Source organism: Phocoena phocoena, chromosome 18, assembly GCF_963924675.1.
Source record: "Phocoena phocoena chromosome 18, mPhoPho1.1, whole genome shotgun sequence".
Taxonomy (NCBI): Eukaryota; Metazoa; Chordata; class Mammalia; order Artiodactyla; family Phocoenidae; genus Phocoena; species Phocoena phocoena.
In genome coordinates this window covers 50,663,537-50,785,432 of record NC_089236.1, presented here as the reverse complement: position 1 = coordinate 50,785,432, position 121,896 = coordinate 50,663,537, and the positions used below count along the sequence as shown (strand labels likewise).

At 38.0% G+C, this 121,896-nt stretch overlaps 1 protein-coding gene across 1 annotated transcript; it reads right to left on the bottom strand.

The window, feature by feature from the left end:
* Nucleotides 1-22,223: 22,223 nt before the first annotated feature.
* Nucleotides 22,224-66,183, bottom strand: UCHL3 (ubiquitin C-terminal hydrolase L3). The gene is made up of 9 exons (XM_065896071.1): nt 66,119-66,183; nt 65,992-66,003; nt 54,885-55,013; nt 51,906-52,062; nt 51,472-51,557; nt 49,592-49,639; nt 27,829-27,904; nt 23,174-23,232; nt 22,224-22,433 (listed from the first exon to the last, which is right to left on the bottom strand). The coding sequence occupies exons 1-9, from the start codon at nt 66,158-66,160 to the stop codon at nt 22,350-22,352; spliced, it is 693 nt and encodes a 230-aa protein (XP_065752143.1). The 5' UTR covers nt 66,161-66,183; the 3' UTR covers nt 22,224-22,349.
* Nucleotides 66,184-121,896: the final 55,713 nt, after the last annotated feature.

Genomic DNA, 121,896 nt, shown 5'->3' with positions numbered 1-121,896 from the left:
GCTGCGCAAGCTAAGGTCCGGGAGGCGGCTGAAAGCAGAGTGGCGGGAGCGGCCGCAAGGCCGCCAACTCTTGTGGAAAGAAGAGGAGTAAAGGCACTCACCTCCACCCATCTCTGGGCCTCGGCGAACGCTAGGGCGCAGTCGGCCTCCGCCTCCTCCATCACTTCCAGAACTAGGGGGAGAGGGGGAGAGAGAGACATAGTGGGTGCGCGGAAAGGCGGGAGTATCGCGCGCGTCCGGCCCGCTGCTCCGGCCTCTCTCCGGCTGCAAGACGCCCGGACTCTCTGACCCTTGGTTGCGCCCTGCAGTTCGGTAAAGTTTCGAACCCACGAGAACTTGAAGCCGGGGCTTTCTCTAAACTCCTGAAAACGCCGCGGAGACCCAGGCACAGCGCGGGAGGCGGAGAGGGTTACCAGAGGCGGCGCGCCGCACCAGCCCAGAGGACTGTTTGGACTTCAAAAGTGGCTGCGCGGCCGCCGCCCTCCCGGAATGCCCCGCCCCCGCACACCCCCGCCGCCCACCCCCGGCCGCCCAGCCGCCGCTTCCGTCCTCCCCACCCTACCCCACGCCGCGCCCGGGGCTCCCGGCCGCAGCGGCCTTTGTGGTAGGACAGTCTGGCCCAGGGGATGCCACCGTCCGCCAGGAGGCCGTGGCCCGGGCCACGCACCCGCTCCCGCGCCACCCGCCGGACCGCGGCCCCGCCCGGAGGAGATGCGCCCCCGCGCCCGCATCCTGTCCGCATCCTTCCCGCCTCCGGCCGCCTGGCCGCCTTCCCTCTGCCGGGGCCCCAGGAAGAGGCGCCCCCAGGGCTCGCGGCCGCCCGGCCCGCCTGACACACCAGGAATAGCTGCTCACAACTGCACCTTTCCCAGCCAAAAAACGTCCCCCGCGGTGGAGCGCGGCCCAGCCCGCCGCCCTCACCTGCGGCCCGACTTCGCAGCGCGCCGCTCCCTCTCCGGCGGAGTCCGCTGCGCGCCCGCCCCGCCGCCAGGTGAGGACGTCCGCACTCCCGGGTCTCCGCCCCCTGCCGCGGCCAGAGCTCTCCTGGCGGCAGGTGAGGGTAGTGGCCTTGGCATGTGCGGCCCATTTCCCCCAGCCTGGGCCAGACCCTCTCCGCTTCGCTTCCAGGTGGGTGAGGTGGAAGATACCTGCCACTCAGGCCCCATCCCTCCGCGAAGGGTCGGAGAGGAGGGGAACCCAGCATTCTCCCGCCCTCACCCTGAGCGTCACACCCGCCACCCTGCGTGGTCTGGGAACACTTAGGGAGCAGTAAGCTGACGGGTTATTCACCATCCGCAGGAGGCCTGGGTAGGTGAGCAGGACTGGAGGGTCGGAGGCTCAAGGGTTGCCTTACGCGGGTTCTTTTCCCACAGAAATCAGATCTCCGGAAAGGAACCTGCTCGTCTGTCTAGGCTCCATGGAATTTCGCTTCATGCTCCTGAAGCCCTATCCGGGCCCACACGTTGATGTTGTCACTGTTAGAAGAAGATAAAGATCGATTCTTACTCCGGTAAAGGAAGCCATCCCTTTTTTTTTTTTTTTTTTTTTTTCCTGGTTGATCCTCTTTATGATGCAAAACGACGTCAAAGAGCAGAGAGACTAGTATAATGGATAGCTAAAACCTAGTTTTGCCTTATTTACCTCATCACATTTTCTGCTGAAAATACACATATTTCCTACTTAAAAATAGATATTTCAGGGCTTCCCTGGTGGCGCAGTGGTTGGGAGTCCGCCTGCCAATGCAAGGGACACGGGTTCGAGCCCTGGGCCGGGAAGATCCCACATGCCGTGGAGCAGCTAAGCCCACATGCCACAACTACTGAAGCCCGCGCGCCTAGAGCCCGTGCTCCGCAACAAGAGAAGCCACCGCAATGAGAAGCCTGTGCACCGTAACCAAGAGTAGCCCCCGCTCGCCACAACTAGAGAAAGCCCGCGCGCGGCAAAGACCCAACGCAGACAAAAATAAATAAATAAAATAATTTTTTAAAAAAAAGATAGATATTTCCTCTCTAAGTATTATAATATACATCTCGTTCTTTAAAGAACGCTTTTCTACATAACTATATTACCATTTTCACACCTAACTAAAGCTAACCTTAATTACTTAGTATTAACATATGCCCAGTCCAGATTCAAATTCCTACAATGGATTCCAGAATGTCTTTTACAGCTGACTTAGACCAGAATTCAAACAATAACCACACATTGCGTTCGGTTACCTCTTTTTTTTTTTAGCCTAGAATAGCCTCCTCCTTCTCTCCCACTCTACCCCCTCCCCCTTTTTCGAATGACATTATCTTCTTAAAAAGAAACGAGGCAGACTTCTAGATTTGTCTTATGGCTTCTTTGTGGTGTGTTCAACATATTTCTCTTCCCTCACTCTTTCCTGTTACCTAGAAGTTAGATCTAAAGGCTGGATTAAATTCATTTACACTTCTGAATAAAGATTTCACCAGCATCCTTCCCGATTGGGGTGACTTCTAGAGGACTTTGTTATGTTTATTTTCATCCAACCCTTTTTTCACTGGCGTTGTCTGTAATCAGTGGGTCTGTTTAGAAGAGCTCACAGTTGTTCCTGCTAAAGTGGGAAACCGTCGACTGGATCATCTCTTTGCCTCCTGACGACACCATGATCAGGACAAACCCAAAATGAGGATGAAAGGATAAACGAAACTAGGAAGAAATTTCTTTCCGCCTATTTAAGACCTGTTCTATTAAATATTTAGTGAGCACATTATATGTGTAATGTGCTGGGTATCATAAGTGTTACAAAAATTTTTTAATTTTAGATAGTGAATCCTATGGACTTCCAACCCAGTAGAAAAACAGACATTCTGCAAGTTTCATGACTTACAGCTTTGGGGGCAGCAGCCCAGGATGGCAAGAAGTGCACAGGCTTGGGAACCTGTATGACTAAGGTTATCAAGTTACCAAATTCTGTGAGCTTCAATTTCCTCACCCGAAAAATGTGATGATAATAACTACTTCAAAGGGTTCTTGTGAGAATTAAATGTGATGGTGTATGTAAAAGCCAAGGGCATTGCTTGGCATGGAGCAGGCACTTAATAAATGATGGTTATTTCCCGTTCGTCTCTCTCTAACAGTAGTGTGTCAAATATGGATTTTTCCTAATAAGTGGGAATTTCATTTATTTGCTCAAATACTCACAGGGAAAGAGCTATAGGGTACTGCAAATTCTGTTTCAAGTCAGCTCAAGCACCAGCCATTTCTGTCACTTTAGTGTTGCAGATTTGCAACTCACGAGACCGAAATCCGGTTCTTTGTGTCTTACCATCAGTCATTAGAGTGTTTTATCCTTTTGGAAAGATTTATACAGCTCTATAGAGAAAGGTAACCTGCCTTAGGAGTTAAAAATGAAATTCACAATAACAAAACATCACAGATATTATTTATTTTCCAAAAGAATTTGAGGTGCCTTTCAATATTTAAAAACATAAAACAGTACAATTGTCACGTTCTTATATATTAGTGATGAACTGAACTCTTGGTAGGAGAAAGTGACCCATCTTTCTGGAAGGTAATTTGGCAGTAAATATTCAAAGCTTTTAAAATGCCCACGTTCTACTGCAGCAATCCTACTTCTGGGAATTTATCCTAAGGATATGAGTGAAGATATATGCACACAATGAGCATCTGCAGTGGACACAGAGATGCCCTGGCCAAACCTCCCTTTGGAAGTCTACCTCAGCCACAGAGTGCAGCCTCACCTGAGGTCATGCCCCTGCCAGAGCAGCCCTTGTCTGGTGACTGAGTGACTTGAGGTTATGAAAGCCCAGTCATTTCTACCCAATTCAGGACAACTCTGATGGGCCCTTTCTGTAGATATGAGGTCTGTTGAAGCAGTCAGCCTCTGTCACAGTTCAACTTCTCCCTTGCCCATTGCTGTTCCTTCCCTCTTCACTTCCCTGGGGTCAATCCCTAATAAATACCTTATGTTTCAAGTGGCATTTCTGTCAGTTTCTGGAAGACTCAACCTGTGATGGCATTACACATGATTTGCTAGAAATGAGAATCTCGAAGCAACCTAAACACTAGAGATGGTGGAGTAAATTATGGTTCTTCCATAGAGTGAGATATTGTGCAGTCAATAAAAATGTAAAAGGGGGCTTCCCTGGTGGCGCAGTGGTTGAGAGTCCGCCTGCCGATGCAGGGGACGCGAGTTCGTGCCCCGGTCTGGGAAGATCCCACATGCCGTGGAGCGGCTGGGCCCATGAGCCATGGCCGCTGAGCCTGCACGTCCGGAGCCTGTGCTCCGCAACGGAAGAGGCCACAACAGTGAGAGGCCCGTGTACTGCAAAAAAAAAAAAAAAAAAAAATGTAAAAGGATGTTCAATGACACAGAGAGATGTTTAAAAATATATTACGAAGTGGGGAAAAAAACATCTATAAAGCACCCCGATTTGGTGATTGCATTTTTTTTTATTGGGTATAGTTGTTTTACAATGTTGTGTTACTTTCTACTGTACAGCAAAGTGAAGTAGAGTTCCCTGTGCTCTACAGCAGTTTCTCATAAGTTATCTATTTTATATATATTTGTGTGTATATGTCAATCCCAATCTCCCAATTCATCCCACTGATTGTATTTTTTAAATGCATAATTTTCCACATAGAACAAATTGGAAAAAACTCCACTCCCTCCCAAAAAATGGGAGTTCCCTGGTGGCCTAGTGGTTAGGATTGCGGGCTTTCACTGATGTGGCTGGGGTTCAGTCCCTGGTCAGGGAACTGAGATCCCGCAAGCCACGCAGCACAGCCAAAACAAAACAAAACGAAACGAAACGAAACTCCATCCAAAGTTTAACACTGGTTGGATGGACATTTCATACTTCTCTCTCTTCTACAATTTTTTGGTAAGAGACATCTATGCTACTTTTATAAATGAAAACATTTGTATGACACAAAGATACGTCCAAAATTGACTTTCTATCTCATCCCACAAATTTCCCCTTGCCTTCCCTGACTTGTAAATGGTACCACACCTGAAATTTGGGGGTCATGCTGGACTTCCACATCTCTTGCCTCCATGTCCACCCCATCCCCAGTCCTGTCCTTTCTGTCTCCTCAATATCACTCCAATTGGCCCCTCTTACTCATCCTCATTTCCATTTTAGTTCAGGCCCTCATTAGCTCTCAGCCTGATTTCAGAAATTGTATGACCTTTCTAAAATTAAATCTTATCATTCTACCCAATTAGCTTCTCCTTCAAGGACCCCCAGTTGCCAGCTTAAGGGCCATCTGATCGTTGCCAGCACATTGACATCCTTCAGGACTTGCTGCTGCCTTCTTCTACAACCATGTGTCTTGACCCATATTTTTCCCTTTGTGAGAAAGGTACTTCTCTCCCTTTCTTTGCCTGGCTTTCTCCTACGTATTCTTCCAGGCTCAATTCAGGCCTCTTCCTTCTCAGAATCCTTCAAAATAACTTTGCAGATCATCCTGGGCTACATTAGGTACCCCTTCTTTTTTTTTTTTTTAATTTATTTATTTATTTATTGGCTGTGTTGAGTCTTGCTGTGCGTGGGCTTTCCCTAGTTGCAGTGAGCGGGGGCTACTCTTCATTGCAGTGTGCAGGCTTCTCATTGTGGTGGCTTCTCTTGTTGTGGAGCACAGGCTCTAGGCACGTGGGCTTCAGTAGTTGTGGCTCTAGGGTACAGGCTCAGTAGTTGTGGCGCATAGGCTTAGTTGCTCTGTGGCATATGGGATCTTCCCGGATCAGGGCTCGAACCCATGTCCCCTGCATTGGCAGGCGTATTCTTAACCACTGCTCCACCAGGGAAGCTCAGGTACCTTTTCTTTATGTAATCAAAGCCCCTTCAATCACGAGATATTATACTGTCTGTCTTCCTCATAGAACTATGAGCAACTTAGGAGTGCCTAACTCTGCCTGCCACGTATCAGGTGTTCAACAATTGATTACTGACTGGTGTGCGTATGGGTATAAAATATATAACTCTTAATGCACAGAAGTAATAAAACATTAATAGGAGCAGAGTAGAAAATACCAGTGATTACTGAAGGTAATATAAGAATTTCTTTACAGTAGGATTTCTCAACAGGTATACTACTGACAATCTGGGCTGGATAATTCTTTGTCATAAGGGATTGTCTTGTGCATTGTAGGATATTTAGCAGCATCCCTGGCCTCCACCCACTAGATGCTAGTAGCACCCTTGTAGCTGTGACAATCAAAAATGTCTCCAGACATTGCCAAATGTCCCCTGGGGGCCAAATCACCACCAGCTGAGAACCACTGCTCTACAGGGAGAGACTGGCTTCATTGATTAGTGCTTTGGTTCAGTAGAGGTGCCCAAGTTTTTTTAAACAAGTGTGTGGGGTAGAGTAGAGTGGAGTTAGGTGAATTGTGGGAAAGGAGTTACTCTGTGTTATGAAAGAGGAAGGGGCAGGGAAGCACTGGGCTGGATGATGCCTGGGGCAAAGATTATAAGAATGAAGGGATTTTGTGGCTGGAAAGAATTGCAAGAAGAGACAGGTACAGTGGAAACACTTCTAATAAAATAACTGAGTTTTATACTCTGGTTGAATATGGCTCATAAAAATGTCAACCCTCATGGATTCAGATAGCCAACATCCGAATGGCCGGTATATTTCTCATGCTTATAAAACACATTTATTAACAGGAAGAATCACTCCTAGAAGGTAGATGAAAAAATATAATGACATTTTCTCTGTTTGCAGATGATAGGATCTTGTATAGAGAAAATTCTAAAGAATCCACCAAAAAGCTTATAACTAATAAAAGAATTCAGTAAACTTGTGGATACAAAATCAACATACAAAAATTATTTGCATTTCTATACACTAACAACAAACTACCTGAGAAAGAAAGAAAATAATCCTATTTTAAAACAATAAAATACTTAGAAATAGATTTAACCAAGGAGGCTAAAGATCTGTATACTGAAAATTACAAGAGACTGATGAAAGAAATTAAAGAAGACACAAATTCAAAATGAAAAGATATCTAGTGTTCATGGATTAGAAGAATTAATATTGTTAAAATGTCCACGTTACCCAAAGTCATCTATAGATTCAGTGCAATCCCTATTAAAATCCCAATGGCATTTTCCACAGCAATAGAAAAAACAATCAACAAATGTATACAGAACCACAAAAGACCCCACATAGTCAAAGCAATCTTGAGGAAGAAGAGCAAAACTGGAGGCATCACACTTTCTGATTTCAAATTATATTACAAAGCTATAGTAATCTAAATAGTATGATACTGGCATGAATACAGACACATAGACCAATGAAAGAGAATCAAGAGCCCAGAAGTAAACTCACAAATATATAGTCAACTAATATTTGACATGGGAGCCAAGAATACATATCAGGAAAGTATAGTCTCTTCAGTAAATGGTGTTGGGAAAACCGGATATTCACATGCTAAAGAATGATATTGGACCCTTAATTTATACCGTTGACAGAAACTAACAGGAAATAAATTAATTGTAATACTTGAAACCATAAAACTCCTAGAAAAAAAATAGGGAGAAAGCTGCTTGACACTGGTCTTGACAATGATTTTTGGATGACACCGGAAGTACAGGCAACAAAAGCAAAAATAAGCGAGGGGGACTACATCAAACTAAAAACCTTCTGCACAGCAAAGGAAACAGTCAACCAAATGAAAAGGTAATCTACAGAATGAAGATGGAAAAAGTATTTGCAAACCATCTATTTGATAAGAGGTTAATATTTGAAATATATAAGGAATTCATACAACTCAACAGCACACACAAAAATCTGATTTAAAAAATAGACATTTTTCTAAAGAAGACGTACAAATGGCCAACAGGCACATGAAAAGATGCTCAGTGTCACTAATCATCAGGGAAATGCATATCAAAATCACAATGAGATATCATCCTACACCTGTTAGAATGGCTATCATCAGACAAGAGATAAGTGTTGGCAAGAATGCTGGGAAAAGGGAACCCTGTGCGCTGTTGGTGGGAATGTAAATTGATACAGCTAATACGGAAAATAGTATGGCAATTCCTCAAAAAATTAAAAATTGAACTATCATGTAATCCAGTAATTCCATTTCTGAATGTATATTTGAAGGAAATGAAGTCAGTATCTTGAAGAGGTATCTGCAACCCCATATCCATTGCAGCAACGTTCACAATAGCCAAGCCATGGAAATAACCAAAGTGTCTATCAATGGATAAATGGATAAAGAAAATATACACATATGTTATACATATATATATATATATATATATATATATATATATATATAAAATCTTAAAATACCAAACTCATAGAAATAGAGACTAGAATGGTGATTGCCAGGGGCAGGGACTGGTGGAAATGGAAAGATGGTCAAAGGGTACAAACTTCCAGATTTAAGATGAATAAGTTCTGGGGATCTAATGTACAACATGGTAACTATAGTTAACAATACTTTATTATATACTTGAAAGTTACCAAGAGTATAACTTAAGTGTTATAACCCCAAAAAAGAAGAAATGGTAATTATGTAAGGTGATGGAAGTGTTAACTAACCTTATTGTGGTCATCATTTCGCAATTACACGCGCATCAATTCATCACGTTGTACACCTTAAGCTTACACAACGTTATATGTCAATATATGTTATATGTCTCAATAAAACTGGAAAAAAATCAAAGTTCACGTAAACAGAAGAAATAAATAAATATATAATGATAAAATTCTGATTATCCCATCTTTGCCCACAAAAATACATCCTTCAGTGTTGGTAATTAAAGGATTACGGATGTTGTCAGTACTTACATAATGATATTCAGAAAGGTAGGTTTAACCCTAGATTTGGAAATGGAAGCCAGGGAGTAAAAAGTAGCCACAATGTTACAGACAATATTTAAGAAATGAAGGTAAGAGGGAGGAATGTGAATGTGCAGGAAGCAGAAAGGGAAAATATTCTAGGTGAATCCTGTATTATACCACTCCCCCAAAAGGCAGACAAATACTGAGGAAGTTTTCAGTACAGCCTTAAGATGACGATAATGAGTGCTTTGCCCAGTGGATAAAGGCAGGGGTCCTAAACACGTCTTCTGAATCTGCTAGAGGAGATGGGATAGTCTAGATAGAAGCCCTTGGTTCTTATTGACCTTTCCCCTGTGTGCACAGACAGCTCATTAAGAGACCAGTAGAGATGGTAACTTTCAAAACATGGGACCAACCCCATAATTTGAAGAGTAGTTGGTTATTTTCTTCCTACTGTAAAGATCTGAAGGCTTTGGGGTTTTTTGTTTTGTTTCATTTTTTCGGCATGTACAAGAGTTTCCTATCGTTGAACTCAAATGATTTAACAGAGAATCTAAGACTTTGGTTTTTGTTGGGGTTTGTTTGTTGTTAAGGTCCTGCATTCTAGCCAGATTTGCAAAACCACACTATAATTCTCTAAGTGATAGCAGTAAGATCAAAAGGACTTACCCTAAAATTATCTTTAAAATAAACTATTGGGGCTTCTGGGTAAGAAGAAAGAGAGAATGTCTGTTTACTAAGCTTCTCTTCCTGCAACCTAGTGAAATGAGTAAAATGAACTCTGTATTTTCCCTAAAAGGATATATTTAGTAATAATAATCAAAGATAAGAATAGTCAAGCCCTGTTTTCTCTAAAACAATTTCTTTCTTAGTGTTTTTATGTTTTGGCACAGAAGTTCTACCTGACCTCTCATTAAGTTTACTTGAAAAGACCAACAACATTACTGTCTGTTCAACTTGTTCTGCTAAAAAAAAACAGGAAGAAAAATTAAGCACAGCATTTACTGTGTTATTAACTTAGAATTGTAATAGCCACTTTTATTTATATTTTGAAGTAAAAAAGATTTCATTTTATTTTTGCAGAGAGGAAACACCCATATATTATAAGAAACTTCTAAAAATTCAAACTACATTTTTAAAAATAACCCCTTCATTCTTCCTATTCTGTGAATAGTGGGTGGATATCGAAAAAATATTAGCTTCAAAAAGGAAAGGTTACCAAAACTACAAAATGGACTGGCCTGGGGAATAAGAGACCTAAGTTGTGCTCCTAGATTTAGCCCTAGTAGTTGTCTGGGCATCAGTAGTGAGATCAGAGTGATCTCTAGCACATCTCATGCTCACCATCATGCAGAGTGAAGAGACCTTACAAAACAGCTATGAAATGAACCCCTTGGGACTTCCTTGGTGGTCCAGTGGGTAAGACCCTGCGTTCCCAATGCAGGGAGCCCAGGGTTCATTCCTGGTCGGGGAACTAGATCTCACATGCATGCTGCAACTAAGAGTCCACATGCCACAACTAAGAAGTCTGCATGTGCAATGAAGATTCCAAGTGCTGCAACTAAGACCCAGCACAGCCTAAATAAATAAATAAATATTCTACCTTTAAAAAAAGAAAAAGAAAAAAGAAAGAACTGAAGCCTTTGTCTATTCAGAGTTCCAGCACAGCCATGAAATAGTCTACACAGAGGAGAGTCAGGTGTTCCCTCAAGGATTGGAAGTAACCACAGAAGAGGCCAGCTTTGGTCCCACCTCCTTCAGAAGGTTCTTTATGAAACAAAGCAAAGGGATTTCCTTGAATGTATGGGTCAGTTTGTTTATTTATTTATTTTAAACAACAGCAATTTTTAAATATTTATTTATTTATTTTTGGCTGCATTGGGTCTTCATTGCTGCACGCGAGCTTTCTCTAGTTGCGGTGAGCAGGGGCCACTCTTCATTGCGGTGTGTGGGCTTCTCATTGTGGTGGCTTCTCTTGTTGTGGAGCACAGGCTCTAGGCACGTGGGCTTCAGTAGTTGTGGCACGTGGGCTCAGTAGTTGTGGCTCGCGGGCTCTAGAGCACAGGCTCAGTAGTTGTGGCGCACAGGCTTAGTTGCTCTGCGGCATGTGGGATCTTCCCGGACTAGGGCTTGAACCTGTGTCCCCTGCATTGGCAGGCGGATGCTTAACCACTGCGTCACCAGGGAAGTCCCCTTGTGTGCATTCTTGTGTCTAAGGACGTCTAATGAGTCCTAGAGAGAAACCAATTCCTGTAGGTAGTGAGTGGAATATTCTTAAAGTAGGATGGAAGTTGGCCCTGTGAAATATTTATGAAAGGTGTTTTCTCCAACAAACAAGTACAGGGTGGACTCTGATGTAGGGCAGAATAGCTAGGAAGCTGGATATACCTGCAAAAGGTTTAACTCTTTTGCCTTAGATTCGAGATATAGTTATATTCAAAGTATAGATTTAAGGTAGTGGTGGACATTGTTATATTCTAATTCTCTCCTAAGTATGGAGACCTTTGGTAAAGTTGGATACGCAGCTTTATGTTAGTGGTGCTTTGAAGGGTACGGTAATGTCCTACATGAGGCAAAGTGCTACCTGGGAAAGATCGGTGTCTGTCATAGTTGAAAGACTGAAACAGAAATTGACAATTCAGCAGAAGCATACAATTGAACCAGAGAAGGCTAGAGATACATGTGCTCTTAAAAATCCTTCGAGATATTTGGGGAAGCTAGAATAGTCATTCAAGGAATTCTATTTGAAAATTAAAGGAGATGTAACTCCAAAAGATCAAAGATTCAGGAATACCCAAGAGACACCTGGGTATCATATGCATTTATGAACTGACTTTATTCTCCTAGTGGTGGAATAGGCCAGAAGAATGTTATTTACCCATCATTTCACTTTCTAAAATCTTATTAATAATTATACCATGGCCAAATTTTCAATAATTTTTATCTTCCTATAACATATTTAAAAATAAATCTAAATTAAGGGGCCTTGATGTGTCTATTTCTGCTTTCAATTTCATCATTTTTTGCTTTTCATATTTTGAAGTCTAGTTTTTGGTGCAAGCATTTAGGATTGCTATGTCTTCTGGATGGATAGACTCTTTTGTTATTATGTAATGTTCCTCTCTGTTTCTGTTTTTTATGTTTTGTATTATCCTGGTGTCTACTTTACTGTTAATAATAAAGCCACTCTTAACTTCCTTCTAAAAAAAGACAAAAAACAAACCTAAATTGATAAGCTTCAATAGCCTAGGTTTTCACCATTTTGAAAGAAAAATTTTATTTGACAACACCTACAATAAATTACCAATTTAATTATTCAAAAAATGCTTTGACTTTTCTGGTTCTGGCTTAGAAATTAGAGAAAATTTTTACCTTAATAGGAATAGTCCTTCCAGAATTTCTTTTAATCTCCAAATTTATATCTGCATAAAAATTCATGACTAGGAGAGCTAAACCATTAACATGGGGAAAAATGAAAATTAACTAATCAGCATATATTTATTGAGCAACAACAAACATTTGCTGAGTCTCCAAGGCACTATACTAGCTAGCAGAGACACCAAGATACACAAGTGCTTGTCCCAAAAAAGTCAAACACAAATATGTACCCGATAAAATACTAAGAATATTTTTACTTTAATTCAAATTTTAGAGACACTTAAAATTATTTTTGCTCTTCTAGTGGCTTGTAGAAATTTCATATCATTTGCAAAATAAGTGCAATGTAAAATTAACCTTCCATTTTGTTATACAACAAAAAAATGTTTAGAGTAATATTTCATGCCAGAAAAATTCTTTGCCAAGGAAGTGCTCAGTTCTTTAAGCCATTATGGCCAGAGAAAAGTTTATTGGATGTTAAATCAAAAGCAGGAGTTATTAATTTTCAGATCTTCTTTTAATTGGTATCCTGATATAATCAGCCAATGCAGTAGAGAAAAGAAACTCTTCTTGTGCATAACTAAATTTTACAGAATCAGACATCGGTATACTCCATGTTTATTGCTGTATCTGTTGAATCGATCTAATGTCAGGTTAGGATAGTTGTTGTAAATCAGCATGGCACCCACCATAAGTATCCATTTCTAGTCAGGTCCTTTTTTTTTTCTTTTTTTCTGGTACGCGGGCCTCTCACTGCTGTGGCCTCTCCCGCCGCGGAGAACAGGCTCCGGACGAGCAGGCTCAGCGGCCATGGCCCACGGGCCCAGCCGCTCCGCGGCACGTGGGATCTTCCTGGACCAGGGCACAAACCCGTGTCCCCTGCATCGGCAGGCGGACTCTCAACCACTGCGCCACCAGGGAAGCCCTAGTCAGGTCTTTTTGAAGGGATCCCTGGGCTTAGAATTCTTAAAGCTCTTAAAAGCATGATTAGAATAGGAGCATGAATTATGACAGTAGTATTTAACAATTATAAGATTTAGAAGAAGAATGAGAAAATCTTTTCAAAGCAAAGTCCAGCAGGATCTTAATAACACTGGGCCCGCAAACCTAAACTACAACTGGCTTCAAGTAGCTTGGCTGACATTTCTGCATGCCCTCATCACCTTGTATGTGAAAGCACGCTACAAATTACAATATGCTTTATGCTATATTAATATCTCCCGCCATCTGCACGTATTCTACCAGTGCAAGAGATCAACAATGATTATAAACTAGATAAGACAGAGCTAATTATTTGCAATACTGTGACTACTGGCAATAAAAGTTCAGGTAAAATGTGCCTGGGAATAGTCTGGAATATTGACTTAATTTTTATCTCAATTGCAGTATTTATTTCTTAACCTTCTACTGAGCTCCTGTCTGCCATCTGCATGTGTTTCCTTAAGAAAGCCAAACGAGGACATTCTGCCTTGCTGTTTTTAAAGCAACAATATAGAAGTAGTCAAGGGACTATTACCTTCTGTGCTGCTGACTCCCTCCCTGAGATACAGCAAGCCCACACATACCCAGACACTGGGCAATGATCAGTTGCCTCAAAATTCCCAGAGCTCAGAGGTCTGTTCTTAGTATAGGAAGTCCAACTGTAAAAAGTGAAATATTGTATATCCTCATTTTCTTCATAGTAGATCTAACAAATTAAAATAGGTGTACACCATAACCTTATACTGAATGTACCTGACCTTGTTTTGTCACTGTATTGAAATTTGTCAAAATTCAAATAGCTATAAATGAAGAATGAGTAGTTATAATAACTTGAAATGTCAAAATAATTGCTCAGGGTGATTTACATTCCATAAACATAGCTATAAAAAAGAAAAACAGCATTCTTGGCCCCCAAGAGTAAAAGATTCAGATAAAAATGTTTTCTAATGAGCAGTATGCTTGGATTGCTTGGATATAATAGTATTACAGGAAAGGCCGAAATTCCAATCATCCTTGCTAAAATTGCATGTCTGCTAACTGGAGCTATTTTGAGATTTTTTTTAAGTTAAACCATGTCCGAATTCTAGAAGAAATATGCACAGTTCTCTTGTGCATAGAAATGAAATGTTATCTGTTCATTCCACCTTCTTATTTAAATCATTTTTAAAAATTAGATGAATCTGATGATTCATGAAACAAAGTTTGAAATTACATTCAATACAGCTTATTGCACTTGTGGAGTGATTGTGGTAACGATAGACACCACTTTTTGTGTGCTGGCTTTTATGTACTACATCTGTAATTCTCACAAAACAACCTGCATGAAAGTACTTTTACTTAAGGTGTTAATAGCCCAAAACCACTCAGAGTCAGAGCCAAGAATCAAACCATGTCTAACACCAAAGTCTGAGCTCTGTTTATGATGCAATGACATTTAGACAATTGTTAGTGATCCTAATAATGTCTCTTCTTTAAAATAGTAAAATCACTATATCTTATGTCATAACCTCAGTATCATGCTATCAATCAAGCATTGTGGGAACACTGAAATTCTAAATTACTAGAAAGGGTATTTAGAAAGGAAAAGGGTACTAACTGGATATTAGAGAAAAAAAATTCTCTCTTAAAAAAGTTCCATCAGGGGCTTCCCTGGTGGCGCAGTGGTTGAGAGTCCGCCTGCCGATGCAGGGGACACGGGTTCGTGCCCCGGTCCGGGAAGATCCCACATGCCGCGGAGTGGCTGGGCCCGTGAGCCATGGCCGCTGAGCCTGCGCGTCCAGAGCCTGTGCTCCGCAACGGGAGAGGCCACAACAGTGAGAGGCCCGCGTACCGCCAAAAAAAAAAAAGTTCCATCAGCAAATATCTCCCAATTCAATGGAAGAGGTATCTACTCCTCCAAGGTTCACCTCTTCAGCTGGGTTCTAGAATCTCCCTACTCATAGTGAGGTCCTCAGACCAGCAGCCTGGGTGCTAGTTAGAAATACACCGTTTCAGAATCTGCATTTTAACTAGATCTAGGATCTCATATGCTCATTAAAATATGAAATGCTTTGCTAGATGATACATATCTTACCCATCCCCACCCTCCGTAGGTCCCCCTGTCATCCCTTTTCTTTCCTGTGTCCTCAGTTTCTCTCCGCTGTTTTTGTTTTTGTTTCCTCACAAAGAAACAAAGACCATTCTGATCCTGCTCTGAATCCATTCATGATGTAATTTCTCTCCTGTTCTCAACCAAGTGGCTTGAAGGTGGTGTCTGTGCTCCCTGAATCCGTATCTTCACCCTCTATTCACATCTCAACCCAATGCAGTATAGTTCAATCACCTACTGAATATCATCTGGGCCCTACTATGTACCAAGCACTGTACCAGACTCTGAGGATAAAATGCTGTGCAAAAGACACTGACTTTGTCCTCCAATGACTGTCTTCAAATTGTTTTGACATAGATCACCACCGACTCCCTAAATTGCCAACTTCAGCAAGCACTTTTCATTATCAGAAAGGAGACTCTAGCTGTCTTCAATAAGTCAGATATTAAAGAGATTTTGCATTTTGTTAAATGTGAAACAGTGCTACTCTTCTCACTAAATTTTAAAAGTTATTTTAATTAAAATGTTATTTTTTAACTTGTAATGGGTTTATTTTTACTTTTAAATGAATTCATAAAAATTCTTAAAATTTGCATAAATTTTTAATACTTACAGATCGACAAATATAACCTATAAAGGTTCTCTGGGCTCCTCAATAATTTTTAAGAGTGTTAACGGGTTCCTGAGATGGAAAAGTTTGAGAATAACTGGATCCCATTTTAAACCAGGTTAACTGCTCAACAAATTCTTAATATCTACATAGCTATAAACTATAGAATTAATATTGGAGGGATATGAATAAATTGGCCTAAGCATTTTCTCTCCTATGCTTTATTAATTTAGCTATAGAAGTCACTTTCTCTAGGCATTCCATGCACAGTAAGTAAACAGTAGACGGCTACTAGCCTTGGGAAATTAAGAGCCTCCACTGGAATACTTGTAGCAAATGAGATACATGGGTTCTGAAAATGGAAAAAAGCATAGTAAAAACTAAAACAGTAAGGTGAATAGTTCCCTTTAAACATTCTTTCTGTGTTTATTTTGCCCACAAGTCACATTTTCTAAGGTTCTTAAAATAAAATCAGTACTACTGTACTGTTATCTCAAATACTTCGTATGTAGCTGATTATTAAGCCATACCAGAATACAGCTATGAGAGCAAATATTATCATATTAAAATGAAGAACTATTTAAGGCATGTGCATTTTGTTTATAAAAGAAATCAGTTCTTCATGTTTCTTTTAAATTATACCCAGACCATGAAATATGTTTTGGTTTCAGTGGTAAAAATATATATATATAAACAATGTAACATTCCCATTAACTGTATACACTATTATCAAATGTGTATACTTCTACCAGTGGTGGTGGAGGATGGGAGGAATGTCTGCCTTCAAATACTTAGTATTCAGGGCAGAATAAAGGAAAATAACTTCCTACTACTGAGCCCTAAGGAAAATTCAAAAGCCATCTTTTGTCATTCTTCAACCATAGGTAGTTAAACTCTCAGTAGGCAATGCAACATAAACAATGTTTATGTTTTAGCATAATGTTATTAGCATAATTACTGTTATTTAAATACCAACTATGTTTACATGTTGATAAAGGGCAGAGTTTTAAATGAACTAAAATGTGTCACTCATATCATTTGGGATTTATTCTTGACCATATGGATTTTTATTTTAATTCAATTTACACTCATATCTGTCTCATAGATTAGAACTGCTTTATTACATATTTCTATGCATTTTAAATTATTTTAAATAATTCATTTTGCAAAATAGCTTTTAGTATGGATTATGTACATTCAGTGCCCCTAAACCAGGGATTTCCAACCATCCTATCAATTAGACAAGAAATTAATGCTCATAATCTATATAGCCCTTGTTGTCTACATAGCCTCCCTTATAATATCTAGGCTTGGACTGTAGTAATGTCATACTGGGGACTCTCACCTATCAGGTGGAAGCAACAGACAGGTTCAGAACCACTATCCTAAACGAAGAAATCAAGAGAAAGGTTTAGAATAACTTTTATAAAAAAGCAAAACAAGTAAGAATTTATGTGAAACTAAGGCATGGTGGACTGGTCTCATCTACTGACACCATTGGCACCAAGAAAAAAAATGCCCTTAGGAAACTGAATCTTCCAAATCACAATAGTTTATGCTTGTAAGCGGTCAAAATTTGAAATCAAAAGGAACAAAGGCAGTGACAAAACTTATTTTCTGCTATCTGAAAACTCAGTGTATTCCACACTTGGTTTTTGGTAGTAATTCTGTTGAGAGCACAAGGAACCTCATTTTAAGAGAGAATTCTGTAAGATTAAAACATTATTAAACTTTATATGCGTACAAATCCATCTAAATTATCTCTAAAAACCTTCACAATGATTACACACTTTTCAAACTGGTTTTACTTTAACTTCAGTCAGGGATTTTAATAATATGCAGAGAATTTAGACCAAAGTTATTTTCCTATTCAAGGTATGAATGTGTATGTACATATATATACATGCACATATATGCATATGTACATACATATTAATTTCCAGATAATGTATATACACCCACGCATGCATATATATATGCATGCGTGGGTGTAAATACACCTATATACATGTATGTAAACTTTCCCTAAAAGAAATAAGTTTCTATAAATAGAAGTTTTTAAAAAGTAATGAAAATATGCCTCTTTGCAATTTTCTTATAAGCATCAATATAGGAATCTTAAGCCTATAGATGCTTCTTTTGAAAACTATAGTAGTAGTCAAATATTAATGGCTAGGGGCTTCCCTGGTGGCACAGTGGTGCAGGGGACACGGGTTCGAGCCCCGGTCCAGAAAGATCCCACATGCTGCGGGGCAACTAAGCCTGTGCGCCACAACTACTGAGCCTGCGCTCTAGAACCTGTGAGCCACAACTACTGAACCCATGTGCCACAACCACTGAGCCCGCATGCCTAGAGCCCGTGCTCCGCAACAAGAGAAGCCACCGCAACGAGAAGACTGCGCACCACAATGAAGAGTAGCCCCCGCTCACTACAACCAGAGAATATCTCACACGCAGCAACGAAGACCCAACGCAGCCAAAAATAAATAAAATAAAATAAATTTATTTAAAAAAACATTAATGGCTAAAAACCTCTTAAACTATATTTTCATTACATGAAATAAGCAGGTTTATGTTATACACAACCCAATTATAAAGCTTACCTAATAAATACTGTACACAAATCTAAGATGGAAATTAAATTTAAATCAGATCTTTGTTTAAATAACTTTTACAGAATTAAAGATCGTTTGCATTTAAGATATATTAAAGTTTGATTCACCATAAAATACAGATAATTTCTGTTTTAGTCACAAATGAACACAATATATTAGGGGTTAAATATTATAGAGTTTATAAATGCTCCTCTGTTTCAGTAATTTAAAGCAAATAATTACACCTGCTGAAAGGTGATGTTTAGTCAGCTCTCAAAAGTCCACCAAGAAAAAATTTAAAGTTTCATTTTAGTCAGTCCCATTTCCCCAAAACATATTATGGTCCTTAACAGCAACATACAGAAATGACCCAGAACTTGACATACAAATGGACAACAGGCACATGAAAAGATGCTCAACGTTGCTTATCATCAGGGAAATGCAAATCAAAACCACAATGAGGTATCACCTCATGTCTCTTAGAATGGCTATCATCAAAAAGACCACAAATAATCTATGTTAGTGAGGATGTGGAGAAAAAGAAACCCTCATATACTTGGTGGGAAATGTAAATTGGTGCAGACACTGGGGAAAATAGTATGGAGGCTCCTCAAAAAACTAAAAATAGAACTGCCATATGATCCAGCAACTGCATTCCTGGGTGTAGTTTTCCTGAAGAAAACAAAGACACTAATTCAAAAGATAAATGAACCCCAATGTTCATAGCAGCATTATTTACAATTGCCAAGATATGAAAGCAACCAAAGTGTATATCAACAGATTAATGGATAAAAAAGATGTGGTATATATACAATGGAATATTACCCAGCCATAAAGAGTGACATTTTGCCATTTGCAACAACATGGATAGACCTAGAGGGCGTTATGCTTAGTGAAATGTCAGGCAGAGAAACAAATACTGTTCGTTATCACTTATATGTGGAATCTAAAAAAATAAAACAAAGGCATGAATATAACAAAACAGAAATACACTCACAGATATACAGAACAAACTAGTGGTTACCAGTGGGGAGTAGGGAGAGGGAAGGGAGGAAGGGCAAAATAGGGGTATAGGATTAAGAGATACAAACTACTATGTGTAAAATAAATAACCGACAAGGATATATTGTACAGCACATGAAATACGGCCAATATTTTATAATAATTTTAAATGGAGTACAATCCATAACAATTTTGAATCACTATGTTGTACACCTAAAACTAATATTGTAAATCAAATATACCTCAATAAAAAAAAATTTTTTTAATAGTACTCAACCTAGAAAACTTTGAGAAACTATGTAAATTCTTGCTAACATGTCACTGATTAAGAATCTATTAAGAAATTATGGGACTTCCCTGGTGGCGCAGTGGTTAAGAATCCGCCTGCCAATGCGGGGGACATGGGTTCGAGCCCTGGTCCGGGAAGATCCCACACGCCGTGGAGCAACTAAGCTCGGGCGCCACAACTACTGAGCCTGCGCGCCTAGAGCCCGTGCTCTGCAACGAGAGAAGCCGCCGCAATGAGAAGCCAATGCACCGCAACGAAGAGTAGCCCCCGCTCGCCGCAACTAGAGAAAGCCCGTGTGCAGCAACAAAGACCCAATGCAGACAAAAATAAATAAATTTATAAAAAAAAAAAAAAGAAATTATGTAGGAGAAATCCAGCAAGGCAACAGGCAGAACACTGCTTAGGAATGTTTAAAATATTTAAGATGATACACAAGATAAATTTGAGGACAAAATGCAAACAATGTAACAAAAAACGCGAACACTTTGTTGTTATTGGCATGCCAAAGCATCATCTCTATATACTATCCATTTACAGCATTGTTTCAGATTATTTCTTCATCCCTATTGCCAACACTTCATTCAGGCCCTCTTCAGATAGGTCCAAAGTGACCTCATCATAGTCTATTTTTTCTAATCCAGTGCTTCCCAGACTTAATATGAATCACTCAGGGATCTTGCTGAAAACACAGATTCTGATTCAGTAGGTAAAAGGTGGGGTCTGAAATTCTTCATTTCTAACAAGTTCCCCAAGTAATACTGATGTAACCACACTTTAAATAACAAACAGCTAATTTATTCAACTTTTTTTTAAGGTGTACAATTTATTTAATGCATTTACATATTGCAAAATAATTACCAAAGGGTTAACACCTGCATCAAGTTACTGACCATTTCTTTTTTAAAATTAATTTTTAGTGGAGTATAGCTGGTTTACAATGTTCTGTTAGTTTCTGCTGTACAGCAAAGTGAATCAGTTATACATATATATATATATATATATATATCTCCACTTTTTTAGATTCTTTTTTTTTTTGGCTGTGCCATGTGGCACGCAGGATCTTAGTTCCCTGACCAGGGATCGAACCCACGCCCCCCGCGTTGGGAGCACAGAGTCTTAACCACTGGACCACCAAGGAAGTCCCTCTTTTTTAGATTCTTAAAATACCACTTATTTCATGTTGCAGCCTCAGGAATCCACCCTAACTCAGTGAAGCACGTATAAAACATCTACATTCAATTCTACGGGTTCAGAACTTCATTCTGGACCAATCTGGTCTTCTGCTATACTCATTCCACCCCATCTCTGCTCTGTTTTTTTTTTTTTTTATTATTGTTGTTTTGTTTTGGGGGGGTAAAATGTATATATAGTGAAGTAAGATTTCAATGAGTTTTGCTAAATGTATACACCTGTGTAACCAATATTCTCCTGAAAAGATGGACCATCACACCAACCGTGTTTTGACGTTAACTCTTCAAATTCTCTTCCACCTTTCCACTGCCTTCCACCTTTAAGACTTAACTGAAGCCCCTTCTTTTTCAAAACACACCCCAAATTCACTCACATACCTCAATCTAAATTACTACTAATTTTAAGACCCTAGCCATCACTGTCTCTTAACTAAAGCAGTGGGTTCCTCACGTCTCTCTACCCCTATTCTTATCCCCCTCCCCAATATATTATCCACAGAGTAGTCAGTGATATAAAATTATAAACCAAATCAGGTCACTCTCCTGCTTAAAACACTCCAATGGCTTACCATCACACCTGCAATAAATCCAAATTCCTTTTCCCATATTCCTGTATCACTAAGCCCTCCTACTCTGACCTCATCTCTTGTTATCTTCCCATTATTTTCAACGCTCTGGTCATATGAACCTTTTTTTCTGGTCCTACAACACAGTGAGACTTGCCTACTTTAGGGACTCTGCATTAATTATTCCCTCTATTCTCCCCACCACTCTCCCCTCTTCTCCCATTTCTATGACTGGCTACTTTTCGCTATTCAGATCTCAACTTCAAAGTTACCTCTCACAGAAGCCTTCCCTAACCACAAAAATCTAAAGTATCCACTCAGTCACTCTCTAACACAAATCCAACTTTAATTTCTGCATAGCAGTCATTATTGGTATGTATCTTATTAATGTGCTTATCATCTGTCTATTCTCACAAGAACATAAGCTCCGTGACTAAGAAACTTGCCCACAGTGTTCACTGCTGTAACTCCAGCGCCTAGAACAGTGTTCAGCTCATTAAAAGTAGATGCTAACCAAATGTTTGCTAAATAAATATATGATATATGTTCATACTATGCAGATGGAAATTGTGCCAGTGTCCCAATACAGAATCTCCCATGAAATTCAAAGAGAGTAAGAAAGATACAGCTAGTCATCCAATAAGGTAAATCCTTCATAAGAAAGAAACGGAAGAACTGCAGCTTTAATTTGAGGCAAAAATAATATAAAACACAGATTAAGCCAAAGCTTAGTTCACATAAAGTTTAATCAGTCAAGTTAATGAAAATATCAAAATTTTTGAGTTAGTGTATGGCAGAAGAAATTTAATTTTGTTGCAAATAGTACAGTATTTGGTGTTTCCATTCTGGACAAGCTAAGCTGAAGAAAGAGCAATGGCATTGAATCTCAGTTCATCAGGGTCACGTTCCATAAACTTCTTGCAAACTTCTATGGCATCCTACAGGGAAAAAAGATACATAATCTTTCAATTTAAAAATGTGTTTTACTTAAAACTGATAAATAAACGTTTCACGTTTTCCTAATCCATACTAATTTTACACTGCAGACTTCTTTTCTCAAATAAAAAATAACTTAAAGGACACTAGAAGAGTGAATGGCTGGTGGTTTAATTTGATTAGTACGAAAGTATAAGATCCGCTAAGTGTTCTTTCTTAAAATGCTTTTAAGAAACTTTTAACATGAAAATTACATATTTTATTGATTCTAAGCCATAAAATTTGTTTGTAAATTTAAAAATCTCTAAGATCAAGATATAAATGATGGTATCTTGGATTTAATGAAATATGGGATATGATGTGCATCTCTTTCAATACTATTCTTGTTTTTTCCAAATTTGATACTTGTTCACACAAAGAGCTCTGCAAACCTCTTTATTTGCTGTAGATTTTTAACGCTAGTTCAAATTTTTCTTTTTGGATTTTCTCAAGACAGCCAGGATAAGGAGAAATACAGAAAAATGTTATACCAGTTATCTTTTATTTATTTTTGCCATGCCATGTGGCATGCAGGATCTTAATTCCCTGACCAGGGATCAAACCTTTGCCCCCTGCAGTGGAAGTGTGGAGTCTTAACCACTGGACTGCCAGGGAAGTCCTATACCAGTTATCTTTAGAGATGTTTTAAAGATAACAAGAACATTAATGACACTGAAGGTGGGCCAACAAGTTTTATTGTTACCTCTAATAAAGTTTCATCACTAGTTTCCCCATGGTTAATTGGAAATGGTTTCCGTCCATCTGTGGAAAATACATGAACAGGTGAATGGTTAGTTGTTTGTATAGGATAATGTACTTTTTTTCTTCTTTTTAATACTATAAACAATTAACAACATGTATTTCACGTATAAATTTTTCCAATTCACCCAGAAATATCCTTTATCCATGTTGTTTTGTTTTATGTGGGATCTAATCAAGAATCACATATTCTATTTAGTTATCCTATCTCTTTAGTCCTCCTTAATTAAGAATGACAGGATAATGTACTTTCAACATCCATTTTCCTCTTCCCACAGTGAGGCAAAAGTTAAAAGATAAAATAATATATCCTAAAACAAACACTTTAAGTATGCTACTTACGAATATTTTTAACACCAATAGTTATTTAGAACCTTGTTTCCGTGTTTGAAAGCCTATATTATCTTCATAAACAGACATTATTAGAAATATATACTATTGGCTTTAATTTCCTAAAAGGAATATGCAAAATTAATGTCAGCTTTTCAAAAGTTATGACCATCAGAAATATAAAAAATTTCTTTCTTCACTTTAAAGCCTTCTAATGAAGGCTCCTAAGTAAGACTGACATGTTTATACCAATGAAAGGAAGCCACTACAAGGTTTATATATTACTACTACTAATTGTGTACCAAGGTAGGAGTACAGAGCAACAATCTAAATCACCTAGGATTATTTTACTGATCACCAAAAGTAATCAGTATCACCTTGAATAAACTAGTACTTTTTCAATACTATGAAAAACGAAAAAATCCAGAATTATATAAACTCCTGCTAACCCAAAGTTAACTGATACTCTCTATACAAGCCTATAATTTCAGATGTTTTATAAGTGGCACATCAAGTTCAAGCCATAAAACACAACTCCCTCTGTAATTTCATGGCTTCTAAACATAATAAAAAGTTTTGAATCAATATGTATACATAGTGATAGACCTGGACTAAAAGATACTACTTTTAAAGAAAATATGAGTGAAAATTAACCAAACCAAAAAGCAAAACAGGACAATTATGAAATCTGAAGAAATAAAAAAGTTGAAAAGAAAAGTACATTGACTATGGCTCATCTGAGAATAGTATTTCTGTAGTCATAAGAATATAAACAACTATAACAACACTGGAAGAACAGGAAAAAGTAAACCATGTATTTTGTGATTGGGAGGGAGAGGTAGGTAAAGAGGGTGACAAAGGAAAGCTAGATTATCTTCATTGTGGGAAGCCAAGGAATAACATTAGGTAACTTCCACCTCTAGCCAGAATGAAATAATGTACTGAACTAGGCCTTCCACCGGAAACAACTAAAGACCTGGACAAGATATCTGAAACCATTGTTTTATAGACTGGGAAACAGTTAGCCCAGAATTGTTAGTAAGCCTAACAGTAATATCCACTTATCTGCCAGTGCCGGAAAGGAAAACCCAAGCAGCCTACAGCAGCCTCACTTAGGAGACTGAGGGGAAAGAGCAGAGTTCAAGGAGGCTGAGGCAGGTGGAGTTTGCACAATGCCAGGAAGAAGGTAGCTACACACTTTGGCGAGCTGTTGCTCTTTGTCTGGGACCAGGCCAGGATCAGTGGGCCAGCTCGGGGCGGGAAGCAGTGTGTCTGGAACAGAGCTTTGGGCTGGGGTGGTCAAGAGCTTGTTTGTATACCAGGGGAATGCGTAAATCGGAAAAGAAATGAAGGATAATGAGAGCTAGATTTCCCATGTTCAGAAAAGGAAGTCACAAATATGGATAACACTAGAATAAACTGTATATTATTAGGTTAGAATTATAAATGTGGATGTAAATAAATGTTTTTTAATATATAGAAAAACAGATGTAATTGTGTGTGCATGTATATCGATATTCACATACATGTGTCTATGTATATAATACAGACAAATATTTCCTAGCTCTGTCCTCTGAGAAAGCCTAGAAGTAATTATATCTTAATAGCAATGAATACACTTAGCACCCAGGTCTTGGTTCTAATCATCATTTTCCAATAAAAGGAACCAGGGCTCCTTGGAGAAGTGGCTGAACACAGGGCTGGGGCGCGGAAAACAAAGGATGAACCAGGAAATGTTTTTCTACTACAAAGTTAGAAAGTGCTCAAAAGAATGACAGGGACACATCAAAAGGACATATGCCAAGAACTACATGAAGCCCTAAGGACAAGAGGTGAGAATAGAAAGATGAATAACTCAGTCCCTTTCCTCAGCTAACCTTACAATTAGGTGTAGAAAGAATACATTAAAGACTACCACTACCCTTTGTTATACAATTGTCCTGTAGAAATTACCTTGCACCACGTCTATAATTATATAGCCTTGTTTTTTAAAACAAGGATATTTAGAAATGACTTTTTTTTTTTTTTTTTGTGGTACGCAGGCCTCTCACTGTTGTGGCCTCTCCCGCTGCGGAGCACAGGCTCCGGACGCGCCATGGCTCACAGGCCAAGCCACTCCGCGGCATGGGGGATCCTCCCGGACCAGGGCACGAACCCGTGTCCCCTGCATTGGCAGGTGGACTCTCAACCACTGTGCCATCAGGGAAGCCCAGAAATGACTTTTTTCTTAAAAACCATATGCTGCTCCCTTACCCACTGTTTTCTATGCACTAACTCAATACTCCTCTTGCTCAACATTCCTTTTAACTTTATTAGGAATTTGCGTCAGGGCTACCACCAATTCCCCTTGAGTGAGTCAGCAGCTGCCCATCTTCATTTGTCTTGCATTCATCCCTGTCCTCTCTAACATCTCAAAGATTCCAGCTATTCTTTAGAACTCCGAAATTCTTTAAACTCATTTAGAGAATGTAATCCTCAAAGGGCTCTAATTCTCTATCAGCAACATCGATCATTCTTCCTGCTAAAGAATACTTGAACCAAAGAAGACCTCAGTAGTTCTGCCTTTCTTTTCTGATGTTCTTAGTTCAAACCAATTTTAAAATACTTTGGTGCTGATCTTGGCATGCTACAAAAAAGAACCATTCTGCATATGTAGCCTATCCCGGATACACATCTTTCCTTCTATTGCCCTTTTAGTCTCTGAGCTCAGAAAGCTAGCTAATCAGTCAAACTGAGGTTTTTAGACAACTCATTCCTTCCCATGAGATGATCAGAGATGTTTTTCTTCTGAATATCTTTTAGATGTTATTGTTTGCTCTATTATGAAGTCTCCCATTCTGAAAGTCACCATTACTTTTATAGTCTCTGGTTATGGATATTTATCACTCCTCTGGCCTTTCCTAAATCTACTTTCTTGAAGTCAACAGAATGTGTCTGTAAGTCTCAGCACACTCTTTACTTCCACTTCTACTAGTTACTCTTTATTATTCAGAATTCAGAGCAGAAACTAGCTTCCAGCAATCAGACATTTGAAATCCCCAATCCCTATTACATTTTATCTTTATGTAGATGCTAGAGACTGAATTAGCAAAGCATATGCTCCAAATTGCTCTGCAGGTCTGTTATATACTCCGATGACAACTATTTGATTCCTACTCAAATCACTCTACTATTGTAGATGACCCACAGGGATGTACATTCCTTTTCTTGTCCCCTTTAATAGAGCCACTTCTTTTTAATGAAGTGTATGATTCTGTTGCCATATTCCAAATATAAAATCCATCTAAATTTTATGGACCACATTTACAGTCACAATCAGAGTCCTTTTGGAACTCTTCAGTCTTTAAGGAAAATGAAAGTGAAAAGTTAATATTTACAGCAAATGAGAAGAAAGAGGACTAAAAATCATGGTATCTAGAAATTGAAAAGGATTTCACTTTTTTGTTTCTTTATTCGGCCTTTTTTAATCAAAGAAGGTCTCAGAGAGAAAGACAAAAAGGACTCATAAGTACTATCTACCAATTTTGAAAGAATCATAAAAGTTTCTTCTGCCTGAATGAATCAATTAAAACTATCCTCGAGTTATCATCCTCTAAAATTATCCTCTAATTATCCTTTAATTATCAATGAAAATATCCTCTCCTCCAAATACAAACTAAAGTAGTCCACCTATAGTTAAACTTTTAAAAGGTAAGTACAGGAAGAGGCCAAAATACCAAGTAATTAATCATGGCTACTTTGACACATGCCTTAGGGAACTGTTGCCAGAAAACACAGACTCCTGTAAAGTCTTTTTAAAAATCAGATGTGATACAAAGGGATAGTACAAAAGCCTGAAAACTAGTAATACTCATTATTGAATACAAAAACTAGTCATTATGAATAATACGCTATGTTTTAAAACTAGTTTCAGGATCAAGATCGTTCATCCAAGATGTTGATGATAACCAACTCAAAAATTTAGTAAAGACTGCTGAAGTGATTTACAGGAGTCTCCTAAATGATTTAGCAAAGCATTTTCCTGCTTTGCTAAAATGCAAAGGTGGTATGCAGGAATTCTTGAATTATAAGTTACTTGAACATCAAAAACATATTTATTTTTTCTAGTAAAAATTTTTAAATGGAAAACTTCCATTATGCCAACTCAATGTTATATGGTAATCAATTAATTTAGGTAAACACAATAAATATCAACAGTCATGTTTATCATAAATACAGATTTCCCCATTTACTATTTCTTTCCCCAGGATAAATTAAAATAGTTCTTACCTAATTCATAGAGATGCCCATCTACATGAACTAATGCAATAAAATGAAGATCTACTTTTTCATCTATATTTGGTGCCTGGAATAGGAGGGGAAAATACATATTATATATATTAGTAGTCAAACAAATCAATCAACTACATGTAAACACATACAAATAATATCAAATGACATGAAAAAATATTTATCCAATATAATTCAAGGCTTAATCTTTGATATAGTGGACAGAGTGAACATGCCTACATTTATAACAAATGTGCTTGCCCATCAACAAGGAAAACACTGACTCAAGGCACACCTTTCTTAATCTCAATTGATTTTAACCTAAAGTTTTGTTCACTCTGGAAGCCCAGCACCTAGCACAACAGCTGGTACATAGCAGGTATACAGTGTATACTTGCTGAATGAAATGAATGCATGAACTAATTTGTATAATTTCTGAAATTTGAAATAATGAAGTTTTTAGAAGTTTAATAATAGCATAAACAGAGTTTAAAAAAACTCTTTGCAAGTTACATTTTAGGACATCAAGAAAGTGAGTTCTTCCCTTAATGATGTAACCTTAATCTCATTTTTTAAAAAATGCAATATAGACTTAGAATAAAATAAGTATTTTTATTCATCCTAGATTCAAAAGGTTTAAAAATGAAGAGAAGGGCTTCCCTGGTGGCGCAGTGGTTGAGAGTCCGCCTGCTGATGCAGGGGACGCGGGTTCGTGCCCTGGTCCGGGAAGATCTCACATGCTAGGCCCATGAGCCATGGCCGCTGAGCCTGCGTGTCCGGAGCCTGTGCTCCGCAGCGGGAGAGGCCACAGCAGTGAGAAGCCCGCGTACCGCAAAAAAAAAAAAAAAAACGAAGAGAAGCAGGAAAATAGCCCAAAAGATTAAAGGAGAAAAAGGGAACAAGTTAAAGTAACTTGAACAAGTTAAAGTAAAATTTAACTTAGCCTACAATTTTTCTCTTGTTTTCTCAGTGAACTATTTGATATTAAAACTATACCTAGGTTTTTTTAGCTTGCCAAATTCAATTTGCATGAGCAACTTGTGCTACATTTCTTAGACATTCAAATAACTTATGCAAGTCAATACATGATAAACTGGCACTGTTTACAATATATAGTAACTACACAGATAACACTAATATGTGTTAGCTATATACCAAATCTAAATGGTTTGAAATGAAATATAATCACTGTTAAATGTAAGTACAGATTTTAGAGGCAAAAGTTTTAAAGAGGCATAATCAAGTTATATCTCATATTATTTAATATCCAGTAAGTAACACAACAGTATCAACTCTAAAATTTCTATTTTTTCACCCTCAAGTAATTATATAATTTTAAGTTTTAAGTAATATGAAGTTTTCAGATGCAGAAATTGAAAGGAACAGAACAAACATTACTATCTTGGATTTACTGGATGCCTGTAAAGCATTTACAGATAGTGACTCATCTAACCTCATATTACTCTTCAGGGATTATTGCCCTCGAATTACGAATGGCAACAACGCAACATAAATTGCTGTGGCAAACTAGCTCTTCCTAAATTCAACTTAGAACTAAAGAATTTCACCGTTGGTAGGAATCACAGTTACGTAGCTTGACTGTTGCTCCAATGCTAGACTGCTGTCTATTGTAGCCCCATCTTGTGGTATCCCAGCAAACAACAGGGAACTGCCACTAGGTTTTCAGGCAGTCCATTCCATTTTGACAGTTTTGTTAGAATTATCCCTCATACTGAGGCAAAAAATGTTTCCCAATATTTTCCATCATCTTAAAAAAGTCTAATCCCTCTTGAACATGATATTTCTTCAAACACTTAAAGACAGTGATAACGAGTTCCCTTATTTTACTGGTCAGAGAATCAAAGATTTTAGTGATCACTCAATCCAATACCCCCATTTCCCCAATGACCAGAGAGAACCCAATTTTTCAAGGTTAAATCTAGGCAATTCAACAAACTATAAATTCAATTCTATAACAAGAACACTACAAAAAATTCCTTATCCAACTAGGAAAGGGGCTTGATTTACTTATTTTAAGATAATTCTCCAATAGGATATAAAGTATATTTAAAATCTTTTGAGCTACTATGTCTTTAAAATTATTACTTATTTTAACACCATCTCTTCTTAAGAATAATACCTCTAATAGCTTCTGGTTTTTACATTTTGTCAGTAAATACAACCATGCTAGAGATAAAAGTAATACAACCAGACCAGAGACCTGAATACGTACCCAACCCCTGTGAGCACTGGGTTTCTTATCTGTTTTGAGGTTTAAACGAAATGCATGAAACTACTTGTAAACTGTTAAGTGTCATATAAACATTATGTGTTATTATAATACTAAGACTACATTATTACAAATGTAAGAAGTCACTAAATCTAGTGACTCAAAATTGTGAGTCATTGTACCTTTTATCCAGAAGTGCATACTAAAAATACAAAACGCCAAAGAGGGCATGAAAATCCTTCAAACTATTATAAATGCTCAAAATTTCTAAACCTTCCACAAGACCTCAGCACCTATTACAAGCCTTTTCCTTTGGTCAACTTCAATTAGTCAGAGTCTGAAATCTATAATTATGCAATTGCTTAAACATTATTCCACTGAAAACAAGAACAATACATAAAAAGCAAATTCCAGGGCTTCCCTGGTGGCGCAGTGGTTGAGAGTCCGCCTGCTGATGCAGGGGACACGGGTTCATGCCCCGGTCCAGGAAGGTCCCACATGCTGCAGAGTGGCTGGGCTCGTGAGCCATGGCCGCAGTGCCTGCGCGTCGGGAGCCTGTGCTCCACAACAGGAGAGGCAACAACAGTGAGAGGCCCGCGTACCGCAAAAAAAAAAAAAGCAAATTCCAGTATGTCTTCTGTTTCAAAAAGTGACCAATAACTAACAAAAGGCAAAAACCAGAAGCTACAGATTAATTTTTACCTACATTTTTATATCTTATTTTTTACAAAGTTTCTTAATTTAGAACATACTTATTACCTTGAAGGATTAAAAAAACGATGTGACAAATCAATTAGATAGAAATTAACTAAATGCTAAATAAAAATTTCAAATTATAAAAAACAGTTTAAAGTTAATTTATAATTGTGGCGCTAAATATATACCAGGCACTGTTCTAAGTGCTTTATAAGAATTGACCAATTAATTGTTATATAAACCATATGAGGTAGGTAATATAGTTATACCCATTGTACTCTCAAGAAAATTGAGGCACAGAAGTGTTAAGTAACATGCTCTGGGTCACAAAGCTAGTAAGTGATAGAATCTGGTTTCAAATCCAGGCAATGTCATTCTGGAATCCATGTTCTTAACCACTAGGCTATGAAAACACTTATGAAGCTATAAAGCAATGGAATTAACATGGGGAAAAGACCAATATTACATAAAAACATAAAACTGAGAATGCCAATTTGTATGACATGTTCACTTATATTGAGAATATTTTTTAAGTACAAAGGAATTTATTCCTATTTGGATTCAACTGTGCCCAAGTCAGAATTTAGAAAATTACGGTTTTACTCTGATCATCTAATTCACTTGCATCTCCTACTATGCCAGCGTATGGCACAGCAGGGAAGCAATAAATATCAGATGGATAAATATGACAAACGCATGTTGTGACCCAATGAGGATAATGAAATAGAGAGACACCAGTTTGTTGATACCAGTTTGTGGACGAAAGCCTATTTTGATGACTATACTGATATTTGGTGGAAGCAGATGTTTAAGGAAAAGTGCCAAGACTCCACCTCATAGTTTGAGAATAGCTCTAGAAGAGTAAATAAGGGGAAGGAAAGAATGTCTGACACCAACTTTTAATTTTTTTAAGCATGAAAGTATGTGTAATCAGACTTCCTCTGGCTTCAAAAGTCACGATGATTTACTGAAGTGTCAAGTTTCTTATAAATGTGTGGCATACACCAAATCTTTCAGATGTAGCATTTCTAGGTAGGCTCTGCCAAGCTATATTCATTACCATTAATTTTCTAAAACATCAGAAAGAAAAGAACTATAGTTGCCATCCTGCATCTTATTTCAATTATGAGAATTATTAGAATTCCATCATCAACCTCAACATTTAAGGTAATTAGGTAATTAGCACAATTACAAGAACAAATGTACTTTTTAACAGTTTGCTAATATTATCAACTTAAAAAGGAGAAATTATAAAATTTGTGGGAAGTCTATATCAATTCACAAGGAGAAAAATCGTCACCTCCTACTTGAGAAAAGATCTTTAGAAACTGAATAGGCAGGGAAGATTGGATCAAGATTAAACCAAGTACCTGAGCCACCTCAGGGAATAAAATAGCTTAGATGAAACACCCTACACCATGAAGGCTTAGATTAAGGATAGAGTAAGTAAAATAACCCCAAAGCATGACAAGAGACTAAAGTCATGTTCAGAAACGTGAAAAAAAAATAAAGTAAGAGATGGCAAAGAACTCAGACAGTACACAGCATTTGTTGACCTGAGTCAACTAAATGAAATTGGAAAGATGAAGGGTAAGAGAATACATATTCACTTTAACAACTGACAGGAACTTAAACATTATCATGAATGTCGATCAGCACTCATCAAAAGGCAGGCACCTGTTGGTGTTATATGGAGTGGAAAGATGGATGTTCACCAAGGCACTGGTGAGAGTCAAGCTGGACTGCAAAACATAGAGGTATGCTTGCAGTCTTACTGGGGGAGAAAAAGCTAATGGTTGATGAACCAAGAGAAAAGCGCTTTGAAGACTGAAGAAGTTTAAGGGAAAAAATGGACTGCCCCTGTCACTGGAAGAAGAGATGGAAGATTGACTACACTTACAACAGAATGGAGACCCAAAGATGGTAGGCGTAAGAAGGGTCGCCAGCGACGAAGACGGAGAGATGGACTGGTAGCCTTTGCAGGGCCTACATGGTTACGTTTGGCCCAGGGCAGGGATGCATGGTGACACCATGATGAGGCCTTCGCTCTGCAGTGGCTAGAATGAGGCTGTGATGAGGATGGCGAAGAGGACTACATAATTAAAAAAGAGAACATTTTACTGAGACCACGTTACTGGGAGATCAGTTATTCTTAAAAGCACCATATGGTCATACTTGGATTTATATGGCCTAATATTTTTAATCAATCATAATTTAGAAAAGGTTCGTAAATGAATATTAGTTAAAGGTACGTGAGGTGGAAATATATCACCAAAGTATCAGGTTATATTCCATAGCTTCTGTTAAGTGCACATCTAGACTACCCTCATTTGTATAGCGCAGACTCATGGAATTATTTAAAAGTCACTAAAGTGGAATTATTACATCAAACTGTTTTTAAAAAAAAAGAACACACACACACAGAAAACACGTAACACATACAAAACATACAAAGAATTATGTGTAAAAGAAAACTGTATGGTAACAGGCACTAGTAAAAAGAATTCCTTAGCAGTAATAAACACTAAGGAAAAAAACAACTTCAAAATATAGAGGAGTGAAACAAATCCCTCAGAAGCTGATGCCATGCATAAACTATCCTCTTACTTAGGTTGAAAAGTTAAATGGAAACTATCATGGATTATTAGCCATCTTTTAGTAAAAGAATAAAAACGGTTAAAATATGTATCACTTATTTTGTGCCAGGCACTCTTTTAAGCACTTTACACGTATTAATTCATTTGGTCTCCCAGTAACCCATGAGATAGTTACTGTAATTATCTCCAGTTTACAAATAAGAAATCAGAGCACAGAGAGGTTAAGTAACATAACCCAGGTCACACTGCCAGGAAGCGGCAGGGCTGGGATTCAAATACAGGAAATCTAGTTCTAGAATCCAATGACCTTAATAACTGTGGTGTACAGCCTAAGTGGCCAAGAAAAAGATTTTAATACTAATTTATTAGACCAGATTCCAATGAGCAGAGGAGTAATCCTCTTAAAATTAGATTTTTGGGAGTCACATTTTCGAACACTATTGTACCACAAAAGGTGAACCTGACCTAAGAGTTTTCCACAAAATGCACATGCTAATAAACACTAACTTATTAATGGTAATCCAAATGATAATTTTACAATTGTCGCCTCCAATAAATAACACCAGCACATGAAACTGAGTTTAAAGCAGTATGATAAAATTATAATCACTAACAACCATAGTGAGAAGAAGTAAAAAAAAAAAATAGTGATATAAGTCCTTGCTTAGTGATAATGGATTTCACTAACCATGACCTATTTTCTTTAGGAAAATAAAGGGGTTTTCCTTGAATGATTTCTAAGACTCTTTCAACCCTGAAAATCCTATGATCCTACTTAGTACTTCTGATCTATGTAAGATAATACAATAACCTAAAATAAAGGGTTTTAAAAACATGTTTGTGAACAGTTTAGCTGCTCATAGTAAGAATCAATCAATTAGAAATACATAAATGAATCCTATACTTTGCTCTATATGGGAACAAAGGTGTATATAATAAAGTGTCTGCTCTCACATAGTCTAACATGTTTGTCATATTCAATCTGATTACATTTAAATAAGAGAAAGACAGAAGAGTGGGGAAGAGGAAAAGGAAAATGGATGGAGAAAGAAAATGGAGTAAAGGAAGAGAGGAAGAGATGACTAATGAGTAGTGGAGAAAACAAAAATTTTCTAAGAATCTAGGGAAGGAGAGATTACTAAACCAGAAGTAGAACTAAAGGCATACATTGAAAGAACATATAAGGTTTGGGCAGGCAAAATGGGAAAGGTATTCCTAGCAAAGAATTCAGCGTGAGAAAAAAGACAAAAATAGGAATGAGGATGACATGTTCAGAGGACTAGACTATCAGGTCTGGGATCTGACTTTACCCCTCCCATCTAAAAAGTTATCCCGTTACTTGTTCATAGGTGCTGGCAGAAGACATGAGACGCTGTGTCAGAGACAAAGGACTTTACTCATAGCCCAGCAAGGAGCACGATCGTCACTATGTGTCAGTTCACATGAGGGCAACACAGAGGGCCCAGATGGATGGCTGCACACACAATGGGCTGCATTATAGGAGAGGAACACTGGGCTTGGGGAAACTGATGTATTATAATAAGCAGTAAGCAAACTTGTCTTTGTTCTGGAGGCAGACATTACCTCATCCCTCACAGTGCTTACTGGGAGAAAAGTGATTTCTAACTTCAAATATGATGGCTCTCTTCTTCTGCCAGTTTTGAAGAATGTTTTTTAAAACTTAAAAAAAAATTTCAAATTACAAAGAGTTACAAAAATAAAAAGAGTACAGGAAACACCTAGATTTACCTATGACATTTTATTCTGATTTGCTTTATCATCTGTACTTACACTCTCTTGCTCTCTTCCTGTCTCTCTACATAGTTGTTTTTTTTTTCTTCCTGAGCCATTTGAGGATAAGTTATATATATCATGGTCCTTTACCCCTAAATACTTCAGTATTTCTTAAGACTAAGAAAATTCTCTTGGACTTCCCTGGTGGCACAGTGGTTAAGAATCCGTGAACCAGGGGCCTCCCTGGTGGCGCAGTGGTTAAGAATCCGCCTGCCAATGCAGGAGACACAGATTCAAGCCCTGGTCTGGGAAGATCTCACATGCCGCGGAGCAACTAAGCCTGCAAGCCACAACTACTGAGCGCGCATGCCACAACTACTGAAACCCGCGCATCTAAAACCCGTGCTTTGCAACAAGAGAAGCCACTGCAATGAGAAGCCCGTGCACTGCAAAGAAGAGTTGCCCCCACTCACTGCAACTAGAGAAAGCCCGTGCACAGAAATGAAGACCCAATGCAGCCAAAAATAATTAATTAATTAAAAAAGAAAATTCTTTTATAACAGCAGTTATCACCTTCATAATTTCATATAGATATGGGCTGTGTTAGGATGTGTGTAGGTTGGATGTCACATTAGACTTCTGTCTAACCTTCCATCCATATTTTAATTTTGTCAGTTGATCCATTCATGTCCTTTGTAGCATTTCCTCTCAGGATCTAATCTGGGAGCAGGTATTGAATTTTTTTGTCATGTCTCTTCAGTATCCTTTAACCTGGAGCATTTCCAACAGCCTTTTTCTTTTATGACATTAACACACAGTCCCCTTCCCCCATTTTTTAATATACAGTTTTTTTACATTAAAAAATCATGCTCTCTGTGAATACAGACATCTGTATTTCTTCCTTTCCAATCCATATGCCATTTCTTTCTTTTTCTCACCTTACTTCATTGGCTATAGGACCTCTAGAACAATAACGAATTTCGCTGATTTTCACTTTTAATTATTTCTTCCTTGTGCGTGCTTTAGAGATAATTTGCTCTTTTTTTTTTTTTTTTTTGCTACCTTTAGGTAAAAACTTAGATCACTGACTTGAAGCCTTTTTTCTTTTCTACTATAAGCATTTAGTGCTATAGATTTTTCTCTAACCCCTGCCTTTTCTTTTCTACTATAAGCATTTAATGTTACAGATTTTTCTCTAATCCCTGCTTTAGCTGCAACTTGTAAATTTGGATATATTTAATAATTTTTCATTCAATTCAAAATGTTTTCCAGAAGACAAATTTATGGTTACCAAAGGGGAAAGGGGGTTAGGGGAGGGATAAATTAGGAGTTCAGAATTGGCAGATACAAACTACTATATAAAAAATAGATAAAACACAATGTCCTACTGTATAGCACAGGGAACTATATTCAATATCCTGTAATAAACCATAATGGAAAAGAATATGAAAAAGAATATATATATATAACTGAATCACTTTTCTGTACACCAGAAACTAACACAGCATTGTAAATCAACTATACTTCAATTAAAAAAAATTTTTTTTAATGCTTTCTCATGTTCTCTGAGACTTCCTCTTTGATCCAACAAGCTATTTAGAAGTGTATTGTTTAATTTCTAAATATATGGGGATTTTCCAGATACTTTTTACTGTTATTAATTCTTAATTTAATTCCATTATAGTTAGAAAATATTCTTTGTATAATTTAAATTTAAAAAAATTTTTTTAAGATTTTCTGATCCATAATATGGTCTATCCATGAGCACTTAATCATTCTTTAGAACAATTTAAAAAACAAAATTTATTTTATATGTACCTTCACTTGTTCCATTTCCAGCGCTCACCAATTCTTTGTGTAGATTCAAGTTGTAATGCAGGTAAGCTTGTAATGAATTCTCTCAGTTTTTGTTTGTCTAAAAGACTTTATTTCTCCTTTATTTTTGAAAAATATTTTTGTTCCATTGAATTCATTTTAAAAACCTTTTTCTTCTTTTTTTTCTTTTTTTTTTTTCTTCTTTTTTTAAAAAAATATTTATTTATTTGGCTGCGCCAGGTCTTAGTTGCAGCACATGGTATCTTCGTAGCAACGAAGGGATCCTGCGTGTGGGATCTTCGTTGAGGCATTGGGATCTTTAGTTGTGGCACACGGGATCCTTTAGTTGCAGCATGCAGGATCTTTAGTTGCAGCATGTGGGATCTGGTTCCCTGACCAAGGATCGAACCCGAGCCCCCTGCACTGGGAGCACGGAGTCTTAACCACTGGACCACGAAGGAAGTCTCTCTCTTTTCCTTCTGATTCTACCTGCACATATTAGATCATCTGAAATTGACCCACAGCTCTTGGGTGATCTAGGGGGGTTTGTGGGGTTGCTTCCCATGATTTTTTATTTTTGTGATTCAGATTGGGTAAATTTTTAGCAATTTATCTTCACATTTCCTGATTCTTTCCTCAACATTTGCAAGTCTACTGGCAAATCCATTAAAGGCATTCTTCACCTCTGGTACTGTGTTTTTAATTACTAGATTTCCATTCGATTCTTTCTTAGAGCTTCCAGCTCTGTTGATATTCCCCACCTGTTGGTATCTGTTGTCTACCTTTTCTACTTGAGCCTTTAACATATTAATCACAGTTATTTTAAGTTGCATCTGACAGTTCCAACACCTGGATCATATCTGAGTTTGATTCTGTTGATTCCTTTGTCTTGTGACAGTGTGTTATTTTTCTTGTTTACTTCATCTTATAATTTTTGTTTAAAAGGCACACATCCTGTGTAGGAGCAGAGAGACTGAGACAAATGTATTTATGTCTGGGAATAGGCATGCCTCCTCTTCAGCTAGGGCTTTAGTGTGTGGAGTTGAGTCAATCTAGTTAGAAGTTGTGCTGTTTGGTTTGTTTTTGCTATGGTTATCTTCAGTAATCTACCAGCTTCAAATCTGCCTCGCATTACTGTGTGCTTAGGGTAGGAGCTGGGTTGCTGAATGCTTTCTTTTTCAACGTTCTTGTTCCACTCATAGCTTTAGGATTTTTCTGAGTCTATGCCTCAGAGAAGGTGTCTCTTCATGCTCTTGGCCTACCCCACACATTTGACACTTGTTTGTTGGTGCTGGCTGGTCTAATGGTGGGAAGGTGAAGGCATTCTTTGTTGACATGGTTCAGCCTCCATCATAAGTAGGTTGTTTGTACCTGGATATCAAGGACAAGGCTGTCCATGGGATCCTTCCCTCCTCCATTGATTTCTCTCATAGGAGTTTCCTATACCTCCCCTGAAGGGGTAGTTTTGTCTGTTCCCTTCTCCAGGGAGGGTTTTCTGTCCCAGCATTGTTAGGTTTTATTCCATAGGGGAGAAGAATCCAGGCCCTTCCCAAAGTAGAAGCTGCTTCCTCCCCCCAGGCCTGCACCTTGGGCCTCTCTCTTGCCTTGTCCCTAGTTTAAGCTTATAGGCACCCAGTGAGGTCTGTGGAGAGTGGATGTGAGCTCCCCTTTGGCACTGCTTACAGGGATTTTATAGTATCATACCAGCCTATACTTGACCTTTAGCAATTTGTTAAAATTTTTAACATTTTTTACAAGGAAAAAAAATCATATTCTTCACGCTGCTTTCACTTTCCATATATTTTGGGCATCTATCCACCTCAATAAGTATATATCTACATTATTTTTCACGACAACATATTATTCCTTAAATAGATGCACCATAAACATATTATGGCATCTTTAGTTTGTTTCTAGTTTTCTACATTTATAAACTATGCTGTAGTAAATACATTCACACAGGTATCTTTATATGTTCATCAGTCAACAATAATAATAGCTAGCATTGAGTGCTTACTATTACATACCAAATGTTCTAAACTGTGGATGCTATAGAGTCTCACCATGATCGTACTAAGGTAGAAATTATGATCATTTCTATTTAAAGATGAAGATACAATTTTTGCCCAAACATTATCAGATTATCTATGGGTAATTTTAGCCCTCTTTTTGCTCATCATGTTTTCCATATATAAGAGGAAGGAATGAAAAAAAGAAAGGATATGTTCAAAAGCACACCCTCCTGAATGAGTTCCATACGTCAAAGTTCATGTGTGTGTGCATGTGTTTCTATTTGGCAACTGTTTTACAATATCAAATACAGGACAGTACGTTACTACATTATGACTGTCTTACTTGTAACTACCTTGTAATGCTCTTAGAAAAACCTTTTATCCACTATCATACTGCTAGTATACTAAGTATTGTTTTCCATAAGTAAATGAATATGTTGAGTTGTTAAACATTAGAACCAGTAATTCTAAATTTTTACTCTAGTCATGTTTATTTCTACCTCCTAAAGCTAAAGGAACACAATATATACACATCTTTTCCAACTGTACAATTTGTAAAGATAATTTAATTCATAATACAGACATAACTGTGTACATCACATATATTTTCAATTCCAATGAAAGTTTATATGATAATTCAGGGAAGGACTTTCTTTTTTTTTTTTAACATCTTTATTGGAGTATAATTGCTTTACAATATTGTGTTAGTTTCAGGAAAGGACTTTCAAGTGATATTATTTTAAGAGATGAAAAGACTGATATGAAGAACGTTACTATGGAATCTTAATATTCCTAGGCTTTCTCTTAGAATTACAAATGTTAAAGACAAATTCACCAACTTTTACAGTGTCATAATATTAGCTGCTGAAGTAACTAAGTTAGCTTTGCTTTCAAATATGAAAATTTAAACTGTGAGTAGAATCTTCAGAATAAATAGCCAATTTCCTTTCCATACTAACTGGAAAGGATCAAATATCTACAGCTTATTCTTGAGTCTTTCAGAAGATTTTAATAAAGAGCCCACTTTCTAGAGCATCTGAATAAAGAACTCACTTCCTCAGTTTTTCAGTTCTGGTAGAGGAATCCAAAGTTGTCAAAAGTTATGTATTTCATTAGAATTATTAATGACATCACTGTCTGCCAGGACATTAACACTGAACCCGTGCCCCCTCTGCTTACTGCGTGGGTCTGCAACGGTATAATTTGACTTCACATACACCACTGCAATATAACCTATCTCTTCATTACAGTTTTGAAAAAAACAGAACAGGCTTTTCAAAAACCCTAGGAATTAAATGATTTGCTCTTCAGAAAGTACTCTAAGGAGTTTAACAAATATTTTTTGCATAAAGGAATTAGGTATAGACATTCATTTTGAGATTTTTAAGCATTCTGATTCTGACTTAAATCCTCTTGAGTTAAAAAAAAAAAATACAGGGTGAGCCATTTGGACACAGCCCATGAGCATCAGAACAGTGTCGGGGTCTTTTAGAGGCACAAGGACTTAGTTGACTTGCCCACAGTCATATAACTAGTGACTCTCAAAGCAGAGGCAGAACCCATGACTCCTGGCTCCAATTTCAGTGTTTTCATCTCACACAAAGCCACCCACCCATCAACTGTCAACTACCTAATTCATAGAGGCAAACCTATTACTATCTCTAGCTGTATTCCCAAAACAATCAACAGTTCAAATTTTTCTATCTTCAAAGTTATAACTAGTTCAGAAAGAAACCAAAATACCTGGGTCCCAGAAGGCCAAATTACTTTTCCTTCACAGTTAATGTGTATGTCACTTTGTATATGAAAAAATGAGTCAACTACCCTTTAAACTGTTTAATAACCACAAAATTAGAAATATCATGAAGCCTAAAAAAAAAATTTTCAAACCTTTAATAAAAAGGTGGAAAGAGGGGCTTCCCTGGTGGCGCAGTGGTTGAGAGTCCGCCTGCCAATGCAGGGGACACGGGTTCGAGCCCTGGTCTGGGAGGATCTCACATGCTGTGGAGCAACTAGGCCCGTGAGCCACAACTACTGAGCCTGCGCGTCTGGAGCCTGTGCTCCGCAAAAAGAGAGGCCGCGATAGTGAGAGGCCAGCGCACCGCAATGAGGAGCGGCCCCCGCTTGCCGCAACTAGAGAAAGCCCTCGCACAGAAACGAAGACCCAACACAGCCAAAAATAAATAATTAAAAAAAAAAAAGGTGGAAAGAGTGTGTCGGTCTAAAAAGCCAAATTACTTTTCCTTCAGTTAATATACATTCTCTGGGTGTACAAAAAATAGATTACTCTTTAGAGTACTTAATAATAACCAAAGAATTAGAAATGTTGTAAAGGCTAAAAAGAAATGATACAGACCTTTTAACAAAGGGGGCAGAGGGTCAGACTAGTATTACTTCTTTATTAAGAAATCAAGTGTTTGGTAGTTTACCCTAAGTGCTTAAATCTAAATTATTCTAAAATGTTAAAATAAAGCAAGTAGATTTCGGCTTACACCCAAAATGTTTTCCCATCTAAAAGGGCATCCTGTTACTAAGAAAAATATCATTATAACCATGTAATTTCCTAAATATAAAGGGATCATTGGCTGGTAGGAACTTAAAATAATTACTGTTTTCCAAAATACAGATAACATAATTACCAAAAGACTGTGGCTGGTTTATGGGTAAGACTTTATGTTTAATATAAGGAAAAATCTACTGTTGACTAAGAGCTTGTTTGTTTTAGCAATTTTTATTTATCTATACATTTTGTTGCCTTAAGAGCATGGACAGTACTTACTAGCTGTGTGACTTTGGACAAGTTAGTAACTTCTTTGTCTTCCAGTCTGTAAAATGGGATAACATCTATCTTAAGGAATTGAGAAGATTAGAGTAGGGTACACACAGTGCTTAGTATAATGCCTCCACATAAGATGCGTTCAGTAAATGGTAACCATCATTATAATAAGATGACAGACATACTTTTAAAAGCAGTGAGAATTTAAGAAGATGAGAATACTTGGCAATTGATAAGCATGTCAATTTCCATTGCATTCACCCATAAATGACACTTAAGAATAATCAAGACTGATACTGTAACACCCCAAAATGATTCCCAATGTTTCCAGCAACCCCAGGTATCTCATGGTGAGACTCTTTTGTCTTAAATACCTACAAAATCATTCCTTTTATTGACCTGCTGATAAAATATATACTTAATCATGACAATTAAATTTATTTCCAGAATAGGACGTCCTTTCAAACTTCAGAGATACCACTGAGTCTAAAAAATGGCACATGGGAAGGAAAAAAATCAGGAATTTCTCTAGGGCTTCCAAATGCCATGAAAAGAAGTAAAATTATAAATGTAGGCATACATGCATGAGGATATGTACACATATATAAAACTTTAAAAGTTTAAAGTCAAAATTATAAATTAATTCCAAATGGACTCCTGTAGATTTGAATAAATTTCAGTATAATACATTGAATTACACTAAATTTGAGGTCCAAATTTAAAATAGGAAAGTAAAACCAGATTCATGCAAAAGATGCAAACTTTCCTACAAAGTATCCACGTTCAGTTGGCAAAGAAGTCAAAGTGAAACATGAGCTAGATACCGAAATACACAAAATACCACTATATATTCCATGGAAAATGGCAAATTTCTTCATTTTGCTCACCTAATAAATCAAGATACCCACAGATTTCTAGATATTCTTTAAACACTTTTTTCTCTTACTGGTTTCACAACTGTATTTTCTCACTTCCGTTAACAATTCTCCAAAATCCCTATTTAGATAATGACCTATATCTCTATACTTTACATTAAACTCAAGCTTACCATTGTTAAGCTGGCCAAAAACTAAGTCCCAGAAATTCTTTATTATTATTATTTTACAATTTGAGAGTAGCTCCAATAAGATTCTCATTGACTACAAACGAAAAGAATCTTAAATCTTAACCCTTTGTTTTGGAAAGTTGTGGTTAAAACAAAACAAACAGAAAAATCCACCATCCTCAAATATCATTACAACCTCAACTCTATTTTTATTGCTGGAGACATTTTTAGATAGAAGAATTACATCTAGTCAGGTCTGGAAGAGTCAACTGGTGAGTTCAATGTAAGAATTTACTTTAAAATAATAATAGTTATATATCTCCTTTTCCAAAACCCTGATATTGGAGAAAATAAGAAGAACAAGAAGATGATGCAGAAAGAATAAAAAACAGACTATTTTGATTCATTTAGGACAAAATATTTGTTAACCTAAGAAAGGGAAAAAAGTGTAAACAGGACAGAGTAATAACTACATTCTGACCCTTTCAACAACTAATTTAATCCATTTAACCATCATTCATTTTCAAGTGATATTAGATAAAGAAGAACTGATTACATGTAAGGAGACACAATATCACTGCTTGAAAACAAAGGATCAAAAAAAGAACCATTTCAATAATATTTCCCCCACTATGACTAAGCCTAAATTGTACTTCCTTCAAACTCAGCTCTCCCATTCAACTCCACACATACGCTTTAAACCAGCTTCTATTCAGGGAATGATATACAGAAAAAATGATAACAGGAGGAGAGAAAAAGGCAAAAGTGTAAGGAGTTAGGACAGAAGTTCCAGAGCATTTCTCAGTTTTAAGAATGACATAAAATGAAGTTGCCCCAAAAGGATTTCCCTTACATCTTGTTGGAATGGAATAGAGAAAATAGGATATGGAAAATAAATGGAAAACAAAAAGAAAGATCAGAAAGATGCAATTTCAGATTTCTTGACAAAACTGGACTCTACAGCTTAAAATGCATGGTACTTGCATCTGAGTTTCATTTACAGTTCCCATCTGATTCTCCCAAAACAATCGGGACCTTAAATTGTACATTCTATAAGAACTAAGTTTCTTCCTAATATCTTCCGTTTCTTTCAGAGCCAAGGAAAGAAGAAAATAAATCCCTAAAGAAGGAAAATAAATGTGAGAGCATCTTAACTCCTTGTAATTCTAACATAATCAAAATAATGAAAAACTATACTTCAGAGTAAAATGAAGCCATGCAAACTATACTTATACAACTAATAAAGATAAAACTTGACACTATTTCCTCCTCCATCACTGACATTCTGCACTGATTGGGCCAAAAAAGCCAACCAGACACATACATATACATACACACATACACAATTTATTTAAAATTGTGTATACATATACATGAACACATACTTGAAATCAGAACTTACCCACTGCTTTCCCAATAGTCAGAAACACCTTCTCTTATAGGACAACACTAACCAAAGTAGATTACACATTTCACTTGTAAATTAATTTCATGATTGAAATTCATTTCATAAACTTTTACAACAGATCTTTGAATGGTCTTAGCAATCAACCACATTATTTCCCTCTATCAAACAAGCCAAAATTTAAAAATAGAATTCAACACCGGCAATGGCTATTTTTGAAGCTATCTCCATTGAAGTAAGAGATCCTCGAAGACACAAACTGCATCTTATTTATCTCTGTATATATAGTTCCTAGCACCATACCTGGCACAGTAGGTGCTCAAACAGATTACTAGGTTAATCAAATGAAAGACAGACAATAATTTCATATTATGTAACAAGAACTTGAAAAATGTTCATCCCTTTGACTCAAGGTAATTCTACCTATAGGAAATGATCTTAAAGAAAGAACCTAGAATGAATATATGAATAAACAAAGATATTCAATGAAGTTATGCGTTTAACTTGAAAAACTGAAAACAATCTAAATATCAAAAGTTAAGGTTACTGGAAAGTAAATTATGGTTCATTCACATTAGAGTACAGTGCCATATGGAATTATTTATAAAGAGCTTTTGATGAAGAAAATACTCATGATAAAATATTAAGAAAAAAATCCCACAAAAATGTTTTGATTTCGACTGTTCTAAAATTAGCTAAAAAAAGATCTGAAGTTAAAAAAAAAAAACCATAACTACTAAAAGCATTTTTTGCTACATTTTCCATACTGGCATGTTTGTTTAATACATACATAGAACAATTGTGTCAGTTTCTATTATTCTTCATTATTACTATAAATTTGTATGGAGGTTCCTGAGCAATATAATAAATTTATTCTTTTTGTAAAAAGTTAAATAAACAATAAATCATCAGGAGATCTCTACTCATATCTGGGATGGCTCCTAAATTAATATGGGCAAATCACAAACTTTAGAAATGGCTTTTTAGATAAGTATTGATGAAGTAAAACTAGAGTCTGAAGGCAAATAAAATATTCTTTTGGATTTTTCTTTTCTTGCCTTTACGTTTGATTTGCATACTGTTTCCATTATTGTATCACTGTATTTGTTCACAATTTAAAAAAACACTTTTAATTTAATTTCCTTATATCCCATTGTTGTTCTTCTATCTTCCCAAACTTAAGTGAAACATGAAAGCAGTAACTTTCAGCGTAGGTTAATGAAGCATAAGTGAGGTGAGGCTACTGTCCAAATTTCTGGATTAGCCAGAGTCGGCCAGACAATCATGGTGGAATTCAGAACATACAAGTAAAGAACTACTCTTTCGCTGCATTTACGGCCAATCTTCTAAAGAGGCTACTGTGTTTTGGTGGCTCATCTTACTGATCTCTCATTTAGTCTACAGGTCTCTGCATGCAATAAGGCTCCTGCCTACTCCATTCCCATGAAAGCGTTCTGACAGAGAGTATCAATGATGTCAGTTGTTATTACAGTTATTACTGGCTCCTCTTCTTCCACCCACTCCTTTAACACCTATGTGCCCCAGGGATTCATTGTGGTTCACCACTATTCTCCCTCTGTAGAATTCTCAAGGTTCTAACTACTCTCCGACCAAATACAAAACTCCAGATATCGCCCTAGAGCTTTAGACTCCATATCCAACTTCTACACAGATGACCCATTACTCACCTTAAACTCAATACGCCGAACACTAAACATACCATCTTTGGTGGCTCCCCATTGTTTATAAAATTCAAGCCACCCCTTGATCTGGCTTCACCCTATTGCTTCAGCTCATCCTCTGCCATTCATATTCATTTTTCTGAAAGCCTGGTAAAACAAAATCACCACCTAGTATTTACTGAGGGCCCATTAAATACCAGGCACTATTTTAAGCACTTTATATGATTAACTCATTAATCTTCACAGCAATCCCATAAGGTAGATGCTATTCTTTTCATTTTATGCTAAGGAAAGTACCTTGCCTAAGCTACTAAATAGTAGAGTCAGTATACAAACCTACATCCTGTGCTCCTTACTTTTATACTATGCACTTTTTCATAAATGCCTATATACTGTCCAATGCCAAGCACTGTCCTGGGGATTCAAGGTAAATATGACAAAAAAGAGCCACATCCTCATGGGACCCCTATTCTATGAAATAAATGGAATAAACAAACAAAAAAACATATTGTAGATTAAAAAATGCCCGGAAGAAAATAAAAAGGATTTTATAACAGAAAATTCACTGAGGTGGCCCTACTTAATGGTAATGAAAGAAAACCTCTCTGAAAAATGACTTTTAAGGTGAAACCTAAAGGATGAGAAGGTACCAACTATGTAAAGTGAAAGGGTATACCTGGACAAGAACTGGGCCTTTACGAAGCACAAAAATGGTACTGTGGACTGAACGATGTTCTCCAAATATTCATATACTGAAGCCCTAATCCCCAATGTGACTGTGTTTGGAGACAGAGCGTTTAAGAAGTAATTAAGATTAAATGAGGTCATAAGGATGGGCCCTAATCCAACAGGGCTGGTGTCCTTATAAGAAGAGGAAGAGACACTAGAGACTTCTCTCTCTCTGCAAGTGTACAAAGAAGAAAGGCCATGTGAGGACACAGTGAAAAGACACCCGTCTACAAGTAAGGAAGAGAGGCCTCACCAGAAACCAACCCTGATGGCACCCTGATATTGACTTCTAGCCTCCAGAACTGTGAGAAAATAAATTTCTGTTGTTTAAGTCATCCAGTTTGTGGTATTTTGCTATGGCAGCAAAACCAAACAAATACAAATGGGAAAGACTGAGGTGTGTCATAGGAACTGACAAAAAATAGTGTGCTGGAATACAGAGAGCAATGGAGATAATAATATGTCAAAGACTCTTTTAAGTCCACAGATGGTAGATGAACCAGAAATAAGATGATCGCAAAACCTGTCCCTGGTGCAGGAGTTTTAAGGTGGTTGATACTGAATTTGGAAATGTATGGTGTGGGTTTTTGTTCTCTCAGTGACTGGGAGTCACTAACATACAGTGGCTAGAATATAATAATCTATATTCCACCCTGGAATGCACAAAACAGCCCATACAGCAAAGAGCTGAACTCGTCCCAAAATGTTAATAGTGCCCTATTGAGGAACAGTGGCTAATAGTATGTTTGGTTTACTCAGGGAACTACAGAACACCAAGATTTAGCCTTTTTTGGTAGTTTTTACACCACTAAGGTTAGTTTTGAGCTAATTCTGGTGAATTAATAATTATGTGTTGTGCCTATGCACAAGGAATGGTGTTGGATACTCTGGGGCATACCCACAGGAATCGAACACCAATCCTAGGTCGAAGAGCCACAGTAAGGGAGATATGACACCACATTTCAGCAAATCTAAGGCACCGGTGGTTTTAAGATGCATCATTTTATGTACAACTAAAGAAGGTAATACCACCAAGTAAATTACAAAATCAACTGTAAGATACACCCTAATTTCAGAGCTGTTATGATGTTAAAAAATATACATCTTAAATAAATGAAAAAGAATATGAAAACAAATAGCTAAAATGCAAATAGTAGGAATCATATAAAATAAAAGAGTCTACATCGGGAAGGAGTTTAGATCTAGAGAAGAGATGTGAACATCATCTAAAAGGAGGTATTAAAAGCCATAATTTGGATAAAGGCCAAAAGGGAGGCAAGAGGAGGCACCATAAAGACAATTTTTTTAAGTAAACAGGTATTAAAGCATTTAACTGCTTTACTACAATTAACGGTTTTCATATTTTACAATAATTTCATGCTGATCTTCACCATCACTGCTAATTTTTTTTTTTTTTTTTTCGGTACGCGGGCCTCTCACTGTTGTGGCCTCTCCCGTTGTGGAGCACAAGCTCCGGACGCGCAGGCTCAGCGGCCATGGCTCATGGGCCCAGCCGCTCCACGGCATGTGGGATCTTCCCAGACTGGGGCACGAACCCGTGTCCCCTGCATCGGCAGGCAGACTTTCAACCACTGCGCCACCAGGGAAGCCCATCACTGCTAATTTTAACACTACAAATTTGTAAACAAAAAAAAGCAAAACATAGTGAAGATTAAGAACATGCTCAAGATCGTAAAAAGCAATACAAAAAACAGATCATCCCATTCATTTCCAATATGGTGTTGAAACCACTTAGACATGCCACTGTGTGTGTGCGCGTTTGTTATGTAAACTTAGTCAAAAAGCAATGGTACACACATCTGAAAGCAGAACCTGAGAGCAACCAAGAAAGTATGATACAATTACATGGAGAATTAATGTTTAAATTCCTAAGTGGTTTTATTATAAACATTCACAGTTACCAGTCAGAGCTATGAAAAACTGCAGTTATATCATAGTATCAAATTGTTTTCTCCTTAAAAAATTTTTTTTGAAGATAGTGGGAATATTTAAGTTCAATACTTTTAAATCAGTATTTTTTCAAGTTTTTTTTTTTTTTTTTTTTTCCGGTACGCAGGCCTCTCACTGTTGTAGCCTCTCCCGCTGCGCAGCACAGGCTCCGGACGCGCAGGCTCAGCGGCCTTGGCTCACGGGTCCAGCCGCTCCGCGGCATGTGGGATCTTCCCGGACCGGGGCACGAACCCGTGTCCCCTGCATCGGCAGGCGGACTCTCAACCACTGTGCCACCAGGGAAGCCCTCTTTCAAGTATTTTTAAAGCATAAAGGCAATGTCACCTTTGTACATGAAAAAGTATGGTTGCAAGTCACGCATAGGATAAGAAAGAAGAAAATCTATAATTCTCTGGTATTAACACTTAAATGTGTTATAAATACACCAAATGATTTTAATTAAATTCTATTCATTTTGACTGAAATACCTTCTGACAAACTTCCCCCAAGAGTGGGAGGGTGAGGTTTGAGGGAGGAAAAAGGAGAAATGGAGGGAGGGAATCCCTCATGAAAAAGAGAATGAAAAAAGAGACAAGAGAAGGAGAGGAGAGGTGACTGATCTGAAGAAATAACTAGCTAACAGAGTAAAGATGGTGAAGACCATCACATTGCCCCAGAACAGATTTCCTGAGTAAAGAGAATGTTACAGCTTTTTGCTAGAAGCTGAGCATGATAAAGGCTCTTGAAAACCATACTGGCTATCTACCTTTACTACAGGGCAGGTACTTTTCTCAAAATACTTGCAAGTCAAAGGAACCTGATGGGGAACACGAAGACCACCCGTCAGCCAAAGCAAACAACACACAATCTGCAATCTGTCTAAATGATTAGACAAACTGAGATGGCTGTTATCAAAGTGCATATTAACAGTTTGTCAAAACATGTTCTTGGGCTACTTTATGACTACTTTTACGTAAGCAAATTCCCTCAAAGGGAAAAAAGTCCCAATAATTTTCTACAACTACATGTCATACAATAGAACTGTGGTTAAATTTACAAGTGGCAGGAAAAGTTTTGAAAAATGTGAAATACCTCAGTCTGACCTTCATGGGCACTGGTCTCATGAGTAACTCGAATGGCCTGTAATAAGAATATAAAGTATTAACAGGAACAAATGACTATATCCAACTTTTTAAATGAAAACAACAACGCTAAATTTTAACATCTAAAGCCTCGTTAAGAAACAAATTGGAGGAGATTTTTGGAACCGTTTAACACTGAATATTTAAGAATGATTTCTGAGTAAGCAAATGAATTGCTGTGCTTTCCAACCCTCAAATCTCTGAAACTTTAGGAAACTGAGTATCTGCTTATTTGTAATTGCCAGGGGTAAGTGGGAGTCATTTACCTTATTTAATTGCTGGAACTAACATTTAACACTTTATTCAACTGAGACTAGAATAAAGTAAGCATCTCACAGATAGAGACTGAAGAAGCCTAGCTCATCTGTTTCTCCAGGTTACATGCTATTCTGCAGCTCTGGCTGTATTTATGCTTAATCATGCAGCTTCAGTCAGCACTTTAGAAATGTGGAGCAAAAGGCATGCATTTAAGAGAAGCTAGAGATTTTAGGTTCCTGAACTTAAAAAAAAAAAAAATGCTCTTATAATAGGCACTATTAACAAAGATGAAGAGAAACAGTCAAAGTAAACTACGGGTGAAAGTACCTTTATGAATGGCAATTCGGCAATAAGTATCAAAGCTTTAAAAATATGCAAACTATTTCGTCCAGCAATTTCTCTTCTAGGAGTTTATATATTTACATATAACTGTACATAATTATATATCACTAATGATATTTGCAAAGACTTAGCTACAATGATATACCTTGTAGTATTTTTTCAAATGGTGAAAAAAAGGGAAAAACATTAAATTTCTGACAATAATTTATTGGTTAAATAAAATACTACACTATGGAAAGCTAGGCAGCCATTAAATGATGTCAAATATATACTTACTGGTATGTAATATGTTTGTGATAAGTTACATGAAAAAAGCAAGTTATAAAACAATATTACAGTGTGATCAAATTTTTGTTTTAAAATATTGTGCATACAATTATATATTCCCTATTAAAAATATAAATGGTGGCTACCTCTCATTGGTGGGATTACTGGTGACTTTTATGTTGTTCATTTTATTTTTATGTAAAATAAAGACGTTTTATGAGATCAGCAGGTTTTTTAAAGAAAATACAACTTAAAATAATCAAAGTATATTAGAATGCTAAAACAACATAATCAAGTCAATGGATTTATTGGGCACAAACTCTGCCTAACACATTGTTCTAGCCAAATAATTTGTACACTATACTGTTTCTAATTTCAAAGAACTTACAATTTACTTAATGTCATTAAAAGGTAAAAAGCCTTCAAAAGAAAAATAGATTTCAAATAGAATAAAATGTAAATTCCAATCTAAATTCTATGAAAAGGTACAATCATTTAAAACGTCTTAGACTATGTGGCCTGTGTCCTCACACATGCAAAAATATTACACTGATAAAATAGCTAGAGAATATTCTAACATCTACCTTTAAACCTTTGTTTTTTCCATTGGTCTTCAGCCTTGTTCCAAATTCCCAGTGAAAGACACACAGGGTATTGCCAAGCATATATTTATTATAGGGAGGGAATGGTAAGGAACAGTCAATCATAAGATATTTTATAAATTGTTAAATCAAATTGCCTTTTTTCTCTCATTCAGCTCTGGACATAGAAAAGAAGTGGCAATTTATCAACATTTATGGATATTTCAGATAATGTTACAAAAGTACAAAAGGCCTGTTTTAATGGATACAACAAAAATCCATAATTGCATAATATACGGTTTCAAGACAAACCCCCCAAGAGAATCTACAATCCCAGAGAATTTTGCCCACACATGAGATCAAGACAGAAAAAGGTACCGACGTCATAGTTCTCCAGGTATCTGGCTCGTTCTTCAGGGCTCATTGATGCAGACTCCTCCAGGAATTTTTTCAAGGTTGATCCAGATTCTGAGAATATTAAAGATGATAAAATTGAAAAGGCTTGCTATCTCAAAGAGACTGAGATATGAAAATACTAGAAGCATGTTAACTATTTCTCAGGTAAAACCCTTTTACTGGTAAGTTAGGAATATAAGAATATTGGGATAAATGATAGGGCTTAAGTTATTTGTTTGTTAAACCTGGGGAGGATTAATATTTCCCCTAACAGTATATACATTCCCATTATAAAAGAAAGAAGGGAGGAAAAGCTTTATTTGATACTTCAAAAGAAAGAACTAGAACACCACCTACTGCTCAGTAAGTTAACTTATAACTTAAGCAGGGGGAAGATAGCAGTAATGAAAAATTATTTACCAAAGTGCATCTTGTCTTTATTGTTGGCAATAGCATGGATTAGTCCAATTGTTCCACAGGCATTGCTGATGGTTTGCTTCATGAAATATACTGATGATGTAACATCTTGTCCCTGAGATTTTATTTTTTCCTCTTCTTCTGTTCTGAATATTTCATACTATCAAAAAAAAATCAAGTCTACATGTGAAAATAATATATTAAAAAGGACTTAAATATAAATATGGAAAAACTCTAAATATACATCAATGGGGATTTGGTTAACATGGCATATGTGAATGCAATACTACAAAACATTTTAAAAAGAATAAAAGATTTACATATTCTGACTTAGAAATCTGTCCATGATTATAGAGTGGTTACAGGCCAGTATATATTAATATGATTCTCATTTATGTTTTAAAAATATTTCCTTTGTATATGCATTGCAAAGTGTTAAAGGATATAGAAAAACTTAACAGATAAGAGATAAGAGATCTGGGATAAGAGATTACTAGAGGATTTTTACTTTCTATTTTTCACATTTCTATACTGTTACATCATATTATATTAACAAAATTCACACTATATATATAAGTATATGGTATTCATAACATTCACCATTATCTATAACTGATTGTAAAAACAATATGGTACAATAATGTCAAAAGTGTGGGCTCTACATCTGATTGCCTTAACCCACAACCTGGCTCTGCCATTATGAGCTGTGCAACTCCAACAAGTTACTTAATGTCTCTGTGCCTCATTTTTCCAATTGTAAAAAGCGTTAAAAATAATGAGGTTAAAAAATGGGTGGGGAGAGAAATTAACACAACATTGTAAATCAACTATACCTGAATAAAATAAATATTTAAAAAATTGAGTGAGGATGGGGACTCCCCTGGTGGTCCAGTGGGTAAGACCCCGTGCTCCCAATGCAGGGGGCCCAGGTTCGATCCCTGGTCAAGGAACTAGATCCCGCATGCCACAACTAAGAGCCTATGCGGCCAAAATAATAAATTATTTAATTAAATAAATTTAAAAACAAAAGTGAGGAGAAGGAAGAGAGTAGGAAGATGATTTTATTGTTTTGTTTATTGTTTTCCTATAATTTTCAGATTCCAATAGAGTAGGGAGCCCTACTACAGCCCACAGGCTACAGGCCAAACCTGGCCCACTGCCTGGTTTCGTAAGTAAAGTTTTATTTTTGTATTGTCTATGGCTGTTTTCATACTAAAAGGCAAAGTTGAATAGTTATAATAGAGACTATCAGGCCTGCAAAGTTGAAAATATTTACTAGCTGACCCTTCACAGAAAAAGTCTGCTGACCCCTGCGATAAAAGAAACAAATGATGTCTATTTAAAACCCATAATTAAGGAACTGCTTTTAACAACAAACGTAGCTGTGCCTGAAAAAATAATTTTTATAAATGTGCTCCTAAATCAAATTTTTATTTTTTTAATTTTTTACTATTTTTTATTAGAGTATAGTTGATTTACAATGTTGTGTTAGTTTCTGCTGTACAGCAGAGTGAACCAGTTATACATATACATATATCCAAAATCAAATTTGTAAATATTTTCAGAATAAATTCTGAACCATTAATTCATTCATATAAGTTCAACTGATAAAAACTGAAAAGTTCAATGCAGTAAGGTCTTGAGCTGAAATGTTTTGTACAGTCCTAGAGTTTAGTTTGTTATTGTTGTTGCTTAACATCAATGTTCCTTGGTGACAAAGCAAAAGAGTTTGAAGTTATCAAAAACTTACCATAAAGTTATCAAAAAGTTTGATAACTTCTCAAGATTTAAGGTTTAGTAAAAAAATCCTAAAATGATTCAGAGCAAGTACAGGAAAAAGGAAAGTGACTGTGTTTTCACTGTGGTCTGCCATAATTAAAGACAACAAAAATATCAGAGAGAAATAAATTAATAGCGTAAAGCACATTTAAAACACTGTAACTGACTTTATTTAAAAGATAATGATGTATCCATAACAATTCTTTTGCTATTAGTATGCTGAAGCCATTCACAACTACATAATCAGTTTCTAAATTAGAACTTAGAAGATTGAAACACTTCATATTTCCTAAACCATCCACTAGATATCCTTTGAGTGATTTTTATTATGTCACTTATGAGCTGAAATAGTGACCGACCAAATTGTAAGAGATATCAGAAAGTGGCAGATGCCACTATATTTTCTACTTATATAAGTATAAATACTCATTCCTCACATCTTCCCATTTACTTCATTTTTTACAATGTGGAGTTCATCCTATTATTTCTAAGTTTAAAAATAAAAATCAGAAAGATATAGACTCAAAACTGTTTTAAAATGGCTCCATAATGCACATAGCTATAAGATATCATTCTAGAAGGCCTGAAATATGGAGATTTGAATTTAGATACAGAGAGCTAAGAATAGCTGTTTATAATCCCCAACATATCCTAAATCTGCCAATTAAATTGTATTTAAGCTTAACGATTCGCACCCAAATCAAGTTTATTCTGAAAATAATGTAACCCATGTCACTAGTTACATCTACCTCCTTAAAACAAAGATTTCTTTACTTATATATTGAAAACATTTACATATTTTATATATTAAAATTTTGAATATTCTTTATTCATATATTTTCTAAGACAGATTTAAGAATATCCTAGTACTTAACAATTCTAAAGTATACACATGAAATTGTGATTAAATGTCACATCAAAACAGTTGAGGCAAACTAACCATATTTTATAAAAAAAAAAAAGAAAACTACTAGAGTTTAAAAGACTCAGGGCTTTTCTGTCAATCTACAAATCAAAATCTAAATACATCTCTTTAATAAAACTAGATTTTTAGGATGTCCCCACCGTCTAGATTTCCTCATTTTATGCAAGAAGGGAGTCATCTGTTCTTAATTCATAGGTTTAATTCAACAGCATAGGTTTAATTCAACATTGAAAGAGAATTCTGCATTTACTGGAAACTATATCTTACTTAACAATTACCTTTTCTGTAATAGGGAAGAGAAGCAACACTGCACACACTGGTCTTGGTACCATGCTAAGGAGTTCAGGATCCATTCCATATACATCAACAAACTGCCAGTTAGGATGTAGACCTAATTGTTTGAGAAACTGGTAAAAGGGGGAAAAAAACCAGTTTAGTGTTAACAGGGAAATAATGTGTATATACTGTATATCTGATACATAAAAGGGAATGGAAGGTACAAATATTACTGATGTTCAATAAGAATGAAGTAAAGCAGGTCTTCCATGAATAAGGTAGGAAGAGATAGCAATTTATTTAAATCAGTTAAAAAACATTTAAAATTTACAACATATTAAGCAAAACTCCGTTTTTCAAAATCCATTACTTTGGGATTGAACATAATAAGTCAGGACTTCACCGAACACATACAAGTGGCTTGATTGGTATCTTAAACTCATTCCCAACATTGGATTTTTAAGGAAATGCATCTAAGTTCTAGTACATAAAGAATTATTTTGGTAGTAAATCAGTATAGTCTATCCTAATTATCAAAAATGATGACTGAGGTTTAAAGATAGATGATAGGTTGATATCACAAGTTTTATCAATGAACAAAGAGTGTATAAGGCCAAAAAAGTCCAAGCAACTTGTGGGAACACCAGGAAATGCTTGATATAAAAAGTAACCTGGGACTTCCCTGGTGGTCCAGGGGGTAAGACTCTGCGCTCCCAATGCAGGGGGCCCGGTTCAATCCCTGATCAGGGAACTAGATCCCGCACGCATGCCGCAACTAAGAGTCCACATGCCGCAGCTAAGTCCAGGTGCAGCCAAAATAAATAAATAAATATTTTAAAAAATAATTATATAAAAAAGTAACCTGCTGGCTTCCTGACTTTCAGTACACAATGAAACCTACTCAGCTTCACTGTCTCCCCTAGATCTAGCAAAAAAAAAAACTGTAACAAAAGAGCAGTGTTTTTTTCAAACTCTTAAGAATTCATAGGGAAATAAAATATCAGACCCTAATCTATTGCAGAGAGAAAAGGAAAAAAGAACATAATAATAAGAATGATGTCAATTTCACAATAAACTCAATAAATGCCTGTACTGAAGGAAATTGATGGTTTTAAAAAGTTCACCATCACAAAATAAATTTTACATGATAGAAATAATAAAGGAGTAGAGGAAACAAAAAACATACTAAAAATGCATCATTATACCTTACTTTGAGAATACATTATAGTATCTACTGGTCTAACATTATCTTTAAGTTGTTTTTTTTGTTGTTGTTGTTTGTTTTTTTGTTTGTTTGTTTTTGTGGTACGCGGGCCTCTCACTGTTGTGGCCTCTCCCGTTGCGGAGCACAGGCTCCGGACGCGCAGGCTCAGTGGCCACGGTTCACGGGCCCAGCCGCTCCGCGGCATATGGGATCCTCCCGGACCGGGACACGAACCCGTGTCCCCTGCATCGGAAGGCGGACTCTCAACCACCGCGCCACCAGGGAAGCTCCAACATTAACTGAGATTTAAAAATAAAAAGGTGCCTTGGGTATTTCTCCCTGAAGAACGATCACACATACTTAGATCATCAAATGAGATCTTGCAAAACCAATGGAAGCCATGCCCTATTACATAAACAGTGTTATTCATCTCACAGTCAGGTTCTACAAGACAAGACATTCCTGATTAAAGGACCACTCTCCACATCCCTCCAATTCTCTGCCTGTAGAAAAAACGCTACTTACTGATAGTATGGTTGGTCAAAAATAAGGTCTTAGATACATTTAATAAGAAATACTCTGAATTAAAAAACTTATCTTGGCAGAATGTGCTCAACATCCATAGATTCATCAAGTCACATGCTCTGCAAGTCTGGGGCCACAGAAATCAATGGCCTTCTCTAGTTAATACCTATTCTTCATCTGATTCCTATTAATGATTCCAGACTTTAAAAAAGTTCAATGAAGTATTTCAAACTACTTCCCTCTCCCTTCTCCACTTTCTCTGAAATTCTTAGTCTATGCCCTCCTCAATATTCAATTCTATCTAGAAACTAAAAAAGGACTAAAACTGACTGCAAAGCCAAAGGAAGGAACTGTGTCTTATTCATCTTTTTAATCCCACTGCCTAGCATTGTACTGGCCAAACCATAGACACTCGAGTTCTATTTGCTGAACTTGCAAGAAATTTGTTGAAGATTCTATCTCTATCTTAATAGATAATCTAGCCATCTGTATGTCTGCACATGTCTGTTAATCTATGTTTATAATGAATATTTTACATATACTTTTTATTTGTGCCAAGTTAAAGAGGTAGGAAAGATACATTTGGCTTCTAATCTAAAACCAGGCATTTATCAGCTCCAAATACTCCAAATACTACCTGCACAGGACTGACAGCTCTAAAAGGCATACTGTCAAGGAAAAGTATCATAAACCCTGATAAAAGACTTTAAATTTATTTGTTAATATTATGTACCCCCAATAGCCATATTGCTATAAAGTTATAAAACAAGAGGTACATGTAACAGAGTAATTTTTACATCTGTGCTGCAAACTGAAAGTAACAGTTAAACATCTTAGTGAAAAAACATTCTGGAGAAAACTGGCAAATTACCTTGAAGTTGTAAACTTGTTCCATGTCAGCCAAAGCTAAAGAGTATAAAAATTACCAAGCTCCAAAGCAGTTGTAGCGAGAGTGATTAGTATCAAACTGAGAACACATCAATGATTAAATAGAACATTAAATTAAATATAAAAAAAATGATTAAAATTTAACTGGAATCATACTTTTCCTCAACTTTTTACTCATATAGCCAATCAAATAAGATTGATAAAAAGACGTTCAACTTAACTAATATCTATTAAGTACACCGATGCAACCTCTGACTCCAGATTGTTATGGGTCAGACTCACACAGGAAGTCATCATATGCATAGAAAGAATAAAAGAGGCTATGCCTAGTAACTACCTCTGGGCTTCGGAGAAAAGGTGAGGAAGAAAGTCTCCAACTTTTACCTCTCACTTTTTTTTAAATAACGAAGGTATCCTACTTTTATAATTAAAGGAAAAAGAAGAACCTACGTGCATTTGTGATGATCATAGTCAAATAGAGAAAGATTAAAAAGAAATTCTCTAAAATATTAAATATTAATAGTAGTTAGCTTGGATGGTATGGAACTCAACATTTTATCTTCCAGTGTTTTTAAAAAGTGTTATTTTTACAATAGATGTAGTTTCAAAGATACAAATCTACAGAACTGATATGCATGTATTTTCTTTAAATTTACAAAACTGTGATAAAACATAATGCCAGTTTTAAAACTATTCCCAAAAAATCTCTCCAGCTTACAAAGAAAAGTATTCTATATAGTACAGGCACTTGCAAAGCCTTCTCTACACAATTAGAAGCATTCTGTTTGCACCAAATATAATAAAGGGATTTATAACCTTTAATATCTGTCTTCAGGCTTTTTAAAACATTGGGTAATAACAAAAAATTCTGACTGACTAGCTCACTAAATTTTTATAATGCCACACTAACATTTGGCCTATCAAGAAAAACAATTAGTAAATTAGAATATGTGCCCAAAAAAGATCCTTGGTTAACTTATCCTTTTCAATGGTCCAAAGAAAAAATTTCCACCAGATACAGAATATTTTAATTTATTTGTAAATATTTAAAAATAGTATCTTGTATCAGAAACTATGCTAGGAACTTTAATGCACTTCACCTTTACTGCAAAGGAGGTTTTATTATTACATCCTTTCACCAGTGAGAAAACTGAGCCTGGGAGGTTCTGTGACTTTTCAAGGTCATTCTCAGAACCCACATGCAAAGCTCTGGATGTTCTGGTGCTTATTTACTTGTCTCTCACTGCTTAAAGTACCTTTTTGTACTTTGTTCTCTAATTTTAGCCACAATGAACTCTTCAAGTTCTCAAAGGGTCGATAACCATCACTTTTGCACACAAACTGGACTTATATCTGAAAAAATGTTAGCCTCTCCCCCTCATTTTAAAAAATTTATTTATTTATTTATTTATTTTTGGCTGTGTTGGGTCTTCGTTTCTGTGCAAGGGCTTTCTCCAGTTGTGGCAAGCAGGGGCCACTCTTCATTGTGGTGCGCGGGCCTCTCACTATCGTGGCCTCTCTTGTTGCGGAGCACAGGCTCCAGACATGCAGGCTCAGTAGTTGTGGCTCACGGGCCTAGCTGATCCACGGCATGTAGGATCTTCCCAGAACCCGTGTCCCCTGCATTAGCAGGCAGACTCTCAACCACTGCGCCACCAGGGAAGCCCTCCCCCTCATTTTTAATGAATTCCTCCTCATTCTTTAGGTGATAGTCAAGTAACAAAAACTCTGATTACATAAATATATATAAAAAAAAGAAAAATTAAATCTACCTTCCTTTCAAATTTGTTCTTAAGTCACTTGCTCTGGTCTTTAATGGCCAGCTCAGGACAGCAATAGATTCTGCCTTGTTACTAATTTACTAATGATTTGGGTTATGACAGAAATTATACTTATCTAATAATTGCTTGATATCACTACTAGTAAAAGTATACTAGTAGTAACTGCTAGATGCAGAACTAGGAAAATAACTAATAGTTAAATGAGAAAACAATGGTTTTTAAACTCTGGAAACCAGCCAAATGAATTTTAATAGCTATTTAGTAAACAAACAAAAATGAAATTACTTAAGTACAGAATGGGGAAATACTAAAAACATTTTATGTAGGGACCAAGAAAAAAAGTTTACTTTACTGCAGGCTCAATATGGACTACACAATTGTCAATGTAAGTGATGCAATGCTGATCTGCTTTAAAAGTTGTATTAGGACAATTTAGTAACACACTATTTCAACACAGATTATTCAGAGTGGAATATGATATCAGCTCTGGCAGGCCTATTTTATGAAGGATGACAACAAACAATCAGGCTCAAAGAAAGGTCACCAGGAATGATAAGGTTTTGGAAGACATCACAACTGGAGAATCTGGGCATGTTCGAAGAAAACTTAAATTATTATAATCCTTTTCCCCCAATATTTCTAGTAATATCATGAAGAAGCAATTAGATTTACTCTGTATGGTTTCAATGGGAGGATGACAGACAACTGGAGGAAGTTACAGGAAGGCAGATTTTGTTTCAATATAAAGAAATATAATTCTTCTAATTATACATTATTCTCATGATAATAAAAAACTAAATCACTTTATGAGATAGAATACTGCTCACTGAAGTATTCAAGCAAAAGATTCATGACCACATTAAAGATAATTTTAAGAAACATTTTCTGGAGCATGAAAGGAGCTATATAAAATTTATTCATTCTTCCATTCAATAACTATTTGTTGAGAGCCCCCTATGGACCAGGCACCATTCTTAGTACTTCAGACTTGTCCTTGTTCTCACAGAACTTACATTCTAGTGGTATGATACACACAATAAACAAGTAAACACATAAACAAGATAATTTCACAAGGTGGTTAAGTATTATGAAAAAAAGAAAACAAGACATGATGTCAGTGTAGCTTCAGGGCCGGTGGTGGGAAAAGGAAGGAACATTACCTGCATAATCAGGAAAGACTCACTGAGGAGAGGACTTTAAGTTAAGACACAAATGACAAGAACCAGCCATGAAACAACCCAGATCAGAATGATTCAAGCAAAGGATGAGCTAGTACGAAGACTGAAGCAGGAACAGGACGGGCATTCAAAGACTGCAGGCCAGCAAAAGTGGGAGGCAGGCAGTACCTCCCCATCAGGCCATAGTAAGCAGCTTGAAGTGCATTCTAAGGACAAGCAATGGAAGGCTGTTTTGTGTTTTGAGTGTTTTAAGCAGGGAAACACAGACGTGATTTGCATTTTTATAAAATCTCCTTGGGTGTATATTGAGAATATATTTTAGGGAGGTAAAGGGAGAAGCAGAAAAACTAGTTAGGAAGCTACTGCAGTTGTCCAAACAAAGGATGATGGTGGCTTGGGACGTAGTGGTGGAAATGAACAGAATGGCCAGATTTGGGATAGATTCTGAAAGAAGAGTCTACCGGAGTTGCAGATCATTGGATCTGAGAGGTTAGGTCAAGAAAAGTATTAAAATCAGCTAACTTCACCGAGTGCATGCTTTGTCCTATACATTGTTATGCATAATTTACATGTAGCAATTTATTTAATCCTTACAACAATTTTACAGGATTAGGAGGGGTTATGAGAAACTAAGAAACTGAGGTACAAAGAGGCTAGGTAACTGCCTGTGGTCTCAGAGCAGAGATTCAAACCCAAGAAATTAAATCAGTACAAGAATGGCCTCTCCAAACTAGCATAGCTGTGAAGAATTAATGACATTGACTTGGGCACTGTATAAATGGTGGTACCCTTAAAAGACTGGGGAAGCGGATTTGCAGGAGAAACGAGAGGATGTAAAGCCAGATTTCTTTTTCAGCCATGTTAAATTTGAGATATCTATAAGACATCCAAATGGATATACTGTAAGAGCGGTAGCTGAATATAGTAGTTTCCAATTCTGTAGAGAAGTCAGGACTTGGAGGAACACAGGATCTGTCACACAGAATAGGTGACAACTGACAGTACTAATGCTATACAACAGAAAATATAAAAAGATTAGCAGTGTAGGACAAAGTTCTGAGGAACTCCTTAGTAATTGGAAGGGAAATGATCCAGCAAAGGCAAATCTAAGAAGCAGTCAGAGAAATAGGAGGAAAACCAGAATTATCACAGCAGCCAAGAAAAGATGTTTTAAGAGGGATGGAGTGGGCTACTCTACCAAATGTTGCTGAGAGATCAAAAAAATGGTGACAGAAAAGTGAACGCTGGATCTGGCAAAGTCGTGATTAGTAAACTTGAGAAAAGTAGTTACTGTGAAATGGTGAGGATAGAAGCAAACTAGATGGGAGTGAATACAGGAAAAAAAAACGCTGATAAGAAAGTAGCAAGAGCGTCTATGGACAATGCTTTGTGAAAATTTACAAAGAAGGGAAACAGAGAGGAGGTAGTAGAGGAGGTCGGCGTAACAAGGGTGTTTTTCCCAAGATGGGAAACACTAACTAATGAATATTTGTATGTTCATGGCAATAATTTAGCACATGACTTCTAAATCTTTTTCCAACACTAAGCAACGAAATACAATTTAGTTGTAAATTTCTTTTCCTTCAGCCAGAAAATATTTTGCCTATTCAATAAAATCCACAATTAGGAATATTTCTAGGGAATTTCCACATCAGAAATGGGTGGTTCTAAAATACAATATTTAAAATTACATAATGTGGCTGTGCAATACTCAAATCACAAAACATAATCAAGATGAAAATCTAGTGTGGTCATAAAAAGAAATTCTATGATTGCCCACATCACAAAATGTTCTTTTTAAAAAAATGTTATAATTCCTGATGCTTAATTACCTGTAACTTTCCATCAGCTACAAGCTGCTATTACCCCTTAAATGCATATGTAAATAAAATGGAGCTTCAATTTTTAAAATAATTTTTTCTATCATTTAACTGATTTTATTCTAAGTAAGTCCTACCTATAGCAAGACAAAATATCCTGAGAAGGCAGTGACAGCATATAAACCAACAAAAGAAATCACTACTTACCACATCTACTGAGACATATGGTTACTAGTTAACGTCTAACAGTTACTAACAATCTTCATATAGTAGACATGTGTTAATCATTCTTATACCAACTAGGCATTGTTAGAGCATTAAACAGTGTTTGCTCATACTGAGTATAATGACACATGCAACCAACAAATGGTAACAGAGTGAAATCAAGGTAAGTAAAAGGCCTGTGATTCCATTCAATTGAGGAAAGAAGAAAAGGTGGGGACGGGTATTGTTGTTGGGATTAATCTGTGGCTTAATTTATAAATTTTCCAAATTCTGAGTGAGTTAATTAAATTTCCATTCATTTTCGAGTCTCAGCTCTGCCACTAACATAAAGAGAATAAAGAAACAAGTACAAAAATTTTGGTTAAACTGATTACTTCTTAGATACTTGTCCATTCTCCCACTAAATGTACATTACTTCTTTAAAAAATAAATTTAAAGGGGTGGGATAGGGAGAGTAGGAGGGAGGGAGACACAAGAGGGAAGAGATATGGGGATATATGTATATGTATAGCTGACTCACTTTGTTATAAAGCAGAAACTAACATAAAAAATTTTTTTAATTAAAAAAATAAATTTAAAACAAACATCACACCAAAGCATGCCAGAAATAGTGGACAATCATATACTAATAATATCTTTTCTCTGTTTATGTCACCACAGAATGGCCTCCTGTGACCATCTAACCTAGTATGTTTTCCCTGATGGTCTTCATCACTGTACCATTAATTTTCTCCACTGCACTTATAATAATTGCTAACTATTTGTTTGCTTACTTGTTTATTGTCTGTCTTCCCAATGGACTGAAAAGCAGAAAACCATAAAAGTTTTCATCACCAAATATAACCAGCTCCTGCGCAGATATCTGGTATTCCAAAAGGTGCCCCTCAAATATTATTTAATTGATGTGAATAAGTGAATGTGTTTTATAGTCTACCAAGATTACTTAGGAACAAAGGTTTCCAATTAGAACGTAGGTTTAGAATATAAGTTTCCAATTATATAAGCTAACATCTCATTAAAAATAATAATGGTATCATCTAAAAACGATTGTATTTTTTAGTCTGTTGATACAGTTAATTACACTGATTGACTTTAGAATAGTGAACCAGCTTTGCAATAACAGAATAAATGGCTCTTCATCAAGATACACTATCCTTTTTATATACTGCTGCATTCTCTTTGCAAATATTTTGTAGAGGATTTTTACATCCATGTTCATGAGGGAGAGTCTGCAGTTTTTCTTATTACGGCTTGTCTGGTAATGCTGGCCATAAAATGAGTTGAGAAGTGCCCCCCTCTTCTATGTTTATGTAGGATTAGTATTATTTCTTCCTTAAACGATCATTTCAAGAGATACAGGAAAGTCATTTAAGAAAAATTCAACAGTGATCCATGATAAAATCTCTCAGCAAACTCGGAAAAGAAGGGAACTTCCTTAACCTGATAAAAAAGCATCTACCAAAACCCTACACCTAACATATCTAATGATCAAAAATCAAATGTTTTCCCTCTAAGTTCCAGAACAAGACAAAGATGTCCTCTCTCTCTCCATCCTACTCAATTTTGTATTAAAGGTCCTAACTAGTTCAACAAGAAAAATAAATAAAAAGCATACAGATTGAAAAGGGAAAAATAACACAGTCTAACCACAGAGAATATGACTGTCTGTATAGAAAATCCCGACGCATCTACCAAAAAAAGCCACTAGAGTAAGTGAATTTAGCACAGCAGCAGGACAAAGTTAACACGTAAAAATAAATTATACTTCTATACATAGCAATGGACAACTAGAAAATGAAATTTTAAAACACCATCATTTACAATAGCACCAAAAATCATTAAATACTTAGGTATAAACAAACATAAAAATGTGCAAGATCGACATGCTAAAACGACAGACCACTGTTGAAAGAAATCAAAGACCCAGGTAAATGATGAGAGGTACCATCTTCATGGATTGCAAGACTCAATATTGTCATGATGTTAATTTTCCCCAAAATATATCTATAGGCCTAGTCATCAAAATCATACCAAAATTTTTTGTGTAGGTTGACAAGTTGATTCTAAAATTTATATCGATAGGCAAAGAAACTAAAACAGCCTAAACAATTTTGAAAAGGAATGAAGTTTGAGAATTCATACTATTTAATTTCAAGACCACAGTAATAAAACTACAGTAATCAAAACAAACACATAGATCAATAGAATAGGACAGAGCCCAGATATATGGTAAATTGATTTTTAACTAAAGTTATAAAAATATCTGGAATTAGGTCTGAGAGAAATATGCTTCCTTCCTAGGGCACTAAATCAGAAGTTGTAAATACTGACTTCTTCAGAAGGAAAATTTTTTTCTTTACAAAGCCGTCAAAATGTTTTAGGCAAAAAAATGAACAACAAATGTCAAAGAGGGTAAAACAAAAGAAAATTAATATTGATAGGAAATGCCACCTTAATAATAACATGAAAGATATATGCTGTGTTCCAAGCTTTGTTCATTACTAAATTACTAGATTACTAAAGAGACAAGAATTGAGGCAGTAATAATCATTTCAATAGCATGTAATAAACCTGAATAAAAAAATAGTTTGCTGACAACATTAAAATAAAGCACTTCTATCTGCTTTCTTTATATAAGGAATTTTCTACAAGCTTTCAAAACCGAAAACCAATGAAGTACAGGATGAATCATTATTCCTTGGTGATGAGAAGGAAGATTATTGGGGCGGGGGGAGAAGTATGATAAACTAAGAGGGCAGTAAAAAGTAAACTTGCTGTTGAGAATGAAAAACAGGAGAAGACAAAATACACCTGAGCAAATAAAAAGTTTATACCTGGTAGCACTTATTGTCCTTTTGATCGAGAGGCTGCGAGATGTTCCCTCTTCCTTCCCCATCCCGAACCTCCAACACCCAAACGAACTTAAAGGGTTGTAGCTGGCAAAGGATGACGTGGGAATTGAGCTTTCCTATGGTATAAGAGCAACTAAATTCCACTTTTAAGAAACTGGAAGAGAAAGGGGGCGTGGCGGAGAAGAGAAGTGACTTGATCGGACGAGAGAAGATGACTGGAAGATGATTTCATGGTGCAAGTGGCGGATGAGATTACAAGGACTGAGTGGGAGCCTTTACAAAGCTTGGAGTCAGGTGTTGCAGGCAAATTAGTCACCTAGAAGGTACAGGGCTGGGACAATCATAGATTCGGCACTAGCAGGAGGCAAAACGAAGAGAGAAGAGGAACTGGAATACAGGGTGAACGTCCCTCAAAACCTCTGACCCAAAAAACCCAGGAAATGCTGATGACGGGGAATGGGACCAGAGACAGCTGGGAGCATCTCCAGGACCCAGGTGGAAGGGAAGCGGCCGCAAACAGGGCACGCCCGTCTGAAGGTGAGCAAGAAGGACCCTCACGGAGTTAAATCCCAGACTCCTGGGGGAGTGCAGGGGTGTAGGCGGCCAGGGTCCCAAGCGACAAGACACCTCACTCACCTGGTTGGTGACCTGAAAACGAAACAGAGAACACCATTTAGCGACAAACTGCCCGGGACTAGAGGCGGCAGCCCGGTGCCCTCCGCCCCCGCCCGCGGCCTCAGGCCAAGACCCGAGCCACGCTCACCTCGGGATTGGCCTCCAGCGGCAGCCAGCGTTGACTCTCCATTGCCACTCCGCCCGGCCCCTCTCCAGCTCTGACAGCCGCCGCCGCTTCCGCCCCCTTGCTCCTGACCTGGACCCGTCCAACCCTGCGCCCCGAGGGAGGGGTGCCGAGAGACGAAGAAAAGTCTAACAACACCCTAGCTCCTTTATCGCTCGCTACAGAACCACAAGTCAAGGTTTTCACTTTAAATTAAGATACAATCGGAGAGGAAAAGAATAGGAGCCAGCTTCCTATTGCAGAAGGGAAAAGAATCTCAGCTCTCTCCCCTCGCGCTTGGACTCTTCCGAACCGACGGGACTGCTCCAGTGCCACGCATGCGCCAAGCGCGGGTCTGGGACCGCGTGCTCTCCGGCGCCCTCCCATGCCTGTATCATCAGCCGGAGACGCTAGGGGGCGCGCCGCTGAGTCCTGTTCGTCGAGGGAGGGACCTGGGCGCTGCCAGTCAGGAAGCCCCGCACCCAGAGGACGCCAGTCGTGCTCGGAAGCTCCTTTGCCAGGGTGCAGAAGTGATATGTCGGCCTTGTCTGCTGTTACAGAGTGGGGAACATTTCTATATACCTACGCAGTTCCGTGTAGAAAAAATGTCAAGTACCTGTTAAGAATCAGACGCTGTAACTAAGTGTTGGGTACACAAAGCTAAGCTTACAGTAAGGTAGAAGAGGTGGACAAAAGAACGAAGAATCACAATGAAGTGTGATACACGTGTGATAGTGGTAGCATGAGGTTGCTGAAACTACACAAAAGGGCAGCTAACGGGGAAAGGGAGTGTCCAGAAGGCTTCCTGGAGGAAGTGGACAGCTGGAGTGAGCCCTTAAAAAAGTCGATGGTAGCCAGTCAGAGAGGAGGGTGCTCGGAAGAAGGGAAAGTGTGCACTGTGGCTGCAGAGCCTTCAAGACTGAAGGGCAGTAGTTAGAGACAGTTTTGGAGAGATAGGAAGGGACTAACTGGTCAAGATATCTGGGCTTCATACTGAAAACAGCGGGGAACCGCTGAAGGATTTTAAGGAGAATTTTCATCTCTCTTTTCCATCAGGCTGTGAATTCCATAAGGCCTGCAGCAATGTCATTTTTGAATTCCTCACATCGTTTTCCCCAAAGCCTAACCCAGTGCCTGATACATAGTAGATGCTCAATAAATATTTGAAGAGTGAATGGAATAATCAGATATGCATAAACCCCATTTTCAATAATGTGGAAAATTTGCCAGAGTGAAATGATGAGAGACTTAATTAAGGCAGTAGCGGTGATGGAGGGGCAGGAGGGGCAGGCATAGATTAAAGAGATACTGTTTGAAGGGGGTATCCTATTTCTGAGCCCGCACTGTCAATGACGACTCCAGAGATCTGACCTGGGGTAGAGTGCGTGTTACTGCTGCACCCAAGAGAGGGAATGCAGGGAGAGGAGCAGTTAGGGAGTGAGGAAAAGATAATTACACTGAGCTTGCCTTTCTTGGGGAACTTCCAGCTCTCCCACTCATGTTCTTCTGGCCACTATTCAACTTCCAAGGAATTTCCAAGATTCCCTGTTCTCCTTATCTATCTGAGAGATTGTTGGAATACCACCCAACTGTGAGGTGGTACATCTGAAATGTCCAGCTCATCATGGGAAGCCATAGTTGCATAATCACTTCAGTTGCACAGCCAGGCTCTTAGTGGCATGCCAGGGGTTGTTTTTCAAATGACTTACTGTCAGAGGAATGGCGTTGGTCCAGAACCTTGAGGTCCTGCACTGTGACTCTCCTGTTAGGGCTTCCCTAGGACTCCACACAGCATGGACCTCTCTAGCACCATTGGATCTGCTGAGATATAGGGCCAAACAGAAGGTAGCTTGCATTCCAGCATGGACTTGCTGCAGAGGACTCTCTTGCTCAGGGATCTACTCAAACTGGCAGCCATCCATATCACCCAATAAACGTGTTGCACCTGTATTCCCAAATGTGATGTATGCTGCATCCAAAAGCCAGAAACCCACCAAGTGCTCTGCCTCTTCCCTGTTGATAGGAATTGCAGGGTACAATAGCTTATCCTTCATCTTAGAGAGGTTGTCCCATTATGGACTAGATCTTTGGACCCATAAAAGCCTTATGAGGGACTTCCCTGGTGGTGCAGTGGTTAAGAATCTGCCTGCCAACGCAGGGGACACGGGTTCAATCCCTGGTCTGGGAAGATCCCACATGCTGCAGAGCAGCTAAGCCCGTGTGCCACAACTACTGAAGCCCGCGCGCCTAGAGCCCGTGCTCCGCAACAAGAGAAGCCACCACAATGAGAAAACCACTCACCACAACTAGAGGAAGCCCACACACAGCAATGAAGACCTAATGCCGCCAAAATAAATAAATAAATAACTTAAAGAAAAAAAAACTTTATGAATGTAGTAGCCTCTGATCTTTGTAGGGTTTAATTCTCAGCCTCTGGCATGCATATACCCACCATGGTATTGAGTCCAGCACTTCTTAAACTTGGATGTACATACAAATACCTAGGGAATCTGAAATGCAGATTTTGATTCAATAAGTCTAAGATGGGGCCCAAGATTATGCATTATTGGCTCCCTTTCTGTTTTGTTTTGTTTTTTAATTTTTTAATTGAAGTAGAGTTGATTTACAATGTTTTTCTGGTGTGCATCAAAGTGATTCAGTTATACATATGTATAAGGTCCCTATGTTTCTTTTTGTTTGTTTTTTTGCGATACGCAGGCCTCTCACTGTTGTGGCCTCTCCCATTGCAGAGCACAGGCTATGGACGCGCAGGCTCAGTGGCCATGGCTCACGGGCCCAGCCGCTCCGCGGCATGTGGGATCCTCCCAGACCGGGGCACGAACCCGCGTACCCTGTATCAGCAGGGGGACACTCAACCACTGCGCCACCAGGGAAGCCCAGATCCCTATGTTTTAATTCTTCCTTTATCTATACCCTTTGCCATATAACACTGAAGTTTTTTCCACTAGGGGCAAAGTAGTGTCAATCCTCATTATTCATGGGTTCTGCGTTTTGAATTTATCTACTTGCTAACATTTATTTGTAACCCCCAAATCAGTACCCATGTCACTTTCAAGGTCATTCACAGACATGCTCAGAGTGGCAAAAAAATTGAGTTCCCAGCCGAGGTCAAGCAAGTCTGTGCTCTGCCTTCTTGTTCAAGGTCTTGTATTGGAAATGTGTCCTTTGTGCAGTCTATTTAGTGCCACATTTTTTAGGCATTTGTGTGCTTTTTGTTGATGATTTCCCTGTATAAAATGGCCCCAAGCATTGTGCTCATGTGCTGTTTTGTGTTCCCACACACAGGAAGACTGTGATGTGCCTTATAGAGAAAATACATGTATTAGATAAGTTCCTTCAGGCATGAGTTACAGTGCTGTTAGCCCTGGGATCAGTGTTTACGAATCAACAATATAGATTAAATGTGGGGACTTTCAACAAAAATACACATAAAAAATGTGTTGATTTGTTGATTAAAATGTGACCAGAGGCTCACAGGAACCTAACCTGTTTCCACTAGGAGCAATGGTTCAGTATTTACTAACTCAGCATTCGTGGTAGCTTTATAATGAGAATTAACTGTATATTTACCCACTCCTTGACATTGAGTTCAGCCATGTGATTTGTTTTGGTCAATGAAATGGGGCAGAAATAATTGTATGCCAGTTCGAAATCCAGGCCTGAATAAGCTTCTGCTTGCTGTTTGTACTTGTGTCATCACCTGGAGAAGAATGAGCTTGGGCCAGCCTGCTGGTTCCAGGAAGAGAGTAAGGACACCTGGAACATAGCAGAAACACCTCAGCTGAGCCCAGCCTCCACTGGCCAACTCACTGCTAACCCCCAAGACATGTAAGCTAAATAAATGTTTGTTTGTAGTATGACATTGGGAATTTGTGGGGGGGCAGGACTTTTTTACACAGCAACACCTAATTGCTATATCTACCAAAAATTTTCATACTCAAATTCAAAGGAGTCGTCAGATAATTGATACAGCTGCCCCAAATTCTAATAACCAAATAAAAACATGCAGTTGAACCTCCAAAAAATGTTATTTCCTACATGACTAAACTCATAGTTTCATTTTTTTCAGCAACTGTTGCAAATTCAGCAGCTTCTATTCAAACACACTGGGAAGTTTTTGACAAACTGATGTTTGATGTCTTAACGAAAGTATTTGAGACTCAAAAACTGCTCTCTCATTTTTATAAATTTCTTTCTTATATTCTGAGGGATCTGGCAACTTCTCCAACCTTGAACTGAAATAAGCAACACTTTTGTTTTATCTACTCAAGTATATCCACCTTTTTAGGAATTGTAATTTGGTTGATTTGTAAGAACACATGGAATTTTGGTCGTTCCTCCAATAACCCATATTTGCCTTACTGATCTAAGTTTACAACACACTGTTCTCTTTCCATGCCTGGTTCCATTCCTGGTAACTTTTTTTATGCCAAATCACAGCATAATCTTTTTCTTTTTAAAGGAACATTTATCTATCTATCTATCTATCTATCTGTCTATTTATTTATTTATTTTGGCTGCGTTGGGTCTTCGTTGTTGTGTGCAGACTTTCTCTAGTTGCAGCGAGCGGGGGCTACTCTTCGTTGTGATGCGCAGGCTTCTCATTGCGGTGGCTTCTCTTCTTGCCGACCACGGGCTCTAGGCACGCAGGCTTCAGTAGTTGTGGCACATGGGCTCAGTAGTTGTGGCTCGCGGGCTCTAGAGCACAGGCTCAGTAGTTGTGGCGCATGGGCTTAGCTGCTCCTCAACAGCATAATCTTTTTAAAGGCATTTCACATGGCATTTAAACATAGTATGTACACAGCCAGCAATACCCGTGATTCAATAAAAGTGTTGAACAGCTGTAACCAAGTTCACGTATACACCTGCAAAAAAACTGAGTCATACCTGCTGCCTGCCTACCCGCCACTGTAAGCAGCCATCTGATACAATGTGCAGTATGATTTCTCAGGAGTCAAATGCGAAAAAATATGCATCTAACAATTGATGAAATTCGGTATTTGTACAACACCTGACTTAATCAAATAAGGTTGTCATTGCAGTCATAACCAGCTCAGGGAATCTTCTAGGATGAGGCCTCACCTGGCTTTCCTTAGGGCTATGGGGGGGGGGGGGAATGGTCAGTTTCGCTACACACCTGTAACTCATTCATGGCACACCATCATGATTACTCTGTCTTATATTACTTGTCATAATAGGAATACGTCCAGCTGTCTTCATGCTGTATCTGCCTTTAGCCTTTGTTGCATTGCCAAATAACCATCCTAAAACATAGCCTTTTTGCAATACTTAAGAACATATCGGGACTCCCCTGGTGGCGCAGTGGTTAAGAATCTGCCTGCCAATGCGGGGGACCAGGGTTCGATTTCTGGTTGGGGAAGATCCCACATGCCTTGGAGCAACTAAGCCCACAAGCCACAACTACGGAAGCCCGCGAGCCTAGAGCCCGTGCTTCTGCAACAAGAGAAGCCACCGCAGTGAGAAGTCCGCGCATCGCAACGAAGAGGAGCCCCTACTAACAGCAACTAGAGACAGCCCGCGCGTGGCAACAAAGACCCAACACAGCCAAAAATAAATACATAAATAAATAAATAAAAATTAACTTAAAAAAAAAAGGACACATCAAAACTTAACACAATTTGGTCTCATCTGTCCACAGTATGGATGAAAAATTGTCCGTATCTGATCAGAAATCACGACTAACATAATACTGTTGTGTTTCTATAAGCCAGGCCCTTAATCTATTTAGGTCTCATTTTTAAAATGAGACTCTATACGTTCCCCTTAAGCCAAAGGTTAAAAAGTATGTCGTGCAGCTTTCAGGTGAATGTGTGACTCGGCCAGATGAGCTGAAAGAAGAATGTGGGACAGTGACAATATGGAACATATAAAACCTATCTAAATGCATTGCCGTTCAGTTTCTGATAGAGTTTGTCTTACTTGCTTTGTTTTGTTTTAAATATGTAGGTCCGTCAAATTTGGCCCCAAATCTAACAATCTGTGGTACGTACTCTGCTTTAAGCTCTAAAACCTCTATGATTCTAGCATCAGTGATCATGCTTATTCTCCGTTCTGCATCGTTGCTCAGGCTGCCCGTGGATTTCCACCACTATCTACTTCCCCCAACACCCCTGCAACACACACAAACACACACACAATCATCCATATTTTTCAGTAGCCTGGAGTATAAATAGAACATTCAATTAGCACAAGGCAGCTGGAAAAGGATCTCAGCAGGTACACTGGGAGCGCTAAACCCCTCTGGAGTTCTCTGAAATTAGATTGCAGACCGTAAATTAAAAACAGAGTTTGAAGTTTTATCTATTAGCTGATATTGCTTAACATTCCTGAATTTCCATTTTCTCAACTTTAAAATGGAGATAATTTGTGATCTAGATAACTTATAGGCTTCTTTTGAGGCCCGACTATCACGACGATGATAATAGGAGCTGGTATTTGAGTACTCGCTATGTTCAAGAACTTTGCTATGTGCTTTACATATGGGATCTCACAGAACCTTTCATAAAGCCTTGTGAGACAAATATCTACAGCCTGAGTTTTACAGATTAGAAAGCCGATCTCCAGAAAGTCTACCTTTACTCAAGGCGTACAGCTGAGTGACAGAGGGTTTTAGATTCAGGCCTATGTGTCTATAAAGCTCCCAGCACTTCGTGTTATCCTCCACGAAGGAGGGTAACAAAAAGCATGCCCACCCCACCTCCAACCTAGGCCAGTGAAATGAATCCGAGTGACAGAAGTTAATCATAAAACTAAACGTCCCATTGGCATCTCCCTCGCAGGACAAACATCTGTGGGGAAGGAGGAGCGATTGTCCCACAGCTTTCAAACTCGGTTAACATCAATTTCTAACAAGTCTGCGCAGCTGCAAGTCTGCGCTCGCTCAAAGGGCTCCTGGGCTGCAGGCAGGAAGAGTCCACGTCCATAGCATAAGTAGGGGGGCGAGGGCACCTAAAAGATAATCTATCCTTCCCTTCACAAGGTATCCGCCAGTTTTCGGACCTTTTCCCCTACAGTGTATCCGTTGTTACTGATCGGCTCCATAAAACTGATGTCTAATTGAGATTAAGGATGAGGTATACAAAGATATTTCTGCCCTTCTCCCCCCACGTCCGCTGCGTGCGACGGGCCGCGAGGGGCGGGAAGAGGAAGCGGAAGAGGTGGTGGTCCCGGGAGCTTCCACCTGAGTCGGTGGAGGGATTCCGGGGCGCTGCTATGGAGGGGTGTAGCGAGCCACAGCTGGATGCTAAGGCCAAGGTAAGACCTGGCCTGGAAGAAGCCGGGGCAGTGGGCTCCGGAGCAAGAAAGATCGTTCCCTAAATTGTGTTTTCTGCTTCCATTTCAGGTCACCAACCAGGTGAGTGAGTGGCCATCCCTCGCGGCCTCCGCCGGCCTCGGCTGGACAAGTGGCGGGCGGCTGCACCTGGTCCTCCGCCCGCCTCTGGCAGCCGCGGGACGATGCCACCGTGACCCTTCCCTAGCTCAACCCCAAATCAAGGCCCATGTCCGTGAGCCCGTGACTTTCCTCCCGCCACCCTGCATTGCTCCTTCCACTTGGCTTCTGAGGTAGTAGCCACTGTCATTGTAATGTAATCTTCCCCACCCACTCCAGCCCGAAGAGTACAGACCAAATATTGTTAAGCGCCGTTGATTCGATACTAGGTACATAGTATTTGGGGATGTAATACATAGAAGAAATTATCAAAATTTCCAAAGATAGCTGCGCAAACATTTTCTTAAGTCTTTAAAAAGCAGTTTGTGGAAGAGGGAGAGTTTACCTCTTTAACCTTTCAGTGTCTGTTTTTTTTTATGCTTGGAATAAGAATTTGATTTTTAAAGTATGTCTTAGGACTGTCTCTTTGTTCTGAGTGTTCCTGTCCTGTTTCAGCTAATAAACTGTTTTTAGGCAAATAGCTTATAACACTTCCCAGAAGAAGAGTACTAAAACTAGAGTATTTGAAATACAGGAGTTACCCAGGACCACAAAGTGTAAGAAAGGGCTGGGATAAATAATGAGAACACGGGGGCTGAGAGATGTCCTTTGACTGCTCTCTGACATCTGTCTCCAGCTGATCTTTTTGTTTTTGAGGATTCCTGGGAGATAGGGGGAAACTCAGATAGCAGTCACCCCCCTGTCTGGCTTTGCTCTGAGTTACTGCTCAATAACTTTGACTCAATCTCTCAGAAATCATCTTATCCATTTATTATACTTACATTAAGTCATATGTTTGCATAAGGTATCCTGAAACTGAATTACAGCAGATTATAGGGTTTTAAAAGTTGAACCTTTTGGGGGTGTGTGTAGGGGGAGGTGTGTTTAAAACAACACAAATTTATTCTTATAGTGCTGGAGATCAGAAGTCCAAAATTAGTCTTGTGGGACTAAAGCCAAGGTGCCAGCAGGGCTGTGTTCCTTTTGGAGGTTTTAAGGGAGAATCTGCTTCCTTGTCTGTTTCAGCTTCTAGAGGCTGCCTGTGTTCCTTAGCAATGGCATCTACTTCCATCTTCAAAGCACATCCTTCCAGCCCCTGCTTCTGTCATCACTTCTCTTTCTGCCAGCATCATCATATTGCCTTCTCTGATTCTGACCCTCCTGCCGCCTTCTTATAAAGCCCAACGTGTGCCTTAAAATAAATGAAAAGCTGAATAGACTGAAAAATGAACAGTTCTTCTTGGATAAGTCAGAAAAGAGAGGTCACAGGGCAAACTCCTATCTCCCAAATTGGAGAGACAGGTGAATACAGAGAAGCACAACTTAACCAGAACAGAAACCTCCGTGAAAACCAGTGCTAGGGGTAGGAAAACCTAAACCATAATTGATGAATTACTGGAGGCTCAGCATGGACAAGGCCGAGTTAAAATCTCAGGCACCCACCTACACCCCAGCCATTACGGGGACCTCACACTTTTGTGAGTTTTACCTCCAGGAACTCTTTTTTTTTTTTTTTTTTGCGGTACGCGGGCCTCTCACTGTTGTGGCCTCTCCCATTGCGGAGCACAGGCTCCGGACGCGCAGGCTCAGCGGCCATGGCTCACGGGCCCAGCCGCTCCGCGGCACGTGGGATCTTCCCGGACCGGGGCACGAACTCGTGTCCCCCGCCTCGGCAGGCGGACTCTCACCCGCTGCGCCACCAGGGAAGCCCCAGGAACTCTTAAATTGAACCTTTTTATTCATAGTTCATGATGTGTTTTTTAAATATTATATTGCTAGACAAAATGATTATGTGGATTCAGCAGTCTTGTAGGGGGGAAAAGCCTTGACCTAGCAGTAAGTCATTTCTGTTTGTAGTATATGCTTTTTAAATGTACCAGATATAGCTAATTTTTAGGGCTAACACTAGTTTAAATTCCTTGAGCTATAACACCTTCTTTCTTTCTTTAAATATTTCTCACCAATATAAGAATCAGCGAGGCTAACTGGGACCACACCTCCCGTGAGAGTGCAGACCCCGCATACAATCCATCAGAATACTGTTTTCTCTACCTTTAAAAATATTCTCTAAATTTACCTCGCCTTGCTGCCACCTGAGTCCCAAGCACCACCCCCTTGTGTAGATACCGTAATGGTCTCCCAATTGAGTCTTTTTGTTTTCCTTCTTAAACTTAATGCCCTGTTCATCAATCTGGAGGAGACTTTTGCGGTCTAAGTTAGACCAGGTCTTTTCCCTGCTCGAAGCCATTTATGAGAGTACTGTCTCACTAGAAAAATGTCTTAAGTATTTTCCTTGACCTAAAGGCCCTTCAAAAAGTGTTTCTTTGTCTCTTACCTCTCTTCCTAGCTCACGCCACTCCAGCCATGCGGGCCTCATTGTTGTTCCCTGCGCAGGCCAGGCATGCATCTCCCTCTGTCCAGAATGCTCGTTTCTCCAGTTATTCTTGTGGCTTTTTCCTTCACTTTACTCAGGTGTCTTTCTATTCAAAACCTACCTCCTCACAGAGGTCTCCCCCAGGCTCTATCTAAATAGACTTCCTGGTCACTCTGTCCCCTTACCTGCGTTTAAAAAAATTCTTTTTATAACACTTAGTACAACGACACTGTATATATATTTGCTTATTGTCTGTCTTCCCTACTAGAACGTAAGTTCCTGAGGTCAGGAACCCTTTGTTTTATTTTTTATAGTCCCAGTGCCTAGAACATAGTATTGTTTCGTAAATATTTAACTGAATATTGGGGCATAGAGACATAGTAACTTGCCCAAAGCCACATGGGTAGAAGGTAGCAGAGCTGAGATTCAAACTCAGGTCTAACTTCAGAGTCTGAACTTGTTAAATTTAGCAAACCATCGTGCTACCTTGTCCAGCACCAGAAGGTCTAAGGTTATTCATTACTTCACATTCTGATGCTGATAATCACTGTTTTGAAGTAATTCATGGTTCTTCTTTATAGATGTCTAGTTAGAACTCCTTATCATAGATGAATGATTGTTCCTGTTGTTGCCACATTTCATTGTTTTCCTGCTTGCCAGTGTTATGGTATAAATCAACAGAAATATGTATATTGACGCACAATATCTAGTGCCATTTTCCCTCTTCCGTATATGAGACAGTGACTTAAGTTTTTGTACAGTTTGTGTAATAGTTCATAAACGTACGGCTGTTTTTGTTCTTCTGTGTGTCCTGTTGGGTGCTACAAGTCATGTAAGGATGTATGAACTCCCCTCAGGGAGTTTACGGCCTGGTAGATGGTGGGGGAGAGAGACAGATCCACAGATGACTACTATTCAAGTCAGAAGCTCTAAGTGCTGGGGTGTAAGAAGCGACGTGACCATTCATAGAAAAGTTGAGGAAACCAGGAAAGACTTTACAGAGCAAGTAGAATTTGAGAGGAGTTTTGAATTTTAAATAGGTGTTTGAGAGTTGTATTCCAAGAGGAGTGAGCAGCATGAGCAAAGGTTTGAAGACTGAAAGATAATTTAAAGAGAGGATGCAGGGCTTCCCTGGTGGTGCAGTGGTTGAGAGTCCGCCTGCCGATGCAGGGGACACGGGTTTGAGCCCCGGTCCGGGAAGATCCCACATGCCGCAGAGCGGCTGGGCCCGTGAGCCATGGCCGCTGAGCCTGCGCGTCCGGAGCCTGTGCCCCGCAATGGGAGAGGCGACAGCAGTGAGAGGCCCGCGTACCGCAAAAAAATAAAAATAAAAATAAAAAGAGGATGCGGTCCAGCTTGAGCACGAGTGGGAAAGCTGTTTGGGACTATGCTGTGAGATGACTTAAGTGCTAGGGGAAGGGTTAACTAGTTCCTGAGGCAGTAGACATTACAGGTTTTTGACCTGTGATATTAGATTTCGTAAGTTTATAAGTAGTGTTTAGAGTCCATCCTGTGGATTGGAACTGAGGAAGACTCTAGGCAAGAAACTGATTAGGAGGCTGCAGTAAAATTGAAGGCAAGCCTTTTAAAAGGCTCTGTAACAGTGAGATTGGGAAGGAGGGAATAAATGTCAGTGGCATTGGCCGAAATAAAATCTTGAGTACCTAGCGATTCATAAATGTTTTGTGTAAGGGAGAGAGAAAAATCAAAGTTGACTGAAATTTCAAACCTGAGTCACTTAGAAAATGGGGGTCATCAGAAAAGAAATGAGGATTAAAAACCATTTTGAGGAAAGCTGATACTTGTTTTGTGTTGCATGACAGTAGTACTGTGAACTTACTAGTAGCGATTGTGTTTAATGGGAAACGCTTTCGTTCTCTGGATTATTTTTACTGGTGGTATTAACACTAACCAAATATGAAACATTGTTTTGATTATTTGTGTTTGCTACAATTTCTATAAACCAATATAGTTCAGATTGTATAGTTTTGAGAATTCATTTTTGATAAATCGTATATCGTAGTAAGTTTATTAACAAAGCTATTTTCAGCTAGTTGTGTTTGCTCTGTTTTAGTTATCTGTCACCACATAACAAAGCACCCTAAACGTAGTGACTTAAAACAGTTGTTTAATTGTCTCTCATAGTCTTTGGGTTAACTGGGCTTAGCTGGGTGGTGGTTTCTACTCCTTATCGTGTCAGCTGGGGCTTCAGTCATCTAGGAGCCTTCAGTCATCTAGGAGCCTTAGCTGGGTGGAAGTGAAGAGGGCTCACTCACATGCTAGTCATGACTTGGGCTGTGAGCTGAGCTAGAGCTGATCATTGGCGTGACTCGGTTCTCCTTCATGTGGGTGCTCACATCATGGTGGCTGGGTTCCAAGAAGGAGAGTCCCAAGAGCCAGCATTCCATGAAGAAGGAAGGACACACTTCCAGTTCTCCTAAGGCCTAGGCTCAAAGATTCCAGAACACCTCTTCTGCCATATTCTACTTGTCAAAACAATCACAGGCACAGCTCAGATTCGTGCAGAGAGAAAATAAGCTCCACTTCTTGATGTGAAGAGTGACATGTACTTACAGAGCAGGGTGGAATTAATTGCTGGAGGCTATCTTTGGAGACCAGTTACCACATACCCCAGAACTTCTAAACCATTCAACAGATATTTATTTGAATATTCACTTTCTATCAGATAATGTTCTAATAGATTCAGTAGTAACTGGATTCATAATGCCATTTCCTTGGGGACACAGGGGATGAATAAGTTAACATAATTTTAGAAACCGTTAAGTGCTATGAAGAAAATCAGAGCACGGATGAAGGTGCCATTGAGCAAGATGAGAAAGGCTAATGACTTAGCAAAAGTTGTCCACTTAGGCTAGAGCTAATATGAATTTTCAAGTAGAAATTTGCTAATAACTCATGCCATAATCAATATCTGCAGATACAAAGTACGAAGCACAGAGTTTAGCACAGCACTGTCCAATAGACCTTTCTACGATGATGGAAATGTTCTCTGTTGGCTCTATCCAGTATGGTAGCACTAGCCACACATGGCTCTTGAGCACTTTGTACGTGGCTAGTCCAACTGAGGAGCTGAATCTTTTATTCATTTTAAATTAATTTAAATAGTTACAGTTGGCTAGTGGCTACTATACTGGACAGTTCAGGCCTAGCATTTAGAAGATGCCAAACACTCTTGCCCTGTCCCAGACCTGTCTACTTTCTTGACCTATTAGGGCTTGGTTTAATTCTGAATGGTAGTCATGTTGCAGCTAGGCATAGTGAAAAAGGCATGGAATATGGAATCAGACAAATTTGGGTTTGAATGCCAGCTCTATTAGTGTATCCTTGGATGAGTTTATCAGTCTTTTCCTTGTAGTACTTTGGGAGAGATTAATGTGTGCAGAATGCTTAACATTCTTTCCATTTGAAAACTTTCATTTAAAAAAGGAGAGAACATAAAAGTGTGTATTTTGTGACTGTAGCTATAAAAATTGCATACAAAGACTAGAAATGGGGACACAGGAATATGAACATAGTTTTTAAGATGATGGAGTTTAACACTTTACACGATTATTTAAAAAATTTTCTCCTGTTATGTTTTGAAAAATAAAAATTAAATTTAAACTGAAATGGTCTTAAAAATTTTTTTCTTTGTAGACAGTTTGTTTGTTTTTTTCTGCGGTACACGGGCCTCTCACTGCTGTGGCCTCTCCCGCTGTGGAGCACAGGCTCCGGACGCGCAGGCTCAGCGGCCGCCATGGCTCACGGGCCCAGCCGCTCCGTGGCATGTGGGATCTTCCCAGACCGGGGCACGAACCCGTGTCCCCTGCATCGGCAGGCAGACTGTCAACCACTGCGCCACCAGGGAAGCCCCTGTACACGGTTTTTATAGTGATGTTTTTATGTTAACAGTAACTTCAGCCACCATATCAACTATTTTTAGTGTGACAGACTACAGCTAATTTCTTTGTTTACCTCTTAATCTACATTTGCTTTCTGATTATTTTTCTTCTTTGTATTCATTTTACTTCTGGTTATTCCTATATTTTTTTACTACTAGCTTTTTTTCTCTGTACATTTTTCTTTTTAAATCATTTACTTAATTCTACAAGAATTTTGAGGCTACTTCATTCTTACTTCATTCTTAATATTCTCCATAGTGATGTTCGCCCTGTTCTGATTTTTTTGTTTTTTCTTTTTTTATTCGTTTTAAAATCTCCTCTGTAGTTAATTCCTATTTAAGGCTCAATCACACTTATTAGAAGGTTTGCTTTTATTGATAATTTGCATTTAAATGTTCAGTTCAGAATTTGGGAAATTCTCATCCCATAACCCTAATCCCAGCTCTTGTACTCATGAATACCAACTTCGCACAGTAAATGGCAGCTCTCCCAATTTCCCCACCTGCCAGTTTCACCATTGTAATGGTCAGTGAATTCCAACATTGTGTTCCTTAATTGCTTTTCTGCTTAAAATGTTCTGGATAATCCAGAGTTTTATTTCATACTTTTAGAGTCAAATAAGCAATGTTTTATCTCCCATTTTACTATGGACAGTAAAAATGGAACTTCTTGCATCAAGGAGTTGTATGGGGCAAATATGTTTAAAAAGTGTTAAGTTACTTTCTTGAATATCACCATTGAACTGATATAAAACTCTCTCTAATCATGAACTCCCATGAATTCTGTTCTTGAATTTTTATCCACTTATTGAACATTCCTATTTAGATATTCCTTATCACTTTTTAAAAAATTGTATTGGAGTATAATTTACAATGTTGTGTTAGTTTCAGGTGTACAGCAAAGTGATTCAGTTATACATATATTCATTCTTTTTTAGATTCTTTTCTCATATAGGTTAATGATCACTTCTTGATAATACTTTTGGCCTTAAAATATAAAAAGTCCTGATTCATATATGATATATTCTCCCAGTCATCTGGGCTCAAAATTTTAAGGTTGTCTTTGATACCTCCCTTAACTGTAGATGATCATCAAGACCTAGTGATCCATTCTTCACAGGATCAGCTTCATCCTACTTGTCACATATCCTAGGTTCCTCTGCATACATGTGGATTCAACCAACTGCAGACCGTGTAGTACTGTAGTATTTACTATTGAAAAGTATCTGTGTATAAGTGGACCCCTGCAGTTCAAACCCACATCGTTTAAGGGTCAACTGTAAATGAGAGTATTCTGAAAACTTGTACAATTTGCAAAAAATTACTGGCTTCTTGATTCTTAATCTCTTGTCAGCCTTATTTTCCATACTTCCTTATAAGAGCCTTTCACTTTGAGACAGTGTGCTCTATCCCTCAGCCAGATATGAACTACTTTTATCTCTAGTTGGTTCAGCTTAATATTTATTAAGCACTTATTCTTTGCTAGGTGTGTATTTATGGAATATATAAATAAAACAAATTTTTTTCCTCTCAATTTCAGTTCTGTTATTCTTCAAAACTGAGCTCTGTCTCCTCTGAAGCTTTCCTTTGATCACCTACCCTAAATAAATTTTTCCTTTCAGCCAGAAATGTGGAGCTCACTGACATATCCTCCCCTCCCCCTGCTATATGTGCAAGATAACATCTATACCAAAACGTGCAGAACAATTGGACTGTTTAATGAATAATTTTACTTTTTCCAGTTTTATTGAGATATAATTGAAATACAGCTCTGCATAATGACTTGACATACATATACTGCAAAATGATTACCACAGTACATCTAGTTAACCTCCATCCCCTCAAATAGTTACCAAAAAAATGGGTAATTTAAAGGTGAACATCTGTGTCACTACAATCAAAACTCAAGAAATCGAACATTACCAGTACCCCAGAAGCCCACCACACGCCCCTTCCCAATCACATCTCTCCCGCCCTCCTCCCTAGAGGTAATAATTATCCTTTTGTGATAGTCATATTCTTGCTTCTTTTTATAGTTTTGCCATCTGTGTATGCATCACTAAACAGTATTATGTTTCCTGTTTCTCAAGTTTAAGTGCATGGAATCACATAACTTTTTGACTTGTTTCTTTCAGGATTTTTGGTGTTAAGTGTAGCTGAAGTTCATTCATTTTCATTGCTGTACAGCATTTCATTTGTCCATTTTATTACTGATGAACATCTGGGTTTATAGGTTAGGGCTATTTTGAATATAGCTGCTAGGAACATTCTCACATAAGCATCCTGTTTTTCCTTTTTTAAAATATTTATTTATTTTTGGCAGCTTTGGGTGTTCATTGCTGTGCACAGGCTTTCTTTAGTTGTGCCGAGCAGGGGCTACTCTTCGTTGCGGTGGGTGGGCTTCTTATTACAGTGGCTTTTGTTGTTGCGAAGCACAGGCTCTAGGCCGGTGGGCTTTAGTAGTTGTGGCACGTGGGCTCAGTAGTTGTGGCACGCAGGCTCTAGAGCACAGGCTCAGTAGTTAATGGCGCACGGGCTTAGTTGCCCTGTGGCATGTGGGATCCTCCCGGACCAGGGCTCGAACCCCTGTCCCCTGTATTGGCAGGTAGATTCTTAACTACTGTGCCACCAGGGAAGCCCCAAGTATACTGTTTTTCTAGGTTATATCCCTAATAATTGAATCACCGGATCACCGGATATGCGTAACTGCAGTTTAAGTAAAGCCAATTTTCCGAAAGATTGACCCAATTTAGACTTCCATCTACAGCACTGTGATACATCCTTTCTTGCCAGTTTTAGAATCATCAGACTTAAAATTTTGCCATTTTGGTAGGTGTGTAGTGGTATCTCTTTGTGTTTTAAATTTGCATTTCCCTGTTTCCTTTCCATATGCTTATTAGCTGTTTGTAGTTCTTTTCTTATTAACCTACTGTCCTTTCTCTATTTTTGTATGGGAAACTTTAATTTAAGAAGTACCTGTACAGTCTTTTTACTTATCAAAGATGTTAACCTTTTATCGGGACCAGCCTGGCCTTCATGCTGTAGCTGGTTCGTCTAATGCCAGTATGAAGACAGGAGGAAATTTTGGTCCTTACACTAATCCCACCTTTTATAAAACTTTTTTTATTAATATGTAAAGCTATTTGCCCAGTAAGCATTCATTTGGTAGCAAAAGGTATCAGTCAATAGGCAGGTATTTTTTGTGAGTGCCTGCTAGGTACTACATATCTTTCGAAGCTTTGGGAACAAGACACAAAATTCCTCCATTTATTGTCTTATGTTTTAAACTCAGTATTAAGGGCTGCATTTATCCAGTCCTGTTTTATGCCATGGCAACACTGAACAATCATTGAAAAGAATTAGCTAGAAGGTATTGAGGCAACCAGTAGTCAATAAGCATGTAATCATTGGAGTCAAACAGACTTTGGTTTCAGTTATGAGTCCAGAAATGCGTGACTTTGTGCATATTATGTAAGCTGTCTGAAATTCAGTTTTGTCACCTGCAAAATGGAAATAATAGCCTATAATGTTATGATGATTCAGTGAGGCATTAAATACATGTAAACTGCATAGCACATCACGTGGCAGGTATCCATCATCAACAGTGATGAAATCTAAAACCACCTTCCCCAATAGTGTAAGGTTTCATGTCAAGGACTGTGGTGAGGAAAGAAACTGGTATGGTTCCCATGTATGCCTCAATCACATATGAAGATGGTATATAACTCATCTTCCATTTTAGGACTTTTGGGTTGTGGAATGGGGCAAGGCATATGTGGAACAGGAAAATGAGATAAGAGATGGTCCAAAATGTTTGGAGTCCCCTTAAGTACAGGAGCAAAATGAAAAGAAAACCAGTACTGCCACATCTACCTCCATAACACATCAGGTGGAGACTTTTGTTTTTGTTTTTTCCCTTTTGTAATTATGACAGTGTTGTTTTCCAACCCTGTTTATATCCCTTATTGCCTCTCTCTGTGTTCATTTGATTATTATATCCCCCTAACAATATGAAAATGGAGATATTTTCTTTTATTCTGACTGGCCTTGAAATTAAAACTTGAATATGAGAGCAGTAAAATTGAATAAATATCTTCATTCAGGGCAATATTATAACTGGTGTATTGTGTACTGTTTCATTACAGCTAATAGATTTTCAGTGGAAGCTGGGTGTGGCTGTGAGCTCAGACAGCTGCAGATCACTTAAGTATCCTTACGTTGCAGTGATGCTCAAAGTGGCAGATCATTCAGGCCAAGTAAAGAACAAGTCCTTCGAAATGACAATTCCACAGTTTCAGGTTTGTGATAAAACTCATTCAGTTTAGCCATTGTTCTGTAATTACTGCTTAAAAAGATACATAAAATCTTCTTTAAGAGAAAATTTTAACTGTTTTTATTTGCAATTGTTTTGATGTGCTTTACATGCAAAAGATCTGGATTGGCTTTATTTGGGAATTTGATAAATTATTTTCAATATTTTCAGTATAATATGCTGAATTTGTATACTGATTCTCCATCACTTTCAAGGACTCATCTGTGAGTGTGTTTAAGAAATTCGCATCTTTTCTAGCAGGATATTTACTTTGCATTTAACTGTTTTATTCTTCTTAGGCTTAATATTCAAGAGTGATTAAGCTAAATGAATCTTACCTTTGAGCAGTATTGACCCTGAATTTTCTGACTAATAATGTTTACAAAATGTAGATCAGACCACTAGTACTTGATGGCTAATTTTATCTGCTAGGGATTAGAGTAACTCAATAGTTTATTTATAGAATCATGTTATATATATTATTATTATTATTATTTTTAGTGTCCAATATTATATATATTATTATTCTACCTCTTTTCTGTAAGCAAGAAAGGAAGAAAGGGGGTGGATGAGAAATCATTTTCTTTTCAATGTACATATAGGGAAATGCTTTGTCTTTGGCTAGTTTAACTGGCCTTAGAGTTTTGTTTTTATTTGTTTTGATCCCTTTGGTGAGTGAACAGATATGAATTCTTTCTTATAGCATACTCTCTGTTACCATGAATTCCAATTTTTTTAGATTCCACATATAAGTGAGATCATGCAGTATTGTCCTTCTGTGTCTGGCTTATTTTACTTAGCATAATGTCCTCCAGGTTCACCCATGTTGTCAAAAATAGCAGGATTTCCTTCTTTTTAAAGGATGAATAGTATACTGTTGTGTATATATACACACCACATTTTCTTTATCCATTCATCTGTCAACAGACACTTGGGTTGTTTCCATACCTTGCTATTGTGAGTAATGCTGCATTGAATGTGGGAGTGCAGATAACTTTTTGAGGTAGTGGTTTTATTTCCTTTGGATATATACCCAGAAGTGAGATTTGTGGGTTATATTGTAGTTCTGTTTTACAAATTACATTTTAAGGATGTTCTCTCCTTTTGATTGCTATTTTTAGAACAGCTGTGTCTGCTGTAGAACAAAAAAGGGTCACAGATTCATTATTTTTAATGCTAAATGGTGTCTTGGAAGCAAATTAGGACTTGGTTGGAAGGAAATAAATGTAGTGTATTGTGATATGTGAGTAGCTTTCAACTGAACATAAAGACCAAATCTACTTCAAAAAGGAATATAGGTTTCAGTCCTTTTGTAATTCATAATACTGGCCTAATTCTTATTTTTCTTTGCCACATTTGTGCTTCCTGATTCCACCTCTTAAAATTTTTTTCTCATAGTAAAAAGATCACAAATGGGGCAACTCTTTTAGAGGTAGTTTTTACGTGGCTTACAGCTAACCAGGCAAACAGCCTGTTAGTCACATTATAGGACTGAGCGCCAAGGAGCATTCTTTGAGCTTTTGACTTTTATCTTTCTAGTAGCTGAAATTATGATCATGAGTATATATTTTTTAAGAGATGGTTACTTCCTCCTTCGTTCCATAATAAACTTACATATGAGTTAAAACAAAATACAGATACTATTTTAAGTAGCAAAATAGAGAATTAAGTCCAAAGAAGAGGGAAAATACAAGGATGTGAATCATTAGAGTATATCAAATTTGCTTCCTACTTCTCGGCAAGTAGAGGATAAGAAAGGAAAACAGAATTTGATCCCTTTTTTATCTGATGTTTTATCTGATGACTTCTACAGGAGAACTTCCATACCAGCTTAGTTTTTAATTGAAAGAAATAAGCTTCTACCATGTAAGCTACTGTCAGTGTTGGGTCCCTCTTAGTATAACTGACAAGACAGCCCCTATCACCCTGAAATGCACTCTTTCACTGTATTAAAAGTGGTTCAGAGCCTGGGAACCGATCTGTCATTTTTTTAAAGTCTTCATTGTTGAGAACAGTGCTGGGCATTTAATAAATCTTTCTGTTGTGATCTCAAAGAACTTTGTTGGATTCTTTTAAAAAGCTTATTTATGAGCTAATTATCCAACTCTACAGTAGTATTTTTGCTTGCACCAAATTACACCTGTTTGTTTCTTATAGTAACTTTCGAATAATAATAGTTGAGGAAGTAACATTAAAATGCAAACTTAATATGTTCTAGAGCCTCTGCTGGTTAGATATAATTAAAAGAACTACTTAAATAGCCTCTAAAAGCAAAATTAATATTGTTTTTCCCCTTTCTCTCCAGAATTTCTACAGACAGTTCAAGGAAATTGCTGCAGTTATTGAAACTGTGTGAAAACTGATTACTTTGTTGATGAATTGCTACCATCATTCTAAAATCATGGACTTTACTTTCTGCAACAAAACTGCCTAAGGATCAAATGATATTTATTGAATGAAAATTATACTTTTGATTTTCCATTTTTTTAAATAATAAAAAAGAAAATCAGACAAACAGGAATTACAAAGTGGTGATCGCTGCACACTTTGTGAATACACTAAGAGCCACTGAATTGGAAACTTTAAAGGGTGAAGAACTCTGTGGTATGTGAATTATATCTTAATGAAAAATAAATCAGACAAACAGTTGAATGATATTAAAAGCAGCACAAGTTTATGTATTAGACCAATAGTTTTAAAAATTACTGGTAATATTACCCATTTTATAAACAAACTCTTCCTTTTTAGCATTCATTTTTTTATTGATGTATAGTTGATTTACAATATTATATTAGTTTCAGATGTACAACATGGTAATTCAAACTTTTTAGAGATTATACTCCATTTATGGTTATTATAAAGTATTGGCTATATTCTTTGTGCTGTGCTGTACAATGTATCCTTGTAGCTTATTTATTTCTTTATTACTTTTTTTAAAAAATTATTTATTTATTTTATTTTATTTTTGGCTGTGGTGGGTCTTCGTTGCTGCACGTGGGCTTTTCTCTAGTTGCGGTGAGTGGGGGCTCCTCTTTGTTGTGTGGGCTTCTTGTTGCGGTGGCTTCTCTTGTTGCGGAGCCCAGGCTCTAGGCGCTCAGGCTTCAGTAGTTGTGGCACTCGGGCTCAGTAGTTGTGGCGCACGGGCTTAATTTCTCCACAGCATGTGGGATCTTCCCGGACCAGGGCTCGAACCCGTATCCTCTGCATTGGCAGGTGGATTTTTAACCACTGTTCCACCAAGGAAGCCCCAATAATCTTTATTTTAAAGTCTATTTTATCTGATACGAGTGTTGCTACTCCAGCTTTCTTTTGATTTCCATTTGCATGGAATGTCTTTTTCCATCCCTTCACTTTCAGTCTGTATGTGTTCCAAGGTCTGAAGTGGGTCTCTTGTAGACAGCATATATAGAGGTCTTTTTTTTGTATCCATTCAGCCAGTCTGTGTCTTTTGGTTGGGGCATTTAATCCATTTACATTCAAGGTTATTATCGATACGTATGTTCCTATTACCATTTTCTTAATTGTTTTGGGTTTGTTTTTGTGGGTCCTTTTCTTTTCTTGCATTTCCTGCCTAGAGAAGTTTCTTTACCATTTGTTGTAAAGCTGGTTTTGTGGTGCTGAATTCTCTTAGCTTTTGCTTGTCTGAAAAGCTTTTGACTTCTCCATCGAAACTGAATGAGATCCTTGCTGGGTAGAGTAATCTTGGTTGTAGGTTTCTCTTTCATCACTTTAAGTATATTCTGCCACTCCCTTCTGGCCGGCAGAGTTTCTGCTGAAAAATCAGCTGATAATCTTATGGGGATTCCTTTGTATGTTATTTTTTGTTTTTCCCTTGCTGCTTTTAATATTTTTTTCTTGAATTTAATTTTTGTTAGTTTGATTAATATGTGTCCTGGTGTGTTTTTCCTAGGGTTTATCCTGTATGGGAGTCTCTTTTTCCTGGACTTAGGTGACTATTTCCTTTCCCATGTTAGGGAAGTTTTCGACTATAATCTCTTCAAATATTTTCTTAGACCCTTTCTTTTTCTATTCTTCTTCTGGGACCCCTATAATTCGAATGTTGATGCGTTTAGTGTTGTCCCAGAAGTCTCTGAGATTGTCTTCAATTCTTTTCATTCTTTTTTCTTTATTCTGCTCCTTGGCAGTTATTTCCACCGTTTTGTCTTCCAGCCCACTTATTTGTTCTTCTGCCTCAGTTACTCTGTTATTGATTCCTTCTAGTGTATTTTTATTTCAGTTATTGTGCTGTTCATCTGTTTGTTTGTTCTTTAGTTCTTCTAGATCTTTGTTAAACATTTCTTCTATGTTCTCAATCTGTGCCTCCATTCTGTTTCCGAGATTCTGGACCATCTTACTGTCATTACTCTGAATTCTTTTTCAGGTAGGTTGCCTATTTCCTGTTCATTTATTTGGTCTTGTAGGTTTTTACCTTGCTCCTTCATCTGTGACATATTATTTTGCTGTCTCATTTTCTTTTTTTTTTTTTAATGAGTGGGATTGTGTTCCTGTCTTACTGGTTGTTTGGCCTCAGGCTTCCAACACTGGAATTTTTAGGCTGTTGAGTAGAGCTGGGTCTTGGTACTGAGATGAGGAACTCCGTGAGACCTCACTCCATTGAATATTCCCTGGGGTATTTCTGTTAGTCCAGTGGTTCAGACTTGGAGCTCCCACTGCAGGAGCTTTGGCCCAACCCCCCGGCTCATGAACCAAGATCCCTCAATGTGCATGGGGTGGAAAAAAGAAAAAAAAAAAAAGTAACAAAGTAAAAAATAAAATTAGACTGGGAAACTAACAGATATGTTAGGAAGAATATAAAAATATGAATCAACAACCAGAAGGTACGTCAGTACCATAATAGTAAAAAAGAGGAGGAGGGAAAAGAAAAGAAAAAAGTCGGGGGAGGCCTTGGCTGTGGAGGGCGGGGCCTAAGCAAGGGCGAGGTTTGGGTGGTGGGTGGGGCCAATGCTCAGGACCCACAGGACTGGAAAAGGCCCTGGGGGCTATGGGAGTGGGGCTTAGGCTCAAGGAACAGAAGGGGCCCAGGAGTGCCCCCCAACCCTGGTCTCAGAGAGCAGGGGACCTCACCTGGGAGCCCAGCAGGCTTCCTGGGCTTGAGTGGGCGGGGCAGACGCCCTCCTCTCTTCTCCCGCTCCTCCAGCCTGCAAGAGCCCATGCCTCCTGCCTCTCCTGACCTTCCCGGCCTCCCTTCTATGCCCCCAGGACCAATTCGGTTGTCAGGGGGGACCTTGGAGGGCAGAGGACCAGCCTGGGAGCTCAGCAGGCTCCCCTGGCCCGAGTGGGCGGGGCAATCAACCTCTCCATGCCTCTCCTGATCTCCCCAGCTTCAGGGGTGCCCATCCTGTCTGGCCTCCACTTCTCCTTCCCCCGCAGTCCCCCTTCATCCTACCAGTTCACTTTGGGGTTCCTCGCGTCTTCTTGGGCATCAGAGTCCCCCACCAGTGGTTGGCAGGTGCCCTAGTTGTGGGGAGACGCTAACTCTTCGTCTTCCCACACAGTCATCTTGACTCCTCCTCTCTAAACAAACTCTTACATAGAGTCCTTTATAGTCTTATATATAATGTATATATGAATGACAAAAGTAGTATTTGATTAGGATAATGTTACTGTACAAATTCAATTTCATAAGGTTAACTTATGAAAGCAATCCGAAGAGTGAGGCTGCTCCTTCTCCAACATTTGGAATCAGGTTAGGGTTGGTCATTGCTCCCTTATTTTAGCCAAGTATTCAGATGTTTCTGTTATTAATATTTGTAGAAAGTTCAAATATGTGCACATAGAAAAATAAATTTTATTATGAATTTATGTACAACTGAGTTAACCTGGTAACACAAGTTATTGTGTTAGATGGTCTCTTTTGAATTTAGATTTATAAAACAGTTGTTAAAATATTTTATAAAACCACAGCAATCAACACTGTATGGCATTGCTCAGGAAAATAAACAGATCACTGGAATAGACTAGGTGGCCTAGAAAAAGATCAAGATATTTGGGACAAAGATGATATTTCAGTTGGGTGAGAAAACAGGATTGATTTAATAAATGATACTAGCAGTCTCAACACATGCAAAAGTAAGTTCCAGATGAATTAATGATTTAACTATAAAAGATAGAAATTAGACGTTTTATAGAATATGTTAACTAAGGCTTGGGAAGCAGCAACACCACAGCTATAACGTAAAACAAATATATTTGAAATGTAAGAATTAAAAAATTATATGTGGGAAAAAATGGGTCATAAACAAAGATAAAAGACAAATGCTAGGTTGATGTATAAGTTAGTACTTAGTCTGGAAACAAATTGCTTTAAGTATTTCAAGTAAGAAGAGGTTTTATACAAGAAATGAGATGTTCACTAAACTGTCAGAAAGACTGAGGGAACAAGTCAGGAGAAATCGTTGCTGGCTTTTAGAAAATCCGGTAATGCAGGAACTTCAGGGAAAGCCCCTGCCAGTAATCTCTGCAGAATGCAGGATGTCACCTGGAAGCAGCTACAGGCCATTTCTGCCAAGTGTCAACATGTTAGAATGAAATAAAGGCTGCTTGCTTTCTTCACCTTTTCTAGTTTCAGTGAGAGTGCCTCTCATTGGTGGAAGTTAAACCAGGACCCTGTTGACACAGGAATCTGGTCAGTGGAGTTTCTAGTCTTTTAGTACCTTTGGAAGGGAGATTTAGAAAAGCAAGAAAGGTGCTGAATATTCCTACTCTGCTGACAGAAATAGGAGTTGTCATGGCCTTTTTTGTGAAGTGATAGACATACACACATTATATAGAATTTCACAGCCCAGAAATTTCAGTCCAGAAATATATCCTTTGGAGTAAAGCCACCAATACAGTAAGGCCCCTACATACGAACCTTCAAGCTGTGAACTTTCAAAGATGGGAACATGCATTCGCGTGTCCAGTCACGTAAGTCAGTTCACGTGTCTGGTGTACGTTGTCACGTGCGTACATCCTCTGCAAGTGTGCTTTTGTGTACTTTACAGTACTGTATAGAGTACAGTAGTACAGTATCTTGATTTCAAGCCCAGGATGTCATCTATGACGAGAAAAAAAGTAGCTACTACCCAGACATCACTGGATCATTTTTTCAAGAGGGTCGATAGAATTGAATCCAGCAAGGAGCCAGAACCTGTGCCATCAGTGTCAGGTGTGAGTGAAATTGCAGCTTGCCCTCCGTCTCCTGTTGCTGACGATCCTTCAGCTCTGCCACCTCCCACCTCCTCTCCCTCCTCCACTCAGTAACTCTTACTGCCTGTTCCCTCGATGCCAGCCCCTGTATGCCCACTGTTGTACTGTACTACTGTATTTTTCAAGGTACTGCGCTGTAAGATTAAAAATGTTTTATTTTTTGTGTTTTATGTTATTTGTGTGAAAAGTATTATAAACCTATTATAGTACAGTACTATATAGCTGACTGTGTTAGTTGGGTACCTAGGCTAACTTTGTTGGACTTACAAACAAATTGGACTTAATGAATGGGCTCTCGGAATGGAACTCGTCCATATGTAGGGACTTACTGTGTATAAAAATATTTGCAAAATTGACTAAATGTTCATCCAGTTCCTGTTAGGGTACACAGGAAGACTGCATTTCCCAGCCTCCCTTGCAATTAGGTTGGGACCTCATGATTGGGTTGTAGCCAGTGGAATCTGGGCAGAAGTGTCCTAACATACATCCAGTCTTTGTCATAAACCTTTCCTTGTCTTCCAAGCTCTCTCCCGTGTTGACTGCTGGAAACGAAGAAATCTGAGATAGGGAAACCATAAGATGGAGCCCCAGAATCACGATTGGAGGCAAACTCATAGTAACAGCCTGACTTGCACCAGACAGTGATGTGAGCTAGAAACAAACTCTTGTGGTAAGCTGGTGAGATTTTTAGAGTGTTCGCTAACAACAGCAAGTGAGCATAAACTTGAATAGCACAAGATATTTGTATGAAGATTTTTATTGTAGCATTTCCCCAAGCGGTGAAAAGTAAAATAAAGGGAGCAGTGACTGTCAATAAAGAAATGGTTGAATAAATTCATCATATCTATGTTACAGCATATCATATACCTGCCGTTATCAATATGTATTAACAATACATTTGCTATTATCAACACATATTGTTGTTTCATAAAACTGGAAAATGCACTCAATATATATTTGAATTCTTAATGGAAAATTAAGGAAAGATGTTTACCATGTTGTAAGCATTGATGGAGAGGGTATCTGGAGAGGGAGAGGAAGAGCAGTTAAAAAATTTTTTTTCAAATCCATAATGCATTATAAGAAAATATGTATCATTGTTTTTAAGAAATACTTGATAAAAATGTTTGCTTTTTAATTATGCTTCTGAAAAGTTCTTATAGTTCTTTTTGTGGTACAATGTATCCTTATTTTAACAAATGGTATGGTGTGTCTCCAAATCAGGATAGACAAACCTGAAATACATCAAACGTAGGCCTCGCTGTGCTATAGAAATCCTGACCGCAGCTGGGTCTGATATTTTGGCTGGTATCACTGCAAGAAACTTCATTTCTTCCACTTACCTTTGTTTCCTCTTCTGAGCCTCCCTGTTGGGAATTTAAGTCCTCTTCACACCCTGTCAGCATTTCTGCAGATCTCCTGTGTGAATCCACTTTCTTTCTTGGTCCTCTGCTCGGTAGCATACTGTGGTGAGGAGTGCGGGCCCACTGCCTACTGCTGTCCACCCATGTACTCAAGTCCCACCAGCCTGAAGAGTTAGCCAACTGGTCATTCATCCTTACCAGCTGCCCATAGACTACTCTATTACCCACCCTCTGCATAGTAGCACATTAAAGATTTAGGATTAGGAGAAGACAAAGTCCCCTTTCTATCCCTTTCTCTGTCCTTTGGGGTACCAACTTCATTGTATCCCCAGAAATCAAAGTAGAAACCTGCCCACCCAATCTGGGTCAAAAGCGCACACTTGCCTTCACAGACTGTGCTTATGGTCTTTCCATCTCCCACTCACCCCAGTTTAACACCCTCCATCTTCCGCCCCCTTCTCATTTGCAGTGTTGCAAAGAGGCCCAAAGAAAGCCCTTGGCTCAAACACTGGGTGATGGATTTGATTAGAATAAATTTAAATTGCATGTTTAAATTTATCTTTTGAATTTGAAAGGCAAGTTTTTTTCATAATATAGTGTTATACTGTTTTCACTGAAGATGTCTATTTTGCTTATGAGTTTAATGAGCTTCACCTGGCTGGCCTGGGAATTAACCACTGTTTGTAACAACATTTCTGTGGGAAAATGTGTTTCAAGTTTCAAACACTTGACTTAAATGTAAACTTTTGGAAAATACTTGATTCTCAAGTTGGAAAATGATTAATGAGCATTTAGTTTCTAAAAAGAAATAGATTATCCCCAAGCTCATCAAGCAAAACCCAAATACTTTCAGATATTCTGCTACCAAGACAGGTTAACATACATATCAGATTTATGTGGAAAGAAGGCAAGATAGTCACATTAAATTAAAGGTGTTGAAATTTCCATCATGCTGGTGCTTCGTTTTTAAAAGTACTTAAGCAGAATTATCTTTTCAAATAAGTTTTTTCAAATATTTACTTACTTATTCATTTATTTATTTATTTTTTATTATTTTTAAACTTTTGGCTGCATTCGTCTTTGTTGCTGCGTGCGGGCTTTCTCTAGTTGCGGCGAGCGGGGCTACTCTTTGTTGTGGTGCGTGGGCTTCTCATTGCAGCGGCTTCTCTTGTTGCGGAGCATGGGCTCTAGGTGTGCAAGCTTCAGTAGTTGTGGCACGTGGGCTCAGTAGTTGTGGCACGCGGGCTTAGCTGCTCCACGGCATGTGGGATCTTCCCGGACCAGGGATTGAACCCATGTCCCCTGCCTTGGCAGGCAGATTCTTAACCACTGCGCCACCAGGGAAGTCCCTCAAATAATTTAAAAAATTTATTTTGTACTTTAGATTTTAAAAAATAAACTTTGTTTCTTTCAAGTTTTAGATTTATAGAAAAATTGCAAAGATAGTACAGAAAGTTCCCATATACCCCACACCATTTCCCCTGTTAACATCTTATGGTACATTTGTTATAATTGATGAACCACTATTGATACATTAGGTTTCCTCGGTTTATACCTAATATATTTTTCTGTTCCAGGATCCCATCTAGGACATGATATTACATTTAGTCATCATGTCTCCTTGAGCTTCTCTTGTCTGCGACAGTTTCTCAGACTTTCCTTAGTTTTGTTGACCTTGGCAGTTTTGAGGAGTACTCAAACTGGTCAGGTATGTTGTAGGATGTGCCTCATTTGGGATCTGTCTGATGTTTTTCCGAACTGGAGTTATGGGTATCACAGATAGAAAGTGCATTTTCCTCACTTCATATCAAGGGTACCTACTAGCAACATAATTTATGAGTGTTCGTGAGGATGTTGATAACCTGGCTGAAGTAATGACTGTTTCTCCACTGTAAAGTTACTTGTCCACCTGCTTTTCTCCATACTTTACTCTTGGAAGGAAGTCACTACCTGCAGGCTATACTTAAGGAATGTGGAGTTATGTTCCCCTTCTTTTATGGTGAAGTATCTACATATTTTATTTGGAATTCTGGGAGAGATTCATCTCTTCTCCCCATTATTAATGTACTCATTCATTTATCTGTAACAGTACAAAGTCATGGATATTTATTTTATACTTGGGGTTACAATTGAATACACTTTTTCCTCAAGTCATTCCAACTTTGACTCTTGGGAGCTCTTTCATTTGGCTGCTGTGCCCCTTTGACACACCCCCGCCAACTTTAAAAAAATTTTTGAGCACTGCTTTCTGACACTTATCACTACAAGATGCTCCAGGCTCACCTTGTGTGTTTGAATCAGTCATTACTCCCAAAGAACCCTCATTCTTTTTATTAGACAGTGGTACTAGAAACCAAGGTCTGGGTGCTAGATAGGTTATGTATTGTAGATTTTGAGATCATTAAAACTTAGAAGTCTTTCATGATATTTGTACATCAAATCATTATGCTGTACACTTAAACTTATGTAGTACTGTATGTCAGTTACAGCTCAATAAAACAGAAAGAAAAAAAACTTTAAAAATAAAAAAAAAACCCTTAGAAGTCTGATGCACAGCATGGTGACTATAGTTAACAATACTGGACTGTATATTTGAAAGTTGCTAAGAGAGTAGATCTTAAAAGCTGTCACCACAAGAAAAAAAATACAACTATGTGAGGTGATGGATGTTAACTTATTGTGGTAATCATTCCCCGGTATATACATATATCAAATCATTATGTTGTGAACATTAAATTAATACAATGTTATATACCAATTATATCTCAGTAAAACTGGGGGGAAATTTAGAAATCTGAAAGAAGGAGTTGTCCTGCTGAGATAGGTCTCTCCACAAAGTCCAGCTCATGTTTTAGGATTGGTGAAAATGATGACCTGAACTCAGCTAATGTTATTATCCCTTCAGTTTACAATTTGAACCAGCTAACAACAAACAGGGCAAGATAATATATATGAGATCATGGATGCAAGAGAGTGCATGTGTCTTCCCGGTGAGATGGGCTAAATAAGATAGTTGGTATGGTGGCTAGAGAGGGCTCCAGGCTCCTTCTGTGTAGTTGACCAGCCATTCTCAACGCATGGCTTCCACCTTGTGAAAAACATGGCTGCTCCAGTTTCTATCATCATGCCTGCATACCAGCCAGCAGAAGAGAGGGAGGGAGACGGAAGGGCATACTTCTCCATATAAACTCACGTCCTGAGTGTTACACACCTCATTCTACTCACATCCCATTGGAAGAACCTATTCGTGTAGCCACTTCTAACTGCCAAGGAGACTAGAAAATGTCTAGCGGGGTAGCTGTGTGCCCAGTTAAAAGTTCTATTGCTATGCTACAGGGAGAAGAGGGATTCTAAGGAAAGCCAGGCATCATTGCTAGTCTTCCTCCTTGTCCACCAGCTACAGGCATCCTTCCTTCCACTTGCAGAACATGTTTATCCTTCCCAAGGGAAGACAATCCCAAAGTCCTACCGTTCTGCATCCAGCCACAAACAGAACCTCTCTTCCAAAGGGAAGTTCCCTCCATCTCTGCACGTAAACCTAGCCTGAGCTTCTCTGTCTCATAGAATTTTGCCAAAAGTGGCAAGAAGGAGCCAACACATCAGTGTTCTGCCATTTTTTCTAGTTAGTTCCTCTAGTGCAGTGGTTCTTACCTGGGGGCAGTCTAGCTCCTTTAAGGGGCATGAGGGAATGTATGGGGAAGTTCTCGATTGTTATATTGCCTGGGGCTAGTAGATAAGATCATTGAATCATTTTCAGTTCATACTGCTGGCATTTTATGGGTGGGGAGCTGTACATCCTACGATGCCTAGGGTATTCTTGACCAACAAAAAGTTATTCTACCCCAAATGCCAAGAGGACCTATGTTAAGAAACACTGCCTTAGAGCTATAGGCTCTGCAACTTCAGTATCATATGGTGATAGTTTTATCAGATGTTTTGCCATAGCATGAGTCACCACCGTTCCCATCCACAGTATCCTCACCGCCTGTTGCCTGACTGCCAGTGCCTCCTGTTACACGTTTTATTCCAGTAGCATCTCACTTTTAGGTACAAATTATGTGTTAGGTTATCAGCTGCTGTGGTAGTAATCCCAAAATGATGATGGTTTAAATTAGACAAAATTATTTATCATGTCCGAGCTGTTTGTTCTTCTTGAAGACATCAAGGACATACACTTCTATCTTATAACTCTACTATTCTTACTGTACAGCTTCTTCAACGAGTTCAGGGTGGTTGTACCAACTCCTGGCTTCACACACAAACTCCACTAGAAGGGATGCTTTAAGGGCACGATCCAGAAGTTGCCCTCATCTGGCAACAACCCATATGACTGTGGACAAGAGAACAGATAAAGAGTGGTATGTTTTCACAATGGAATATTGTACTGAGAGAAAATTAATGAGCAAAAAGTATACACAACATCATAAATTAATCTTAGTAACATAATACTGAATATATGTATGTAAAAACATAAAGATAAATAAATAAAGGGAATGAAAAGCAAAACCAAGGTGATTGGTCACCTCTAGGTTTCAAGACAGGGAGAAGTTAGAGGCAGGATAGAAGAGGAATCCACAGTAGATGTAAATTACTGGTAATGTCCAATTATTCATGTTGGGAAATAAGTTCATGGTGTTTATTATATCATTAAATAAACACGTAAAATACATTAAAATAAAAGAGAGCTAGGTTTAGACCAATGATGAAAGTGTGCCACAAGCCAAGAACTACAATTAAATGATTAATCCAGTATTCGTCTGTGCTTCTGAAGTAATAACAAACAAACAAACATGCAGTAAACCTATGATGCATAGCATTTTGCTAGATGATGTAGTTGGGTCTACTAGTCCAACATCTCAAGAAACTCAATCCGTCCAATGATCTTGCCTCAGGAGGAATGATTCATGCTGACCAAATTCAGTGAAGATGGGTATATAACTCAAAATATTTATTTATTAATTTAAACTGAAAATATAATGGCTAAGTAGTCTATAGTAGTTATATTGTTCGTTCATTCAACAAATATTTATTGAACATCTCTGAAGTGTCAGACACTTTGCTAATCACTTGGCATATAGTGGTGAACAGAAAGTTTTCACAGGGCTTATAATCTATTGGGGGAGTCAGATATTTAATAACTAATAATAAAAGTCAGCGGGTCAGCCTATTACACAACGTGGGAGAGTGGAGAATTTTTTATCCATTAAAAAATATATATTTATTTATTTGGCTGTGCCAGGTCTTAGTTGTGGCACATGGGATCTTTAGTTGTGGCATGTAGACTCTTAGTTGCAGCATGTGGGATCTAGTTCCTTGACCAGCGATTGAACCCGGGCCCCCTGCATTGGGAGTGCAGAGTCTTAGCCAGTGGACCACCAGGGAAGTCCCCCTATTACCCATTTTGAAGACTGAACAAATTGAGTTAGTTATGTGACTTTGGGCAGGAGGTCTTCATGCCTTCCTGGCAGGATTTCATCACTGCTGTGGACCAGTGACAGCTGTGTCTCCCGTTTGTCTCTTTCCAGTAAGTAAATAAATAAGTAAATGAGATTGAATTCTTCCTTGTGTTCTCCTGTCTCTGCGCCACCAATGTGTGTTGGATGTGTAGGGGGTGGGCAGATATATTGACTTTTGGTTCCAACATGGACCCGTATTTGGATATGATCGAGACAACTGCGCATCAAATGGAGATCCTGCACTTTGATAAAGATTTTTGAAATTTGTCAGCTTTCTTATTTGTCCTTTTATGGGCAATAAGTGGCAGAATTACTATTTTACAATTAAAATTGCTGGCTCTCTTAAAATTAGAGACTAACATAATATTTGAAATGAAACAAAATACCACTTTTATTTGATAATATACATTCCTTAAGAATCTCCCAAATATAAAAACATTGTTGTGCATTACCTGTCATTACCTATCTTGTGGTCGTTTTTGATGCAACAAACAAACTTTAGTAGTATTACAGTGATTAAAATTACAGGTTGATTGATTGTTCAATATACAGTGATTTAAAGTTTTATATTGAACTAAATAAGTAATGAAAAATGTTTTTAAAATCCTGAAGTGCTGGAGGTAGGTAATAAAAATTTTAAGACAAACTTTTCTTACAGTGAAATTTTCAACTGTCTGCAGGTACTATTTTCTTGTTCCAAATGAAACATTTAACAAATAAGTGATGTGAGCAGTTTTATACATTTCTATTAATTCATTCAAAGAGATATTGGTACCCCCAAGTTCATTGCATAGTCTAAACATTACATGCTCAGAACAAAGGTGTAGTGTTTTCTGTGTGTGGGAATAAAAGTGCCTGTGGATGTTTGAAGGCCAGAGGGGCAACCCCAGGCAGAAGTGACCAGCTATTTCCTCAGCTGTAAAACAGGGATAACAACTCCTGGGGTTGCTGTGAAAACTGAACACCATATGTAAAACATAGTAGACCCTGAAAACATATTAACACTCCTTGAGAAATGCAAACCAGAAGGGCGCTCAATGAACTTGAAACCAGAGAAAGGGGAATTATAATGCGCCCACCTTTATGGATGAGGTGTATCTGTCCAGGAGGCCAAAGTACATCTGACCGCCGGTCCATCTAGTGCTTAGTGATAAATTGACTAATTTTCATTTTCCAGTATTAACTGCTTGCCCCTTTTTTTCGCTCTTCTTTCTTTAGACGTGTTACATATTCAATCCTTTTCTTCCTTCCTTTATGGCTTACCTGAAAACTTTTGAAATGTCTGGCAATAATACCTGCAATAAGAGAGTTAGAAAGACACTGGGGAAGTTAGGACACATTAAAATAAGAGTAGGAAAATAGTATAGCCAAGTTCAGTGCAGAGAAACATACGCATAGAATACTATCCTGTACAATGGTTTAGATTGGGTTGCAAATAACTGTTCATCTTCTAAAGTTAAAAAAACAAAACAAACCAGAAAAACAACCCCCAACCACTCATGAGAGGCATGGTAAGATCAAAGTAAAACATATAGTTCAAGATACACCTAATTTAGTTAAGAGATCTGAATTTTGTCTATGGGTCCTGTCTGATACAGAGGGTACTCTACAATGGGTCAGATGTGATCTTGGGCAACATCATGACAACAACTAGAAGAGAATTCCTTATTAATGGTCTGTAAGGTTGACTACACCATTGTAACCAAAATCAGAACAAGGTATAATTACAATCAATTGTACAGATTTCTTGATTTACAATGCTTAGGAAATCCTTAAGTTTTCATTAGTAATGCATTTAGAGGCTATATCTTATGTTGAGGTGCACATTATTAATCCTCAAATTAAGTGATTCTTTTAAAAGTAGATTAGGGGATTGTGTTGGGACCACCCTCAGTTTTGGTCATTCATTAGGAGCGCTCACCAGACTCAGCATGTAGTCACACTGATGGCTATAGTTAATTACAGTGAAAGGGTACAAAGTGGAAGCAAAGAGGAAAGGCACATGGGGCTAAATCTGGGATGAACGTATGCAAGCTTCCAAGAGTCCTCTCCCAGGGGAGTCATGCAGGATGTGCTTAATCTCTCACCCAACAAGTTGTGACGAATTGTGTGAAATGTTGCCAACCAAGAAAGCTCACTAGAGACTCAATACCCAGATTTTTTTATTGGGAGCTTATCATATAGGCACCCCTGCCTGTCATGTACCCGAATTTCAGACTCCCAGAAGGGATGCAGTGGGTTCCATAACTACATTGTTTGTACAAACAGTTTAGGCACAGTGAGCCACTCATATCAGTCAATGGTGGGAGCGCTCCTGGAATCCAAGTTCCCAGATGGCAACCAAGGGCCAACCTTGTCAGCTGGCCTTTTTAAGTATAAGCAGTCAGGAGTGCTGTTAACTCTTTTCCACACAGGGATAATTAAACACATCTAAAAAGTATAGAGGTAACTTGCTAAATAGCTTCTTATATATTGCCTAAAGAAGTAATCTACTTGCTTTTGTGCTAATTCATTAATATTAATTCTCATGAAATGAATGATGCTAGTATAAATTTAGCCTATACATTCTACTATACTGATGAAGAATTTCAGAGTTTAAGTATTAAGGTTTTCAAATTTGAATAAGAATCTTAGGTGCCACCATTTAAATGGAATTTTACTATTTCACCTGTCATTCTCAAATGAGTGTCCTGTATTTGATAAGGGGATCTGCTAGCTATTGATTTGACCACCATTTCATAGCACACAGAAATACTGAATATTACAAATCGCATACTTGACTAACTTGATCCTGATTTACGCTCTTTTGAATTCCAAGTACCATAGGAGAAAATAGCTATTAATCTTTGGCTAGTTACTATTTCAGCATATGAAGAACATTTGTTAAAGAAAAGCACTTACATGTCTCACTGTGTTTCACACTTCTGTGCCAAGGTAAAGGGCAAAGGAATATTTAAGATGTGCTATTAAAGAACTGTTATTATCAAGAACATAACCGCAGGGTGTAGGCAGATTGTAGATTCTAAGCAATGATGACTAAGCGACAGGTTGGAGGAATTCAGACAGATAATTACGTTCTGGCCCATAGGCGTTTCCAAATGAATGGCAGGGCAAATGGGAAGCCCTAGAGAAGCAGACTGTTTACTGTCTCCTTCCAACATGTGCAAACCCCGTCATGCTGTAGAAGCAGCAGCTTAGTTTGAGGGATGAGGAAAGACAGTATATTTTATTTCTTGCTAAAAACACCACTCATAGTTGGGCATGAAAAACCCCTTGCTTTCTAGTATAGACATCTAACCATTCATCATTTATATACTTGGTGTCTCCTCTGTAGCACATATACCAAGAACCAAGGATACTGAGGTGAATGAAATTGATCATGCCCTTGAGGAGGTAAGTTTTTTTGTGGCAGTGGTTTTCAGTACTATAGGGTGACTACAAATCAGCTGAGGAGTTTGTTCCTACCCATAAACATTTAGATATTGATCAGGGAAAGATTAGCTATTTATTAATAATTGTTGGAGTTGGGTGATGTGTATATTTGGGATTGTTATAACATTGTCTTTTTTATTTGTGTGAAAATTTCCATATAACTTATTTTTTATATTCTGAGAATTTACCATGTTTTATTAAAAAGTCAAAAGATGTTAGTATCTTTAGTTTACAAATATGTTTGTTCCTTCTCCAAGATGGGAGACCAAGATACATCATAGAGCAATTTTTATCGTATAGCTGGCCTCAATCATACATACTGCCATAATTAAAGTATACTTTGAGCCAGATAATGTGCTTTTTTTACTTTGATTTGTGATACATGAATTGGTAAGCAGTTTGTTCCATAATAGGCAGTAAAGGAAGCTTGTTTGACTCCAACAAATTTCTAAAAGTAGTTTTACATGCAAATCATTAGGAAAAACTAACTTGACTAAAACATTTAAAACATTTAAAAAGAAATTGACAATAAGACTGAGGGATATGTAAGGTGAACAGAATAAATAATCTAAACATTAAAACTCTCCCAAGTCATGGTGTACATCTGAAGATAGGAATTATACTCTAGTATATGTGAAACATGAATAAAGTTGTAAAATTATAAAATCAAGTGATCATCTTTTTAAAATACCTTATTATAAATTATGTGCTAGTTGTTAAAACTTCAAATAATAAAACTGAGTATTGAATGAATGAATGGATGCATAAATAAATAAATAGGTGATTTTCTTTAGCCTCAGTTTAAAAGTCACATATCTAATTGTTCATCAGAAACGACCTTTTGGTTTCTACAAAGTTTTTCTTTTAATTTGAGTCTTTTTGAAAAGCTGGAAGACCCCAAAATACTACATGTACATTCTCCAGTGCCAGTAATTGGCTAGAGCTGAGTAGTAACTACCCCCTTTAAGATGGAGTCTGAATTCTTACATGCACGCGTACATGCCTGAGATTCTGTACATCTTGAATGTTCACAACAGTTTCTGTATGTTCCTTATACTTAAATGTCAGTTTGCATGGATATAAAACCCTTAGCTCACATTTTCTTGCCTTGAGTGTTTTGCATGTGTTACTCCATTGTCTTCAGTCATAAAGGGTTGCTGTAAAAAGATCTGATGACAATTTGATATCACTTCCCTTATAAATGATTTGTGTGTTTTGGTCTAGATACAAAACGAATACTTAAAGTTTTTCTTTAAAATTCATTACTTTTACTAAAATAAGTCTTGATGTTGGTCATTTTGGATTAGTTTTTCCAGGTACATAGTGTGCTTTTCAAGATGTATGTTCAAGTTTTTGTTTATTTTTTTTACTTCAGGAAAATTTTGTTGGATTATAGGCTTTTAATATTTGTTCTGTTCCATTGATTTGGTTCTCTTCTTTGGGCACTTCTGGTATGCATCTGTAGGAACTTCTCTGACTGTTTTCTATACCTGTCACTTTCTCTCAAATCCTTTTCAACTCTTCATTTCTTTTTGAATTTTAACATTTTCTTCCCTTTGATCTTCTATTTCTGTCATTATCTGTTGTTTTTATTTGTTCTTGTGTTTCTCATATATGCTTCCTTAAAATTTTTTAAATTATTTCCTGAGTTCTCTCATTTTTTTCTCTACATAAACTTTTTGTATCACTAAATAAAGCACATTTATATACGAGGAAAACTCCTAAGCCCAAATGGTGAAGTACCCACTGCTGCAATGAATGCTTGCCACGGGCACGTTAACTCCAAAAAGCAGAGACTGCAAGATACTTAAAACTCTCTAAACTAGAGAGAGAGCAGAAGACTGGCTGAAAGTCATACAACAATTGTCAGATCTCCTCTACCTCATGCTCAAAACCACCGAAGATGGTATAATAACTTCTAGAATTAGTGTCATGTTCCTGTTTGTTCAAGTGAGTTTTCTCCTGATCTTAATGATTAGAACAAAGGCAAGAGCTACAGAAGAGGCATTCCATTGATAAATATAGAACAATGTCAGAACATCAAAGAGGAGGTAACATAGAAAATCTTGTTTTTTCAAATATCAGATGCTTTCATACTGTAGTCGTGTAGCAGTGGAGTAAGCTCCACCTCTCAAAGGCTTAATTCAGGGCTTCCCTGGTGGCACAGTGGTTAAGAATCCGCCTGCCAGTGCAGGGGACACAGGTTCGAGCCCTGGTCCAGGAAGATCCCACATGCCACGGAGCAAGTAGGCCCGTGTGTCACAACTACTGAGCCTGTGAGCCACAACTACTGAGCCCATGTGCTGCAACTACTGAAGCGTACGCACCTAGAGCAACAAGAGAAGCCACCACAATGCGAAGCCCGCCCACTGCAGCAAATAGTAGCCCCCACTCGCCATGACTAGAGAAAGCTCTCATGCAGCAATGAAGACCCAATAGAGCCAAAAATAAATTTAAAAAAAAAAGGCTTAATCCAAAAACTTTCTGTTGGTATCACACCAAACGAGGTTCACTGTACTTTGGCATCCTTCTTGAACTGTGAGATCCAGCTGGCTTTTTAGGGTGTTGGAAACCTTTATTCTGTGATCTCCATCACGGATTTCAAAATGGCCAGCTATTTACTCAGACAGGTAGGCACCTTGATCAATTTAGACATCGGCATCATTTTTTGGTGGCAGTTTTATATATAAGGATTTCTTTTTGCACTTCAACCTCTACCAGCAGGGAGTCTCGATTCCTGTAAGGAAGAGTCGTTAGGGGCTATAGCAACAAGTACAAACCCTGGAGGACCAGTGCTTACAGCCTCACTCGGTGCCTGGTTGTACTTTTACCACCTTGCTAAGTGTATTTTGCTTTACTTAGGTCTGTAATGTCATTTCTCGGCTCAGAAGACTTTTGAACTTGCTTTGATTTGTCACGGTGGACATTTCCTTTTGCTGCGCAAACTGCATTTCTTTCTTTTCATAATAATCTCTAGTTTTGAGTCTTTGTTTGCACAAGATAACTTTTCTCAACCTTTTACCTTTTCTTTGTTGTTGCCTCTCTTTCTTCTGCTTTCTCACTGGCTTTTGTTCAATGAAAGCTACCATGTGCTTAATCTGCTGTATTGCATGTCAGCACTGCAGAGGCTCATGGCAAAGGCAGAGTTAGCCTAGAGCATAATGGGCTCAGGTTGAGCATAATGGGCTCACTGGGCTTCAACTTTGAAGGGCCAGATGAAAGAAATGGCAGAGAGAAACTCAACAAACGTCTCAGCTTTCGTGCTTTATAACCCCAGATTCTGGTTTTGCTATTTTTGAGTTTCTCTAATGCTGATTTATGTTATTCTTTCATAGCTTCTATACTTCTCTTAATTTCTTTTAACTTATTTTGAAATATTAGATTTTATAGTTTCACATTTGGTTGCCATATCTTTTCGAAGTGTTTTTGTCATAGTTTGTGGGGATTTTATTCTGCCTCTTATTCTCCTTTTAATGATAATAATTTTGCATGGTACTTGGCCAAATTTTTTCTATTGCTTATTTTGTAAATAAGTTTCCCTTTACTTTTTATGAGAGAGGAGGGTCCAAAGAGATGGATTTTCTAGCTTCCCTGTTCCAGGACTTCTGCTGCTGCTGTTTTTGCAAAGTAACAAGAAAAAATAGCCCCTTTCAGAGATCTGCCTCTCGCTGCCTTTTCTTTTCTTTTTTAAATAGGAAAGCAATGCATCACTCTTAACAATGCATCACTCTTAACAATGCAATGCATCACTCTTAAGGGAGAATTACTTTAAAACAGGGAGTATCATAATGGGTAGCTGAGAGAAGAGTGGAATTTAATCAAATGCACATATTGAGTTTAATGATCCAAAACAGATGAATAATTCTCCTCTAGAGTTATAGCCATAACCATAAAAAATACTGCCTGGTCTAAATAACTTTTTTCATATACATTAGAGCAGAGTGATTAGAAAATTTAGTAACTATATAATCCAGAGATGGTCCCACTGCTTCTCAGAGTGCTTTTAATTTCTCAGCCATCACTTTTGTTTCTCTCACCTTCTCCCTCCACATTTGCTGAAAATAAATTCCCTAGGCCACCTTTTTCAATGTTTTCTCTTACATAATCTCAATACTAGATAGTCAGTTATTTGGCAAAGTTTTCTACGAAGCTACATATGTTATTCAAGAATTTGTGTTGCATCCTCTAAAATTTTGTTGAGAACTGACTTAAAATTCCCTAGAGTTTGTCTAAAATACTTTATATACACATCATTTATTGGTTAGGTAATGACTACAATGGACATATAGTTTATTCATTTTTGTCTTCAACCTTTGTGTTGAACAGAATATTGTACTATTTATCCTTATACAGATTTGGGAGTTCTTCTGACTGTTGTAACAAAACTGCCTATCTTATGACTATTTTCTCTTTGGGGGTGTGTGTTAGGCTTTCTGTGTTATAACCTAATAGAGTTTCCTTGTTGAGGCCATGGGCTAAGGTCATATTAAGGTAGATTTCAAGCAGAATCTCCTCTCAAAGGGAGAGATCCTTTCCACCTTCAGGTACTTGGGTGAGTAGAGGGAATGAAGTCCTTAGGACTTAAGCAGGCCAGAGCAGGGTCTTGAGGGCAAAATGACTCAAGCTCTGTGTGAAGAGACTGGATAGACAATGAAGTAGGCTTAGCCCCCTTCTTAGACCTTACGCCCAGTTTGCTCCTTTGAAGGTTAGTGGGTGCCTTGGTGGTAGGGTCAGTATCTGGCTAGGCAGGTCTCAGAACTGTAATGAGCTATGAAAAGTGTCCTCAAGTGGAACCGTGGAACATTTTCCTGGTTAGGAGGCAGAATTGTCCAAGGTCATGGACTCCCAGGGACCTCTCTACGAAATCTGGTGGAACAATGCCAGGAAAACAGGAGGGAAAAAATATTGAAGACTGTGGCTAAAAGTTTCAAGTGAGGGAGGAACAGGGAAAGATGCCAGATGACGGTGAGTTCACCTGATTCAGCCCTGAGGCCCTGTACAGGGAGTATATACGCTGGGCAGCCTTTTTCACGAGCCACCACGCATACTGCAGAGGCTGGCAGCTGCTTAAAGGAGCTTCTCTCTGAAGCATCCTTTCAGAACACAAGAGACTATTCATAAACCTTTTTCATTCTTCTCAGTCCTTCCAATCTACCACTCCCCAGATTTGATTTTATTTTTCTCAGATGATCTCATCTTCATTTCACAGAGAAAATAGAAATCATCTAATGGAACTCTCTCAAATTCTTGACCCCACATCTACCAAATGAACTGCATCCACACTCATGTCCTCATTTTTTGCCTTTTTGATGGAAGAGATATGGTACCTCCTATCTACAGACAGTTTCTTCACTTGGTTTCTGGATTAAATACCTCATTTCTTATAAAGAAATTTCATGTTCCATTCGTTGATTAACTGTTGTCTCTTTTGTAGATTCAGCTTCTCTCACTCTATTCATTTCTTCCCGATAGCATTTTACTGTGCTCAATACTCTCTACCAGTTAAAAACCAACCAAATGGAACCAAACTGAAAAACAGACCCCTGTCCCCCACTCCCTCCTTCAGCTACTAGTCTTTATTCTTCTCTTTAGAGCCAAGCATCTCTAAAATGTTGCCTATATTTAGCATTTTAATGTCTGCATCTCTCATTTATTCTGCTTCTGCTCTTACTAAAAGTATGTTCTCTGTGGTCACCAATAACGTGCATGTGGCTAAAAATGGAATGGAACCATTTCATTCTTCACCTTATTTGATCTGTATGCAGCATGTAAAAATGTGGACCACTTCTTTTTTCACTGGGTTTCTATGACACCACATTCTTCCGATGTCTCTGGTTTATCCTTCTTAGTCTTTTTGCGTGCTACATTTGGGTCTGCATTTCCCTTAAATGTTGATGTTCTTCCGGGCTTCCTAGGCATCTTTCCTTCTCATTGTCAGTGCTCTGTGGTTGATGTCATCAGCTCTTCAGACTGAAATTATCATCCATATCATGTAAGAAAAATGCTTTGACATTGTGTTTAGACATGAAGTTGTTGGAATCAAAAAGATTATCTTGTTTAAATAGGTCTATAAGGAGAAAGCCAAAATAAATGTGTTAATGAATCCTTATTAGCAATCGACTTCATGCTGATTGGGAACATATTACAGCATAGGTGTGTAGAGTCGATTCTTACAACAAACATTCTAACAGATACAGTTTCATGCGATGCTGATGTAATTCATAAATACATTATCATAACAAACATGAAAAACAAACTTTGTAGTATCTATTTTCTTGAGTTAATGTTACATGTTGAAGCAGATGATGATGACTATGACAATGATTATGATAATTCTTTTGTAATTACAAGTAGAATATTACAAAAAAGGTTCTCTTTGTCCTTCTCAGCAAACTGTCCAGAGATTCATATTTATGACACAGAAACTGCATATATAAATTCAACATGGCCTTCTCCCCACCTGGCTAGTGCTATACATTCTTTTGCATTTTTGATACCTGAATTATAAATGTTATTAAATCTTCTCCTTTACCTAAAACCTGTGCTACTTATTTTGCATTTGCTTGTCTGGATACACTCTGCCCTTCTTTCCCTTGCCTTATGCCTTGGAAAACTGTCCTCTGAGGACTATATCACTTGTGCCCCTTTGGCTTGTCCAGTGGCATGTATACCAGATGGAGATATAGCACAAGAGGAGAGCAAGGTCAGGGCATTTCTTCCCTGTCTGCTCTGTGCTCTGTGCCATATCTCTGGCAGTAGCTGTGTTCCTCCCCAACTATATGTTCTGCTGGGCAGTGCCTCCCTCTAGGTTCCATTAACGCTGTTTCTTGGGGACTTCCCTGGTGGTCCAGTGGCTAAGCCTCCATGCTGCCAATGCAGGGGGCCTGGGTTCGATCCCTGGTCAGGGAACTAGATCCCACAGGTATGCTGCAACTAAAGATCCTGCGTGCCTCAACTAAGACCCGATGCAGGCAAAATAAATAAATAATAAATACTTTAAAACAAAACAAAAAACACTGTTTCCTACTCTTGACTTTTTAGTCATAGGTGTAATGTTTCCCCACTGCTGCAAAGCTCTCAGTGCCTTGGCATTCCCTGTCCTCCTCAGTTCTGCCCGCTCCTTGTTATTCCTTTCATTAAAGTCTGATTTGAATCCATCTAGGGTGAATTTGTTTTCTTTCTGGGAACCTGACTTTTATGACAGTGTTGTAAAACTAGCCCAGTGCTCTGCATCCTCAAAAGCACTTGTGTCAACAATTTTCTGCTTCTGTTAAAGATTCTCATTGAATAACATTGTCACTTGGGGTCCCAAGATTTTGCTTATATTTCAACCAAAGCTGAAAGTTTGCATTTGTAATTTGGTATTTCATACATGCTAATGATTCTCAAATTTATATCTCTAGCCCAGATCTGTCTCCTAAATTTTATTTATTTTAATTAATTAATTAATTTATTTATGGCTGTGTTGGGTCTTCGTTGCTGTGCGTGGGCTTTCTCTAGTTGCAGTGAGCAGGAACTACTCTTTGTTGCAGTGTGTGGGCTTCTCGTTGCGGTGGCTTCTCTTGTTGCGGAGTACGGGCTCTAAGCACATGGGCTTCAGGAGTTGCCGCATGTGGGCTCAGTAGTTGTGGTTCGCAGGCTCTAGAGCACAGGCTCAGTAGTTGTGGCACACGGGCTTAGTTGCTCCGCGGCATGTGGGATCTTCCTGGACCAGGGCTCAAACCCGTGTCCCCTGCGTTGGCAGACGGATTCTTAACCACTGTGCCACCAGGGAAGTCCTGTCTCCCTGGTGAGTTGAACCACATGTTCAACTCCTCTGATTTCTCTGCTCTGATATCCCACAGACACTTAAAATTCCAAATGTCCAATTCCAGTTCATCTCCTTGTATGTCCTTTGAGCAACTTTCTCAGCCTGTTCCTGCCTGTATAAAGTTAGGAACCCAGAAACTTATTTACGATTGAATAGTCATGTTCCCTATTAGTCCAGGCTGGCAGTAATTTTGCTAGTACAATTCCCTTAAGAACTTTGGGAGTCTTCTATATATCAGATGAAAGTTCACTCCATGCTCTAGAAGCCAAAGCCACACTTGTTTTCAAGACAGTCTTCTCTTTTTAGACTAATTTACTGCTACTTTCGGATCAGGCTTCTGTGGACCTACATCTTTAAGCTTTTGAGAAGCCATTTTGTTCAGCCCAAGAAAGCACCAGTTTAAATTCCTTAGAAGTGTTAGAAAAGTATCTTCTGGCCATAGTTTTGATTTTATCCTTTATCTTTAGGCCATATCTTAATTTGAAAATCTTTTATTTGCTTGAGAGGCTGGAAATAAGAGTTTACATTCCAGACTGGCAAATTCTAGCCCCTCTATAATCTCTTTAAATTTTGCTTACATATTGGTCAGTTGTTTTCAGAGCCCAACTCTTTCTTGAAGCTCCTCATACTTCAGCTAGTATAAACACTCTCAATTTTCTTCCTAGAAATCTCTGCTCAAATCCAAAAGTCCATCAGGTTACCGGGTGGACTATCTTTCAAGTTACTGCAGGTGATACTTTTACCACTATATTATACGACACGGGTCACTATTTTTTTAGCTTCTGTAGCAGTTTCCTCATCTCTTTTGTAGTCTCCTGCAATCGTTTTCTTGCTATTTCTACTAAAGTTTTCCTTTTCATCTGCCACATGGTCTTGGAATCAATGTCACATATTTTAGAGTTTTGTTATGGCATGATCCCAATTCTGTATACTGCATAATATTGTAGTTGCTTTTCCCTTGCCTGCATTTCTCATGTGAGGATGGCAAGTATGTTTCCAGTGCCTGGACCATAGTAGGTTTTCAATAAATATTACTTCATAAGTAAGTAAATTAGTTCTTAACTGTTAAAGACCCTTTAAAGGCATCATTGTAAAGTTTTATCAAATCTCAATTATCCTAGTAACTATTACTCTAGTTCAGCTATTTTCTCTAGTATAGTATCTGTTTGAGTACAGCCTGTACAAATATGAGTAATAGCTCTTGTTTGAACCAAAATTCTTCCACCTGCAAAGTGTGACCCTATAAAAGATTCTTAATGTTTGTATGGCTCAGTTTTATCATTTGTAAAATGAGGAAAATAGCGGTCTTTATCTCATACCATTTTTGTGAGGAACCTTGGTGGAGAGTGATTATTCAACAAATGGTGGCTATTATTATTATTTCATTTTTAGATTCATGCCTAATAAACTTATAACAATGGTTATTTCCGGAAAGAAAATGGGTATCTGGGGAAAGGAGTGGAAGGGAGACTTACATTTTGCTGTATTTACCTTTTTTTGTAACATTCAAACTCTCTACCCTCTACATATATTACCTATTCAAAATAATTATTGGTTTGAAAAATATTACATGTATATTTGTTCATTTTAATCTCTATTATGTTAGTGGCTTGAGTGTTGCATTTTAAAATCAGCAAGGAAAATGTGGAATAATTCATCCATGACAGACTTAAAATAGATTTATTTTTAAGCTTCTTAGGGCCCATTAGAAATAGTAATTAAACAGGAAGAATTTTTACAGGGGGACAGTTTTATTGCAGTATCACTATTGCTTTCAGTTGCAAAGATTTTCATTAGGTTCAAGAGAAAATGGTCAATAATATCAGTTGAAATCCACATAATTCTGAAGAGCATAAATGTGAAATTCCACTTAGTGATAAAGGAGTGCATAGTGCAGGAAGTGTTTAATCTCTCCATACTAATATCTTCATTCAGATATACAGTATTTCATAACTTGTGCTTGACTGCATATGCTTGGCTGATGTGGAGCTGTCTGGCCTGAAATTGTGCATTAAATAAATGTTCATTTTAACCCTATTTCTTTACATCCCTCAAATAGGTTTTATGACAACAGAGTTTTTCACTTGAGGCACTTCTGAATTAGGCAGTGAGACAAAAATGGGTATTGTAAAATTATGAAAAAAGCAAAAAGCTGCTTCCTCTGCAGAAATTTTTAACCTCTGGAGAGATTGGTTCAAGATGGCGGAGTAGAAGGACATGCACTCACTCCATCTTGCAAGAGCACCAGAATCACACCTAACTGCTGAACAATCAAGGACAGGAAGACACTGGAACTCACCCAAAAATATACCCCCCATCCAAAGACAAAGGAGAAGCCACAATGAGATGGTAGGAAGGGTGCAATCACAATAAAATCAAATCCCATAACTGCTGGGTGGGTGACTCACAAACTGGAGAACACTTATACCACAGAAGTCCACCCACTGGAATGAAGTTTCTGAGCCCCACGTCAGGCTTCCCAACATGGGGGTCCAGCAACAAGAGGAGGAATTCAGAGAGAATCAGACTTTGAAGGCTAGTGGGATTTGATTGCAGGACTTCAACAGGACTGGGGAAACAGAGGCTCCACTCTTGGAGGGCACACACAAAGTAGTGTGTGCATCAGAACCCAGGGGAAGGAGCAGTGACCCCATAGGAGACTGAACCAGACCTACCTGCTAGTGTTGGAGGGTCTCCTGCAGGGGGGGTGGGGGAGGGTGGTGGTGGTGGCTGTAGCTTACCGTGAGGACAAGGACACTGGCAGCAGAAGTTCTGGGAGGTACTCCTTGGCATTATCCCTCACAGAGTCCACCATTAGCCCCGCCAAAGAGCCCAGGTAGGCCCCAGTGATGGGTCGCCTCAGGCCGAACAACCAACAGGAAGGGAACCCAGCCCCACCCATCAGCAGACAAGCAGATTGGAGTTTTACTAAGCTCTGCCCACCATAGCAACAGCCAGCTCTACCCACCACCAGTCCCTTCCATCAGGAAACTTGCACAAGCCTCTTAGATTGCCTCATCCCCCAGAGGGCAGATAGCAGAAGCAAGAAGAACTACAGTCCTGCAGCCTGTGGAACAAAAACCACATTCACAGAAAGATAGACAAGACGCAAAGGCAGAGGGCTATGTACCAGATGAAGGAACAAGAAAAAACACTAGAAAAACAACTAAATGAAGTGGAGATAGGCAACCTTCCAGAAAAAGAATTCAGAATAATGATAGTGAAGATGATCCAGGACCTTGGAGAAGAATGGAGACAAAGATGGAGAAGATGCAAGAAATGTTTAACAAGACCTAGAAGAATTAACAGAACAAACAAACAGAAGAATTAAAGAACAAACAAACAGAGATGGACAATATAATAAGTGAAATGAAAAATACACTAGAAGGAATTAATAGCAGAATAACTGCGGCAGAGGAAAGGATAAGTGACCTGGAAGACAGAATGGTGGAATTCACTGCTGCGGAACAGAATAAAGAAAATGAAAAGAAATGAAGACAGCCTAAGAGACCTCTGGGACAACATTAAACGCAACAACATTCATATTATAGGGGTCCCAGAAGGAGAAGAGAGAGAGAAAGGACCTGAGAGAATATTTGCAGAGATTATAGTCAAAAACTTCCCTAACATGGAAAAGGAAATAGCCACCCAAGTTGAGGAAGTGCAGAGAGTCCCGGGCAGGATGAACCCAATGATAAACATACTGAGACACATAGTAATCACATTGTCAAAAATTAAAGACAAAGAAAAATTATTGAAAGCAGCAAGGGAAAAATGACAAGTAACATACAAGGGAACTCCCATAAGATTAACAGCTAATTTCTCAGCAGAAACTCTACAAGCCAGAAGGGAGTGGCATGATATATTTAAAGTGATGAAAGGGAAGAACCTACAACCAAGATTACCTGGCAAGAATCTCATTCAGATTCGATGGAGAAATCAAAAGCTTTACAGACAAGCAAAAACTAAGAGAATTCAGCACCACCAAACCAGCTCTACAACAAATGCTAAAGGAACTTCTCTAAGCTGGAAACACAAGAGGAGAAAAGGACCTACAAAATCAAACCCAAAACAATTAAGAAAATGGTCATAGGAACATACATATCGATAATTACCTTAAAGGTGAATAGATTAAATGCTCCAACCAAAAGACACAGGCTTGCTGAATGGATACGAAAACAAGACCATATATATGCTGTCTACAAGAGACCTACTTCAGACGTAGGGACACATACGGACTGAAAGTGAGGAATGGAAAAAGATATTCCATGCAAATAGAAATCAAAGGAAAGCTGGAGTAGCAATACTCATATCAGATAAAATAGACTTTAAAATAAAGAATGTTACAAGAGCCAAGGGGGGACACAACATAATGATCAAGGGATCAATCCAAGAAGAAGATATAACAATAATAAATATATATGCATCCAACATAGGAGCACCTCAATACATAAGGCAACTGCTAACAGCTCTAAAAGAGGAAATCGACAGTAACACAATAATAGTGGGGGACTTTAACACCTCACTTACACCAGTGGACAGATCATCCAAACAGAAAATTAATAAGGAAACACAAGCTTTAAATGACACAATAGACCAGATAGATTTAATTGACATTTATAGGATATTCCATGCAAAAACAGCAGATTACACTTTCTTCTCAAGTGCACACGGAACATTCTCCAGGATAGATCACATCTTTGGTCACAAATCAAGCCTCAGTAAATTTAAGAAAATTGAAATCATATGAAGCATCTTTTCTGACCACAACACTATGAGATTAGAAATCAATTACAGGGAAAAAAACGTAAAAAATACGAACACATGGAGACTAAACAATACATTACTAAATAACCAAGAGAACACTGAAGAAATCAAAGAGGAAATCAAAGAATACCTAGAGACAAATGACAATGAAGACATGACGATCCGAAACCTATGGGATGAAGCAAAAGCAGTCCTAAAGGGAAGTTTACAGCAATACAAGCCTACTTCAAGAAACAAGAAAAATCTCAAATAAACAATCTAACCTTACACCTAAAGGAACTAGAAAAAGAAGAACAAACAAAACCCAAAGTTAGTAGAAGGAAATAAATCATAAAGATCAGAGCAGAAATAAATGAAATAGAAACAAAGAAAACAATAGCAAAGATCAATAAAATTAAAAGCTGGTTCTTTGAGAAGAGAAACAAAATTGATAAACCATTAGCCAGACTCATCAAGAAAAAGAGGGAGAAGACTCAAATCAATAAAATTAGAAATCAAAAAGGAGAAGTTACCACAGACACCGCAGAAATACAAAGCATCCTAAGAGACTACTACAAGCAGCTGTATGCCAATAAAATGGACAATCTGGAAGAAATGGACAAATTCTTAGAAAGGTATAACCTTCCAAGACTGAACCAGGGAAAAATAGAAAATGTGGACAGACCAATCACAAGTAATGAAATTGAAACTCTGATTAAAAATCTTCCAGCAAACAAAAGTCCAGGACCAGATGGGTTCACGGGTTAATTCTATCGAACATTTAGAAAAGAACTAACACCCATCCTTCTCAAACTCTTCCAAAAAATTTCAGAGGAAGGAACACTCCTGAACTCATTCTATAAGGCCACCATCACCCTGATACCAAAACCAGACAAAGATACTACAAAAAAAAGAAAGTTACAGACCAATATCACTGATGAATATAGATGCAAAAATCCTCAACAAAATACTAGCAAACAGAATCCAACAACATATTAAAAGGATCATACACCATAATCAAGTGGGAATTACCCCAAGGATGCAAGGATTCCTCAACATACACAAATCAATCAGTGTGATACACCATATTAACAAATTGAAGAATAAAAACCATATGATCATCTCAATAGATGCAGAAAAAGCTTTTGACAAAATTCAACACCCATTTATGGTAGAAACTGTCCAGAAAGTGGGCATAGAGGGAACCTCCCTCAACATAATAAAGGCCATATACGACAAACCCACAGCAAGCATCATTCTGAATGGTGAAAAACTGAAAGCATTTCCTCTAAGGTCAGGAACAAGACAATGATGTCCACTCTTACCACTATTATTCAACATGGTTTTGGAAGTCCTAGCCATGGCAATCAGAGAAGAAAAAGAAATGAATACAAATTGGAAAAGAAGAAGTAAAACTGTCACTGTTTGCAGAGGACATGATACTATACATAGAGAATCCTAAAGATGCCACCTGAAAACTACTAGAGCTAATCAATGAATTTAGTAATGTTGCAGGATACGAAATTAATACACAGAAATCTCTTGCACTCCTATACACTAATGATGAAAAATTTGAAAGGGAAATTAAGTAAACACTCCCATTTACCATTGCAACAAAAAGAATAAAATACCTAGGAATAAAGCTACCTAGGGAGACAAAAGACCTGTATGCAGAAAACTATAAGACACTGATGAAAGAAATTAAAGATTGGAAGAATCAATATTGTGAAAATGACTATACTACCCAAAGCAATCTACAGATTCAGTGCAATCCCTATCAAATTACCAATGGCATTTTTTACAGAACTAGAACAAAAGATCTTAAAATTTGTATGGAGACACAAAAGACCCAGAATAGCCAAAGCAATCTTGAGGGAAAAAAACCGAGCTGGAGGAATCAGACTCCCTGACTTCAGACTATACTACAAAGCTACAGTAATCAAGACAGTATGGTATTGGCACAAAAACAGAAATATAGATCAATGGAACAAGAGACAAAGCCCAGAGATAAACCCACGGACCTATGGTCAAGTAATCTATGACAAAGGAGGCAAGGATATATAATGGAGAAAAGACCGTGTCTTCAAGAAGTGGTGGTGGGAAAATTGGACAGCTACATGTAAAATAATGAAATTAGAACACTCCCTAACACTACACAAAAAAATAAACTCAAAATGGATTAAAGGCGTAAATGTAAGACCGGATAATATAAAACTCCTAGAGGAAAACATAGGAAGAACAATCTTTGACATAAATCACAGCAAGATCTTTTTTGATCCACCTCCTAGAGAAACAGAAATAAAAACGAAAATAAACAAATGGGACCTAATGAAACTTAAAAGCTTTTGCACAGCAAAGGAAACTATAAACGAGATGAAAAGACAACACAGAGAATGGGAGAAAATATTTGCAAAGAAATCAATGGACAAAGGATTAATCTCCATGATATACAAACAGCTCATGAAGCTCAATATTAAAAAAAAAAGACCAACCCAATCAAAAAATGGACAGAAGACCTAAACAGACAACTCTCCAAAGAAGACATACAGATGACCAAGAGGCACATGAAAAGCTGGTCAACATCACTAATCATTATAGGGATGCAAATCAAGACTACAATGAGGTATCACTTCATACTAGTTGGAATGGGCATTGTCAGAAAATCTACGAACAACAGATGCTGGAGATGGTGTGGAGAAAAGGGAACCCTCTTGCAGTGTTGGTGGGAATGTGAATTAATACAGTCTTTATGGAGAACATATGGAGGTTCCTTAAAAAACTAAAACTAGAATTACCATATGACCCAGCCATCCCAGTACTAGGCATATACCCAGAGAAAACCAGAATTCAAAAAGACACATGCACCTCAATGTTCATTGCAGGACTATTTACAATAGCCAGGTCATGGAAGAAACCTAAATGCCCATCGACAGAAGAATGGACAAAGAAGTTGTGGTACATATATACAATGGAATATTACTCACACATAAAAAGGAACGAAATTGGATGGACCTAGAGACTGTCATACAGAGTGAAGTAAGAAAGAAAAAAACAAATTTTGTATATTAACGCATATATGTGGAATCTAGAAAAATGGTACAGATGAACCTGTTTGCAAGGCAGAAATAGAGACAGATGTAAAGAACAAACGTATGGACACCAAGGGGGGAAAGTGGGGGGGGGGTTCGAGGGGTGGGATGAATTGGGAGATTGGGATTGACATATATACACTAATAGGTATAAAATAGGTAACTAATAAGAACCTGCTGTATAAAAAATAAATGAAGTTTAAAAAAAAAGACAATTTACGGAAAAAATAATTGATAAGCTGGACTTCATTCAAATTAAAAACTCCTGCTCTACAAAAGACAGTATCAAGAGGATTAGAAGACAAGGTAATGTTTTCTTCAAGGCTGTGAGAAAACGGTTGCCAAAGACACATAAAGTCTTGTTATGCAAAATACGCAAAGACACCTGCTATATAAAAATATAAATACAATTAAATTCAAAAAAACTTTTTTAATCTCTGTAAGTAACTGATTCTGTTCTTTGGCATTCAACAGAGCTCTAAACATGTTCATTCACCAGAATTTTATTAGTCACCTTCTTTGTGCCAAGCACTGTGCATTTGATTAGCAATCAGTTGCTACGTATTGTGTTCATTTTCTACAACATTACTCTCATTACCTGCTTAGTTTGTGCCTCAATTTCCTAATTAAAAAATGTCACTTTTATAATTCTTAATTTATAATCCTGTCAAGAGTATTAAGAAGTAGCACCTATATTTGGGGTGTGCGCTGAAGTAAATCAATAATTACCTCAATTTTTGGGAAGGCACCTTAAACATTGTTAAAAGACAAGGTGTGGTTAATTTCTTTGACTATTCCATGAGTGTTTGAAAAAAAATCTGTATTCTCTCTTTTTGTTATGTCCAAAAAAATAATGAGAAACTGGGAGAAATATAGAAAATGTATGCTGAACAAAATGTTACTATTCCTAATATGGAGAGATTCTATAATTTGGCCCTAGTTTAAAAAATAGGCAAAAAAAAATGATCACCAAATCCTTCAAAACAATATAGATAATGAATAGATATGAAAACATTCTTCCTTGCTGTTCCTTTCTGTTGTTTTCCCACTCTTTATCTTCCTGATTTTTGGACTTAACTTTATTCCTTCTTATTATTTCCTTGGGTTTTTCCATGTCATTTTTTTTCTCTTTTTAGTTAAATTCTTAGTTTATTTGTTTTTATTCGTTCTTTAATTAATTTTGATAAGTGTAGTTTAATCAATACATTTATCTGTATTCCACAAGTTTTGACAGAATTCCTTTTTAAACTTAACTCCATATCTTTAAACTTTTCTCTTATAAGTTTCTTTTTAACCAGGATTGTTCAGTACTCTATGTTTCTTACTTTCCCGATATGTGGATTTTTAAACCTCTGTTTTTGATTCCTCGTTTACCTTGAATAATAATAAGAAAACATGTATATGGTAGCAGTTCTTTGGAATTTATGGGTTTCCTGGGTGACACAGTGCATAGTCAATTTTAGCTTTCTTCACAGGTGCTCTATAAAAATTTTGTATTCTCTACTCATTTATTCATTACATATATTTAAACTGTTAATTATGTTATCAAAATTTATAAATTTGATTATATTTAATTTATTTAATCTTATAGTATATGCGGATGATTTGTTAAAGTCACCAGCTGTTTATTTTTCCTGTCATTATTTTAGTTTCTGTTTTATGTGGCTGAGAGCAATTTATTTAGTGTGCATGTGTTTAAAAATAAAATCATCTTCTTAATACTTACGCTGGCAAATATTTCTTCATGACCCCTTTCATTAGCCTTAAATTCTATTTAATCTAACATTGAAACCACGACCCTGATTTTCTTCTCATTCATGTGTGCCTGATATATTTTCAATGTTTCTATATCCTTTCTTTTTAAAAATTTATTTTATTTATTTATTTATTTTTGGCTGCAGTGGGTCTTTGTTGCTGTGCACGGGCTTCTCATTGAGGGCTTTCTCTAGTTGCGGTGAGTGGTGACTAGTCTTCATTGCAGTGTGTGGGCTTCTCATTGCAGTGTCTTTTTGCGGAGCACAGGTTCTAAGCACGTGGGTTCAGTAGTTGTGGCTCATGGGCTCTAGAGTGCAGGCTCAGTAGTTGTGGTGCATGGGCTTAGCTGTTTTGCAGCATGTGGGATCCTCCCAGACTGGGCTCGAACCTGTGTCCCCTGCATTGGCAGGAGGATTCTTAACCACTGCACCACCAGGGAAGCCATATCCTTTTGTTTTCAAAGTGATTCTGTAAACAACACATTCCTAGATCTTTAAGTCTTTATCTTTTGGTCTGTTAGAGTAACTAACTTACATTTATTATAGTTACTATATGTAGTTACTGTAGCCATACTATTTTAAGTTTTCTAATTATCACACTTTAATTTTGTTTCCTTTCTTTTCTTTTTATTCCCTTTCCTTTCCTACTGGATAGATCAATATTCTACTAATTTGAAAATCATATATTTTACATCTAGTTTCCTAGCAGCTATCCTTTATTTATTTCCTCTGTCTTTGTCTCCGTCTCCCAAATTTGGGAAACTTTTATTTTTTTTTTTAGTATGAAGAGCAAGAGAAACTGACTGAGAGCACATAGTATTCCAGATCTTTTCCCTTTGCAAGGTTCTTAGCTTTTGAAACCTGAAAGCTAAGAATGGACTCTTTTGTTATCTGTGTTCTGCTGTGTCATCATTTCCCTGGATCAGTGAAGATGCAATGCCCTGGCTGCCTGGGCTGGGGGAAGGTCACAGGGAACAAGGAACAATAAGGGGAAAACCCTGATAGTATCTCAAATTGTTATTCAGTCACAAACACTTGTGCTCTGTTTACTATCTCCAGTCAGAACTCCACCATGATTCTGAAGAGGCATTCTATTATTTTCTAGTATTTTATCATTAGCTAGTGGATATATTTAGTACATTTACATGAAATTATATAATTAAATCATTTGGTGTATCACCTCTGGGATAGTAAAATAACCTCTTAATCTTTAGTTTCTTAAATTCTCATTTGCCATTTATTCAATTCAATTCATTCATTCACTCAGTACTTATTAAGACCCCATTAAGGGTCAGCTATTGTGTTTTCTGCTGGAGGAAAACAGAGCACAAAACAAATAATCCCTTCTCTCAAGATGCTCTCTTTGTGGTGGGGGACACAGACAAACTACCCAGTAATTATAAATGTAATGAGAGCTATAACAGTGAAATGTATTTAAAAAAAGACCCAAGAAGAGAGGGCCACTAACACTGACTGGGGAAGTAAGAAACAACTTCACAGAAGACATGATTCTTGACTTGGGTCTTGAACAATAGATAAATCTGGGAATGGAAAGGTTGTCTGGGTGAGGGAGTGGGGGAGTGAAGAGCAGCAAATGTAAGACTAGAAAGATTCGTGCTTTGAGCTTTAGGAAATGTATCTTCATTTAAAGATTTTTAAGCGGGAAGAAAAGTAGATATTGGGGGAGGGTACAGAATGGAAGAGAGAGATAGAAAGAGAAAAAAAGAGAGAGTACATTTGTGCTTGGAAGCAAGGAGACAAACTAAGAGATTGAGGTGAACCTTTCCAGTCTTATACACTAGCTCAGGCCCTTATACTTCTCATGTAGTATATAGTTTTTAAACTAGGATTTGACTGAATGTTACAACTTCTAATTAATGCTAACAGCATTATAATATTGGGATTATTAGAGGAGCACTTTTTAAAAAAATAAGTGTTTACTTTTGGATATCATAATAGAGGTGGCTATAAGACTATTCAGGAGATATTTCTTGCAGATTGTTAGAAATGCTTTTCATGAGCATATTCTTTGGCCCATTTTTGGGCAACAGTGGGGTTGAGAGTGGAAGGGTTGGGGGTCAGAGGATGATTTATTGCCCCACCATTTAGTAAACATCATAGACCTGCATATTCAGTGTAATAGCCGGCAAACATTTAAAATTGTATCATCCTCTTGTCTTTTTCTAAATTCAAGTAATCAAACTATAATTGAACACTTTTTTATGTGCATGCAATTCTCTAAGCTTCTGCAGGTGATACAATGATTATAAGAAACTAATAGCTTACCATATAGTTCATTCATGCAATAAGTCAAATGTCTAAATGATAATAAAGCAAGTTATATAAGATACAATATATACTGTAGTATAATAACCTTATCGGACAGGATAGGATAGATTTACAACAAGGTAGCAGACAACTCCACAATCCCAGTGGCTTAACAAAGAAAAAAGTTTATTTCCCACTACAAGAAGTGTGCTGTGTGCCTGGGAGGGTCTCCAGGACAGCTGTCCTCTAGGAACTGGTGCAGCATTCTGGACTGCTTTGATCACGAGGAACCTCCATACTGATGTTTCCATAATGACCACTGAAGGGGAAGCATGGGGATGGACAGCACGAGAGGGCTGGGGCGTTGATTATTGGCAATTAAATGCTTCTACTCAAAGACGTGACCCAAGTCACCTCTGGTCACATTTCACTTCTAAAACAAGTCTTAGGATCGTGCCTGCCTTCCCGTGTGTCAGGATGCAGAGAGGATCAGGTATTGGTAAACAGTAATAATGCTCATTAATGCACAGTAAGCAAAACATCACAAAAAGGTTACAAAGAAAGGGCTAAGGATGTT

Bases quoted from the DNA above. Each gene is read 5' to 3' on its own strand.
- UCHL3 (XM_065896071.1), bottom strand. From the start codon at position 66,160: ATGGAGAGTCAACGCTGGCTGCCGCTGGAGGCCAATCCCGAG. The intron at 23,233-27,828 runs GTAAGAACTATT...TATTTTCCACAG, and splicing joins TGGGCATCTCTATGAATTAG to ATGGACGGAAACCATTTCCA. The intron at 22,434-23,173 runs GTAACAATAAAA...TTTTCCCTGTAG, and splicing joins GTGATGAAACTTTATTAGAG to GATGCCATAGAAGTTTGCAA.